The sequence below is a fragment of the Sceloporus occidentalis genome, unplaced genomic scaffold, assembly GCF_023333645.1.
Source record: "Sceloporus occidentalis isolate IW3139 unplaced genomic scaffold, rSceOcc1.0.p SCAF_36, whole genome shotgun sequence".
NCBI classification, from domain to species: Eukaryota; Metazoa; Chordata; class Lepidosauria; order Squamata; family Phrynosomatidae; genus Sceloporus; species Sceloporus occidentalis.
In genome coordinates, this window is record NW_028317016.1 from 10,296,363 (window position 1) to 10,429,447 (window position 133,085).

At 39.2% G+C, this 133,085-nt stretch overlaps 1 protein-coding gene across 1 annotated transcript; it reads right to left on the bottom strand.

Annotated features, from left to right (window-relative positions):
• Window positions 1-24,097: 24,097 nt before the first annotated feature.
• Window positions 24,098-111,776, bottom strand: LOC149297931 (SH3 domain and tetratricopeptide repeat-containing protein 2-like). The gene is made up of 17 exons (XM_089488122.1): window positions 111,683-111,776; window positions 59,245-59,370; window positions 55,142-55,237; window positions 52,113-52,240; window positions 46,759-46,864; window positions 45,965-46,108; window positions 44,025-44,235; window positions 38,454-38,530; window positions 37,292-37,487; window positions 33,476-33,609; window positions 30,635-32,338; window positions 30,305-30,485; window positions 29,806-29,956; window positions 29,479-29,601; window positions 28,904-29,054; window positions 25,744-25,940; window positions 24,098-24,280 (listed from the first exon to the last, which is right to left on the bottom strand). The coding sequence occupies exons 1-17, from the start codon at window positions 111,774-111,776 to the stop codon at window positions 24,098-24,100; spliced, it is 4,002 nt and encodes a 1,333-aa protein (XP_089344248.1).
• Window positions 111,777-133,085: the final 21,309 nt, after the last annotated feature.

Here is a 133,085-nt window from a genome sequence, read left to right on the forward strand (position 1 = left end):
TTTTGGCATTAATAGCACCTAGGCAGGGCACCCACCATTCACCTTGAAGCCCTTTGCTTCAGCTGTGCCATACAAGATATTACTATAAAGTCTACTGCTCACGTAGTGGAGCCTATGTGGTAGTTCATGTTGTTTTTAGAATGTAGGTAAATTCAAAATCTAAACTAGAAACTGATATGATGAAGCCAAGGAATATTGGAAAGTGTAAGCTAACTATGCTCGCTGTACATGGATTGGCTGGGTTAAATGGTCAAATGTGGATTTAGGGATGCCTAACAACAACCCTATGGTTTTATCTAGAAAGATCTGTGAATCCGAGCAGATAATTATGAGCCAGTGTTCAATATCAGGGTTTGGTGAGTGATGTTTGGTTCTGTCTCCCTCTTCCTTTTAGGTCCATTGTGGGCTACACCCAACCTTCTTTGAGTCTAGCCCTGACCCTTAACAATTTAATGAAACTTCCTGCCATTTCTAAGAAGCTCTTGAGTTGTAGTGCTGGCAAGTTCCCAGGTAATAGGATCATCACTCATAGACAGGTTGGGCCACAAAATCTGCTGCTTGGCTACAAAAAGTGGTGGTGTATGGGCTAGACTAATGGCCTTCAGGTTACTGAATAAAACCATATGACCCCAAGTTACCACCTTATTAGTCTGAGTTATTTCCAATACTCAAATGTAAAATAAATTGACATGATAGGTTCCTATGCGGTCTAATGTTTAGGTTAATTTAGTTCTCTTCTGATTCTAACTTGTGTAAACATATTTTTTTCCATAGAACTTCCATAGACAATTGTTTCATTATAGTTTGGACTAATTTACCACTTGCATTTCTGTTTCTGCTGATTTTTACATGCATTTAATAAAGTTAGCTGTTAAAGTGTTTACTTTATTGATTGCACGTACAGCGACAGACCTATTTTTACAGACCTGGGAATGATATGAGGCAAACTTTATTTATTTATTGTAAAGTCCTAGTAGAGCAATGGAGACTTTATAGTTTATACATAAACTATGTCAACTTTTCTTTACTACTGTAGCCCCCAGATCTTCCCTGCTGCAGTGTGGGATACAGAGGGAGAAGGAAGTCCAGCAGCAGTGAAGTCCAGCAGCAGTGAAGTCCAGCAGCAGTGAAGTCCAGCAGCAGTGAAGTCCAGCAGCAGCAGCAGCATCCCTCTGATCCAATTCCAGTGTAAGCTCTGGAGCAGTGTGAATCTGAGGGAGCAGGCAACAGACACAGCAAATGGGTGACAGACCCTGGAGCTTCCCTTGGGCCTATGCAGCTGAATACTTCTGAGGGGTAAGGAGTATCCTCTCCCCCTGTCATGCTGATAGGGCATTCTGTCTATCACAGACATTAATAAAGATTTACACAGCCTTTCTTGTGGATTGCAGTAATAGTTGCTTTAAACGTGTGGATTACCTTAAAGGGCCACAACCCATGTGTGCACCAACTGGTACCCATTAGCCATTAGGGTGAAGCCTTCAGGTTGTTTGGGAGAGTGTTTGTCCCGGGTAGACAGATCTTGGTGTGCCTAGTCAGCCACTGTATTATCTGCATTACTTTAGCAGCCATTTATTTCTTAATACATTCTCATACTGTTATTACTGGGTGCTGTAGTCATTTAATATGTTTCTGCCTGGGAAACCCATCCATGTCCTGCATTCCCAAGTCCTGTATAGCAGAGGCTCAGGATCCCCATGTACAGCAGGAAGATGTAACTGAGGATGAGGCCAAGTGAGTGTCAGCCCCCTGGGCCAAAAGTCATTTGCACTACACTGAAAGGTTTGTGTGAGCACGTGTGGCAACTGAACGATAACCGGTGCTGAAGGGTATAAGCTTGCTCTAGAAGGAATCCTCTGCAGTCCTTTTTCTCTGTAACTTTGATGACTCAGTTTGGAAAACCAAAGGAGACAGCACTGGGGACAGTATCACACATCATGCTTTCCAACTGGTATATGTCACCATCCACTTTCTTATACACACTTGATCTAAGACAATGAAGGTATCTCTACCAAGGCCATCTGCAGTCACAAGTTTCAATGCAATCAACGTGTTATGGGAAGTTTAATACCTTTTAAAATTCTTTACCGTTTTTGGATTGAAATGAATCTATACTTTTGTCATCTAGCTAAAGACAGATTTATAGTGACAAAGGACAGGATGCATCTGCAGAAATGGAATTATCATAAGTAACCGTCCGATTTCAATGACCATTTCCTCAATCAGGGGCTTGAACTCTCTCCATTACTTTGCTGGGAAAATATGTTCACTATAGGGGCTTCTGGCTCTCTATAAAAGTGCTATGAATTCAAGTTATCATTTAATGAATGCCAGTAAATGGATTCTACGGTGGTTCCACTTTTTTTGCTGTTTAAGCCTTAGCATTGTGAACTGAATTGTAATCAGATGTTTCCTGTGTTTTGATATGTCTTCTTAGAAAATGTCATTCCTTATTTCTAACTGTCTTCACTGTATTTTTAAACCACTATAATGTGGAGTGATTGAAAAACAAACGTATAGGCAAAAAAAAATGCATTTGTTGCTAGGTAGCTATTCAAACCTTTTGTCAGATAAAGTAGTACTAAATTGAATCACATGAATTAGTCAGTAACAATGGACTTTAAATTACTAAGCTACAAGTAATTTTAATATATAATTAAAATGACATGTTAATTATGTTTAATGATGATACACTCATGGAAGGGACAGATCCACTAAAACATTATTGCCTCTATTTGACATGAGATAACTATCAACATAAAAGAGCATTAAACTTTGTAAAGCAGTTAAAGCCTCCAAAATAACAAAGCTTAAATGGAAGGCCATGGTAATGCTTATGTTTGCTCTCACACATATTTTAAGACTATATGATTTCATGATTATAACCTACCCTTCTCTTTCCAGTATCATGTTTAGATTTAAAATTTAAAAATGTCAACGCATCATGTTCTTGTGATTTTAAGTGGTACTTCATTATTGATGAATAAATTAATGATAAATCTTATGCACAATTACAGTTCTATGTTGGCTCTGCATTATTAACTATAAGATACACATTAATATTGAGACTTAAAACATTAAAGGTAGTAATTAGCTACTAATTTTGCCACCAATTAAAGGTAGAAAAGAGAAAAGCCTATATTTTGCAAAAAAAAAGTCTATTTAGAATAATCATATATGTAGACTGGGTGATGTGAAGATCTTCCCTTCCTGTTCTATAGGGCTATAAGGCTATCGGGCTAGCTGTGCACAGGGATATGACCATGGCTGTAGCATCAGGAAAAGACATCTGAGTATGGGTGGTAATAAGACTTCCTGGGGCTAACCCAGGGCTCGACAAATCCCAGGCACCATAAGAATTTTGTCCTGGCGCCTAGGTGTTTGTCAGCCTGTTACATCCCCATAAAATGCCCCCACGTCGCCCCCGCGACCAGCAATTGCGTTTTCAGCTGCCACAGACAGCTTCAGGGAAGGGGGTTATGTGGGGACCTGACACAACATCCCCCTGCTGTCTGATTGCTCCATGAGCGCGACAGTGCAGCGTTAACCCCTCCAATGCCGCAATTCTAGGGGGTAATACCCGTTTTGTACTGGGCTCTGCTGTTGTGGTCTACCTGGAAGCCCAGGCAGACCAGCAACAGCAAAAGCGAGCCCCCACAAGCCCTTTGATCACTCCCACCAGACGCTGGTCTACCGTCTGTGTCCCAGCTGCCAGAGGGGAGAGGTAACTGAGCAACAGTGCAGCATTAACCCCTTCGATGCCACAATTGTGTATGGCACATTTGCGGCATTGCAGGGGTTAACTAAATATCAGTCAATGCTGTGCTCCAATGGAGCATCAGCATTGAAAGAGTTAAAAAAAATTATACAAAAAAAAAAGAAAGTCCAGGGTGCTTCCAGGTCAAATGCTGTGAGTTTAGTAAGTGGGCTGATGATGATCAGATCACTCCTGACCAACTGTTGAAAACAGTTTTTTAGCTGGCGCCTAGATTCACAACAAATTTGTCAAGCCCTGGGCTAACCCATAAAGGTCCCAGGTATTACAATAAGAAACAAAAAGGATAAAGAAGCAGGGCCATTTGATTGCAATAAAAACTATTGTGAAAGATTCCAAAATATAACAACAATCCATTTGTTCAGAAATATCTTAATAGTTTTTTCAAACCAGTTCCTTTGGTTGGGTTAGCCCAGTCTCATATCTATAGAAGATATGAAAACGAAAGAGGAGTTGAACTTACATTCTGGAAAGACCACAATCATTAATCATATTGGAAAACTGACATAAATGTCCCACTTGCCATAAAACAGCTGGGATCTCTAAGGAGCAGCACAGTCAACTTGTAATGCACTACGGATCAATGGCAGTCACTGGGGGCGGTTGCATGCAGGCATGTGTACACATATATCTCCATATTGAAGGATGCTGCTATGGAGAGATGAAATTGAGCTTTGTTTTGGATGTATGAAATTATTTTTAGTATTAAGTATGCAGTGATTAACAGTAAACAAGTAAATGGTAAAAAATGGGTCGGTCATATATTAAAAAACAAAGTAATTATAAAAATTGACAAGGACTGGTTATAAAAGAAAACACTTTAACAATGTGATCAATATTTTCTAACTTTAAAAGGCACATGACACTGACCACATACCGGTACTTCCCACGTGTCCCGATTTAAATGAGAAAGTCAAGATTTTCGAGCGCTGCCCCTCTGAGTTTTCTTCTGTCCTCTTTCAGACAGTGGGAATGATGAGCAAGTTAGTGATGTCAGATGATCTTACATGACCATCCCACAAAAGCATAGACCTAAATCCCAAGTGACCACCTTATAGTGTATTAGAGCAGAGCACTGCAATATGACATCATATCCTGGTGTTCTACTTGTTAATGGATATGTAAGATGGGTGGATACTAGTCCTGCCCTAGGCCCTGTAGCTTACCAGAAACCTCCCTCAACAAAGTGGCCCTGTACACCAGAAATGTTGAAGCGGGTCTCACAGAATCTTCAGATACCAGAAGGAATATTTAGCACTAACCAATTGAGCCACTCCTAACTGACAATAGGTGGCCAGTAAGGCTTTGGTGTAACTCTTTAAAACAGAACACAACTTGATGTGTTGCCTATTTGGTACAGGGATATAAGGGGGAAAAGGAGATACAAAGTAGCATGATCTTGTATATCATAGATTGCATTTGTGTGAAACACTTCCTGAAGAGGGCCTAAGAAAACATTACTGGGAAGGGGAGGGGGGCCTTTGTTCTAGTAATGGAAAATTTAAACAGAAGAATAGAGGAGTGAAGGCAGTATGACAGACTAACAATGTAAAATAATACACATACATTTGGAGTGTGAACTATAGTATTTTCTATTGTTTGAGTGTACATTTTACAAAGGTTCAGCAGTGATGATTATCTGTACTTACAATACCTGAATACACTGTTTTATTACAGTACTACAGTCCTTTATTGCATTTATGATAAATAATTACTCCTCAAGTAGTACATAAAAATAATATTGTGATACATAAAAAGTAGATATGTTTATGTTAACTACAAAACCAAGAAACATTTTGAAGGACACAATATCTCCTATTCCTATTAATATTGTCATAGCTCTAGTGATTAAGAATCCATATTTTCAGTGTCAGTGTTGCCTTTATCTTTTTTATTCTCTTATTGTTCATTTAACGGCTGAGAGAAGAAAAATTGTTCAAGCTTATAATTCATACTTCCTAAAAAATTAACATACTGGTACATAAATTGTGAAAGCTCACGAAATAACAGTAGGTAGTGATAATTGCATCTCTTTACAGCTGTCAAAATGGTTTATTACCAATACAAGCAAGAATAAACCTAGAACAAATTAAAATACAAAAGAGTTGTGGTACTTCTCCTTTAAAAAGAAAATGTTTTTTTGTTTCCTTCCCATAGAAGCAACCATTTACCTGTTTCTCAGACATTGTGGAGTTAAAACTTGGATATGCGCAATTCATTTTTAAAACTTGGAATTTTGACGGATCACTTTACTGGCTCCTTGTCTCATTTGAGAAACAGTAAATGTATCAATTTAACCCCATAAAACAATATATTCCCTGAAAGCACAATGCCTAAGGATCTCAAAGCTACCCCCTTACCTTTCAGTTTAGTATAAATAGAGGTTAGCTGATAGCATACGAGGCAACACTGGGATCATGTTGGTGGCTAGTTATAGGTACGGTTAGATGTTAGGTTACAGTACTGTATAGTGTTAGGGATTAGGTCCCTGTCAATTGAAGTTAGATGGATCAATGATTAGTGACCAAAAACGTCATTAATCAATAGTCACGTAGCACTTATTAGGTTAAATATATATTGGATTTTTTTATATGTAGTGATTGTAACAATGTAGAAAAGATAAGATTTTTATGATCTCTTTGGATCCCAATAAATAAAAGAAAACTGAGCTATTCACATTTATGGAGATAATAAACCTCATGTAATGTCCCTAACAATAATTACAGGAATAGTGTGATCGTGTTTGTATACTATTACAATAAGTGATCCTGTGAAGTCCGGAGGGGACACTTGGTATTACTTGCTCCAGAAGCTGAAATCCCTCCATTACTTTCCTCCTCTCTTTGCTGCTATCACACTCTTGGCTGTAAGCACTAAGCAATAAGACTTTTTTTGTCTTATCCACAACTGATGAGATCTTCACAGGCATCATACACAGAGTACATGGGGCATCAGTGCCATCACACAGGCCTTACTACAGAAAACAACATACAGTAAACAAGGCCTCGAGTAAAGCTTGGTGCATTATTTGGTACTTTTTTTTAGGTAAAAAAAAGGTATTATAAACAATGGACCCCATGCTACTCCTGTTCCTGCTCATCTACCGTGACTAATTATTTGTATAGCCTATATTTGTGTATTATTTGTAAAGCCTATATTAGTCTGCTTTAATTTGACAATACCTACAAAAAATATTAGGTGTACCTACTTCCAAGATTGTGATTAACATTGTATTAAACCAATGCAGTATAATGCGGAATATGTTACGTTGCCCACGTTTGAAGAAAGCTGAGGGGACTGCGTGGGCTGTGCTAAACAATTTGTGTTGTGAAGGTGTTAACTTCATAGAATCTGTCCTTTTGCATGATCTGCGTTTTCCTGTGTTGTTTTTTTTTAGAAAATTCATAATTGCTTTTCAGCCCAACTACAGATACATTAATTGCGAAGCATTGGAAAGCAATTTCAAGCTTAGCTCTTGATCGAGAACCTGTTATTTCAGCAATGTCTTGGTTATCTAAACCGTATGTTCTCCTTCCTTTGTCATTGAATAGAAGGTTTTGTGAGCGTTCCATCAATAGTTCCCAAGCAGAAGACAAAAGGTAGCAGGGGCAAGCGAGATAGGGAGAAAACAGATGGTGAGCAAGACTGCTTATGCCATTCCAGCGTTTCGGTCTGCACTCAATACACAATGCAGAGGTCAACAATGATAATTCATAGCGCTTTCGGGAAACTCGGGAGTAGAAAAGCCAATTCAAGAACAAAGCCTTCTCATCCTTAACCTTTATCAATACACTATTTATCATCATTTCTTTCACAAAAGAGATCCACTTCAGAACTCACACTATTATAAAATTAATATGTCAAATATTGTTAAGACGGTTTAAAAATGATGACGTGTCTCCGTAATTCCATCCATATCTCTCAGGTCTACTTTATTAGAAAAAAGAAATAGAGTAACCTGTGTGGTTCAAGCTGTGTACCCCATAGCGAAGAAAGTCCGATTTAATGAAATGAGTGTGGCTAAAAGTAAAAATGTGTAGGAAACTAGTAAATTAGGTACGTGTTACCTATTTGGCCATGTTTGAAAACTGGCACAAACGAGTCCAATGTTATAAAAACTATGCCAAGATGAAATATGTGTATTTAAGCTAAAATTTCAGGCAACTGCAAAGAAATCTACCAAAATGTATTCAGCTGTTTTACCAGATTATGGAAATACCACACATGTAGGTTTTTTTATGGTTTTTGTAAATTGCAGGACACAAATTGGAACACATCTAATACAGTTTTACACAGGGTTTTTTAGTCTTGGCCTATGTCAAATGGTTTAACAAAGGCCCATACTGGCCATCTGGCATACTGGGCAAATGTCTGGTAGGCCACCGGCCTGATACACACCAGATCTGATGCTTCCACTTGGGGCCACCAGCTACATATGCCCAGATACACGCTGAAAACTTAATGTGCGGTCACTTAAAGTGCCAGGGCCGCCTTGTTATCTCCAATCCTGGTTTAAAAGCATGAAACATTCCCACAAAAGTATATATTTGGAAAGCAAACAGTGTTATTTCACCCTCAATTGGTCACACATATCACCCGATGTTAGCTATAATATTAATGTTCTGGATTTTTTTATGGTAGAATTTTATGCACAGATGTTTCATGGTAGTAACACTGCAGGGCAAAAAAAGTTATTTTTCTGCATTCCATGGGTTTCTATATATCCTGTTCACTTTAGTACATTCCCAAGTCCTATATGCATGACAAATATACATTTAATAAAGCGATATGAGAAATACAAGTTTTCTGTAGTCAAAGTGGTGTAGGACATTATTACTGAAGCAAATCTAGATTGCAAAATTTCTGTTTGACTTTTAAAAGGATGGTTAGTGCAGGGAGGTGCGGATTCAGTATATGTAAATGTGCAAATTAAATAGAGGGAAGTGTAAATAGGGAAGTGAAGACTAGAATTAGATTGTTTAGATGTTAAATTGCTTAGTACATCTTACAATGGCAATAAGCGTGCAAAAGTGGTATTAAATATTTATGTATTCTTATTGAATGAACCTTTTCTTCTATAAATACACTGTACTCAGTTTAATATGTAACTGCTTGACGACCAGAGCAGTGAGCAAATATCAGTGGATCTAGCCACGTTTGCAAATAAACCATATTGTTAAAGCTTTCCATATAATATTTTTCACAAAACAAAAGCAGCTGAAGAAAATGATCCCAAAATATATTCCTTGCCTGGTCCTGATTTGGAAACCACCCCATATGTATAGGATTTCCGTCTATTTTTAAGATAACAAGGAAAATACAAGACCCACATGACCTTTCCAAAAGCTGTTCTTAAATTTGATATGCTACCACTCTAACTTCAAAAGCAGCCACGGAAACCAAAACCACCTCACGATGGTATACATTTAGGTAACCCAAGGCATTTCACTAATGTCATTTTGCCAAATTCCATGCAGCTATTTCACTACCAATCTCTTTGAGGCAAAAAAAATGTGTTTTCCATGCACAGCTTACAATGTTGATGTGGATTACTTGCAGAGGGTATGTGCAACTGCTAAATAAGGGTATAGATTTAGGGACTAAAACGGGCCAAAACATGAAAAACTGCTCTTGTGTTACCATTTTTGCCGCTTCTACAGTAACTCTGTGAACAACAAATGTGTAAGTGGACAGTTTCTGCTTTAGTGATATGCGGTAAAAATAAACTATAGTTGCTAGCTTGTGGAATCTGTAAAACATAATAAAACATTTCATCTTATCATGTTAAAGAGAATCTGTGCTGATGAAACTTTGAATATTAATTTTAAATATTAAAAATGACCATAATACAAACAAGTCATGGTATCCACAAACAGAAAACATGATGCTATTGCAGTGAAGCAATGAAATATAATCGATTGCAGTATGCAAATTACAGCTCAACTGCCATAGGCATCTTCCTGTTGCCGACTCGGCAGAGTAAGAGTCAGCAACCTAAGGACAATTGTGGGTAGCCCGGAGTAAAAATCTGCCTCACTGATTGATTTTTCCTTAACAGGAGAATTAAAACTATACTGTCCCCCCGGCTGCCTAACTAAAAACAAAGAAAGCTTGCCCGATGCACGTTTTCCCCTAACGAAGCTGTCATGCCGGTGAAACACACGTCGGGTGCGCTTTCTTTGTTTTAGTTGGCAACAGGCGCCTGTGGGGGTGGAGTTGAAATTTGTGTACAGCAACTGATTATATTTTGATGTATTTATTTTTTTTGTAGATCCCATGAGGGTAGACTATTGTTTTCATATATATTTTTGTATTAGAGCAGGGGTGTCCAAGTTTTTTATAAAAGTAGGTAACAGACCACAATTGGAGAAAAAAAATTAGCAATATGACTTGGCATGATAGGAGTGTGATTGCTAACAGCACTCACAGTCCCATCATGCCTAGGTTCCAGCACTTACACATCCATGCTATCACACACACACACACACACACACTCATTTATTCATATACTCATTCATTCACAGATGAATTCCCTCAATCGCACATATTCAAACACCCTCCCCACCCCCTTACCTGCACTGCAGCTCCTCGATGCCGCTCACAGACTTCAGCAGAGGGCGCGGCGTGAACTCTGCTAGGTTCCGCTTCCTCTATGTAGTACAGAAGACCCTCCCACAGGTAAGTAGCAGGGCTCGAAGTGCCGCCCGCGTAAGATCGGTTGCCCTGGCTGCCGATTTTACGCGGGCCGCATGTTGGACGCCCCTGTATTAGAGTAATATTTATATATATTTATTTTAATATTTCTGCTTAACTGGGATCACCCCTAGTGTGCTTTAGTGGACAATTGTTTTGTTTAATTTTAGTATCACTAATAACACCTGAAGGCCCTAATTTGCACTAACTCGTCTGGAAATGAGTATCAAATGGTATTTTTGTCATTAATACTAAAGTATCCAAAGCAATGTGCTCAAATCAAGATCAGCCGTCAACAGACCCATGCAGATGCCTAATGTATACTACTGTATTATGTACATATTATCCTTATACAGTTGCTTTGCACCAATCCAAGCTGAAAGAAAGAAGTAGATAAATATATTTTTTGTTGAGCCAACAACATAACATAACATTTTGTGTCTCAGAGATCTCTTCTCCACATTCCATCTCTATATAGTAAAATATAAAACCATCAGATATAATTACTCCTGTTGTATACACCCCATGCGGATATCTTTATTTAAAACTTTCTGGTCTATGACCTATACTTACCCCACAGGATATTTCTTGTTATGTTTTTTTTTTACATTACATAGTAAGTCAAGCTGGATGTTTTGGGTGGGACTGAACTATCATTTATCATTTATTGTTAATGCAGAATTATTTTGCCTGTCTGGAAGTGTGTTCCTGGTGTTAAGGTCATATGGGTTAATTACTGAAAAAGAATTAAGGAAATGTGAAGTAATCGTTCAGAAGAGAAAAAAATACCATCATGAAAATGTGACAGATGAGTCTTTTGTTACTAGCAAGGGCAGATTAGCAATGGGGCAAATGGGACATTTACTCCAGGGCCCCCGGTGGCAAAGACCTCCGCTTGATGCAGCGTACTTTCTCTGGTAGCCTGCACAGCACAGAAGGAATACAGCAATGGTGTGCAGTGTAGGCAGATGTCAGATGAGGTGAGATGGGGGCCTATTTGGTGCACAGGGACTTCCTCCTGCAACAGTAATTGTTTGTATGAGAAAGGATTGCAGTTAGCTTCCTATTCCCTGTCATGTTACAGGATCAGCCAGGAAGCTGTCACATGTTACATTAGTAAAAGTAAAAGCTGCGTGGCTCACTGCCTGTAAGGAAAAGGCAAAGGTCAAAGTTACTGTGTCAGGATCCCCCCTGCCAGCAGCCTGATCCCCCCCCTGCCAGCAGCCTTCAGCAATAGAGAAAGAGAGACTGTAGATAGTAGCTGGGATCTGTGTTTATGACTTTAAGTGGGGATATCACTACAACAATACATGTGGTTGTGTCGATTAAGCATATATGTGTGTTTTGTTGGATTAAAAATGTGATTTGCATGATTGTCCTGTTGTTGTTTGCAGTTATCTTCCTGTCCACTTAAATATGATTTCTGAAAATGATACTATCTGGAGCTTTCCAGTCCTAGACTGACTTGTGCTCTGACTACCTATGGGTGAATTAAAAAGTACCAGACTTGTAAGATGGAAATGTAGTAATCCTGCTGAGCAATCATTAGCTTGATAATGCACTGCATCTGTATATACACCGATCAGCCATAACATTATGACCACCTGCCTAATATTGTGTAAATCCCTCTTTTCCGCCAAAACAGCCCTGACCCGTTGAGGTAGGGACTCCACTAGACATATAAAGGTGTGCTGTGGTATCTGGCACCAAGACATTAGCAGCAGATCCTTTCGGTCCTGTAAGTTGCAAGGTGGGGCCTCCATGAATGCATCCTGGTGCCATGTTTTCTCTACGTAAGCAACACTCACCCGGGCCATCCATGTGATGTGATGCTCTGTGGTCCAGTTCTTATCCTCAGGTGCTCATTGTAGGCGCTTTCTGCAGTATGAGCACACTGACTGGTCTGCGACTATGAAGCCCCATACGCAACAAACTGCGAAGCAATTTAAGCTACAGTAGCTTGTCTGTTGAATTTGACCACATGGGCCAGCCTTCGCCCCCCCCCCATGCATCAGTGGGCCTTGGCAGCTCATGACTTTGTCGCCGGTTCACCACTTTTCCTTCCTTGGACCACTTTTGATATTGCTGTATTTACAAAGCATTTGGGACATTAAAGGTCAGTTCTTCAGATGCTTGATCTGAAGAATTGACCTCTGAGATACTTGACTTTACGCCTTTTTCTTATGTTGGCCCAATAAAAGGTATCAACTTCAACTGTATCGACTCCAAATTACTACACATGAAGGGTTAATCATTGATTGGCGCTCAGAGCATCTCATACCAGCCTTCTTAAATTTTAGAATCTATACAATCTTAAACCAGTGCTGTTACCATTAGGTGCCTTGCTAAAATATCTATTTAAAATATATTTAACATGCAGGGGCTTTTTATGGAATAAATTGAGCAAATGTGCTGGTATAACAATAACAGATTATGTTCCATTTCCTCTGATCTGCATCAATAATCTTGTCACCAATTAAAAGATGACCCTGTCGTAGCATTTAAGAGCTGAAATGGAAAGTTTAATTCTTCCTACAAAAATATTCAAGAACAGATGGTGTTATAACTAGCTTCTTATTATCCCAACACGATGCAGCTCACTCACTGAATTTATCACCATTACACATGGATAAATCCAGGCACTATTTGCAATGCTTATTACATTGGATCCCTCATGGGATCCCAGTCTCATGAAGACCAGAGTTCTCAAGAGAGTCTTTGTACGTCACTTGTAGCTTACCATTATCTTCTGACCTCTAGAGAAGAAAAGTGAGAGTGCTAATGAAATCAAGTCAATGTTTGCAAGAAAGCTGAAAACTAATTATTGATTTAACTGCATATTCATGTTTTTTTTCCATTTTAAGTTGTTTATTTTGAAGAGGATATTTAAAAGAAAGTTGTAAACACAGAAATCACTATTGGCATTTTAACAACTAAATGATCCCTTGGTGAACTATTTGTCCCTTACTCCAATGAATATTAAAGATGCTGTCTTCATCTGATCCACCATGAACTCCTCTTCTCCTGCTTTTACCTTTTATGTTCACCTGTTATGATTATCACCTATTGCATCTGATCCACCCTGAACCCCTCATCCCCTGCTTTAGCATGCCTGTCTCCATACCGTTCTGGTTTCAAAGAGTTAATGTTGGTGTCATCTTGTCTCACTTACTTGGCCATCACTTTCTTTCCTTCACCATCCCTACACTAATCTGGGGGACTTCAATATACCAATTTGATGACCCACTCTTACCTGCTGCTTCTAAACTGCTGTCACTCTCCTTCTCTCTTGGACTCTCACATTGGACCACCTCCCCCACGCATAGTGATGACCGGCAACTTGACCTAATGTTTTCCCTTTGTTCAATATCTAATTTTTCCAACTCTCCCTTCTCTCTGACCACAGCCCGTTAACATTCAACCTTACCATACCTCCCACACCTCTTCGACCTAAGAAAAACGCCACAAGCCTACTGAGACCCCCCATGACCTTAACACTGTACAGTTTACTAACACAACTTCTGCCACTTCTCTCAAGAATCTCTACCTCCTTCAGTCCTGATTTTGCCATATTGTATAATATGTATAATTATACATAATACATTAGCCTCAGTCCTAGATATGGCCACTGGTGTAAGTGTGCGCCACCCCCCACGCCATCCACCTTAGCCATGGTACTCCACACAGAGCTGTCTCCTCAAAAAGTGTTCATGTATAGCTTAGCCCCAGTGGTAAAGGTCTTGCTCACCTGAAGACTTTACACAATACAAACTAGCGCTTCGTACCTATACATCGGCCTTCCATCTGTCCAAAAAAACCCTTATTTTATTTAATTAATCTCCTCGCTTTACCATAATCCTAAATGTCTGTTCTCCACATTTAACACCCTTCTCTGGCCTCCAGTACCTCCCTCACATTCCAATTTCTCTGCCAAAGAACTTGTCACCTATTTTAGACACCATCAGGGATAACATCCTCCCCTATGGTGCTAATCATAAGGTACATCTTTCTCACCACAAGCAGGCCACCAAAATTATTTCATGGCTCTACACTATAGGGGTGCACTGTTGGCATTCATGCCACCTCGTGCACCCATCACCCAGCTCTGTATCGCTGTCAGTGCTCTGAATAGCATTCACCTTAAGGATACATGAGCGTCTTCCCCGACCTCTAGCCCTGAGTGAAAATATGTTTTCAGACTAAATGAATACCAAATAAATATATTAATATGGACCTCTCACATATGTAGCTTTTAGCTTTAAATGAATTTATTAAAGCAACCAATACCATGGCATTTTAAATCGGTGCAATTTGTTAATATTTGTTTCAAGGATGTGGGACAGAAGTTGAAATAAAATTCTGAAACTCATATGATCCATTGATATAGTCAATTTCTGTATATTGGTATTATATTATTTTCATGTATATTGGTTTATTCTGTAATCACCATAACTTTATTAAGTATACCAAGTTGGGAAAAAATTTTTATATGGTTTAAAGGTCCGAGTTAATGAAGACCACAGTTATTCATTAATTATAATAATAAATAAAGCTTTTGGGAATAATGAGCTGAAATTGAACTCACTTTATTTCCCTGTTTTGTTCTTTGTATAACTATCAATTAGTTTAAATGAGGCCACCTTGGCACATCCATGTTTACTTAATTAATGTATTGCATTTGTATGCAAATATGTGCAAAATAGTATGTTTGCATCACTGAAAATCTTCCTGGCTTCCTCTGTTATTTCATCACTGGTGAAAATGAAGCATTGTAAATGCAGGAAGAGTATTTGAAACTCATAAATAAAGATCAGATGAAGAAGAAAACTTAGGAAACACATTCAGGCAAATTAGGTTGGTGTTGTAAATGAGCTAGATTATATATCTTTATAATATATATAGAAGCTTTACCAGATGATGTGACTTAAATAGCTCAGTTTTGGCATCTTTGCCAAGGGTACAATTGTTCTCCCAAACCATGTGAAACCCTGTTAACCCCTTGATTACAATTGCCGGTCCGGGCACGTCACGGAAAATCAAGTCGTTAACGACAATTGACGTGCCAGGACCGGCACGTCTTTAAACGGGTGCAGAAAGCGATCTATTTTTGCTTTCTGCACCTAAACGGCGTTGCTGTAATGCCTCGACCTCGAGGCATTCAGCAACGCCATGATCGGCACAAAGGGGCCATCTCTGGCCCCTCCCCGGGGCGTCAACATCCGCCATACTTTGTATGGTGGCAGACGCCCGTTTTAAAAGCGTTTACACTTACTTTGGGATGGACTGTGACCGCTCCGGAGAGCGGTCACAGCTGCAGCTGCCGGTGATCTTCGCCATCAGCAAGATGGCGGCGGCCCGGGAAAAAAAACAATAAAGACGAAAAAGTTTGCTAGATCGTCTCCAGACCCTCTAGAGAACTCTGGCTCCACTTGCAGGTTGAATACAGGTACTGCATTCAACCATGCAAGTCAATGGAGCCCAGCTTTCTAATCACAGTGTGATTAGTAAAAAATAAAAAAATTAAAAAAAAATAATAATTAGAAAAAAAACAGTAAAATGTAAAAATAATTTCCCACTGATGTCACTATCAGGGGAACCTTCAAGTTGAAAAAAAATGTTACATTTTTGTTTTTTAAAAAAGGCAAAAAATAAATAAAATATATATAGAAAAAATATATTTTTGTGAGCAAGTCCTAAAATTAGCATATTAGCTTAAAACAATTCTCGCATGGAAAGAGTTAAAATACTGGCATATGGGGTGTTTACTTTTAAAAAATGTATGATTTGATGGGGTAAATTGAATTGGCCGGGTTCAACAATGTCCCAAATAACACGGGGGGGGGGGGGGGATGGCCACACATCTAATTTCCAATTAGAAAAATGCACACGTACCAAAAAAATCACAAACCCATGCATGTGGGGTATCGCTGCGCTCAGGAGATGTTGCTGAACACATATTGGGGTGTCGTGTGACAGCGGCATAAACCAGGAGCTGTAAATTCATACATAAAGTAGGTGTGTGGGGGGAAAATACACACAAAAAAATACTACTGCAAACTTAGAAAAAATTCTGGTGGTAAAATGTGTGCATGTAAAGAGTTAAAATACCAGCATTTAAAATACCCTGGGGTGTCTAGTTTTCAAAAATATATGGGTTTATTGGGCACACTGAAATGGCCCGGCTCAAAGATGTACCAAATAGGGCATGGGCAGTGGATCCCCAAATGCCAAAGTTCAACATTGAAAAATGCGCATGCCCCAAATGTGGCCCTTTTGCCCCCAAACAGCCAGGCAAAGTCATTCATGTGAGGTATCGCTGTACTCAGGAGATGTTACTGAACACATATTGGGGTGTTTTGTGATAGTGACATATACCAGAACCTGTTTATTTATACCTGAAGTAAAATGTGTGTGAAAAAACAAATGCAAAAAAATGACTACCACAAAGTTTGACAAAGACTGGTGGTAGATATGGTGCATAGAAAGCGTTAAAATACTAGCATTTGAAATACCCTGGGGTGTCTAGTTTTCAAAAATATATGGCTTTATTGGGCATACTGAAATGGCCCAGATCAAAGATGTACCAAATAGGGCATGGGTAGTGGATCCCCAAATGCCAAAGTTCAACATTGAAAAATGCGCATGCCCCAAATATGGCCATTTTGCCCCCAAACAGCCAGGCAAAATCATTCATGTGAGGTATCGCTGTACTCAGGAGATGTTGCTAAACACATATTGAGGTGTTTTGTGATAGTGACATGTACCAGAACCTGTTTATTCATACCTGAATTAAAATGTGTGTGAAAAAACAAATGCAAAAAAAATTACTACCATAAAGTTTGACAAAGGCTGATGGTAGAATTAGTGCTTGGAAAGGGTTAAAATCCTAACATTTGGAATACCCTGGGCTGTCTAGTTTTCAAAAATATATGACTTGATGGGGTAAATTACATTGGCTGGCTTCAAAGATACCCGAAATGGCACATGGGGGAAGAATTACCAGATTTGGAAAAAATGGCTTTGAAATAGCAAAACGCTACCTGTACTTATTGCCCCATAATGTGTAGAAAAAAGCAAAAAAAAACATTGGGTATTTCTAAACTCAGGACAAATAGTAGAATCTATTTAGCAGGTTTTTTCATTACCTTTTATAGATGAGTAAAAGATTTTTCAACTAAAAGTTAGAAACAGTCATTTTTTTCTAAATTTTTCACCATATTTTATATTTTTTTTAATAGTAAATAATATGATACAATCAAAACAATGTCATCTAAAGAAAGCCCTTCTTGTCCTGAAAAAAACGATATCTAATGTGTGTGGGTTCAGTAAACGGGAAAGAAGAAAATTACAGCTAAACACGAGCAGCGCAGAAATGTTGAAACGGCCATTGTCACGAAGGGTACAAAAAGTAAAATCAGCCTTTGTCACGAAGGGGTTAACCCCTGGAAACATTTCCATGTACATTAAAGGGAAATTACAAACCAAAACAAGACAGGCTTTTTATTAAACATTTGGCAAGGGAAGGGCTGACATGGGATTTAGATTGGCAATTGTACCTGGGCCTCTCTGATCTGGTGATTTTGGATTTATTTTTGTTTTTTGGGGATTTTGCCGTTCCAAATATAGAATACAAGGATCCTAGAATTGCAAGTTCCCACATGTGCTTTTCAATTATTTAGAATGTAAAGGGGTATGATAAAAAACACACCCACTAAATATTCTGAGCTACTAAAAAGCAGGGAAGATTTAGCCCCAAAGAATGACTGTCCTTCCAAAAAGGTAAAGCTGCTTGGAACTTGCTTCAGCCCTTAAATTAAAAATCAGTCCACACAGACGTATATACAATTTACAGAGTTATAACCCCTAACAATGTATGACACTTCATCATTTGAAGCCTGTTTAACAAAGACCTTGTTGTGGCGCAATTGTAAAAATCCATTAAATTAGTTACCTTGGAAGTCTGTATCTTCAATTTATGGTTATTATTGCTTTTTTGAAAATGGTTTGAACACTCATAGGAACAGTTATGTGACCAAGCAGCATGTGAAATATTTCTAATAACCAGTATAAATTGTGCATGGCTTTCTATGATTTGTCTGATTCCTGTGAACTCGGCAAGAATAAAGCATTTTGGCTACAGCATTGGAGATTAACTGTTAGATAATATTTTATGAGTTTTGCTGATTGTGTAAAAAGTGCTTTTATTATCAAATGCTGTAGATTGTGAGTTGACATTAGGCAATATTAGGAATTAGTGAATGACTCTGCAGGTTCACAAGATGATATGTACGGAAAGAGTTTTGTAGATAAGCACACTGGTACTAAAAAAGACTATTTTATTTTCATGGTCTCCTTCAATCCGTTCTTTCTAGTATACCAGTGATGTGAATGGTTCCCAATAAAACTTTCTACCGTTTTCTTAGAGCCAGAAGATCAAAGTAGCTAAAGCCGGTAACCTACAGACTGCAGAATGGAGCATTATCAGGACAAGCGGAAGTCAGTAAACAGGAGGTCACCATATCCAAGGGTAGGAATGAGACAGGGAAGAACAAAAAACTAGTAACCTGAGCTACATAAGAGGGCCAAGGAGCAGCATCTAAGATTCTGAGTTGCAGGTGGATTCATGGAGAAAGAGAGGTGCAGAAACATTTATCTTTTTCTGCAAATCCCTCTGCAATATTCTGGCCATAGAGCCACAGTGCACACCGCATGGACAGCCTCTCCCCCTTTCTTCTACCTATACCAGATACAGTATGTCAGGCTCAGTTTGTGCACATGCTCACTATGATCTGCACTGTATCATATTGATGTCTGGCTAACTGCATACTGAGGAGGCCTATGCTATCACACCTGCACATGCATAATGGGATTATAGAACACAACCTTACTGTCCCATAGTACCTAATGTCCCATTAAAATGCAAAACACTTGCTCAGGCCTTGACCAGCACAAAATGTGAATGAGCCACAGGTTTAGGGAAATTTGTTTTACCATTATTTTTTCCTTCTCTGCCATTTTTAATCATTAATTTACTCATTATTTATTTATCTATTTTCCTCAAAACAACCTCTTTATATATAGCTAGCTATGACTATGGGCCTTTTTTAAAGTCAGAGCACCGGATGCCACTGACACATTCAGTGTAATGCTGTTTGAGGCAGCAAAGATGTCCCTGACAACCTGTTTAGGCACAAAGATGACAGAAAAGCTGTTTTGGGGGCAAAATGGCACTGGCAAGCTGTTTGGGGGCAAATATGGCACTGGTAAGTTTCGAGGCAAATATTGCCAATGCATTAAATATACACCCACAATACATCAAATTCACATCTGCCTTGTGTCAGATGCCTTGCTTCTTTTCTTGCTTCCTTGCAAGATTCCACTGAGCTCCCGCCTCCTAGAGTAGGCCGAGTCAGTGTCAAGGGTCACACAGGGGCAGCCCTGATTTAATTATGTGGTCCAGCCTTGCTTTAATTTGGATAGGCCCGAGTGCCAATTGCTACACTCCCAGCTTGCCCCTGCACACCATGGCTCTTTTTATGTGGAACTTCCATTATTGTTATTATTTATTTATATAGCACCATCATTTTCCATAGAATGGTTAAACAGGACATAATATAGCAATTTGGATTTAAAGGAGGAAGGCAATGCCCAAACAAGCCTACGTTCTATAAGGAGGTAAAAATGCTGAGTTTAAGGCTGACTGTCATTTAAAACACATGCTGTTACAAGAGATCAGCAGGAGTGAGACTAAGAAACGTAAGGTAGAAATGAGTCTCAAGGGATTTTTTAAAGGAACCGGAGGCAATGGGAAAGTCCGATAACGACACTCCAAAGGAAAGGATTTTACAAGTCTTGCATGAGAGATAAAAATCAGAATAGAAGACAGGGGCGGATAATTAGATGAGCAGAGGGACCGGTCGGTGTAAATGTTGACATAAGCGAAGAGCTTTGTAGGGGAGAGTCAAGATTTTAAGTTGAGTAATACAGGAAGCGTAAAATACCAGAATGCTTTTCCAAAATATGAAAGTCCCATAGTCTCTACTGTAACGTCTTGACATACAAGTTCAAGCTCTCAGGCGCTCGGTCTTGTGACGGCTCAGAAGTGTTGAGAGCGGATTGTTCTGTGGAAGAGGGCTGCAGGAAGAACTCATATGTGCTGTATAGGCAATGCATTTTGTTGAGATTATTAGCTGAGTGTGCAGCATAATATGGAAAACTATTTGGCATAGTGAGTGTTGTGCGTAATTGGCAACTCTTAGAACAGGAAAAGGGAGAGGGAATGAATAGGCTCGCTACTTGAGATTTTCAGAAATACAGTAAATTCAGTAACACATTGCACCTCCAAAATACATCAGTCTGATTTTGTTCCACAGTAGAAATGAAGCAGGAAATTGGTTTGTCATGCCCCCGTCTGTCTTTCATGCATTTTCTCCTTATTACTGTCTATTACTGTATATTAGTCTAGTTCTTATTCTGCTCTTGCTGATACACATGGTAAACATACATTTTCTTGACCTACTACATCACTTTTATTTTTCAAAGTAACATCCTCAATATATTTGCAAAGTTTGAAGCTGTGTTGCTTGCACATAAAAACATCCTTATAGGAAAGTACTACTAGTAGTTTTTAAGCATATCGGTTTATTCTGTAAAATCATAAATATAACGCTTACTTGTATGTATTTGTAATTGCTATACTTGCCAGTAGTCCATAATTAAAAGGTTCCAACAACATAAGTGTTTTTAATTAGGTACAAGTACATTACATGAGTGTAAACAAGGTGGATCTTGGATGCCACGTTATGCTTCCTGAAGGATGAGAATAAAATAGCAAGTGTTGCCATACATGGGCTTTATATGTAGCATAAAATATTGCCTTATTAATTGTAATCTTTATAAAATTTAAATTATCCTCATTCTACCATCTTTCTACATGGAGATTTCTTTTAGACATTTATAGTTTGTTATTATTTATAGACAAATAACAATCTCTATCCAACATAAAAAATCTCAAAATTCTACTGCACACTATATTTTTTGGGCATGCAAATACATGATAAAACTTCTTCATTCCAACAGGGTGTACATTTAAAGAGACAGGATAAAGGAACCTAAAATTATTACTGAAAGTGTATATATCAGAAGTCCAGACTGCATACAGACAGCAAGGAAACTTGGCATACCATGGAAGCTGGCATTTCTGGTTGGCATCAGTAATGACAGAGCAGCTCACGTGACCGATCACCAATTATATATAGAAGTTGCCATTCACATCGCATCTATAAAAAGAGTGGCCAGATTTTCTTTTAACTGGAGGGCTACTTTAAAATCATTGTTCACTTGTGAGATGAATCTTTTGTAAGTATCTCTTTTAAAGTAACATCCTGTTTATACTATTTATGATGCAAATATTATTTATTTGTATAGACTACATGCTCAAAAAAAGTCCATGATTGTAGCATTAAACCTCAGAGGGCATTATTTGCTAAAGTAAACTGACAGGAGAGCTTAAGCTCTTTCACCTCATTGTACTGTATTTTATGAAAAGAAGGTCCAATCCAGTGAGCATCTGCTGTATGAAGAGTTTGGCTGGCCTTGTATAATATATAGATAAAGCAGCAATAGGTCTCATAAAATAATCTATAGATTGTACAGGGCAAGATCCCCCATATGGATTTGCCCCTTTCCCCACCCCAGCAATTTGCTTTTTAACAAAAGGCAGCTTCAGCGCTGGCTCGAAGAATGCACCAGGCAGGACCTAATGAGACCCGCATGCCCGTGTTTCTGAAAGCATTCCCATAGTACACAATCCTCCCATGCGTTTGCAAGAGGAGCACCATGTGAGTTTAAAGTGACCTCTCAGCTATCATATGGATTCAAATACAGTCCTAACAGTAAATTCCCATTTTTATAATGGAATTCAGTGTTTATCTGAATTCATTCAATTTGTTATTCTTTAGGAAAAGAATAAATCAATAGTTTCCTATTACTTAAATGGAAGTGATTCTTGGAAACATAAGGATCTAATTTGATCATGTGCCACACATAATTATATTAATATTGAAAAATAATGCAAGGGTTTTAGTGAGTATAATCTGTAGAGAATTGCAAAAATATTGTTATAATACATAACTTCAAAAGGTAATCTAAATATAAATTACAGACTTAGCCCCCTTCTGGAGTCATATAAAGGTATTAACACGTTTCAACAGATCATAATACTTTAATCAGAGTGCTGATCACGTAAACATATACAGTTAGCACACAGTTTTTTTTAATATAAAACATTTTTTACAAGTTCAAAGTTATCAAATGATGCATGACTTTATCAACAAATATATTTATTAACAAAATATACACATTTGTAAAGTGTGTTCATAGCAAACAAGCTCTGTGCAATTCTTTGTATGATATATTTAAAACAAGAGCGCATGCGCATGTCTAGTGCTTAGTTGCTGGCTTCCACCATAAACAAAGCTTTTTTTCTTGGAAATGGTGCCACCTGGAAAAGACTGACAAAGTGACATAATTTAATTTCAAATTAAACATTTTTTGCCATGCACAGACAATGTCCCAGGGGTCTGGGAAGATTCAAGTGCAGGGCAAAGCTTCAGTGTGGGGGTTTGATTTTATTTCTACAAGAACCAAGGGCAGCAACCTTTATTTAAAAAAAAAAATTCACAGTGCCATTTGACTTATATATATATATATATATATATATATATATATACATACATTCTCTTAAACTACATAGTATATGAAGGGGGAAATACAAATTGTGTGGTATTTGCATTAACAGGTAGATTGAGAGCAGGGCTCTCTTCTCCTTCTGTACCAGCATGTGTTAACATGTTATGTCATTTTAAATTGTTCCTTATTTTCACTATTGTAAACGCACTAGGTAACCTACAGGCGCTATATAATAAATAATAGTTAACGGTAACTTAACCTACCACCTTTCATCAAAATATGGTGACTACCAATTTCTTTTTTTTCACCACGGCAGCGTGATGAATCCACAAAAGGAAACTTTATTGTGCTGTGAAATGTTTGCGCTTGAACCAAAGCACAATATGCTTACCATAAATGAAAATGTTGGATTAAATGAATTATGGGTACCTGGTTAGGATGGATGATTGTAAGCGTATGGGGTCAGTTTCATTTTCTTGTGTAGATAAGCTTAGCACTTGGAACCCGACACAACAGCTTTTGGAAATGCTGCGATGGGGGACTCACAATACTGGTTTAAGTACATGAAAGTATTTACCATACACAACACAAAAATGTGTTGGTTATATGCTTCATTCTTCTCTTTTAGTATAAATTAGCATGTTTTGTAGCACAGTATATACTTTTTTTGTACTTAAATTCAATGTTGTGATTTTCATAAACTTTGTTCAAATGATTAACCTAACATAATTATGCAATTAAAAGTCTGAAATTATCCATAGAAATGTCACATGACCGCAATATTTGTTAAACAGGGATTCTGACAATCGATTCACATTCGGAGATTTTGGAGATCAGACTGTTGCCGTTTAATGCTTCATTTGTGATACAATTTCATCTTCTCCCTCGTTGTCCTCTACCTGAAATATGTTGACTATTCTGCCTTTTTTCTATGTCTTATTAAGTCTTGTTAGTGAGTTGTACTTTCTGTTTCATGAAGATTCCCGCCTGTTCCTTATCCTTTAAGTATTTCAAATACAATTCAGCCAGTTTCTCAGTGATCACCAACTGAAACTCTTCATTCCCAATTTCAATAGCAGCTGCCAGGGCCAATAGGAGGTATGTAGCTGCACCTTCAGCATCCTGTAGACAAATATGAACAATTATTACGGGATTCTGTCATCCAGCTTACAAACATGACTATCCATAGCCTATCAGTTTCAACAGGCAATTTTGCTGGCACCCAAGGAGTCCATTAAATACTTCTATATCTTGCCCTGTCCATTACCATGAGGATTTGTATTATGGTTCAACATTATTTACTACTACCTTCATTGAGTATTTTGAAATTCCAAGACTGGATCTATCTCTTAATGAATGCCATGATGGTGAATTTTCAATTTTAATACTGGGTCAGAGGCATAACAGTCATGCAACTACTTGCCCGCCTATTTAAAGCTGCTATGTGCAGCAAATATACCCAGCCAACGGCACGGAAAGTGTAGAGATCATCTGCACACTGTGTCTTAACTGATCCAGCGGACAGGAAGTAACATCACAGCCACTTCCTGCGTGTTGAACCAGTCTACACGCAGCACAGAGGAAGAGAGACACACCACTCCCACAGGTAAGTGATGAACTATACGCTAACAGGCTGTTTATGAAACCCTGATTCATTAAAAATAATGCATTAGAAAATGACACATTTCTTCTGTGTAAGGACTAAGCATGCATTATGCATAATGTGACAGGGTGTATGGCACGGCGATTGAAGCGAGGTATTTAGACAGTCTCTACCCTCTCACCTGTGGTTAATTAGTAGGCCTTAAAGCCCAGCTAAACTGCGGAGCTGAGAACAAAGAGGTTGGTTAATTTGTTAACGTTATTTTGTTAGATTATTTTCCTACTGATTAGTCAGATGGATTCATGTATAGCTAGCGCTCAGATCGAGCTAGGTTTTGGTTTGTAGTTTTGTTTTTGTTTAATTACCCACCCCTGTGTATCTGTGCGGCATTAAATATAAAAGCTGCAGACTTTTACACAAAATTTTGTCTCTTGCAAATTTACTATCCTAGAGGACCCTGCTGAGAGCCTTGGAAAGGTAGCCCGCTATGGTGATATATCCCAATAGTTAAATCAGGCAGCTTTAATACGTTTCACTTCACAGCCTTAAGAAAGCCTTATGCACGGCTAACTTAAGTCTTCTTGCAAGACAGAGTCTCCAAACTTGGCCCCTCAAAATGCAAATCTAAGCCCGTGAAATGAAAAGTTTCAGCTGAGTTTTACTTGATTTAATGAATAAACCATTGGTTGAGCCAATCTTGGCCTAAAAACCTCCATGATGATGGCACAATAGTATGAAAAAGAAGGAAAAACAATGAATGGGAGAAGCTTTTCACATTAATAATTTGTTTTCTAATATAATGTAATTTAATAATGAATTTTGTGTTATCTTTGTGTAATTTAAAATATGGGACAGGCTGTTCCTTTAATAACACAAATGAGTGTTTGTTGTAATGGTAGCTAAGTGCCATGTAACTCTGTTTCACAGTCAAAGTTAAAGTATACCGGACAGCCAAATGTTTTTTAGATGACTTGACTGTTACCTTTCTCCTAAGAAGTGCAATCTCTCCAAGACGCCAGTACACTTTCAAGTAATACCCAGCCTCAGCAGCATGCTGCATAGGTGTAGAACATAAAGACAGGGCCTTCAAGTAGCAGTACTCAGACACCTCGTAAATTTGCATGGAATGGTACACCCCTGCTAACCGATGGAAGGCAACCAGTTCATGTAGAGGCTCACCTGAAATACCAGCAAGAGAATGAAAGCTTAACTAGGGGTTATAACAAACAAAGATGTAAATAAATGCCACAATCTGCACAGAAATAGAATCTTATGTAGGAAAGTATAGTTTAAAAGTAAGTAAGACACTCTGACAATGGCATTTGTTAACATTAGAACAGGCTACCACACAGAAGGTTTTTGCCTCTAAAGCAGTCTGCTGTAATTCAATAAACCCCAATCTCTGGATAGTTTATTTATTTGGCACATGAGAACAAGGTAAAATATCCACTGGCATGTACTCCTGAGACATAATTAAGTTCTCATCCTTAGAGCTACTTACATGAATTGTAATGAAACTTGAAGGTACACATCTCTCTGGATGAAAAATGCAACGCTGATTTGCAAATTTTTTTGTCTGTGGCATATAAATAATATTTATACCATATGTCCAGAACCCTGGAGGATCAATATGCTTGAACGAGAAATGAAATCTCTGTAATCAAATTACTTATATGTAAACCAAAAATCTTTGCTGGTCCCATCGTATTTTATTTACGTTATGTAATCATTACCCTATCGACCCTTTGTGGAGGAATGGCGCCAATTGGTGCCTTGTCTCCCTCTATCTCCTGTGGGGTGGTTAAGTTAGGTAAAACAAATCAAATTAAAATTAAATATAGAAGCACTTCCTACTGAGGTCAATTCAATGTACCCTTTGGGTGCAAGGAAAGTAGAAAATCACTGTGCATCACCAGGTCATCCAGAGGATGCAGCCTGTAAAAAAGTTATCTGCGATGTTTGGACCTCATCTTCAGCTCATTCTCTGCTGTAAAAACCTCAAACCTTATTAGGTCCTTGGTCTGGTCTTATACTCAGGATAGCTGTCATGGACTGGGTCCAAACAGATGACTGAAAGGACCCAGCGTGCCCGAAGATTGTATGCAGGAGTCACAGTGCAGTAGTGGAGTTGGACAGGGCCTGGTTACAGGGTGACCACACTCACCCAGGTGTTGAGCACCTAGGGTTGTGCAGCCAAACACCAGCACCCAGATATAGCAGCGGATGAAGTCCAGAATGAAGTGAAGTGAAGTGATATCCTGCAGGCACCCTGGAGCAGGCATGAAGCATATCACTAGAATCACGTGCAGGATGCTGCAGGCTGGGAGTATGGAAGCTAAGCAAAGGGTATAGCAGAAACATAACAAGCAAGGGACAGGGAGACCAGGCACGAAACATAACCAGACAAGACATACATGTAACGGCACTACAGTGAACCAGACAAGGAATAAACATTACTAGACAAGATATACATGATACAGGGCACAACAAAGGACAGGGAACAAGGCAAGGAACACAGGGGAAGGAGTGAGGAGCCGGAATCCTCGGACGCTTCTCCTTTAAGCAAGGATAGGCCATATTAACTAGGACAAAGGGAGAGGAGAGAGGAACCAGAATCCTCAGATGATACAAGGAAGAAGGGCAAAGGTACATAAGAGAGACACGAAAATGAATACAGAAACTTGTTTGATAACAATTGGAGATTCCGTCACATATGGCCATAGTATGCTTAGCCCACCACTACGCCAAAGTACTCCAATGACGGTGGGTCCTAACGCTAATCCCTGCTGACAGTGGTACGAAACAAACCAAACATGTAATCAAAACACATAGCACTGAGACATACCTTAGACTGAGACAAACAGAACACACAGGTGGGGCACACCTTATAAAGGAAACAGAGCTGAAGCAAAGAGCTGAAGCAGAAGCAAGGAATGGAAGATCAGAACAAAGCAAAAGGAAATCCAGGAATGGATCGAAGCAAAACAGGGAAACCGAAACAAGACAGATATGCAGCTCCGCAGCCTGGGCAGAACGTGACAATAGTCATATACCTACTCCATGCATGTTTAAATTCCCTTACTGTAGGCTGTTCCACTTACCTACCACCATCTCCTAAAACTCTTCTTCTAAGAAAGCATCAACAAAACTATTTAAGAAACCTTGGAGAATGTGGGTATCAATCCCGCAGTGTCTCTCACATGCTAAGTGAGTCTGCTACCATTTGAGCTAATCTCCTATTAATACTTTAAGTGAATTTTGAGCTGTATATCACAAATGTTCTCAGGTGTCACAAAGCTTGTGGTTATTTTCATGCTGTGGCTTGCGGATCCTCATTTACTCTCAACTGGGGGTAGTGTTTTTTGTGCATTGGGGTCAAATGCAATGCAGAGCTGGCAGCTTAAGTAAACTTAGAGTGAGCTGTTAATGAGCCGGAGCCTGTATAAAGCATGCGTTTGGGGGACTTTGGCATCAGTGGAGTCAAAACCACTAGAAACACCTTTGATGGCACCTAAGAGTTTGCCACTTATATAGTTGAGCTCTTATTTAAAACATATTGGCTTTCAAGTGAGCTTTCATGTTTCCTTTAGATCTGCCACACTTGACACAATGATTTGTTAGTATGAACGTATAGTAGTTATGGATAACGTTAACGTCTTTGACATGATTTCAAAAACGTCCTAATTAACTTTGCTTTTTGGGGAGGCATTTTTATTATATTTATCCTGGTATACTCTGCACCAAATAGAGGTTGCAATTTATTTTCACTGTCTACCCTTTTTTCCACATAAGTAATAAATTATATCCTCTACTGTCATTCAATTTGCTCAATCTTGCCCACAATTAAAATGTAAGATTGCACACACTATTTTCCAGTGTTACTGTGCGGGGGGGTACAACATCAGTCAACTTAACATGTATTTGACTGACCACTAGGCTATTTAGTAAATAGACCTGTAGGAATTAAAAAAGTAATCTAAAACTCTCTACTCATTTTACTGGGAGCCACCACAATGATAATTGAACCAGAACAGTTAATTCTATAGACATTAAAAACAAAGTGTTCTAAGCCAAATAAAAATCATACATGAGGAACGTGTTGAATAAATAATATGTAAGGATGCATAATTTAAAATACTCACCCACAAGTGGGCTGAGCCGGACAGCCATGGCAGCATATTCCAGCGAAGCCTTAGAATTTCCATAACTTACAAGAAGCTGAGTGAGTTTGTGGAAGAGACGAAGCTGTGCTTGAATGTCCTCAAGCTTCTTGGCTAATGGGAGGGCACCCTCCTGAAACAAAGATGGAAACCAAAATGAAACGTATAGCAAGAAGCATGCATTTCATAAAAAAGAAACAATAATGCAATCACAAAAAATGGCTTTTTGTGAAGGCTATTAATATCTTAAAACTAGCACTACTTGGACCCTGGCTCTAAATAAGGCAGAAAGGATGAGCATACTACGCTGTAAAAAATAGTCTACTGCTCTACTTTGGCAACTGTAGCAAAGGCAAACTCTTTCTGTGGACAATGAGCAGGTAAGTGGTATAAAGCGGGGTCTCTGCAGATAACTTCATGGGTGCTCTCAAAGAAAATGTGTATAATACCATCTGGCAACAGATTTTATCATACAAAAATACAAATTCAAATTTTAATCCATGATCATTCCACTAATGAATGATAAAGTACTGTACAGATGCCTGTGATTGCATTACCTTATAAAAAGGTAATGCGCTCTCTCTCATCTGAATTCCATGGAAAAATATATCCCCGGCAGCTTCGTACAGATGCATTGTATTGGCCAAATCATCTGACTTCTGGGATGCCTGGATGCCGGCCTGTTATTAATAAATAACTTGAAAATAATACATGAACTGAAAAATAGGTGTTGACAGATAAATTAATTTCACATTGGTCCATTTTGTATATGAAGAAATATGAATTTATATAGACATATATAGCCTTATTTGTAGGTTTACACAGATGGTTGTCATAGGCTATATAAATTAGAACTTTATTGCTGTTTCTTCTGTGGTACTGACATGTAAATAAATCTCCACCAGCTCCTCTTCTTTCAGAAGATAGTACAGTCTCCCAGCCTGAAGCCAACTCTCAGCTGCTCTATCATGCAGGCCAAGATCAATAGCGATCCTCAAACTTTGCTTGGTGTAATCCAAAGCTTTCCGTAGAGACCTGAAATTAATAGAATTTTAAATAGCCATACATTCATGGTAGACTTGAGAATAATTTGCAGCATGGACAAGAAAGTCAACTTTAGCAGTGCACTGTGCCTCTGTGATAATCTGCGGTGATCTGTTTATGAAGTACAAATAAAATACTACAGTCAATTAAGGAGAAGAAAAATGTATCACTGATGATTCCTTCTTACAGAGTTGACCTTGAGATGTTGATGAAGGATTGTCTTCTCTCAAAATTATTACTATGCATAATGTAAAATACACTGACTATAGCACATGCCAAACTTGAATATTAGAGTTATTCATAGGAATTGCACCGACCAAAGGTTGTGACCATGGTTACCTTGCTGTGTTTAGAGATTGGTACAACTGACTTAAGGTTCCCAGTAGTTCCTCTTCCTTTTTTCTATCCTTCAGTAGCTGCACTAGGTGGACCAAATGTTCACAGTAGGCTATATGGGCCCCAGTAGCAGGGGACACATTGTTGTAGAAGTTGCACAACTCTTTTGTTATTTTCAGCTGACCTAGAAATAAATTCAGGCAGAATATATATATATATAAAATAGTGGTTGAAGGTAAGTCTAGTGCATGCGTAATTATAATGGTACAACCACATAACAGTAATAAAAAGTTATTTCAAGGCACACTTACAGAATTCAAGTAGTTCACTCACTTTTCAAATTGTTCACCTTCAAGGCATACACCAAAGCCAATTCATAGCACAGTTTGCCATATTCAAGCTTCTTCTGTTCAGTCAGAATTTGCCCCAGCCAATGCAGAACTTGAACGAGCTCCCGCTCTGCTTCATCACTTCCCTGCAAATCCATGTACAACTGGATGGACTTAAGAAAGTATCTCTCTCCCATGTTAACAGCTTTGCAGAACACAGAAAGTCTCCCAAAGTTGGCAAGGGCTATGGCTTGGTTCCTTCTGTTGCCCATTTCAGTAGCCATTTTAAGTGCTTGGGAGTATCCTCTTGATGATTCAACAACCTTGTTGTCCATCTTTTGTGCATTTGCTAGGAGGTTATGGACAACACCGCACTGGGTAGTACTATCTGTTTCCTGCATAGATTCTAACAGAGGTTCTAGAATGTGACATGCCTGTCCAAATTCTCTATTTAGTGTATACATCCATCCCAAAAAGAGAGAAGCCTCAAAAGCTTCATCTTCACTGCTCCATCTACCAAGTTCAACAGCCCTTTTGGAATAAGTAATGGCACGATGCAGTAGACTGTGCTGGAGGTATAATTTGGAAAGAATAAGGCATAAGGTTCTCTGGGCTTTCACATCTCCACTCTCATAAGAACAAGAAAGGGCATGTTTAAGGTAAGGAGCAGATTGTGCAGAAATGTTACTACTGCTTAGGGGACAGCCTGTAATCCTGGATATGTTTTGCATAACAACCCCCACTCTCCACATTGGGGAAGGCATAATTTTCACGCCATTTGACTTACACAATCGAGCTGAAGCCAAAGCAACATGAGGAAGATATTTTTTATCATACAAGTAACTTAATATGGGAATTACACCCATAGAAGAACAAACTGTCTGGGAGCAGGCGGCGATAAAAAGAAACTGTAGGCGCTCCACAAAAGGCAAGGCCTCATCATATCGGCCTAACTGATGAAGGAGTCTAAATATTAGAAAGCAAACCCGGGATTCAAATGAGGTATTGTTAACAATGATGGCTTTCTTCATGAGATATTTTAGCACCTCAAGTTCATGTTCAGAGCTAAAATTATGTTGATGCAAACATATCAGTATACTAGCAGCCTTCTCTAGCAATAGCTCCTGCTTGGATCTCAGATTTTGCTTCAAGTAAATCGCAGAGAGGTTATCATACAAGGCAGCCAAAAGATGCAGGTCAAGAAATCCATGACTTATGGCACTTAGTGCTTCTTCAAAATAAACCCTTGCTTGGGAAAGTTTCATTCTTTTGGCACAAATCCGTCCAAGAAGAAAGCAGCAACGAACATGAGCCCAAGACATGTGCAATTTCTTAGCCCAATTTCTAGAAGTTTCCAGGTAGAATACAAGATCCTCCTCTTCTGAGAATCCGTAAAATGTGTATTTGAGGAAAGACATAGAGAGATCATACAAGGGCTGGTAGTCAGGTTGGTAACCCTGCTTATTTAGGAATGTCAAGACTGGGTCAAAGACTTCAGAATCTTCCATCTCCCCAGCATTTAAGTCAACAAAGAACTTTGGATCATCAATTTCTTCTGGACTCAACACTATAAAGCTCTCAACTCCACATTTCCACTCAGACTCAGGGCTTGATTTCTCAGAGGCACTGCATTTAGATGAACTGCTTATGCCTTCACACTCATCTAGGCTGTCAGACATGTTGCTTTCACCAAAGTCTTTCCTTATATCTGAAGCATAACAAAGAACAAAACAGAAGGTAAACTGGGGCTATTTGTAATTTAGTGCTAAAAAATCACTAGCCACGGTAAGGTACTTGGTATTTAAGATATTTCTGCTACTTTACCATATACATACCCAAATACATAATTCTATAATCTGTTTTAGGAATTCAGGTTCTTGTTCTAGCAAACTTCTTATCCAAGGGTTAAGTTAGTTTAAACAAATCATAACTTTGTTAGAGCCGTTTTCACCCATTAAAACACCTGCTCTGTCTAAACAAGGCCTTTGAACAAAATATTATGCTACTTTATAAGCAGGACAGTGCTGCAGGACAAGGGAATGTTAGCTGATTAACTTGGCATTATGGCTTGGTGCACACAGGTGAAATGTAATGAAAAGATATACTGTATAATGCCCAGTGGATTATGTATTTGTGGAATAAGAAAATCTCTTGATTATTACTAGATAAACAAGAAATGCATCAAATTGAGCCTAAACCCACCAGAAGATGCTTTGTGATACGTGTCCAATGGATCCAAGCCATCTGCAAAACAGCAGAGAAAATGTCACATTTTTATGCACACGTAACGTGGTTGGGCATATCCTGCCAGAGGCCACAGAGGAACGGTGTTAGATGGAATGTTTCCATCTGAGAAACCCATGAAGTATTGACAGCTTATGTGACTCTGTATATTTTTCTGTGCTTGCCCAATAAAATGTATCAACCCCCCTAAGGAATGACACATAGGTGGTATGCAAAAAATATATTCAGGAATAAAGCAATCAGTACCTCGTGAGGAAGGATTGCATCAATGTACCAAATGATTACCTACAACAGAAGCCACCACATCTGCAGATAAACTTATAATAATGAGAAACAAACACATTTTGGTCAATGGTGCACCACATTTCACTGTACTTAATGTTCAGAGAATATTAGAATTTTTCCAGTGTGGACTTCCTACTTAAGGCAAAACTTTTTCAGTTTTAGATAGTTACATACAATATCAACCTGTTTATGACTGTAGTTTCCATGGTATCTCCTCATCACCAAGGTAATGATGAAGGAAGTGACCTTCAGACTTGCTAAAGAACTACATTATTTTTATAAGAAAGTAGCATAGGTTTGGGCTCCTAGTACTCACCTAGTCGGTATACTGAACTGATATCACTCTGAGCAAGTTCACTCAAGAGCTGCACACAACTCTGCTGACTGTCTTCATCCAGAAAGTTGAGTGAAGATCTTTCTTCCTCACTTAAGAAAAGCAAGTCCTTACCTCTATACAGAAAAAAGATAAAATATAATATTTCTGTAGAGTTTTTATACTTTTATGGCATAGCTACGGGAAGTTATGTAATATCAGAGATTGCAAGTATGTTTTGTTTGGTGTAAGGAACTCTGGGTCTCCAGTGTCCAAGAGAGCTCCCTGAACAAGGGATATATGAAAGTACTTACACATCTCCTAAATGGGGTATTCTGTAGAACCCCGATGTGCATTTGAAACAGCAAGCAAATTTAAAGGGGATGTCATGGCTGAAGTGTCCCTTTAAGTTTGATGAAATGCCAGGCAGCAAAACAATCGTATACTTTCAGGGTCCATCCTATCTTATTTTCTTGACCTGCAGTGAATAAATATGTATAAGCAGGTCAAACGGTCCCTTCTAGTGGAGTTTCTAAGCTTATACTTTGACTTACATCTGTTCCAACCATCAGAATTGAACATTGAGTTTGATAGAATAACATTTTCAACCTCAAAGTAAATCCATCATTATCCTAGAAATGTACTCAGTAGAGCATGTTTAAATAGTAATTGGGTATCGTCATACCCGTCATGAAGCTTGTTATGCTAAAGAAGGACTGGGTATTCACTCACCCTGCCTTTTATCATTTGCTGCTGTTGAAAAAAGAACCATTAGGGTGAAAATGTTAAACTCACATATAAGGAAATACTGATTCTACCTGAAATGGGGCACATGAACCAAAGACCCCTAGGGAACGGACCACACAGGGCTCAGTAAGTGACTTGTTGGACGAGTTGTGTAGTAACATCTATAAAAATACATCATATTTCCTTTACTAATGCTAATTAAGGATACTACCATGAGAGACTGTTGGGCACAGCACACAGGTAAAACAACTGGAATCCAGAAGGAATTCCATCCCTTTTAAAGAAAATAATACATATTATTTTTATTGTTTGGCTTCTCCAGGAAAAGAGGTGTCTTTCTAAAAGCAGAAGGTGCCAGATCTCTCAATCTCATTATTTGTGCCAGAATATCCCTAAAAAAACAAAATTGATAATCTGGTATCCTGATGAAAATTAGCCCTGTTTTGTCCCACCTTTATAAACTATGTAACCAAAGTACAATGTCTTATCCCACATACACGTTTATAAAACGAACTATTTATTTTAATGCCTAGCTATTTTTATTACTGTTATTTTAGCATGTTTAGTAACTTCTCTCATCTGTGAGGCCAAACTTTCTTTTTTTAATAACTATTTTCACTTTATCTAGACCACATATGAGTGTATATATTTTTAGTATGCCAACAATCAGAACACAATAGTATTGGCATATGTAATCATTTAGGCCACTGGATAATGTACTTAGTGTAATCCTTTAAATGGATGGACTAATTTAGTATCCCAGAATGTGTTTGGACCAGCCAGGACTTTTTATGAGCTGTTTAGCGATTTCAAGTTATGTGTAAAAGCTTTGGCATTCCAGAGAGTGAAATTCAGGATGGACATAATGCAAGAATAAACCTACAAACACATTATTTTATGTTGCATTTATACTAGGGCTGCAACAACTAATCGATAAAATCAATAATGAAAATCGCTGTCAACTATTTTCATTATCAATTAGTTGAATTGATTTGTTCGAATATAAGATGAGGTTTTTTGCAGAGCAAATGAAAAATACCCCTCATTTTATAATCCAACCTCAAATAGAGACTATAAGACTAAAATCCAGATCCTCCGCAGCATTGCAGGGGACATGGATCCTCCTCTCTGGCAGCCGGTGGACGACAATCTCCGCTGCTGCCTGACACTTCCGCCATGCCTTCTATGACGCAGTGCTGGCATGACGTGACCTTCCGGTGCTCCGTCATAGAAGCCCTGGCGCAAGTGGCTGGCAGCAGCAAAGGTTGTCTACGTGCATCGAGGAAGGAGAGGCCAGAAGTATGCTGGTAAATTTTAGCTTAAAGCTGGCAAGGATAATACCTTTTATTAGCAATTTGTACTGCAAGAGTGCAAGCTTCCAAGACTACGAGTGGCGGGTCTCTTCAGCAAACAAGCTTCTGCATGCAATAAATGTCAGCTTATATCCTTCTGATAATACCATTATCTGCAGGGTAATATCAAGAAGGGTAGCTCATATAGATATGATTATATGATTTCATTGGTCCTGCTCAAGCTTTAGGTGAAGTATAACACAACTGAGCAACAAAGTAATCAGGTACCACTTAGCTGGACCAGCAAAATAGCCCAGCAATACTCATTTTGGCACACGCAATTCATGTACTGTGCTGCGGCATATGCTGGAGCTATAAAAAGCAATAATAATTTTGTCCATCTCGCCCTTTCCAAAACAGATTTACAGAAAGGAAAGCACAGAAAATCCATAAAAAGAGCAATAAAAGGGCACTCTAGATGTTCTGGTGGCTGTATGTAAACTGCCAGTAAAACACAACTAAATATTTGCATTTGACAATTCTCCCCACTGCCTTATGTTCGTATGAACCTTCTTGGGCAAAATGACTTAGATCACCTATATAAAAATCTCTTCTGAAAACATACAGTATGTTGTGCAGTTAACTTTGGGATTTTTTTCCCTTTTTCATGTTCTTACACTTAGCCTTTCTTTTTTTTGTTTTGCAGTGGTCATACTGGGACAACAGTGACATCTGTTGGCCACATCTAGGATTACAGACTAGTTCTATAACATTATAGAAAACTACCAGCTGTCACCCATCTAAAGTGTCATTAGTGTTCTTCTGCAGCATATTGATCTATCCAACCTCTTTTTGATTTGTATTTGTTGACTCTATTACTAAAGGGCAATAGTTTAATCCTTTTATTACCCTTACCAATGTTACATTTCCTGACTATAACCCTGCATGTCACTAGTTTTAAACGTTGCCAACTTTTGTTTTAATAAAAATCTTAACTTACAGTGGACAATATTTTATGTAGAACACGGAATCTACTTTGGTACAACCTTAAAAGGATTTTCCCTCTGTTATCAAAAGTTGATTCACTGGACCAAGAGAGTCAGGAACAGTGAATGCTCGAAAATGCACTTGAATTGACTTTTTATAGCCAGATTCCATCTTTGCAGCTAGCTACAGGGCTGATCCTCAAAACACTGTATTAGTTATTATGGACTGTGATGTCCAGCACACTGCCAACATCAGCAAAGATATCAGGAAGGATCAGTATAGGATGTAGGTATGACTCACGTCATCTGTCATGTTCTACATTACAAATAGCTAAAAACATTTTTTTCTGACTTTTAATGTCCTTGTAAATGCTAACCATATCCCCTCTCAGAGTAAGCCAATACAATTTGTCCTCATAACTAAAACTTCATAATGCCATAGTCTGTTCCTAAAACCTACCCTGTTATTCAAGTAGTATTTATTGCCACAAATAGCAACTATTATTCAATTACCCCCTGATCTTTTTTCATAAAAAATTGGCCCAAAGGAAAAAATGAATCTGGTGTAAATTTACTTTTGTTTCCCTAATGCACAACTTAACATTTCATACGTTGAACCGCTTTTGACATTCAATAATCTAGCTTTGTATTTTGTGCATGTCTCCGAGCTGCCAAGCCTATATACATACTTCTTTATGCTTCTGTTTATTGGTGTATCTTCCTTACTGATGGGTCCAAATGAAATGCAAGACAGTGTGCAATGCAATACATTCAGTAAAGAGTTAAGAACTTACAAAGCTTTCAAGCAGCTTGGGTCCACATGCTTTGTTTGGACAAACCCTGTGGCTCCATTAGAAGGGCTCCTGCCCACGAACCACTTCAGTCCAGGTACATAGAATCCAACAACCTCAATGCTGTCCCCTCTAGCGTAGCTGAGCTCATCGCATCCTGTCGCTGTGTGGTTCTCTCTGGCTGTGCACAGACCTTCCCCTGGTTGACAGTAAATATACAATACCAACTTTTTTAGTTATACAATAAAGATAATGTATTAGTGAAATTGGGCACAATATTAATGTATAATGGAAAGCCTTTTGCAGAAAAAACTGACTCCATATTCTGCCTTAACAGCCTGCTTCTACTTTAATGCACTGCCTGTGTATGTGCTGTATTACATAAAGTAAATGGGAATTATATATATATACACACACATACCAGGACATGGAGAATCTTTGGGATATAATAATGTTCTATTTAAAATGTGAAAAAAATTGACATGACTTATTTTAACCCCTTAATGACAAAGCCCGTACAAAATGCTCAAAATGCATTGTTTTCAATGGGTTTAGGAACCGCCCATTGTCCTTAAGGGGTTAAGAAGTACAGAACTTTATACATCATAAAGCCTGTAACGATTAAATAGTGCCATTAGAAGTAATTGCATAGCTTGAACGGTGTCTATCATTATAGCTAGCATTTGGGCCATTTTTTGTGTTATGCGAAAAATATATGCTCTACCTTTCAAACATTTGGGGCCACTTAGAAATGTCCTTGTTTTTGAAAGAAAATCAAATGTTATCTATTAAAATAACATGAAATGGGTTAGAAATACAGTGCAGACGTCATGCTGTAAATGACTAGTGTAGCTGGAAACAACTGATTTCATAGGAATATCACCAGGAACTCTCCTGTGTTCCAATGGCATGTTGGGTTCGCTAATTGATCATGTTGCAATTATGTTAGAGCTAGAAATGTCCTTGTTTTCCATAAAGACGGCTAAGTGACCCCAAACTTTTGAGCCACAGTGTATATATTCTTTTTAATATTGCCCTTTGTCTGCCTTTATCAATGCTGATAACGGGTGCTAAGTTTCATTAACTGATCAGGTTACAAAGTTAGACATAACAAAGGGGAATTTCTGTCTTGCAAGAAGGAAATAAGTGACCATGAGAAACATACCAATTGTCTGGGATGTGATGTTTCTGCAGCTCTGCTCAATAATATAACAGGATGTTGGGTATGTTTTAAGAAACCATCTAAAAGAAAACAGAAAAGCCAGCTGATTATATACCATAGATTATCATCACTAATCATTTCACTTGTTTTGACTGCTGAAATATTACACTCATATTGCAGGTTATGTGCATTCAAATGAATAAAAATAATAATAAAATAACAAAAAGAGCTCAAATGTGACTGAAACATTTGATTTACTGACCAAAGGGTTTTTGAGAGCTGAATGACTAAATTATACTCTTATGAGTGATTACAAGTTAAGCTTTTTTATATACTCTAGAACGCACAAACTATACAAAAAATAATCAGTTCAAATTTGTAATTTATTAATTATGTAGATGTGGCAGCTCTTAAAATATACAATCAACAAATGTGCCCAAATGCAGCAATCTGGGGTTCTCTGCACAGGGCATCTTGCTTTGCTCGACGTGCCACACTTGACTGAGCACTTACTGAAATATCTACACTGCAGAGAGCAATCAGTTTTAATTTTGATTATGATTTTTTGAAGTGTGTGTTGATTTTTCAGTGTTTTAGTCTTTTTAAAAAAAAATCTATGGACCTGTGGGATCTGCCTGGAAACATGAGAGAAGACTTGGTTATCTAATGGTGGCAATGCTGGCTCTTGCCCGTCAGTGTAAGCAGTCAATCTACTTTCAGCGATAAATGAAGAGTTTAGCGCCTAAGTTGTTTCGTTTTTTTATGGATGTCAGCATTCATTTTGTATGGACTGTATACAGTGAAGGAAAAAATTATTTTAACCCCTGCTGATTTTGTACGTTTGCCCACTGACAAAGATATCAGTCTATAATTTTAATGGTAGGTTTCTTTGAACAGTGAGAGACAGAATAACAACGAAAAAAATCCAGAATAACGCAATTCAAATAAGTTATAAATTGATTTGCATTTTACTAAATAAGTATTTGACCCCTTTGCAAAACATGACTTTGTACTTGCTAGCAAAACCCTTGTTGGCAATCACAGAGGTCAGATGTTTCTTGTAGTTGGCTACCAGGTTTGCACACATCTCAGGAGGGATTTTGTCCCACTCCTCTCTGCAGATCCTCTCCCAGTCATTAAGGTTTCGATGCTGACGTTTGGCAACTCGAACCTTCCGCTCCCTCCACAGATTTTCTATGGGATTAAGGCCTGCAGACTGGCTTGGTCACTCCGGGACCTTAATGTGCTTCGTTTTGAGCCACTCCTTTGTTGCCTTGGCCATGTGTTTTGGGTCATTGTCATGCTGGAATACCCATCCACGACCCATGTCCAGTGCCCTGGCTGAGGGAAGGAGGTTCTCACCCAAGATTTGATGGTACATAGACCCATCCATCGTCCCTTTAATAATGCAGTGAAGTTGTCCTGTCCCCTTAGCAGAAAAGGCATAATGTTTCCACCTCCATGTTTGACAGTGGGGATGGTGTTCTTGGGGTCATAGGCAGCATTCCTCCTCCTCCTCCAAACACGCAAGTTGAGTTGATGCCAAATAGCTCGATTTTGGTCTCATTTGACCACAACACCTTCACCCAGTTCTCCTCTGAATAATTCAGATGTTCATTGGCAAACTTCAGACGGGCCTGTACATGGGCTTTCTTGATTAACAAAACTTGGGCGGGCATGTACATGAGAAAATAAAAAATTATAACAATAATAGTGCAATATTGCAAAAAATAGCTTTCACTCACAAACAAATGTGATTAAGCAGGCCCATCAAAGGATAATGTTAAGGTGTCTTTTAATAGCTTCTTAAAATCTGTAAAATGGTGTAATACCGTAGTAGAAAGTAAAAATAAAGGTAAAATTGCACTTACAACAGAGTGTGGCACAACCCAAAATGTTATGCACGATCGATAAGTCCAAATGGTCACGATAAAAAGTCCAGACTTTCGGTCTCCATTTCTGCTTTCTTGAGCAGGGGGACCTTACAGGCGCTGCAGGATTTCAGTCCTTCATGGCGTAGTGTGTTAACAATTTTTTTCTTTGTGACTATGGTCCCAGCTGCCTTGAGATCATTGACAAGATCCTCCTGTGTAGTACTGGGCTGATTCCTCACCGTTCTCATTAAAACTCCACGAGGTGAGATCTTGCATGGAGCCCCAGACCGAAGGAGATTGACAGTTATTTTGTGTTTCTTCTAGACTTGGACACCAGGGGGCTCTTCGTGTTCGTCTTCATGGGAAAAAAAATCTTCGTATTCCGCGAATATTCGCCCGTTCCTGTCTTCTCTTCGGGCGAATATTCGTGGACATTCTTCGTGTTCGGTTTTTCTTCGTTTTCCCCGGTTAAGGGGTTAATACGGGGTTAACGCAGCTCTGGCGCCAGGAGTTTAAATGTACGTATGAGCAACTCAATAGGGTCGCTCGTACAGACTATTAAACTCCTGGTGCCGTAACTTACCCTGCAGATCCCACTGGCCTCCCTGTTCTATCAGTTAAATGTCCGTACGAGCGACCAATAAAGGCGCTTGTACGGACATTTAACTAATTGAACAGGGAGGGAGACCAGTGGCATCTGCAGGGTAAGTTGCAGCATGGGGGTTTTAAAAGTCAGTACGAGCGACCAACAGAGTCGCTCGTGCAGACTTTTAAAACCTCAATGCTGCAACTTACCCGGCACATCCCACTGGTCTCCCTCCCTGTTCAATTAGTTAAACGTCCGTACGAGCGACGAATAAAGTCGCTCGTACGGAGATTTAACTAATTGAACAGGGAGGGAGACCAGCGGGATGTGCCGGGTAAGTTGCAGCTTTGGGGTTAACGTTTTAACTTTTATTAGGGGTTACCTTTTTTTTTTAAAGGGTTAAGGGGCTGTGCGAGTGAGCCTATTGGTCGCTTGCACGGCCCTTTAACCTACGGATTTCCGCTCCCGTTATCTAACACAGCATTGAAGGGGTTAACGGGAGCTGAAATCCATAGGTTCGCTGTCAGGGGTTACAACTTACATGAGGAAGACACCTTCCTCTGGCATCAACCAATTGGTTGATGCCAGAGGAGGTCCCTGTAGGCGACCAATAGGCTCATTCGCACTGCCCTGTAACCCGTGACGGCGAACCTGCGGATTTCCACTTCCGTGAACTGCCGCGATGCCAAGGTAAGTTAGCGGGGGGGAGGGGAATGGTAGACGAAGACGATCACGAAGATCTTCGTGGTGTGTGTCTTCGTCTTTGCCTACGTTTTTCCGCCGCTGTCTTCTCTTCGGCGTGTCTTCGGAACGAACACGAAAACGCACTCTTCGTGTTCGTTTTCATGTTTGCCTGAAGACGAATGCACAAGTCCAGTTTCTTCCATTTGCAAATAATCGCACCAACACCTTCTCACCAAGCTGCTTGGCGATGGCCTTGTAGCCCATTCCAGCCTTCTGTAGGTCTACAATCTTGTCCCTGACATCCTTGGACAGCTCTTTGGTCTTGGCCATGGTGGAGAGTTTGGAATCTGATTGATTGCTTCTGTGTACAGGTGTCTTTTATACAGGTAACAAACTGAGATTAGGAGCACTCCCTTTATTCTGTTTCTCCCTGATCAAATAAACCTACCGTTTAAATTGTAGACTTATCATGCCTTTGTCAGTGGGCAAATGCACAAAATCAGCAGGGGATCAAATAATTGTTTCCTTTACTGTACATATTTGAGCATTAATTTAGGGCTGCCACTAACGATTATTTTAATAATCGATTAGTTGGCCGATTATTTTTTCGATTAATCGATTAATCGGATAAAAAAAATGTAATTTTTTTTCAATTTAAAATAATGTAATAAAAAACGTACAATTTACACTTTCATCTCTTTATTGCAATGGCCTCTCGCTATTCACCTTCTTATTTTACTGACATAATAATTAAAGCTACAAGAACCCAAACACAGTGTTTCTCAAACTAGGTTTTAATACAAAGTTATTAGTAAATATTAATTCATATTATAACTATTTTTCATATTTAATAAAAACTATGAGAAAAAAGCCTTGTTTAAAAAAAATGTATTTACCAAACTGCCCCCGGTTATGCACATCTGACCCCCAGCTTGCCACTCTGCCCCCATATATGCCTTATACCTCTTATATGCCAGTGATATGCAACTGAGCCCCCTGATATACCTTTTACCCCCAGATATGTTTTATGCCCCCCTGATATGCCTAATATCGATATGCCTTATACCCCCTACATGCCACTGAGCCCCCTGATATACCTTTTACCCCAGATATGTTTTATGCCCCCCTGATATGCCTAATATCGATATGCCTTATACCCCCTATATGCCCTGAAATTCATAATACCCCCCATACACCACTATAACGCACCCATACACCACTCTGGCTCCTCCCCCTCCCATCTACCACTCTGGCTCCTCCCCTCCCATACACCACTCTGGCTCCTCCCCCTCCCATACACCACTCTGGCTCCTCCCCCTCCCATACATCACTTTGGCTCCTCCCCCTCCCATACATCACTTTGCCTCCTCCCCCTCCCATATACCACTTTGCCCCCTCCCATACTCCACTCTGGCTCCTCCCCCTCCCATACACCACTTTGCCTCCTCCCCCTCTCATACATCACTTTGGCTCCTCCCCCTCCCATACATCACTTTGCCTCCTCCCCCTTCCCATACTCCACTCTGCCTCCTGTCAGCCACGGAGGTTCACAAGACACCAGGGAGCCGGGTAGAGAGGCAGAGTGCCATATGGGAGGGGGAGGAGCCAGAGTGGTGTATGGGAGGGTGGCTCCCATACACCCCTCTGACTCCTCCCCCCTCCCATACACCGCTCTGCCTCTCTACCCGGCTCCGTTACTGACAGGAACTTTCACTGCAGCTTCATAGAAGCCTCAGCGTAAGTGAAGGTGAGTAACGGAGGCTGTCTGTGCGATGCAGACCCCCACCGGCAGCCTCCGTTACTGCCCTTCACTTACGCTGAGGCTTCTATGAAGTCAGTAACGGAGCCAGGTAGAGAGGCAGAGTGATGTATGGGAGGGGGGAGGGGGAGGGGGAGGAGGCAGAGGGGTGTATGGGAGGGGGAGAGAGACGGAAGTGAGAGACCGGCCGACAGTGAGGGGAATCCAGGTCCCCTGCAGCGTTGCGGGGGATCTGGATTCTAGTGTTATAATCCGATCTCTGTTTGAGGTCGGATTATAATTTTTATAATCGATAAAAATCGATTCGATTAATCGATAATGAAAATCGTTGACAACGATTTTCATTATCGATTATTATCGATTTTATCGATTAATTGTTTCAAACCTACATTAATTATTTAGCTTTGTGCATTTCAGGGTGCAGCAAAATTCATTGAAGTTCATGCAAAATATGTCTGGAATTCTTCTTTACGAAAACAGGAGTTAAATGTTGCAGGGCCATTTACTTTGAGAGCCTGGGTGCAATGCACTGCTGATCCCTGTTTAAGGACAGTCATATTTGGAGTTGAAGATGTGGGCAATTTTTATGACTTCATTTTTCTGTAAAAACACGTATAAACGCCAAAAATATGGTTTCTTAAAAATTTACTCATATAGATGTCACAACTTACTGGTAGAAGGGATGAGGCAATGGCTCTACGGAGATAATGCGCATCAAACCACGGTCTCCTGTGCTTAAGGACTGACCCTCCCATGAAGACTCATCGCCAATATCCCTTAGATGCACCACATCATTGAGAGAGACAGACAGAAATTCTGACTCCTCACCATCATCCACTCTTGGTCCGCCATCCTGTACTACAGCTCTAGCATAGAAGTTTCCTGCAATAAGAAAAGGCATTGCTAAATTATAAAATGTTAAGTATTTGATATATTTGACATTCTTTACTGAGGGTGTTTTGTTCCCAAAGATCCGGAGTTTAGTATGTATTTTTGCAATATGTTTTCAACCACAATTCCCTTTTCCATTTTCAAAGAACCCGGTTAGTATACTGGGTTGTAACTGTAGCCATGAACAAATAAACAATAAATAACCCACAAAGCATTTGGGCACTTGACATGACCATCAATTGCCATAATATTCATTTTCTGTGTTTTGTTTTTCAAACTTTTTACGTTGGTTAGCACTTATTGCACAGGTTACATTTAAGTGCACAGAAACCCATCAAACCCTATTCATCTGATTCTCCAGATTACAGAAATACTCCATATGGATAGGTTATTGTATGGGTTTTGGAAGCTACAGGGCACAATGCATGACACGCATCTTACTTCGGGACAGTACACAGGGCAGGGTAGACACACATAAACTATATATAGGTGATCAAACTGTAGATCAGCTGGCAACTTGCTGGTACACTTTTTTGCTTTTAATGGTATGATAGCAGGCAGCGATCATGTTTTATTTTTTACTAATTTTTCAGTATTCAGTATTTCTGAGGCTGCTGATGAGTCTCTGACCAATCAGCAGCACTTACTCCACATTACTGGAGCCTCACATGTGGTGTAAAAATGGGGCTTATAAACATACAGTATAAGAATTGTAAGCTTGCGAGCAGGGCTCTCTCCACCTAATGTATCGGTTTGTCTTAGTCTGTCAATTCTCGTCTTGTCATACCCCTTGAATATATGTATTGTATTAAGCGCTGCGTAAATTGCTGGCACTATATAAATAAAATAAATATAATAATAAGAAGTAGAATCTGTATTCTCGTGATTGCGCAAGACTTCTGGTGCAAGGTGTCAATGATGGTTCCCGGACACTGCCTTGGATGTACACATTGGGAAACATTGGGTAGCAGGCACACCACTACAGAAGACATTGCATTCCATGGCATCACAATAGGTTTTTTAGGCACACGTTTTCATGGTGGCAGTGAACGTCATGAAGGTTTTAAGGAGTCTAATAAATAGTGTATGTATATACTGTATGTACTAGTTGCTAAAAACCTGTAACTCAAAATGCAAATACCGAAGCACTCACAGGACTTCCTACAAACCAGTCAAAATGTTTTGGTCACATATCAAAACAACAGATTTTTATCAAGATGCTTTTGAAATATGACTGAAATGTTGATATATTGTAACTGTAAATTTAAGTATTGCGGAAGGTCCCATAAGCGCTTCAGTTTTTGCATTTTTAGTTGCTTAGCCCACCATTTCTAATTGCTTAGCCCACCACTATGTTAAAGTACCCCGATCTTGCCAAATCCTAACATGACTGTATTGCTTACCATGGATCTGAATTCGCGTTAGTACATTACCCTGAACCCACTGAAACTCTCCTGTGACTTAATGCCCTGTGTGGACACCATTAATAAGGCACTTGTGTGGTGGGAGGAGTGAGTTTAAAATAATTGTCCGGTGCCGCCTCTTAATGGCAAGTAAAACATAAATAATTAATTAGGTTTTTAAATTCTTCCAAGTAATAGTACAATAGAAAAATATTCTATAGTATTGCCCATAACACCACCCTTACATATTTTTATTAAGAACGCTTATCATTAACTAATGTCTGTTTCCAGTGTTTATATGTTAAAAATGCATTTACCTTCTTGCAACAATAGTCCTAGATAAAGAGTTGCCAGCTCATCTTGGTTAACGGAGACTTGAATTTCTGTATCTTCCACCAGAGCTGAGTTCAGCCAGTATCTCTCATCAAACAGCAGGTGTTCCAAGCTGCACGCCACAAAGCCTAGAGAGACCATAAAGATGAGACCCTCTAACACTAACAAAAATAATAATAATACACAGACTAAAGGAAACAATGACATTTTAAAAGTATAATCGCAACAAATCTTACACTTACAAAAGCCCCTTTCTAAAGAGGAGGCCTACATGTCTGCAGTTTAATTTACTGTTTGAAGTACAGTTTCGGATTTAAATGAATACATTTCAAGAAATGATGCTTGTAAAATGAAAGAAGGCAAGTATGCGGAGTGTGTAGATGAAGGTGGACGGGAGGGAGATGAAACGATGCAGAGAATGGGAAAAAGTTAAGGTTTAGTAACAGGCATGGGAAAGACCAACTTTTCTGGTTTGGGCATTTTCTCAGGCAGCCCCACAAAAATATATGCAAGGGGCTATAATCGGCAGCCTTTTGAGATCCGGTCAACCTATCAATTTATTTTTGTAGAAAGATACCTTGATATCATCGAACATAAAATTAAAAATTTTACTTTTGTTTGTCATTCCACGTCTTCTGCAATAAAATATGCCCATTGTATTATAAATCCATATTCTTTCTGTGTCTATTGTGAATTGGAATAAATCTGACCACTACCTAATAAGGCATCGAACCATTTAAATTTACAAAGACAAATACAAACTCGTTGTTATCCTTACCTAGTGAGAGATAAGTTGTGAACTTCCAGATCTCTTCTATAGTCTTAAAGGTTATCATAAAGACATCTTTCTGGGCCTGGACAGATACTAGCCTGGCGGACAGCTCCTAGAATGAAGCATATATGGTGTCAGTATGTTTTGCATGCACTTACTGTTTCAATAAAGAAATAGAAAGCTTTTTATTGGCATTGATAGATGCCGTTTCAAAGGCTGATTGGTTGGTGTGTTAGCCAAACATAGTTCTTTGTGAAAAGTAAAAAAAAACACGTAGAGCAGTGGTTCTCAACCTTCCTAATGCCGCGACCCTTTAATACAGTTCCTCATGTTGTGGTGACCCCCAACCATAAAATTATGTAATTATATATTGTGAAATATGTGTTTTCCGATGGTCTTAGGCGACCACCAGGTGTGTACCTCAAGTGCACGGATAATCTGGTCACATGTTGTTAGGGGGCAAAAAACCTAATGTACCCATTATCATATAATAAAGGAATGCCTTTGAGTATTAAGCCGTAATGAATATGTTAAGCACATGTAACAGTTCATTGGTGGATTACTTAAATTCACAGCCACTGTAACACCACACATTTACCCATAATACATAAAGACGTACATACACCCACTCTAACACCTTATACTTACATTTACACACACGTTTCTCCAACACTTACACATACACATACACACACCCCAACGACTTACACATATATATATACACAAGTCAACGGGCATTTGGGGAACCTTCCTTTTATTTAATGGAGCAACAAACTAAACAAAGTAGTTAAAACTTCAAAGTATGGAGTAAAATAGGAACTAAATAAATAACTTCATATTAGCATTATATTAAAACATGGCAATAATTTTTATTAGCCATGAGAGAGAGGCTCTGCCAAAATTATCTTGAAACGATTTCAGATTTACATTTGCATAAGTATCCAGTGCACACATACTTTTGTAACAGGAAAAACATTTGGACAACATAAGATTTCAGCGCACGTCAACTACTAAAATTAGAGGGAACATTGTATTGGACATATTTCAATATTCGGAGAACAGCAGTATCTGTGCAAAAATGGAAGAATGCCAAAGGATTGTTAATACCTATTAAAATCTGTCTACACTATGCTAAAATTCTGGTCAAAAGTCACAAGATGTTTTTAAAGTTTGTTAGTTAATGATGTACTGTGTATTCTAACATCCTATTAAATTTTTTAAATCTGCAAATGTTGCATTTTTAATGTTACATATTACCACTTCAAGTATCTACAGTATCTGTTAAAACTATCTGAAAAAAACATGCACAGGGGTAATGTTTGATATTACATGTCTGTAACAACATTGAAAATGTTGATGTCAGACTTTTTCTAAAGAGGCATTAAGGACTTGATAATAAATGTGTATGAACGGTTAAAATGACTGGCCTAATTGTCTCTTTTTCTACACTTTAGCATAAGCAGGGGATGAGATATACAGAGAGGGCATTTGCTAAGGAACATGAAATAAGGTTTCACACTTGATTTTTTAGAATAAAAATATTGCTGTCTTAACTATACAAAGAACCAAACTAATATTGACATCAGATTTCGCAACTTTTTACCCTTACAGACAGTAAGGAAGACCTTCTCAAAAATTGTCTGACAGGTGCCTGTACTTTTCAGAAGTTAAAAAATGGACGTCATTCCCCCTAAAATTATTTTTAAAAAATAGTAGATGCTGCCTGTAAACCACAATACAGGTCAAGAGATTATACTAGATTACTCAAGTGACAATTGTCCCACCACTTCTTTAGCAGAAGTCCTATAATTCTCAGTCAGTAGCATTAAAGCAGACACAGGCAGGTAAAAACATTAAGTCTAATTCAAAAACTCTTCAAAATATAAACAAATCCTTTCTGAATTACTTAACATGAGCTAAATTGGTGTGATAGGTAAAAGAGTTTTACACAAACAACCATGTGCAAACAATTCAATGAAATAGACTTTTACCTTCTAATCGTGCCATGTGACTTAGTTTGGAATTTTTATCTCCATCTATCCGTACAACCTTGTTAATCATTTTTATTTTATGGTGTTGCAAAATACCAATTATTAGACACTGTAAAATACCTTATTTTATCTATACGGATGTACCAGAGCTTGATCGGCACATTACTTTGGAAGGGGGCAAAAGTCTTTTACATCCTTTCCCTCTCCCCTTTCAACTAGAAACTGTTTTGACTTTTGTTAATCTCCTAGTTTTAACGGTGCTACAGTCTTTAAGTGCCTCATGTTTACAAGAAAGTCCCTGGCATCCAGTTTTGATTTCAGATGCAGTGTTTCTTCGTTTCTCTCTGATACACTACAGTGTATACACTAGACTTGGGTGCCGGCCAACTCTTCGTCTTCGTCTTTGTGGGGGGAAAAAATCTTCGTATTCCACGAATATTCACCCGTTCCTGTGTTCGGTTGGAGCGATTATTCGTATACATCCTTTGTGTTCATTTTTTTCTTTGTTTTTGTAGAAGGGGTTAATACAGGGTTAACGCGGTATGCACTACGCAGCAGCTTTGGCACCAGGATTTTAAAGGTTGATGCCAGAGGAGGCCCTGCAGGCGACCAATAGAGTCGCTTGCATTGCCCTTTAACTCCTGACGGGGAACTTGGCCTGTCTCCCCGCTCCAAGAGTTAAGGGTATTTAGCTCCTGACGGCGAACCTACGGATTTCCGCTCCCGTTATCTGTGCAGCATCGCAGGGGTTAATGGTTCCCCGTCAGGAGTTAAAGGGCCATAAGAACGACTTTATTGGTTGCAGGCAGGGGCCTCCTCTAGCATCAACCAATCGGTTGATCCCAGAGGAGGCAGCTGCAGGCAACCAATAGAGGCGCTCGCGTGGCCCTTTAACTCCTGACGGAGAAGCAATGAATTTCCTGTTAACCCCTGCGATGCTGTGTAGATAAGGTAGGCTAGATGGCGAAGGGACCAGGGAGATTAGTAAACGAAGACGAACATGAAGATTCTTCGTGTTGTGTGTCTTTTTGTCTATGTTTTGCCGCCGCCATGTTCGTATGTTCGGTATTCGGGCTGAACAACGAAAACGCACCCTTCGTGTTCGCTTTCATGTTCGCCGGAATACAAATGCACACGTCTAGTATACAGGTCTACCACTTCATCCAGGAGGCTATTCCACATATCTACCACTCTCTCCGTAAAGTAAGACCTTTTTACATAACATCTAAAATTACGGCTTAAGCCAGAACTGTTATTTTTCTTAATTGCTAAATGTTAAAGCTACACTCGCTACATTAACTAAACATACATAATATTTTTCATAGATATGACAGGATCATTAAGTTATCCCAGTTAAGTAGCTGACTGTGAGTGATTGGTTCAGGCAGCTTTTGTAATACCGATCAGGGAGAAATAGGGCTTCCTGACAAAATGTTCATTGATTGTTCTGCCACAGGCTGCCGCTGATTATCTCAGGAGAACTTTTAAACTAAATATCTCAAACACAATCAGGGCCGGCCCGACAATGGAGCCGAGTGGGGCAGCCGCTCCAGGCGGCACTTTTGAAGGGGCGGCACTTTGCCCCAAACCCATTTTTTTTTTCTTTCTTTGTAAAGCGAAAGAGAGAGAGAGGGGCGGCGAGTGGTTTTCGCTTACCAAGCTGTTAGTACCCGCTCGGCGCCCCTCTCTCTCTCCTCTGCGGCGAGTCTTCCTGTTCGGTCTCGGTGCCGGCTTGTAATGCTGAGTGCCGGAAGATTTCCGGCGCTCAGCATTACAAGCCGGCACTGAGACTGAACAGGGAGATTCGCCGCAGGACTGCTGAAAGGTAAGTACAAGGGGGAGAGGAAGGGTAGATAATATGGGGGGGGGGATAGATAATGGGGGGGCGGCAGGGACGGAGGGAGAGGAAGGGTAAAAAAGGGGGGGGGCGGCATTTTAAAATTCGCCCCAGGTGGCATTTTGCCTTGGGCCGGCCCTGAACACAATTGTACAAAAGGTACAACCTACAGACAATTTAAAAAAAAAAAAATTATGCTAAAAGCGGCCACTGTGAAAGTTACCCTCATATATTTTACTGTATTAACGTTAACCACTTCAGAAGTAATATGGTAGGTGAAAGATTTTTGGCTCCAAAGGAGAAGTACTTTTTTGGCGGAGTGACAAGTACATAGAAACTTTGAAATTATATAGTTTAACTTCAAATCTTTATTTCTTTCTGGCACATACATTTTATTACCAAAAGTATATGGACACCTGACCATCACACCTGTATGAGCTTGTTTCTGTCCCACACCAAAACCACAGGCATTAATATGCAATCCCTCCTCTATGCAGCTATAACAGCCTCCACTCCTCTGCGAAAGCATTCCATAGGATTATGAAGTGTATCTGTAGGAATCTGTGCCCATTCAGCCAAAATAGCATTTGTGAGGTCAGGCACTGATGTTGGACAAAAAGGCCTGGCTCGCAATCTGTATTCTAATTCATCTCTACAGCGTTCAATGAGGTTGAGGTCAGGCCTCTGTGCAGGCCACTAAAGTTCCTCCACACCTGCATTCCAATAGATAGCGTTCTGCTGGCATCCGCAATAGATTCAGTCATCAAATATCCAGATAGTGAGATGTGATTCATTGCTCCAGAGAACATATTTTCTCTGCTCCGGAGGCGGTGTGACTTACACCACTCCAGCCAACACTTGGCATTGCACAGTGATCCTCTACTTGTGTGCAGCCGCTTGGCCATGGAAACCCATGATGATGTTGATGATATTGCTTTTAGAAGCAGTTTGGAAAACAGTTGATATTTACTCCCTAGGCATTTCGACAGTCGGCGGCCCTGCTCTTAGTGCGCGTGGTTAACCGGTTCATGTATGAGCTGTTGTAATCTTAGATGCTTTCATTTCAAAATTACAGTATAGCAGGGCAGACCACGTTTAGAGTCACTTCCGTATGACCCATTCTACTGCCAATGTTTGTCCATGGAGATGGCTGCCTATATGCTTGATTTTCTACACCTGTTAGCAATACCAGTTAGCCATGCCTGGCTGAAACCTAAACTCCATAATTAGGAGGGCTGTCCACATACTTTCAGTTATATAGTGTATGTTAGAGCAAACATACATAATTTGTTAAATATTTAAAATTGTTCTATGTTTGTCATGATAAATGTAAACGTTTTCTGAATATGTGCCTTCATGTATCAATACAAGAATAGCTGTAGAAATAATCCAGATTCATATTATTTATAAGAGGAATCAACTAAAAGATGAATCAGATGAATTAACCTAACAAAGATCAGCACAAGTAACTCAAAATAGAATAATATTATAACCCCCCGCAGACCCACTAGGCAAACAGGAAGAGATCCTACCTTAAATAGCATGTGCATTTCCTTGTTGTCATTTTCCAGGGCCCACAGAGTTTTTCTTGCCACCTCCTGCAGCTGGACGTTAGGGCCCTGGGTGGAGCGTCGCAGGATGGAGAAGGACAGGGAGATTTCTGTAAATAACAGGAAGGGCAGGCGCAGAGGAAACAAGCAGTGTTTACTGGTAACAGGACTAACTTGAACAGACATAATACCCAAAGTACTATAGGGGTTTATTCACTAAGAAGGGATTGCCTGCAGTTTTGAACCTACTAAGTTCACTATACATTATAAAAGGCAAACGATTGTAAGTTTCTATTGCAAAAGGACTGGTTCTGCAAAAAGGTGATTTTTAAGAACTTTATAGATTTAACTATTAAGTATACATGGTATGCCAGTTACATCATGCAGGAGAAGCTCATTGAGGTTGGTCTTGCAAACAGCATTCTATCATCATGCAGATGAAGTGTCTAACTGTCCTCCAAACGTTTGCTTTAGTGGGTACACCCAATTACTAAACCAAGCTCCAAACAGAACATGTGATTTAGGCAATCAACATATCTACATTGTGCATATACATTTCAGTCAGAACTGCTAAACTGGATTGAATGAATTTACTCCCTCCCCCCCGCCCACAGAGCTTGCAATCTATTTCTAAAAGACCTTCCATAAACCACAAATATGTTGTACTATTTAATTTCACCACCACGCTTTGGAGCACAATAATAAGAATAAAAGTATTTTTAGTAATAGTAGTAATATTACCATCCATACTAGTAGTGCACGTATTTTGTATAAAGTATATAATAAGAAATATGGCCAAATTCTGAATACCTGCGGCATTTTTATTTTCTTTTGCATTACAAGAAAGGACATCTGTATTACAGTTTAACTGTGTTTATCTTATTTGTGACAAATGATGTTAGAAATTAAAACCTATTTTTGTAATAAGCATTATAAAAGTTAAAATGATCTTTCTTCGGGTCTCAGAAGAGGGTGAAGCAAATCACAATTTAACAGGTTAATATAGAATAATGTGCCTCACAATCATGAAACAGATGTATAATTTACATAATTGCGGCTTTTTTTTTTTGCATATCTAAGCCACGAGGTTATCAGCCACTGTTAACCATAATTTTGCAAAGGTTGTAATATCGCATTATCTCTGGAGGACACATTAAGTTCCTAGTAACTGTAGTCCATTATTTCTAGTACTGAAACCCTGATCTGTGTCTTCTCTAATACAAGAATACTTGTTAGATACTGGCCCTGTACACTCACATTTTTCTTGAACAGGTGTATAAAAAGCTCAGATGCATTAACACCATTAATCTATATTTTAGTAATATAATTTATTAACCTATACCTAAATTAAATCTGCAGGTCCTTGACCTGCCTCCATTTACCTCACTTAGTACATTCTCACTTAGTACGGAGCCTTGCACTGCCTTCAGGGCATTAATATGCCCCATTTCCTATTTAGAGTATTTTCTCAAAGTCTTACCAATTGCCTTATAAAATGGTAAAGGTATATGGCTCTTCACTGGGGGTGTTGAACTCCAGGCCTCAAGGCCTGCAAACGCACGATGAGGCTGGTAAACTCTTGCTTTGAACATAAGCAATGTTAAACCATTTTTGATTATACTGGCAGTGCTCAAGCAGGAAGTAGGGCTACAGCTATACATGTTTATACTCATAATTACTGCATTTTCATATTACCAGTTTAAGGAGTTCAACTATATACCAAATACACAAAAGTTGTGACCCTACAAATTGCTTCCTGGTGTGTCTGTAGTGTTGCCACCTTTCTGAAGGTTTGAAGACGGTAATAAAGGGGTTAATTCTCTGAAGCGACTCCTGTCTGGCAATAGAGAGGTTAATTCTGTGAAACTGCTCGTATTTGGTAATAGAGGGATTCATTCTCGGAAATTGCTCATGTCTGGTAATAGAGGGGTTAATTGTCTGAAACAGACAAATGGGCCATATTGCCCCGCGTTCAAGTGTGGCCAAAATCACAGCATCTGCGGCAGAATCGAGGAAAGAACATATTGCCGCAATATTTCCCCGAGTTCAAGTGAGGATCGAGGGAGGACATCACGGCAATGGTACCCGCTGGGCTATGTCTGCAAAGATGCAGGTGAAGATAGAAGATAGCAGATTGAAGAAATCAGAGAGAAGAGAAGATAGAAGACAGAAGATAAAGAAGATGTAGAAGTAGTTGGCAGAGAAAGTAGGGAAACATTTAGAGCGCGTGAGAGAGAAAGTGAACAAGAGTGTGAGTGAATGTGGACCCACACATTTCAGATGGAAATTCAAAGCTTTTTTGTTTTCGTCTGATTCGTGGGGGGTCTGCCTTTGTTTTTGAGGCTTTGTACAAATTGCTAAATTTACCAAAATTCGATACATTTGCAATTCATATGAATCTGAAAGCAGATTTGAACTTGACATGTTGCTAAGGCTTCTTAATAATTTATATAATATAAAATGTATTTTATGTGTGTGTCACAATGTGTGCATATGTGTATGTGAGATATATGTATGATTCACACCTGTGTGTGTGATCTTAAAACCGTGTCCCTGAATGGCAGAAATAAAATAACTTGTGAGGGAGCCAACCTCCAAATGTTTTGGAATATTGTAGGAAATTTGGAGTGAATAGAGTTTAAGAGCATGGAGCTCATATCTAATACACATCTAAAAAAACAAACTGGCTCCTACTTTTCTTCGACTGGCTACTAGAGCCAAAGTAAATTTGTCATTAAGGTTATATTATATCCAGGATTTCAAATGTCATTCTAAGAAGATGAAATAATGCATATTTTTTATGTTTGTTTCGGGGGGAAAAAATATTTAGAATGCCAAAATTGAGGGAAATATTTAATGGATAATAATTTGAATTTTGAAATTATAAGGATAATTCTCTAAAACTTGATGAATCTATATTAAAATGACTGGGTATTCTGAAAGATTTCAGTGCTCAATACGAGTCAGTAAAACCTCTCAATGTTTCATTGTGGTTGTACTCCATGCATTACCAGCGGTAAATCCTTCTCCCACTGCCAGGGAGACAGAGTCCTTCCCCAGTGGGGTCTCCTCAGCCACAGAGACAAGCTCTGAATCCTCCGGGTCATCTACGGAGAAAGAAAGCATGGACACTTCTCATGCAACTGCAGATAAAATATGTAGTGTGTCTACCAGGGTACATAGCAGCCATAACTAAAAATAGTAAATTTTCAGGAAAAAATGAAATGAAAAACAAAACTATAATGAACTGACTCCATTATTATATACTTTATCTTATCTGTTTCTCTCGCAGCTTCAGCAAGTTGCCCACTACGCTTTAAGTTAGTTTCTCTTAAAACTGATTTTAACTAATAATGGTGGGGGAAGAACACTATTCTTTATGAAAATGTACAGACATTCCTTCGCAAAGTTCTTCTTGAGTTAGCTCAATTAGAAGAAACACAGCCACTGGCCTGTAACAATCTTAGGTGGTATGTGTAAATCTGTAAATTCGTTAATTCATTCCAAAAGCAAAGTTTTACCAAGTCATTAGTGCAACACCCTATTTTTTAAACACAGGGTGATGGTATAGCTCCCCATCTCTATATCAGTGGTGTACATATTAGATGAGACTGCAATCAGATGGTGACAGGTGGGGGTCTGCAAACCAAAAAAAAAAGCAAGAGTATTTCCAAAATGGTTATCAGGTCATGGATTTATTAAGAGTTAAAATCTGGGAAGATTTATTAATCCATCAATACAGCAACTATCAACAATCTGATCAAATGGCAATATAAAGAGGCTGTCGAGTACCTTTTGTGGTTCTTTCGGGTTCAAAATAATAGGTGTCATATGATCAGTCGGTACTCTCTTAACTTCGTGGATTAATAAAGTCTTGGGATTTTAACCTCTAAGGAATCACAACTTTCTGTAGCCTTCTTTTGGTTTATTCTGGTGGTTCTGGGTTGGGTAAATTTATGTAGAATTTAAATTCTCAACAGATTAATTTCTTTAGGTGCCAGGGCTATATCAAAAGGTGACATAAATGAGAGGTCCAATTGCCAGATTATTGGGTGACATGATGACCTGTCTGTCCTTTAAATGGAGCCACAGTGCTGTGATTAGTATATAACTATATGCAACATCTCCACACAGCCACCCAAAAAGTCAACAGATAAGGCGTAACCACTTCATTCAACTATTCGCATTTCTAACTATTGTTATCCCTTGGCTCACCAAGTATACTGAGAGTTGTCAAGAAACTACCAAGTGATTATTGTAAGTAGCTAACAAGTAGTTTAAGTTAATTATAGGATTGCTAAACATTAAAACATTAAACAGCAAACATTTATTAATTTCTGAAATCATTTTGCTACAGAAAATATTTAATTAAAACCTCCGAGCTGGTCATAGAATTAAAGATTTTTAAATAAATAAAAAAAAAAATGTCATTGATTACAAAGAGCATTGAGTCACCAGAAGCATATGTACAAATTCATAAAATAAGATATTCAGCATACCCTGTCTAACCTGTTAATAGTACTAGGCTGAAATTGGAAATAGTCAGCACGAACACACAGCTGCCTCAAAATACCCTTCAAGTTAAAAAATAATATAGTACTAGTAAAAATATATCTACAAAACATAGTATATAGAAAATTAAGAAAACGTAGTCCTCAGAAAACTAGCAGTAAGCTTGCCGCAAATGGGAGTTCTATTAAGTAGAAGAGTTAAGAATTACAGGCAAAGTAGGTTTTGTGGTATTTATTAAGGTTCTTGAACAGTGGGACCCGCGGAACTTTCTGCTGAATTAGATAAAATAGTTCTAGATGGCTCTGAAACATAGAAAGTGACGGCAGATAAGAACCATCCAGTCTGCCCAACCTCTCAATACTTTCCTTGGTATCTGGCCTTTTTCTGTATCTAGCTTAGCCGTATGCCTATCCCATGCTTAAACTCCTTCACTGTATTAACATCTACCACTTCTGTTGGAAGGCTATTCCATGCACCCACTACCCTTTCTGTAAAGTAATATTTCCTGATGTTACCTTTAAACCTTTGCCCCTCTAGCTTATGACTATGTGTTCTTGTTGTGGTAGTATTTCTCCTTTTAAATAAACTCTCTTCCTTTATCATGATTGCCTTTAAGTATTTACATGTTTCTATCATATCCTCCCTGTCACATCTTTCTTCCAGGCTATATAGGTTAAAATCCTTTAACCTGTCCTATCCTGTAATCCATGAACCATTTTAGTAGCCCTTCTCTGAACTTTCTCCAACATTTCTATATCCTTCTGGAGATACGGTCTCCAGTACTTGACTCTTTTGACTGTATTCAGAGAACATTCTGTATAAATCCAGAGAAAATAATGATCTTAGACTGTTTTCAGAAGCATCTTAAGGATAGATCTGCCATCATCACAATCATGGTCTAACCGCTAGACCGATTTTCCACTTGCCATTGCATCATCTCTTCTCAAAGTGTGAGAAATACACCCTGCTTTCAATATTCACGTATCCCAGAATAAACAGCACAACAGAAGTGGACATACCGTATTGGCTCGGATATAGGCCGCCCCCGTATATAGGCCGCACCCTAAAAGTTTAGTGCTTTTTTAAAGAAAAAGTTTTTTTCTTTAAAAAAGCACCAAAAAAACATGCTGCCACTCTGTCTCCCCCCCCCGAGATATGCTGCTACCCCCCCCGAGATATGCTGCCACTGTCCTCCCCCCCGAGATATGCTGCCACTGTCCTCCTCCCCCCCCGAGATATGCTGCCACTGTCCTCCCCCCCCCGAGATATGCTGCCACTGTCCTCCTCCTCCCCTCCCGAGATATGCTGCCACTCTCACCCTCAGCGGATGTGCCGGCACCGGAAGTTGTATACGCGTATTGCGTAGATGTCCCCCGCCGGCCCCGCAAGACACCCGGGAGTCTGCTCTGGTAAGTCTTGGGGGCAGAGGTAAAACGCATCGTGCGGACGGTCACCGGCTGCGGCGATGCGGGTAATATTCGAACCAATACGGTAATTAAAAGTTAGCAAGATATTATGCAAGTCATGTAAAATATGTTGGATTACAAGTTCCCACATGGTCAAGTGTTTTATGGTTTGTCTTTTTCTATCGAAATTGTCCTCCATACAAACTTCTTACTTTATCAGTACCTTGGAAACTGCACTCTTTATGGCCGTGGGTCAGAGTAGATGAAAGCTCTTTAGATCCCATTGAGAAAAGACCTCTGAGGTCCTAAAAGCATATGTAAAGTTACATCTTTTTTCTATCTTGGCGCAATAAAAGGTATCGACTAGATGGCTTTGTTTACTATAGATTGCAAGTTCTGTGTCAGAATTTTTTTTTTTTTACAATCTTGGATCTGTGGAATTGAAGAAAAAATCTGCTGAGAACCTACAATCTCAGATTCAGCTCACCCAAAGCATGACCAAGCATGACCAGACGTTTTTCATGGTCCTAGCTGAGGCAGAAGTTCCAAGGTGGTGATCTACTCATCACCACTCTGGATTCCATTGCAGACAATGTTAGGAGTTGAACACAGCAGAAGCCCACATGCAATACATCGCACAAAATCCTATACTATTGGGATGACAATGCAGATACATGCAGACAGCCTTGTACAGCTCACACGGTAATTCCTCTTACAATCCTGTTACCATTTCCCTGACCCCCACCTCTAAACACAGGACAGCATTGGTTAAAAAAAAGAAACGCATAATTCATGCACACATTTTGCCCACGTGGATAACAGGGTAGAGTGCAGTTATAGTGGAAATCGACTGCTTTGTAGGTACAGAGATGATTTTTTCCACTGATCACGATTATCACATATTATTGGGAGCATTGATATCTCTATTAAACAGCTCTTTATAATGAAGACCTGCATTCATGCCCAACTCAGATTTCTATTCCCGAAGTAAAAATAAGCCATCGATTCGCATTCAGCCTCCTCAAGCTTTGTGTTCATTCTAGCATTTCAATGCACATCATGCGATAAAAAAAAAAAGACTGCACCTGCTAACACATTACACCACTTAGATTAACATGTTCGTGCATTATTTATCAATGGCCTATTTAAACCACTAGATACCCAAAGCATGCTTCTAGTCGCTGTTATCTACTTGCCTGATGCCATTGTCGACACTTCCAGACATCTTTCTTTGCGGTTTGTATTGTAGCCTTGCCAGTGAGACCAGCTGGCCAGTAATCCCAGGTCTGCCCTTTCTGCTGCTCCTTTACCTATAGAAGACACTAAAACAAAGAAAAATGTAAAAAAAAAAAAAAAATCAATTCACTGCTTTAAGTAATGCATGTGAGCAAACACATTAAGGCTAAAAATATTCTGTAGTCAAAAGCCATTACATTGGAATGACTCCGATGCTAGCAATGTATAAAAAATGGGAAAAAAATATATTCGTAATCATTGCGAACGTTTCCTTTGTCAGCTTTTATCTGTGCGGAAGGTCAGAATTCTCATCTGTTTAAGACTGTTATTTCAAGTATATAAGGGGGTGTTGTCAGTAACCATGGAGATCTTTGTCTAGAAAAAAAAAAAAGGTGAGTCTTATTTGCTGGGAGAACGTGTCTAGAAAATGTATCTCGGCTCAACGAAACAGCACACAATCCCCTAAAAGAAACGTTTAGACCAGATCCGTACATATAAGAAAGAAGCGTAAAATTCCTGAGCACACGGGCTGTAGGTGAGGACGTCTGGATGCAGAATAAACCAAATTCGAAACCTCTTGATCTATCGCTGCGGAAAGTCAGCGACTGTCTATATTTATGCATAGAGAACAATTGCTCAGGAAATGGTTTTCTATGAATAAAAACGCTCTAGAGACCAGTGTCACTACATGGATTGTCTCTTGAGTTCCTGTTACTTTGTTACTTTGGGTGATGAATACAACATGGAATTTCTGAAAATCTTAAACTCACTTCCCCAAATGTGTATACAAAAGGGATACTCGTGTGTGAAACAACACTTTCGGAGTGACTTTAACCCATTCATTGACAGTGTCACGCTGCGACAAAATTTTCCTGATTTCTGCCCACAAAAGTGGTCGGAAATGTTTCTGTTTCCTGCGTAACATAATAAGTATTAAAAAAAAACAGTAAAAACAATGAAATACTATATTTATGATGAGGAGAAGATACAATTATTTTTTTTAAATTCTGGTTTTAAAAAGTCAATGCTGAAACAAGCCTTTGCAAGTCAGAAATACAGGCCGGGTGAATACAATCTATGGGTATTTTCCCTTTAAAGGGTGGAGTCTGCTTAAATATTAAGGTATAGAATAGGGGTATTTACATCTACAAGAAGCGCTCACCAGTTTCAGATTTGCCTTAACCCATTAACCCGCTGCCTGCAAAAGTGATGGTCTGTACATAGAAATTGCTGCTACAACATAATTTTAAGACAACCATTGCTTGAGGGCCACAGGTGGACAGCCCTGATTTAACCAAACCAGGCAACTAATTAGGGAGTGCCACTGGGGGGATAAATTAGGAATTTAATTTAACTAGAGTTAAAACCGTAAATTTCAACCAAAATTTGGCTTGCCAGAACCAGATTAGCCGAGCCAAGAATAAAAAAAAAAAAAAAGTCTAAATCTTCTTTTTGCCACAGCCATACTTCTTAAAAGTGACGGGCATTATTTGGCTTCTCTCTGGTTCATTATTCATATCATGAAAGTTTGGAATGCAGCACTCAGTAATGAGATGGTGCACGAGCCAGGATACCACCAAGTCCTTCAATAAATCCAAAATAAAGAAGCAGAGGCTAGGCACTCAAATGATAAAGTGAGTTTATTTCACGCAGGCAACGTTTCAACACACAGGTCTTTCTCAAGGCTGGAGAAAGACCTGTGTGTCGAAACGTTGCTTGCGTGACATAAACTCACCTTATCATTATTCATATCAGTCATAATCTGAGCGGAACCAGATTTGTCTCTAGCCAGAATGGCTTACCCAGATATATAAATGGCTAGTACATTTGCTCTAGAATGAGTTGGGGCTCCTTTGTTGTATTTATTTTTTTATATATGTATATATATATATAAAGAAAAAATAACTTTGACTGGGGTCAATGAGAACATAGTATGAAATGTAAAAGGCCGTAAGCTTGAAAGAGCAGGGCCCTCTGCCTCTATACCGTTTAACGTGCTTATGTCACTGTCAATTTTGTGTATTGCAAGTTTTAAAGTTATTAGTAATTCTGTATTCTCTCCTTTTGTAAGAGCTGTACAGAATCTGCTGGTGTTTGATTTAAAAATTAACGTAAATTAATTTAAATCAATATTTAATTTAAAATCATTTCTGATAACCTTTAATTCATTTTAAGATTAAGCTACAAACACGACCAAATGGTTGTATATACCGGTATTATAGTTCCCTCATATCTCCTTACCCGGTCGTGCTTATGGAAAACGTATCCTGCAGGATGCATTTTCTTAATTTCCTCAATTAAAAGGGAAGTCTAGCCAATCCACAGAGAGTACATGCACTGGGAAGACGTCCATAATTTGATTCAATTTTATTAACTAAAATTGTACTAGGAGTTCACATGGAAATGCATACCACCCAGTCAAATTTGACAAAGCTTCACTGATACCCAATGTCCCTATTCTTTCCATGATCTGGGTGACCTCCCAAGGCAAGCATCATATGTGAATAGTTTATTACATCACGAGTCAAAGTCTGTCCAATACTAGTTCTACTATGGCAGAATTTCTCGAGTTTGGTCCAAAACTCCCACCACATCAGAACAGGTCTGTAGGATCCCTTCTCATAAACATAAGTAGCTCTGTCAGAAACACTGGGACACTGAAAAGAGTGACTAACATTTCCAAAGTGGACTTATCACCATAGTAACCAATGGACAAGTGCTGCTGATTGGACAGTCAGCTGTTAGTGGTGATATGGATGGGTTTTTTAAACATTACACCAGAATCATTTCTTTATGAATGTAATAATGGACTAGTAAGTGAACTATTGCAGTAAACAATGCATAGGATAATCCTCTCTATTAGAGAATAATAAACTATGGGCAGTAGGACACATTCCCTAATGAGGATGAGAATTATAATCCCGAAAAAAACCAACATTCTAAGCAATCGCCAGTAACAGAATAAAAATAAAATATTAAAGTAACATCCAGTTTACAACCATAGATTTGTATGACAATCAAAACCAAAATTGTTGTACCCAGCTAACTTTTTAACGTCACTTAAACAAATATTTACGGTGCATATACAGGTCATTAGTGGAAAGTTGCAAGTCAACATTTATTACATTTAAGTGGCCTATCATTGCAAGTAAATGTCTAATATCCTGTTGGGCTGAAGAATAAATAATGTAGGTCAGCACTTTAGAAGACTTTAGCTCTCTCTCCAATGTATAGCACTTAAATCCCTTAACAGCTCAGAAAACAATTGCAAGGCTCGGAAGTGATTAACTCTACGTAGAGTTGTACATATTGATTTAGGAAGTTTGTGGAAACCACAAAGCACAAATTATAGAGTAAAAAAAAACTAGTAGTAGCTAGAAAACAGACGTATGTTAAGGAACAATTTCAAAACATTTCCATTGTCTTTTTTTTTTTACTGGGCTTTCTCAACTAACCTGGGCATCTGCAGTGTTTCCTGACCCAGGGGATCCCAATACAGCAACCCATTTGGCGTGAGGGGCTGTCAAGCCAGGGCAGATTAAGTTCCCTATGTGCAGGGCTGTGCCATGCCTCTGGTATGACAGAGTCCCCAGTCCCTTAGCACAATGCATCTTTTGACAGCACGACACATCTGTGGGCTGGAGGAAGGGAATGGCAGAAGGGATGTGGAAAGGGGAGGCGTCACATTCATTATAGGGTCCTTAGAAGCATAGTGCAAATCTCATTTTTTTGCCCCCACTGTCTGATCATGGATTCCTAGCATTCCCCTCGCTATATTCACAATGATGAGCCATTCTTTTTACTCCCACCTAAAAAAAAATACAGCTTCCCAAATTGTATCCTCATCATAACAACAGAAGGGATTCACTTGTAACCTATATCACTTCCACTATATTTGACAATATCTGAAGACTTAAAATACAACCCATAAGTACAAAACCATGTCTCGTGGACAGAATGGCTATATTGTTCTTGTCAAACAGATAACACATGTTCTGCACATAGCATGCAAATTAATTCAGCTGTTTGATTTGTGCTTCTTCTATATGTAACTGATATTCATTCTATAGTTCCCGTGTAGATACTGCAAATAGCCTTTGATGTAGCAAGTACATCTTGTGCAAATTTATTTGGTTTTTTTGATACATGAAAAACATCTTAGAATCTCTCCTTTGAGATCTCTTTTAAAGAAATAAGGCAAGAGGGGCTTACATGACTTAACTGTTTAGCTGCCAATGAGGCTATAACTAGTTTAACAATTAGTTAAACTTTAAAGCTTTGCTCGCGGATGCAGGGATGCTGGTTACAGAGTAAATAATCATATTCGGTTTTCCTGTTTTGTGTTTAGGTAAGATCACAATGTATTTCCTTTTTTTGTCCCCCACCTTCAGATTTCCTCTTTTTGCCTATTGCAGCCTTAGCAAGTTCAAAGACGAGCACTGGTTCAAGGGAAACTCTGGTACCAAATTTTCACGATCTTCTTGAATAAATGCTGGGAGGTCATCTTTCAAAACGTATTGTAATTATATTCTGGTGCCGTGAGAACTGACCTGGCCTTAAACCTATGAACAGAAGTACTTAACAGCCTAATAAAAAGGATAAGACAAGGCTCAACAAGGAGCCAGAGGAGTTGGTTTGATATTCTTAAGGAGCCAAAAAGAGAGAGATCCACAGAGATAACACGGAACAAAAAGTTAGCCATGGCTCCTGAGGTTTGTCAAGCCCTGGAGTAAGGAACTTCTGATATAAAAAAATATACACTTATTCACTGTTTTAGGATTTTTGTAACATTACAAAAAAAACTATTTCGCTTGTGCTCTATAATGTATCACGCCAGTGCCATCATACTTGCTGTAGGCTGGTCCATGCACATTGATTCATATTTTTGGCACACACACAACATAAATGTCATTTGGCAAGCTCTTAACATACTAAAATAGGTATGCACAGATGTAAGAGTTTCTCATGACGCACTGAATAGTTTCTGTATTTGCTGTGTGTTTGCAGTTATTTGGATTCGCATTAGAGACCCTTTTATTATTGATTGCAGTTCTGCCTCTTACAATGTTAATAAAGCACCAGTGGACACAATCAGAACTTTGAGGACCACTGGAACACTTCAATGAGTAAACAAAGAAATTAGGCAAATAGATGTGGATCATCTAGCCTTTTCAGACTTTCTCAAGCCTACCAGCCACCTGCTGCATTTTGCGACAGTAGAGGTTAATGTGAATTGTAATTCTCCCAACAGCTTAGCTATACATAGACATAATGTCCCTTTGTATATCCCTACTAGCTACCCAACTGGGTTCAAACCTAGGGTCAGGATCCAGCGGAATGTATTGAGAGTGCTGTACTGACTTCATCTGGCTTTAGCCTATCATTTAGTAAACAATTACACACATTCCTCACCTAACAGTAAAACCTAAAAGTTCTGTTGCCCATTATAATGGAGCTCTAGGTTGTATAAAGTGTATTTGTCAACATCAATAACATCATGCTTTTTGTCATTTAGGCTTCCCTAAAAAAAAATACGAATTAGGTAAAATTGGCATTATTAAGGAGATACGCAGCTGTCTGAAGGATAGAGCTTCATTCAGCAAAGCAGGTGGGACAGCAACCTGAAATAATACTTTATTCAGCATAAACATTCCATTAAAATGCTGTGTTTTTATTATTTTACTACAGGTAATTAAAACATTTTGCAAGACTCTTTGTGGAAGTCCCGTTGTACCTCCTTTTTGGAGAGGAACTAGCATGAAAAATGAAAAATTTTGTTCAAATATAAATCTGGCAGTTCCAAAAATAGCTGCAGACAGAATTTGTATGAGATCATAGACCTAGCTGTTCTGTGATAATGTGAAAAAAGGAAAAGGTACTAAATTGGTTCTCTTTCCCCAGTGTCTGTCTTTTATAGCTGATTTCACATCAGAAACAAACTGCCCACAGCACGTATGGGATATCTCCTAACCAGTTCAACAACAAAAAACCTTACGACGCCGAGTTGAAAGGAATGAAAATTTGAAAAGGGGGGGGGGGGCTTAGAGTTGTGAATTCTTTACTGTAAGCTCTAAAACAATATGTAGCAAAGGCAGGAATTGGATTGGCAGTCCTCATTGAATGCTGAGGTGTGCTTGCTGAGAAGTGACATGAAATACCTGTCCTGTCACTACCGGGATGCCCACATGACTGCCATCAAATGTTATGCTTACATAGAGGCCTCATCCCGCTAAATTCACGTCTGAGAACACATATAACACATGATTGTTTTTCCCCTTACCGTAATAGGGCCATGGAATGTGCTGGTGCTCTATAAGTAAAGTACAATAATTATAATGATACTATTCTAATTCCTGCTCTTGTGCAGGCTGTAATTAATGCATTACTTTAACATCTAGCACTTTAAGAGTGACTTAATTTTCCATAGAAAGCTAAGGAAATACTGTATTTGTTTTCTGTGTAGTGTTACTGTTACGGTATAAATGGTTTGTAGCAACATATTTAAAATATAAACAAATAGTGAAAGAGAGTCAAAAACAAATGACATCATACAAAGCATGACAAAAGTGTGACATTGTATTCTGTCACTAAGTCATGTAGTAGCTCTACCAGCTACTGGACGCATTTTAGGCTTAGCTGGTCTATGCCTATATATATGGCCATAAAAAGCTACAATGGGAAATAAAATTACCTTAAACTAACAAATGCAACTATGCCACTTATTTATTTAATTTTCCCTCTGAATTATCAAAAGATGAAATAGATATAGTGCACTGATTGTTTCTTTTATACCATGCTATTCTGCTACTAGGCCTTCTGCTACCTACATGAGGACTTATCGTCTGATAGCTTTTGTAATGTAAAACCGAGAAAATGATCCAGAACATTAAGGACAAAAGTTACAGACAATACATACATAGATGAGAAGGCAGGAAAAGTTGTGGCACAATCTAAGCTGCACTCAGATCTAAGCTGCACTCAGATCTAAGCCTAAATTTATTATATTAACTGAGGCAAGCAAACCTTATCAGACACAGGTGTGCAGCTAGAAGATCATCATGCAGACTGTCCACTCTTATGGCTGGTTCCCTGCCAAATGCCAAACATCTAGCTCAAGCTTGGCACTACCATACACATTAATAAACACATCCAGAAGAAGCTATCGCTACTACGCAAGGGGCTTGTCAGGTGCCTGAGCCATAAAGCTAGCAGGAACCCACAAGTTCACTCAGGTGCATGCAGGAGTAGGACATCAGAGACTTGGTTTGATTACTAGGACAACATAAACCTAGTCCTGGTTCTGCACATGACTCTAGAATAATAGAGTTGTAAAGTACTTTTATACTGACTGTGGAGTAGATATGCACTTACCCGCTATATACTGACCCCAGTTCAACTGCATGGATATTCCTCTATTAGGCTAGGTTTCCACTTGGGTTTTTGTCCTGCGTTTTTTTTCTTGATGAAAAACGCCAAGAAAACTGCCACTGCATTTTCCTGCGTTTTGGCGTTTCTGGAGTTTTTTCTGGCGTTTTAGCCTTTCTGTGGAAATTGCTTTTTTTGACCTTAGGCAGTTTTTCCAGCCTTTACAAGTTAGAAGTTTCACCCAGCTAAAAGGGATTCGGATAAATGGCAAGTATCTGCCCCCTGATGTCATTTACTTGGTAGAGTTCTACTTAAACGCCCCGGCGGACCCTTTTGTCACTTTTCTGTGGTTTGTAAGGCGTGCTTTATTCCGAATGTCTGCTCCTCTAGGAAGATTGGCCCCAAATGATGGTGCAAATTGTTTGCTGTTGCTTTTGGCACGCAGGACCCAGTTGATGTGTCGCGTATGTTTGTTTGTAATGGCATGTTTGTTCCAAATGGTGTAGAATTCAATATGAACTTTGTTTTGTGTCAAACTGTTTGTTTCCAGCCTATTTCTCGTAGGACACACAGATACTGGGTCCATCCTCTGCATTGTAACTGTGGAAAAAACGCCATAAAAAACGCCAAGGCAATAAACCCACATGGCTTTTTCATGGCTTTTTTTCTCTCCCATAGACTTCTATTGGAGAAAAACGCCAAGATTTCCTTGCAAAAAACGCCAGAGTGTCAACATGCTGCGATTTTGAAAAACTGCCACAGAGCCCAAAAAAGCAGAAAAACGCCAAAGAGGACTGAAAAAACGCCAAACAAAAAAACGCCAAGTGGATATGGCATTCTGCGATTTCCTATTGAAGAACAGCTAACATCTGGCTGCTGCGTTTTTGCACTAAAAAAACGCCAGTTGGCGCTATTGGCGTTTTTATGGGCGTTTTTAGCTAAAAAAAAACAAGTGGAAACCTAGCCTTACAAGTGAAACATGTACCCAGCTCTGCGGTAGAAATAGCCCTCAATACAATATACACATAACTTTTCTCTATTTAAAGCAGACCTGTCATCTCTAGATGGTACTTATACTTTCAAAGGCATGTGTGATATGTCACTGGGATACCTACTGCTTCTGGAGTGCATAGCTATGAGCATAGACAGCAAAGGGGGTGCATTTACATTCTACTCTCTACTCTCTCCTGCAGAAAACTATTTTGTAGTGCAATATTATGAGTGTAACTTTGTCCACCAGAACAAAGTTAATTTTTATGGCAGGTTAAGTTACTTAAAATTGACCTCTCCCCTGAAAGGCTTTCCACATTCTTTCTACTATACTTCCAAAGCTTCAAACAGATCATATAAATTGTTTACTTCCAGGCAATTAGTTATACCCTTCACTTTAGTAGTTTAATAGATTAATAACCTACTGCAGGAAGAAGAGGTTTTTCTAACAGAGATGGAAAGGTCACTTGATAAAACCATAAACTGTTATCTAAATTATATTTACGTTTTATGTCAACTGCTTGCATTTTGCGGGACAAGGTGTACGAAAAATCAGATCATAATACGATGCTGCAGAATACGATGCTGCCATATACATAAGTGCATAATAATTTGACAGTACGCCCCCTGTAGGTGGAGGTCTGAAAATGAATTGGATTTTAAAATACAATCTAAAAGGTAACTTAGAAGAATCTATTGAGCTTTCTAACGATAGGGTACACTTTTCAACACAATACTAAAACTTGGTTATTATAAAAGCCACGGATTTCTTTTTATAATTACTCCTGTATAGTTGTAATTTTGCAAACAGGGAAAAGAAAAAATGTTGATGCGCTAAGCTAGTCTCGGGCTTTGTGTGCCCACCATGTAGGAGGTAGTAGGTTCTCACCCTATTGAGAGTGTGCCTTGACGTGGCGGGTGAGCTTAATTATGCTTTGACCAATTCATATAACCAAAACCTCTCATTTATATTATATTTGTTGCCAACTTTATTAGAGTGAGAAGCGCAGTTTTTGTTTTTTGTATAGTTGTAATTTTGGCCAAGTAACTTAACACATTTTGCACCAGCAACAGTGAAAATGCCATGAATACCTTGCTCAATAAAATCTGTAGTAAACTTGATTACAATTCTTGTAACCACTCCCTGCATTCCTCTGTGGGGCAGGATCACTGGCCATCTGAATCATTGCACACAAAACATACATGCTGCCTGTGATTTCTGAGAGTTCTATAAAAAAAAAAAAAACACCAGTGGAGTGGGTGCATCAGTTTACTGAAGTCACATAGTGTGGAAAGAGCTTGTCTCTAATCCATCAATAAGTTAGGTAACTGCACCTTCCAAATCACTTCTAACCAAATACAAGATTCACTTCTATCCAAATACAAGATGTGGTGTCTTCTTACCAGGCTGCTCTGTTGCCTTTTCTGTATTTGTGACAGCTTGAGAGGCACGTCTTATCACTCGAGTGGGTGTGTGTGACTGGCACTGTGTGTACAGGACTAGGAGTATGCAAGACTTAGCCACCCCTTCCCACACTGGGGGAAGGAATGCTCCTTATCACACTTGTATTGAGGAGTTATTTACTTGCTGAAGTCTGATTCACACTGTGCTGATCCACGCTGCTCCATTGAACCGTCCCACTGCAAAGCTGAAGGAGAAGTGCGTGGGGATGACATGATAATAAAAATATTTTTTTACAAAAATATAACAGAACTGCACACCAAATAGAAACAAAGTTAGTAAAATATAATAGGGTGCAAGTGCACTTCTAGCACTGAACAAATTCACAAGCATATGCATACAAACAGAGTGCAACCAAAAACAAACTATGCTTAGGCAAATAAAATTGTAAAAATATGCCAAAAAATGAGAAAAGCAAAAATGTGCTAAAACAGGATAAGCTGACCGCCTGTGTGGTATCCCCCCAATGTTTCGGTATATTGTCTTTGTCAACGGTAGAATAAAACAAAATTGGCCATGTGCTAAATCCAGTGTAATCAAAGAGCACTGCTCCTTCAAAACAACACACTTATAAATAATACCTCCCAAGTGTCTCTCTAACAGACCAAAACCCCTCTGCCTCTCTTCCATCCTCTCTCTCTTTATGCTTGGTACTTGGTACTGTTTGGTGGAAGTGAGTCTATCATAGTACCCAAGGTGCAATGTGTTTATAAACAACAGAAAACATGTTTATACGGTCAGTTGGACAAATTTCTTTATTCTTCTTAAAGCAAGTAAAATAAGATACATTTGTGGGCATATCAGAAAATCCTGCTCGGAATTGACAAAAGGACTCTAAGAATTCTCTAGATGACAACACAATGTTGCTTTTCTCACATTCAAGCACCTGCTATTTTATATGTAGCTTTGAGCATAGCACAGGATTGGAATTAAATGAGATTGAGCATTTTCCCTGCATACCTTTGAAGGAAGTAGGTGGGGAAGCGGCAGGAGTGTGTGGGACCAGGCCATAATAAAACACCAACAGTGTTATAGCTATTGGTCCATTTCTCACTCCACCCTGACATTGCCCTGAATGGCTTGGCTTTGCCTTATACAGTGGCGATGGCCTCTTCAGAATGTCCTGAAGCTCCTGTGATCTGATCCTGGGTGACCTGCTACAAGGCCACACAGAGCCTGTGGCTCAACTGCTATATGATAAATATTGTGTGTCTGTGTTCTAGAGTGCTAAAAATATTCTGTTTATGTGAGAGTAACATGCCTTGCATGTCTTGGCTACTGGGCGCTGTGCACATTGATAGGTTCCCCACTAATAATATAAATATGCCACATACAAAAACAAAAGGAAAAAAAAGAAAAATGGGGTTCCCCTTTAAACATTCCCTGTTATTGCAGGGTCTATATGCATGTTGAAAAAAATACCAACCTGTCAATTTAAATGATTATGATAATAAAATAATTTGAACTATTTCACGAAACATACTTAAGGATTTGAAGGATATTTATATATGTGCTACACTCTATATTGGGAAGTATGCACAAATAGCATTTATAGATGAGTAGTCTAAAGGTCTGATGTGACCACAATGTATTCTTCTGTGATTGATGCAATAAAAGCACAGGGCTGACAATTTGGGGTGTAGCTCTCGATCATTGAGTAACCAAGTAATCCAAATAACATCGTTAGTTCTGATAATATATCTGGAGTCTATGAGAGTATTTGTTTATTAGACAAAAAATGTAATTCTATAAGATTCTAAAAAATGTATTTCACCATCCAGTAAGTTACTCTCTTGTTACCTTAAATCCTGTATCCTAATCCTTAAAGCTTTTTCCATTGCCCCGCATACCACAACAGACTGAAATGCTTAAGTTTCAAAAGATCAATGTAATAATATTGTTAAGATACCCAGGGGACAATTAGCTCTATATTGGTGGACTGCCTAATGACATTTACTGTCATGAAAAAAATCAAGTCCACAAATCCATCTTACAATGCTTGGGTTGTGCATTTAGTTCTCAGATAACAAGTGTGCTAATGTATTCTGGACTCTAATTCCAAACTTAGTTATTCTGTGATTTATCCCAAGAGCCTATGTTCGTGATGGGAATGGGTCCCATGTATAATACATTTTCTGTATGTGTATGGTGCATTATGTACACTTAAACAAAAAAGAGTCATGTTAATGTCGGTTCATTGAAGATTTACAGAGAAAATTATTCAGATATGTACTCTAAAAATGTATACAGTTAAGTGTAGTATACAGAAGGCATCATCTAGTATAGATTAGCTGTGCACAACTTTTGGTTTTAAGGGCCGCAAACGGGCCAGGAATTATGTGTGTCCTTGCTTGAAAAAAAGAGCTTTTATATATATTTTATTTTATTTTTTTAAATTTTTATTATTATTATTATTATTTTTTTTTCTTATTTTTTTTTTTCAACCATGATACCTATACTCAAGCTCGGACGTCCACAAATTGTGGTTTATTGTGCCCTCAAGGGTTGGAGTTGAACATCACTGATATAGACAGAGTGCAGATATAATAATAATACCTAATAATATTAGATAATATTAGAAAAATATTGCATCATAATGATCAATTTAGTATCTAAAGCATACCTGGTCATTTTCATTGATTTTCAATAGTTTCAGTAGTCAAGGTCAAAGTCAATTACTGATAAATAGAAACATTACCAAAAAAATAGCAAAAATATCCAAAGTTCTTCTATGTTCTTCTTGCACTTTTCCAAAAATACACACCATCTTTTTTTTTTTGAATCAGGTTGATTGTTAACAAAATGCCCCATACATTAAAATAGCAATAATTTCAATAATTCAATATTTATTGTAGCTAATCCTGTATTAAGACGGTAAATAAACCAAGTACATGAATCAGTATTCATAACACAGCTTCTTGGTGAACAAATTGAGTTGATTAGAAAAGTCTCAATAATATTATGCCACGGCACGAACCCCACAATCCAGTTACCCATATCTTTTTGAAAAAACTTGTTATTTGTTGTTAAAATGGAACTTATTTATTAACATTAGTTATGGCCTGTACATTTTCATTAATTGTTTTGGAAGCATTTGGTTTGAACATAAGGGATTATTTTATTTCAGGATAGCTCAATTTACATGCAAAAGTGGTTAAACTAACTAAAATTTTCTTCCTGTTCTCATGACCGCCTGCTTAGAAAGGTTGACAGAATCAGAGCTGTAACTTGCCGGAGTTAAAAAAACAAAATAAAACCCAACATGATTCCTGAGAACAAGTTAAGATCATTGTTCTTATAGTATACCTGTTAGTTGTTTTAGTAATGCATAGAAATTGCTGTATGGGCTTTCTTGCACAAACTGGAATAGGACAATTTGCATGCATTGATATAGGCATGGCAGTGACACCCGATGTTCACCTAAATAAGTTAACGTGTAGAGTAGTAAAATGCATGACAGATCAGCTGTATAATTAGATGTCAGGAGCTATAGACCTTAAATATTTTGGAGGGTCCCTAATGCCCTTACCCCTCCATCATGGAGTGTCCATGGCTGCTTTTTTTGTTCCACCATAAAAACAGCTTTTGGGCCCGATATTTTGGGAAGCCCCGTAATACACATATCCTCACAATTAGCATGTGATGTCTTTGGCTGTTCTCCTTGTATCACCAGTAAAGTGCATTGCATTACATTAACAGAGCACCAGCATATTCAGTAACACTATAGCAATATAACAATATATACCAATATAAATAAGAATAGTAGAAGAAAATGCAGAGTTCACAATTTAACAATAACAGTAAAACTGACAATATGCAAAATAAGCCACAGCACATTTAAGACATACTGGTACAGAAAGAGAAGAAGGCCCAGCAATAAAAGATAGAATTTTACATTCTATTATGAGTTTGAGGGGGAGTGAGACAGATGGCAAGGGACTACTTGGGCAAGGATGGTTTGAGTGTAGCGAGAGTCATATGTAGAAGTCATTGGTATGGAATAATAGGCGGCTTCTTTCAGAGTGTGGGCTCTTAATAAGTGGCATTTTAGTAAGTGTTTAAAATTAGAATAAGAAGGGGAGAGTCTTCGAGGGTAGGAAATTCCAGCCGACTACAAACCTCCCCTAATTGCAGGGTAACACTTGACTGATGGGTAACTTATTATATATGTGTTTACTTTATGTGAAAAGTTTTATGTAGCTCTTTATGTGAAAGTTTTAATTACTTGAACACAAATCCAATTGTGTCCATTGTGTGTTGTGTTCAGTACATGTAACACACAGTGATATACAAATGTTTTACTACCTTTTAATGAAGAATGCTGTCATGCCTACTAGTATATGCTCTTTCGAAATACATTATATTTATAGTATATATATATAAATACGTACGTGTGTGTGTATATATATGTTCAATAAGTATTAGATTAAATGAATGTAAAAGTATATTGTGTTTAATAGCTTTGCGCATAAATTTGCGAGAAATTGTCTAAAGGGTTTGCAACCTACTCTTGCCTGCAAATGCCAGAAACAATCTTAGAGGGAAGCTTATCTCGTTATCCTTCCCTAAGCATCAATTCCATCCCATCTATGTAAGTATGCTAGCACCTCTCTCGCGCAATATCGCATACATCTGAGTGGTCTTACCTGTTTCTGAAGAGCGTCCTTGTAGATTTTTCCAAAAGCAGCCATTATGATTCTCTCTTGATTTCAGAATTCTGTCCTTTTGTGAATGATAGATACTTGACCAAAATAACTTGCCACTTGGATGTTTGTCATTCCTTGATACCTTGTATACCAAGCTCTTGGATCTAGATCTCAGACCTTCCATGTGTACCAAAGTTTAATTTAGAAAAAAAAACCTAATCTTCTGTCATGTAAGCTACTACACTTCCTTATTCTATCACTCACTGGGTGGAAATCACCAAGCACCGCAGCTTATTTTCCATATTTCGAAGGTCATCAATTATTCAATTTAGATCAATAATACCACTCCTGGGCAGGTGCTCCGAGAGACAGCAGTCAAGGCTGGCCACATTCCATCCTAACACAGGTCCTAATGGACACTGATAAGACAGCAGAAATTGAAAATGTCCCTTAACAAGTCCCTTCCCTGAAAAGCAAAAGAAGCAGAGAAAGGAAAAAAAAAGCTCAATGGAAAAATAAACAGATTTACAACATGTTTGGCTCCCAGGGACAAGTTGTGTTTTTTTCACAGAACCCTTCACCACTGAGTAATTTTAATCAACCACTCAGAATCTAGAAAATGAAACAAGTGTGTTTTGTATACAAGCAGAAAATGTTAAGCTTCTGTTCAGTAGCATGGGGGAGGGGGTGTTGAAAGGTCCAAAGAATGCAGACGTGTGCCCAGTCCAGGCAGCGGAACAGGTATTGGTATGAAGTGCTGCAATAGGTGTCTGGGTTCAGATTTAGCTCACTTGGCCAGTCTGACTGGTTCAGAAAGCCAATGCATGAGATATTGCCAATGTGCAGGGTAGGAAAAGTAAAGAGCAGATTCCAGAAAACGCTATTAGTAATCACGCTGATATTCCATGCACAAGTGAAGGAACTGTTCCCATGGGTATGATCCAAACTTAACACTTTGAGTGCCAGGGAGATGAGTAATGCATTAGAACACTGCTGGCTAAAAAGGGATGAGGGGGTGGAGGAGGCGGCGAGGATTCTGCTTGTGTCAGGCTGCAGCTTCTCCGAGTTTTGCAGTGTAACAAATGGCAATATAAATGTAAGCTGACGCACTCATCGTGCACAGAATGAAAATTCCGTTTGGGCCAAAATGAAACAGTGGTCCTTCAGCTCTTGACACGCAACACAATCGTGAAGCTGAGCATTATGGGAATGGTAGTCCAACAGTTGTTTAAATGCCTTGTCAATCCCCAGGGCTCTGTTTATGATATATATATATATATACCGATCAGCCATAAAAATATGACCTCTGACAGGTGAAGTGGATAACACTGATAATTTTGTTATCATGGCACCTGTCAGTGGGTGGGATTTATTAGACAGCAAGTGAACATTTAATCTTCAAATTTAATGTGTAATCTGATTGATTTCAACAAGGGCCAATTTTTGATGGCTAGACGACTGGTTCAGAGCATCTCCAAAACTGCAGCTCTTGTGGGGTGTTCCTGGTCTGCAGTGGTCAGTACCTATCAAAAGTGGTCCAAGGAAGGAAAAGCGGTGAACCGGCAACAGGGTCATGGGTGGCCAAGGCTCATTGATGCATGTAGGGGGTGAAGGCTGGCCCGTGTGGTCAAATCCAACAGATGAGCTAATGTAGTTCAAATTGCTGAAAAGGTTAATGCTGGTTCTGATAGAAAGGTGTCAGAACACACAGTGCATCGCAGTTTGTTGCATATGGGGCCACGTAGCTGCAGACCAGTCAGGATGCCCATGCTGACCCCTGTCGACTGTCAAAAGTGCCTACAATGTTCACATGAGCATAAGAACTGGACCACCAGTGGCCTGGTCTGATGAATCACAATTAATTTTACATCATGAGGATGGCTGGGTGCGTCGCTTACCTGGAGAACACATTGCACCAGAGTGCATCCATGGAGGCCCCACCTCAACTTACAGGATCTGCTGCTAATGTCTTGGTGCCAGATACCGCAGCACACCTTCAATGGTCTAGTGGAGTTGATGCCTTGGCGGGTCAGGATGTTTTGGCCGCAAAAGGCAGACCTACACAGTATTAGGCAGGTGGTCATAATGCTACTGCTGCTGAAAATTTCCATTTCCAACTCCTGAATTTCTCCCTCACTTAGCTTGCCCTCTTGGAGTTGCATCTCATGAATCCTATGAACAAGCATGTCCCTCCAAAATAATGTTTAAGGGGCAACTTTGACCTTAATCCTTGGGTCACGGAGGGTGGCTAGAATGTACCCTGGGTTGTCCTTGATGGCTTGCATTCAGCCTTCCAGCTCCTCTATCAGCCGTCTTATCAGCATTTCAACCTCCACATGTAATCTGTCGAAAAATCTAATTTTGTTCCATAAGTCATGCATTTTTTACATAAAGCAGGTGGGTAGGGAAATTACTTGGCCCAAAATGGTAGTACTGTGGTTTACATTCTCAGTCACATCCCTGAATGGTTTCAGGACTGCCACCACCTGCCACCCATAAATACGCATTGCCCTCTGCCCATGAGCTGGACACACCTGCTCAGAGGACATGGAGAGAGTGGTGGGGTAGACCCGTTTTCTGCCCCTCCCTTAATCTTATGGCACTTTTCAATCAGTTTCAGCAGGTGGTGTGACAGCGGAGGTGGTATTGAGGTGCGAGGGTCTCCAGCAGCTGCCTAAAGGGCTTTCCTTCAATCATGAAGGAAGAAACTCCAACAGCGATAAGATAACCAAGCAGTCATTTATTTACTATTGCTTTGACATGCCTCTTGAATGCAAAACCCCATAGTGTTCTAGAATAGGCTGGTGCAGTGGATGTTCCTGCCCCATCTGTCTCTGGGAACCTGTCGCACTCTTAGAGAAGGCTGAGGCCTCATCATGCCCTTTGCCAACGCTGCCAGTTCCCCCTGAAGCAAAGCTGCACTGAGGTATGTACGGAGGTGTTGGGAACCAACACCTTACCCCAGCTCACTTCTTTATGACACATCTTACACTTTGCCCATCTCCTACTCTCAAAATGATCCCATACTTTACTACGGTGTTGCCCGTCAGGCAAGTTAGTAGTGGTACTAGTTGTTTTTAGTTAGGTTTTTTCCATGACAGTATTAGCAATGGTTGTAATGGTGGAGATGGTAGTGATGCAGGTACATGTAGGGAAACCAGAGGCATTGCTACGTCGCTGCTGCAGAGTTGAAGAAACAACTAACAGAGAAGTTACTAGAAGATGTGTCACTTGCCTTGAAATCCCAGTCATCATCATCATTACCATTATCAAGACCATATCATTTTCCACTGGTACACTGGTACATTGTTTGTACTACTGGTAAAAATGCAAAAAAAATAATTTATGACCCTATTAAGGAATAGTACTTTACACAGTCCAATGCTTAATTTCGTCACCAATATTTATAAATGATTTATTTTAGTTTTGTGTTGTCCACAAACTAGAGGTTTTGTCGACAATAATTATTCCATTTACAAAGACAGCCCTAAAATAAATACATGAATCATTACATAAAATGAAAAAGTTACTGCAGTCCCTGTACATCAATAATGTATAAATACTATAAAATAAATACAATTGAAACTACAGCTTCTCCAATCCACCCCACTATTGCACTATGGTAGATGAACATCAATCTCATCCTCATTGCTGTAACTGTCTCACACTCCAACTCTCATCAGTCTTTGACAGCTACTGACAAGTTAAAATAGCATCAACCCAATAAGATATATATCATGCGTATCCCTTTCTCTTTTAAATGCTGATTAGCCAGAATGAAAAAAGTAAAGGAAAAAAACCCTCAGATTGTTGAACCCTTAAATCTCAGCTATAACCATCATTGAGACTAATCCCCTTAATTTTGTGGCTACTTCTACCTATCAGTCATTAATATGTACTCTCCTACTCACAGTCGCTTCTCACTTTACCTCATCAAACAACTCCAAAATGGGTTGTAATGGCACCAAGACGTGGCAAATGAATTAATGAATGTTAACGGGATTTGGTGACCCTCCTTGTTATCAGAGATTTGTATGAATGCACATAATTTGCAAATTTCGTTCAAACTAAAGTTTGTACAAATCCAAAGTCTACTCAAAACCTTTCTCTCACATATGTTTTGTTAGATTAATCCAAAAACACAGGAAATAGTCCTCCCCTCAATTTTAATTACAAGGTAAAGAAGTTAATGATATAACAACAAGTCAAGAGCTAAATTAAAATCCACCCAATTTCTTTTGTGCTAATCCAAACCAGATCTTGCAATCTCAGTACCACAACTTGTTTTAAAAGAATAAGGGACATTTGGTTCCTCCTGTAAACTCCATTTATCTGAGAAAAGGGACAACATGGTTTTAAACTGGAATCTAGTAACATGCATCCCATCACTATGAATAAAGACTGGGGCTTTCAAGTTACGCCTTAACATAAGAAAATTACATACTTTAACAAACGGCCACGTCCCAGCCAAAAAAAACAAACATTTTCCAATTGCAAACAATAACCTTTCTCTGAAAACATAAATACATCATCCTATTGTAGAACCAGCTTTTACTGAACAAGATAACCTCCCCAACATTCACACTCCAAAAAATACAGATTAACAAAGCAACCTAAAAAAATAGTATTTTCTCTGCAGCTACACAGAGAGATCAGAAGAGCCCAGAAAACAGCTGAAGAAAGTGAATGAGCAGGTGGGGGGCAGATACAAAGCAGGGGAGGGCAAGGACACAGAAAAGGCAAGGAGGGCAGAGAAGGCTGTGGAGAACAGTTTTAAAGAGAGAGGAATTCTGCATGCATCTGTAAAACGGAGAACACAAACATTAAATGGGACAGCACAACTATTGTATTAATGAAATTAGCTAGCTTCTCCACTGACCTCTTTTATGTCCCTGTCTACTTTTCCGCAGGTCCGCTACTTGTCTTGCTCCTTCTTGTTATTCTTTCTACGTCCCCTTCTCTCTAGTATCAGCTCCATTAACCAGGCTTCCTGGAGCCCTTCAGCAAAAGGGCAGAGCCTCGCTCACTCCCAACTCGACAAATGAGGAAGAGGCTGTACATGGCTCCTCCTTTGGTGGCAATACTCCCAACAGAATAATGCAGATCTGTGAAGCAGTGTTAAGTTATTTTCATCTGAAGACTGAATATTGATTGCAGTGCAGGATCTGGAGCTAGGTAGACCACTTATGTCTTTCTTTTCAAGTCTGCATAGCAGACCTCTATTTGTTTGGTATCTATGGCTACCTCTTTTCTAGTAACAGTGCACGTGGTAATTACAAGGTCTTTTTAAAGTACTCATTAGCTCAGTGCCTGGGGGTTTAAGTTAACAAAGTATATTTAACTGTAGTGATTACTTACACGAGAGAAGCAGGGAAAAAATGCATAGTTGTCAGCTGCCCTTATTTTGGTTAAAGGTGAACTCCCACCATACTTTTATATTCTTTAGTTACTGTCCTATATATGTAAGAAATATGCTGTTCATTATATCTGTATCACCTGCACACAAACCTCTTCTATTTGAGAAGCTAGTTCTTGTGACTCGGAACCTTCTTAAAGATCTTAGTACAGCACAGATTGTGTCACACGTGATGCAGCGTACATTAACCCCTTAAGGACAATGGGCGGTCCCTAAACCCATTGAAAACAATGCATTTTGAGCCTGTACATGTACGGGCTTTGTCATTAAGGGGTTAAATTACTTAAAATGTTGCAAATGGAATAAACTGCCCTTACGCAAAATGTGTCTTTATTTGCAATAATGCGCTGGCTCCACGTTAGGCGCTACTGACATCAGCTTGACTAGACTGACCAACAATATAAATATGCCACATACGGGAAAACAATAATGGCCTGTTTAAAGACTGACCTGGCTCATTTCTCAGGGTAAAGTTTTAGTCGCTGTGCATGTGGCGGCACAAGGTTATAAGCGGTTTAAAGAAGAGCCTTGGGTTGTCTCAAAACCTTGAACTCTGTGTTTACACTGTTAGCCAATAAAGGGGCCAACCTTGATTCTGCATGTTGACTAAAATTATGCCATGTAATGTGGTAGCGAACTCACATAATCACCCCCACATTGGGGATTGGCTGGGACAGAAAATAATGTTTCGCTTTCTTTCTTATTTAATTGAAAAAATCGTGGGTTTATAAAGAAAGTGTTTACCAGGAAAGTAATGCTAAAATAACTATTGAAATTCAAAATTATGCTTTATAGACCATGGTTATTGTAAACATGTATGATGTCAAATCAGTAGAACAAATGCAGGCAATATTTAAGCACCCTTTGCACAGATCTGTGCCTTTGATTGCAAGAGGGAGAATATGTCATGTTTCTTTGTGAACCACTCTGGGATCCTTCCATCTGTATGCCTTAACATCAGCATCCTGAGCCAGAAGCTTGGCTGAGATTTTTATCTTAATCTGAGGGCTCACCCCTTGGTCTCCTTCGGCCGTTGTTCTCCTACCTTTCCTACTGCAGTAAATTATACTTGGGGCTAGCTACTACCTCAGAGGAGAGAGAGAGTCCTTGGTATCATGTCCTCCATAGGTCCCAGGTATGATTTTCTATATAAATAAAGCTTTACATGAATCCACAAAGTAAAAATGAAAAGTGAAAAGTTGCACCTCGTGAGCAGACCAACAATATTGTATACTTAACTTTCGTATGGATGTTCAGTATAAGTCATGAGCACATATAAAACAAAAGAGAAAAGAAAAAATTTCATGGGACAATAAAAGTATCAAATGTTAGTGTGTATATAAAAAGATCTAGCCACTAGACACTTTTCAGAGCACACCACTGCTCTCTCAATCTGTAGACCCTTTGAGTACCTGTTCATTTTCTTCTCATAGTAATTCTGCTAAAAACAGAAAATAAACCAACAATTAAACAATAGTATTTTAATTCAATATAAAAACATTATAATTCTTATATAGGAAACCATTTTCACGATCCACCACACCTATTGCGCCCAATCAATCTACACTAAATGGACAAAAGTATTGGGACACCTTTCTCCAAAATTTCTTGGTATGCTGAAGGGGACATACTATAACATTTTGAACAACGCTATGCTTCTAACTTTGTGGGAACAGTTCGGGGAAGACCCTTTTCTATTCATGCATGACTGTGACCCAGTGCGCAAAGTGCGTCAATAAAGACATGGTTGGATGAGTTTGGTGTGAAGGAACTTGACTGGCCCGCAGTGTCCTGACCTCAACCCTAGTGAACTCCTTTGGGACGACCTGGAACGGAGATTGCGAGCCAGGCCTCCTTGTCCAACATCACTGCCTGCCCTCACAAATGCTCTATTGGATAAATGGGTAAAAATGCCCACACTCCAAAATCTTGTGGAAAAGCCTCCCAGAAGAGTAGAAGCTGTGGACTAACTACATATTAATGTCTATGGGCAGCCTATCGGTCGCTCATGAAGATTTCAGCAACCGCTCGGCGCCCCTCACTCTCCTCCACGAGGCGACTAGCTCAGTCGTGGTGCCGGCATTTCATGCTGAGCGCCGGAATATGACGTCATAGTGAGTGGGGATAGATAATGAGTACATAGTGAGAGGGGATAGATAATGAGAAGTAGGGGAGGGGTAGATAGTGAGAAGGGGGAGATGGGGTACATATTGAGAAGTGGGTAAGGGTTACATAGTGAGAAAGGGGGGAAAGGCAGTGAGAAGAGGGAGAGGGGGTACATAGTGAGAAGGGGCAGATAGTGAGAAATGGGGAGAGGGAGTACATAATGAGAGGGGATAGATAAGAAGGGGAGGGGTAGATGGGGAGAGGGGGTAGATAGTGAGAAATAGGGAGAGGGAGTACATAGTGAGAGGGGATAGATAGTGAGAAAGGGGGAATAGATAATGAGAAAGGGGATCGTAAGAATATTGAAATAAAGAGTGAGAATGAATGAATTAGTGTGTGGATGAATTGTGTGAATGCGTACAAGAATTAATGAATTAATGGGTGGATGAATTGCTTGAATAATTTGTGAGACTGCATTAATGAATATGTGTAAATGATTTGTGTGACTAAGTGAGTAACTGTGTAAGTGTTTGTGTCTATCATGGATGTTTTAGTGATTTGGGGAAATGCAAAGATGGCACACGAAGGGTGGGCCGGTTGCCGACAAACATGTCTTACACTGGGCTGTTTGGGGGCAAAGTTGGCTCAGGCTGGGCTGTATGATGTGTGTAATCTGGGTGCTGATCAGGTTCTATGTGGGCAATGTGGACGCCAGGGCTGGCTTTGGGGTGTGCAACCTGTGATCTATGCCTGTAATTTAGGGGGTTATCTATACTTTTAATGCTGAGTTTATATGTGAATTCCAATTGATTTATACCTCCAAAGCTGGGTGTGTGTTATTCTGTTGATCTGTATCTGGTACGCTCTGTTTCCATACATTATTATTGTATACCTACAAATAGAGGGTTTGTATGTCTGATTCTGTTTATTGGATCCATACCTTCAATGCTGTGTTAACATGTGTTTTTCAGTTGCTCTATACCTGCAAAGCTTGCGCGACGGGCATCGGGAGGCTGGAGTTAATGCCTTGGATTCCGGTAAGGATAAAGGGTACGTACATCCTCAAGGAGGTTAGTGCTCTGTATTGTTTCCTGATATTTTGACCCTTTGCTTGCCTGATGTCTCTTACGATTTTGTACTGCTGCCCATTCTGATTCAGTTACCGATTTTGCTTGTCTGACTACCCTCTCTGGACCTGGACCCGGCTTGTATGACTACCCGATATTGTGTACCGACCCGGCTATCCTGACTATTCGTTTGGCGTTTTACCCCTGCCCTGCTGAGTTCCTTTTCTGGATTCTTCTACGCTTGTACTGTACCTTGTTGATCCAACTCCGTTCCTATATTACCTACCTCTACCTGGCCTCCTTGATGTTGGGATGCTGTTTTTGTTACAGCAGATTAGCTGTTTTTGCCTTGTATTTAATGTATATTATTGTTTCCAGTTATATATTACTGTACTTGTTTGCACTTGCACATAAACTATCTTTAATGAAAGGTAGTTGTTTGTTACAAGATTTTTTTTCCTTTCTTTTTTTTGGGATGGGGAGGGCACCAGAGCAGTAGTCCGCACAGGGCGCCAGAACACCTAAGACCGGCTCTGAATCCAACAGTGCAGTCTGCAAAGAATCACCTCCATTAATTCACAACAAGTTTCACCTATATATATGAATACTTCCGAGGTCCATAGTTCTTGTTTTTATTTATTTCTTCTTGGTTCCTGCATGTGATATCATGAGACTCGTCATGTCCATTTAGGTCTACTTTCTATCAGGATACACCCCTTGTGTCTCCATTGTTGCATATGATGCAACAGTTATCTTCAAGTGCAAATGAGGTAAAATCTCATAATTTATGCAAATAAAAACATGATTTACATTTTGTTTACATCTCTTATTACAGACAGAGGAGTATTACAACTATTGTTTTATAAAATATAAATACAATTGATTTATTTTAAATCATTTACCAAATTGTATGATTTAAACTCTGCATTAAATCCCCTAGGGGTTAAAGATTTCATTTGATAAATCTATTGTATATCTAATTTACCAAGCTCCTTTTGCATATCGCCTCCTCTCCAATATTTTTTTCACTTTAGTTATAGCTATAAAGTATGTCAGTCCCAGGGGAGGGCTGGCAGCCTAAGGCCTGGGGGGCAAGTCTAGTCAAGTGGCCCGTTGTGCCACCGAATCAGCACACCATCCATGCCCATCTTTTCCTGATTTTCTAATGCATATTGATGTAATGTGATGGGACTGGGAGTAAAAAAAATTGTTTAATACATTAAAAAACAGCTAATCTTTGTAACAAAAAAGATAAGCATCAAGATAACATTACAGTCCAGAGTGAGCCAACTTTGTCCCCAAACAGCCCAGCGTGAGCCAATTTTGTCCCCAAACAGCCCGCCCTGACACCAGTACAGGCTCTGCCACACCGACACCCAAACACACACACACCAGGACAGGCTCTGCCACACAAATACTAGGACAGGCTCTGCCACACCGACACCCAAACACACACACAACAGGACAGGCTCTGCCACACCGACACCCAGACACACACACACACACACACACACACACACACACACCAGAACAGGCCCTGACACACAGACAGTCAAACACACAGATGCCAGGACAGGCTCTGCCACATCAATACCCAAACACACACACAACAGGACAGGCTCTGCCACACCGACACCCAGACACACACACACACACACACACACCAGAACAGGCCCTGACACACAGACAGCCAAACACACAGACACCAGGACAGGCTCTGCCACACCGATATCCAAACACACACACACCAGGACAGGCTCTGCCACACTGACACCCACGTCCAAAATGCTTTCCACACAGGTTTGCTGTCTGTTTGTTTTTCCCCCTTGTGTATTGATGCCCCAGCCAGCCCCCCCCTTTGGTTTTAATGTATTCCCCCCCCACACCCTTGTGTATTGCCCCATGTGGATATGTGCACCCAGCCAGCCCCACTTTGTACATTATGCCCTTTGTGTATTGCCCCATGTGTATTGATTTATGTGATGTCCCCAGCCAGCCCCCCTCCCTTGTGTATTGATGCCCCCCTTTGCATTGTTAATGACCCATGTATATTGAACCCAGCCACCCACCCCCACCTTTGTGTATTGATTTATGTGGTATATTGAACCCAACCACCCTGTTGTGTACTTATACCCCCTAGCCACCCCCATTTTGTATTTAATTGTTGACCCATGCAGACCCCCCTTTGAATATGGTTCCCCTTCTGCCTATTACCCCAACATTTTTTTTATTCTTTTTAATACTTAAGTTTTTGCTGTCATCCTTCACTGCTGCTGTCCTCCAGCATGCTCCTCTAGCTGTCACGAGGAGCTGTTCCGTGTGACTCCGCCCCCTTGAGCGGCCCATCACATTGACAATGTGACGTGTCTCTCAAGGGGGCGGAGTCACATCGAACAGGACACTGTGCGGCATTGTGCAGGCACGCTGGCCGCTTAATGATTTTAAAGCAGCCAGCGTGTCTTACTGCCGCTTTAAGACTCGGTGCTGCGGGCATTAAAGACGGCCCTGGCGTGGCCGAAGCGGCCACTTAAATGGGCGGCCGCGCGGCCGTTTAATGTAGATTCAGGGCGGCAATTGCCCCCCGGCCCAGCCCGCCCCTGGTCAGTCCCCTGAAGATTATTCTTGGTTTATCGGATAAGTCATCTTTTAAAATGTCATCATATTTTAGTAATGCCAGTGCTTGTAAATTATTTTTTCTCAATATTTTATTGTTATAATGGAATGTTTAAAGACAGCCAATTAGTTTAAAGCAACACAGGGAAAGGTGGCCTCTTCGGACATTTTGCAATGTTACATCACTGAACTTGGCACAAGTAGGGTTTTTTGGTAGTTGTGTGTCATAGCGTGTTTTTTTTGTTTTGTTTTTTTTTTGCTGCTAGAAAACAGTACAAGGTGACACCTGTTCTTTCAAGCCAACTTAATTTTTGGCATGTCAGCAAAAAAACTATGTTTATTAAGATTTTCACATGAAATGTTAAGTATGTAAAGGATACGTTACTAAGCAACTTAGTAGGATACTCAATTGCAGCGCTACCATGTGGTGAAAGTTACATGTTGCATATTCAGCATACATATTTAGCAGACCTACCATCGTAAAAGAAAAATACATAAAGAGGTAGCGCATAAGATGCTTTATGATGTGTGATGTATTTCTCCTGCTACGTCTATAACATATGCACATTGTATCTCACATTTAGAATTGGTTATATTCTCGTTATCAGGTACACGTGCATTTTGGGAGCCCCCTCACAGCCATTACCTCTGCTAACTGTCCCTTCTTCCCTGGGCTATTCTGGTAGTGGAATGGGGGGCATACATGAACTAATGCGACAGTCCTGCTTGACACGTCATGGAACAATGCCTTCTCTTCATTACACGCAATAAGTACTGCAAAGGCGCCAGAGCTGTAAAAATCAGATTCTGCCAGATAAACCTTGATGATCCTACATGATAATTAATATCATTACAACTAAAGTGCAGAAGGAAATTGAGACTGTATTTTCTAGCTACATCACTAGATGGCACCATTTGTTCATAAGAAAGATACAATCAGTCCAAGTCCCACACATCCCTACCAATGAAGAATGTGTACTAAATTATGTGCTTTAGTATGATTTTTTTTGTACCTGTAACAAAAAGCACTTTGTTTGCTAAAATGCTGCAGCTCCCCGTGCCATTGATGTATTGCACCAGTTTTGGCTGCTTGAAGTAGCCCATCATTAAAAGAACGAACTCCCACTGAACTCAATGGAAGTGTTTTCTCCAACTACACACTGGACATATACAATCCAAGGAGCTGGATGGGGTGGGGGGTGTTAGGGAAAATAGGTACTGGTACATGTATAAAGAGAAATAACCTGTATGCATTTCGTGCAAAAATATATAATATATGATATAAAGATCTCAGAAATGTCTGTTTGTTGTTTAAATGTTTTTATAAAATAAACAAAGTGGTAGATCTAATGTATTTATGTTGCTAACATGCTAGAGGGCCTAATCTTTTTTTTTTTTTTTTTTTTTTCAGCACCTTGAATTTTAAGCAAATGATGCCCTTGCAATGAGACTTAGAACATAGGTCTGGTGGTGTATTCAGGTTGAGAGTTGCCCTAATCCTGAACCAGGGTAGCACTCACTTTTACCTGCTTCTTTGGAAAAACCGCAGTCACTTTAAGGCCAGACGCTAAAAAATGAAGTTCGTAGCACACTGAAGGGCTGATTCTCCTGCATGAGCGGCACCATTTGGCGTGCGCCAGGTCTGAACCATTGCTCCACACACACCAGATCTGCTGCTCCACCAGTAGATCAGGTGCTGCAGTATGCGGCCACCAGCTGGATGTGGCCTGTCATATCCAGCTGTCGGCTGCGTTTCATTAGGCGGCCAGCGACCTTTAAGTGCTGGCTTAGCTTGTTCAATGGCCAGTCTGGTGGTGTCCACAAGAGTGAAGGTAAGAATTTAACTAAGAAGTTTCTTAACATTTTACATATGTGTTAATACAAACAACACAGTCAGTAGTGGTTTTAATTTACCATGCCAAGTAGGATGAAAATATGAAACAGCTAGCTTCTCAACAACAACAACAAAAATAATTTCTCCATTATGATCATTGTTCCAAGTAGCCGGAGATTAAGGCTGTATTAACCTTGCTATTTGGTAACTGATCTGCGGTGAGATGTGCTTTTTATAATGTAAAGTCAGTGTACTAATAGTGCTATCTTTAATTTTCATTTTGCCACAGGTAAGTATAGAAATTGTTGGTGGTTGAAAGAAAAGTGCAAATGTGTAGGTTTAACATGCCGGCTGGGATGATTCAAAATTGTCCAAGGAGGTATTTTTACTGTCATTTGCTTTTATAATGTGAAATGCTAGCAGGGGTCTAACTTGTTTTTCTTTGCCAAAACAGAAGGAAAACGTTTTATAGACACATCTTTTGTGAAGCAGCAAATTTAATGTTTCCAATGAGTACTGCACTTAAGATAATATTGCTTTTCACTGTGATTTGTGATTTTCCAGAAGAGGCGAGCATCTGTTTCTCACCCCCGGCTTTGCTTGTTCTGCTATACTTCTCCTCCTAATCTTTTTTTCTTTGCTCCTTAATTTCCTCTTGCTTTTGTTGTGCATGCATTTTTATTTGTATGTTTTCTGCCTTGCTAAATTGAATTCATGCAAGGTTATTATTGTAAGTATGTCACATACATGTCTCATTTTATTATTAGAAGTTTAGTTGGCCCTGATGACCTTTGGCTTTGAGACTGAATTATAGATAACTTATCTTATTATGTACCTTGGAGGAAAAGGCTTTTCAGGCATGGTATAGACTGGATTTGGGTGGTGCATAGTCACAGTTGATTCTGCCAGTCTATCAGTGAAACACTTTAGAAATATCCCAAAATCACTCATAAGCCCCTTTTTCCGGTCAGCCTTACTGATATGGTAAAAGTAATCTATATAGAATGTTGTTACCATTTATGATGGAGAAGGTAAGTTATGGTTAAAGCATGGATGGATTAAGGAATTCACTCGTGCAGCCAACTTCTCAACAAAAGGCAGATATGGAACTTTTCAGAGCTGCAAGAGAAATTTATGTTACTAAATTTAGAAATATTAAATTACTTAAGGGTTAAACACACAATTGAGCCCTTGATGGAAAAACTGCTTGATGGCCGAGACACAGTAGCGCCTTTCGTATAGTTATGCATGTACAAGTCTCTAAAATTAAAGGCCCTGTGCGCTACTCCAGTCTTCTTACAGCGGCTAAACCGAACGAATTAACCTTTATGACACAATGGGAAAATTATATGAATAGAAAGTTTACAGAGGGCCAGTGGGAACAAGCCGTGGCTAACTTCTTCGGTACATTTAGATGTTTCAAACATTGGGAAACAAATGAAAAAGTGCTGTACAAATGGTACGACTGAAAATAATGTTTCCGGCAATAACAGATAGCTGCATGGGAGGCTGCAGTCAAATGAGAATAATGTATCATGTCTGGTGGAGTTGACATGGTCTGAAATTTTGAACTGTTTTAAAAGGGGAGAGGAACCCAGTTGAAGTTGGACCCAGAGATAGCTCTTCTGGACATGTTTCCAAGCCACTACAACCCTCATGTAAAACGACATATCAGTTAGCAGTAGCTAGAAGCTAGAAAACAACCAAAATACTTGACATTTCAGAACTGGCTGAAGCCTCTCATGTCTTACATCTCATATGTTTGGAGTTTAATTTGCGTAGTCAAACCAATTAGGTAATCATATTTATCTACTGTGGCTTTTCTAGGATGAAGATTTTTAAAAACAGTGATATATTTTAGATTGTTCATTCTTGACAATTTGGCAAAGTCTTTTTGTTCCTACTGAAATTGTCAAGGTCCATTCTACAATCTAGAACACTGGTCCGTAGAGTGCTTCCTATGGCCACACCTATGGTTTATGTGGCCACCGCCATGTTCCGAAAGCTATGGGCTTGAGTATACATATTTTTCCTCAGCATGCAGGCCAGTATGTATGTCTATCACACATACATACATAAATCCATGCAAACGCTTCTTATATACATACTACACATATTCTGCATAGTCTTGGAGTAAGACTGTCTGGGTTGATGGCTCCACTTGAGAAAAAACTGATCTAGAAACATTTAGTCTTGTCTAAAAATGTGGTGGACAGTGCCAGAAATATATAGTTTCTGGGTTTGTGTAATACTGAATCCATATACTTTCTGCTTGCGGTACTGGAGTCCTGTCATAAATCTCCCAGATGCTGAACTACATATTTCCACAGTCTGCTTCTGAACTAATTTTATCTTGACAGCAATGTCTCTCTAATACAGTTCAGTACTACAATGTATCACTTTGATTTGATAACAAGAAATGGTCCTTGATTCTTAAAGACAAACTGTACCTTCAAACAAGAGAAGATATGTTTAAGTATAGCATACTATTTTATGGACACCATGTTGAAATGTGTAGTGCGTGACCCTTCCAGGATATGGGAAATAGATATGGTCCAAGAGAAGATGAAGTCTTTAGTCAAAGGTGATACCTTTTTCTAGGCCAGGGGCGTCCAACATGCGGCCCGCGAGACCTCGAGGTGCGGCCCGCGTAAGATCGGCAGCCAGGGCAACCTGCTACAGCAAGACCCCTGCTACTTACCGGTGGGAGGGTCTTTTGTACTGCAAAGAGGAAGCAGAACCCAGCAGAGTCCACGTGACATCACGACTCTGCTCCAGTCCTGCTTCCTCTGTGCAGTACCAGAGAACGCAGAGGGAGGCCGCGCCCCCTGCTGAAGTCTGTGAGCGGCATCGATGAGCTGCGGTGAAAGTAAGGGGGTGGGGAGGGTGTTTGAATGAGTATGCGTGATTGAGGGAATGAATCTGTGAATGAATGAGTATAGGAATGAATGAGTGTGTGTGTGATATCATGGATGTGTAAGTGCTGGAACCTAAGCATTATGGGACTGTGATTGCTGTTAGCAATCACACTCCTATCATGCCAAGTCAGCCAGTACATGCTGACACCTGGCTAGCTGCCCCCCTTGTGTATTGATGCTGCCAACAGTATGGGGTCTGCACATCACTTACAGCCACCCTGTTCCAGCATGTACTGGCTGACTTGGCATGATAGGGGTGTTATTGCTAACAGCAATCACAGTCCCATCATGCCTAGGTTCCAGCATTTACTGGTTGGGTGTGTAAGTGCTGGAACCTAGGCATGATGGGACTGTGATTGCTGTTAGCAATCACACTCCTATCATGCCAAGTCAGCCAGTACATGCTGAAACCTAGCTAGCTGCCCCCCTTGTGTATTGATGCTGCCAGAAGTATGGGCTGACTTGGCATGATAGGAGTATAATTGCTAACAGCAATCACAGCAAGCACAGTCCCATCATGCCTAGGTACCAGCATTTACTGGTTGCCTGCCTGGGTATGATAGGAGTGTGATTGCTTTTAGCAATCACACTCCTATCATGCCAAGTCATATTGCTAATTTTTTTTTGTCCAATTGTGGTGTGTTACCTACTTTTATTAAAAATGTTAGTTTTTAGTATTATTTTTAAAGGTGGGGGGTCATTTTCGGTTTTGGCTAAGTGAATGTTTTGGTCCAGAAGTTTCATTTTGGTGCATCCCTAGAATAAATAGAACTACTTCATTTTTAATTATCCTGAATTTGTAGTCACAACACTTTCTAGGCCCAGAAATCAGTGAGAGGAAAAGTAAAGGTTTTGTGTCATTTACTTTATTTTAATCTGCATATTTTATTAAAGGCCATATTTTCTCACAGTGAAAAATGAGTGCGGCCCTCGCACGTATACAATTCTGATGAAGTGGCCTGCTGCAGAAAAAACTTGGACACCCCTGTTCTAGGCCAACATAGACAAAGACAAAGAGTTGAAAGCTTTGACAGCAGATACGAACAGTTTGGCCCATCTATTCTGCTCATTTCTCCTGAAGTAAATACTCAGTCCTAGATCTAGTCTTAGAGTCAGGGTAGCTTTATGTCTATACCATGCAGGTTTAAATTCCCTCACTGTATTATCTTCTACCCCTTCATCTGGCAGGCTGTTAATTTCATTTCCCACCGTCAAAACTTCATCAGTAAAGTAAAAACTTCACTGTTTGTAAGGATGTATTACAAATGGTACTGTAATTTAAGATGGCAAAAAAATGACCAATAATCTAGGATGACATAAAAGATGACCCCTGATTATAAAATGACCCCCAAACCTTTTTACTGAAATTTAAAAAATCCTTAATGTCCTAAATCCAAACAAACTTGTTTCAAATTCTAAGATCATTAATTCAAAATGACAGTGTGTTTACCTGTAAAGGCTCACTGACACACTAATCCCCATGTGTGTGTTATTTTTTTTAAATGAGAAACTGGTTTAAGACCAAATATTCTGAAATAAGACTAGCCCTATTTTTTTAGCAAATAAGGTAATCATCAGTTGGTTTACTGACCACAGCTCAGATCTTATTAAGGCTTTTTTCAATTGGATATATACAAAACACAATGAAGTCTCGAGGGAATTCATACATCAATTAAATTACTATACCTGAAATACAAATTTAAATACAAGATTCCCATAGATCACAGCATTTTTTTATTATTAATTTTTTTTTTATTGTAGGGGCTAGAAAAGTGATGAAACCAAAGCCTGTCCCCATAATGTATATCACCGGCAATAGTCTAGACATATAAATGGTAATAAATTACTTTTACAAAAGTGTGTCCTCCTATCCCTTTATAAATTGGACACATATATTTTGGTAAAGGCAATTCTGCTCCCTTTCAAAGTATCTTGTGGACCACTCCAAAGTTCCTGGAAACCACTTGGGGTCTGTGGGCCACAGTTTGTGAAGAAGTAAACAATATTACCATTGTCTATAGTTATGATGGGGCTATGTAACACAATAAATAATAATAATAATTAGGGATATGCAAGAAGGAGTAAATTGGATGAATTTAGATCTTTTTTACCTAACTACATAATTGTGAGATAGATTAGGCTGTATCCAATTATGGAGGAAGCAGGGAATATGACACAGTGAAATCATGAATAGCACCTTCCTTTCCAAGTTAAATCAATCAAGAAATCTTACAGCTGTCATTCTTTGATTTTGTTTCGTGTGGTTGAAACCCTTGATCGATTCCAGCTCTTAGTGATGCGCGTTTGCTGTGTATTCACCAGCAGGTGACAGCAGACCATGTCCTTTTGGATGATTACCAGCCCGATCTTTAAGAACCCATCATCCAGAGGTCTCTTTCTTCCACGCAGAGATATTTCTCTGTCCTAGGGGTAGTTGGGAAGGTGTTTGGGAAGGTCCGGCACGGATAGGATCATCCGGCTGCTCGCAGCCCATTGAAAGCTGAGAAGGGAGCAGTCGGCTGTGCTGCTGAGCCTTGTGTTCGGACCCCGCCCCTTCTGTCTGTAGTCCACACCCCCAAGTGCTGTAAAACGAGCAGAGATCCCACAGACCTTCAGCTTCTGCCACCTTTCCAGCTAGTGGTGACAGCGTTACGGACCCTACAGGCTGCTTCACCTCTAGGCTTGGAAGTGAAGGGGTGAATCCCTGGCTTGTCTTTGCTGTAGCTCACCCCTATAAGGGATATCAGTAAATAGGGTGTTTACCTTTTTCACCTTCTGCTGGCATCTCTATTATTCTTTCTCCAGCTGGCATTGCCCTATGCCCATTCCTGTCGTTCAGTGCATTCCTGCCCCTGTTACCCCCTCTGCTGCCCATCCCCTAGCATTATCGGTTACCTGAGTGTGTTGGGAAGAGGCTGCCTCACTGTACCTGGGGGATGGCTTGTATGGGAGCCTCAGGGAGCTGCTGCTTGTAAAGCGGAGGAGACAAACACACGGCTCAGCTTCATAGGCATCTCCAGCAGAGATCGGGGGCAGCCGACCTTCCCTCACTCTATCGGATGAGAAGGCTGCAAGAAAACCAGCACCATGAGCACCAGCTGTAAGTACATGTTCCCTGCCTTCATCCCTAGTCTGGACACACACCAGTCCTCTATCCCAAGGATTATTGGGTGGCTGGTGAGATACATGAGGATTAGAAGAGTACACAAGGTGTCTCTGTACAAAATCTATATGTGTGTTTATATATATATATATATATCTTTTATTTATTTATTTATTTATTATTTTACATAATTTATATTTTTATATTTATATATATTATTTTTTTTACATTATAATCAATGTATTTTGCTGTTTTATCACACTGATACACTTTTTAGTTTGATTTTTTTTTTTAGTTTAATGTGGCCAAAATTTTATGGTCACGTGTGAGCTCTCACGCCCATAGACTTCCACACATATACATTAACCAAGAGAAATAATGTCTTTTGTGTGTGTTGTGTTGATCACAGCAATTCATTTTGAGTTTTGTTATCAGAGTTAATATTTCCGCATATATATATATATATATATATATATATATATATATATATAGTATTTTTTTGTTTGAATATGTTATTATTATATTATATATATATTATTATATACTGGCCATGTGATCTGTGAAAGCTGAGCTTAATGTAATGTACATATAGAAAATTTGCCACTGGGTTCACCTATTTATTGGCTAATAGCCACGCTTCCTTGGGCATTGTCTCTGATATCCTGAGCATTTACGTCATAGTAATACGTACCGATGAAATTAGTTATCACGCTTAACGGAGGAAGCACCTAGTCTAGACCTTAAGCCAGAATTTTATAATAGGGACTTTTTTCAAGAACAGCTAAATCTCCATCATTGTGAATTGGTGTTTTAACCCATTAACTGGCATTATAATATATATCTGGTGAAAGGTTTGGTAATGACTTCAGTGATTGCAGTGGGTCAGTCCAGGTAAAAGTGACTGCGGTGAACCCCTGGGCCTAATCTTTGTCACAAATGTATAGGACCACCTTACATTTGTGTTTTGTACAGATACATTTTTATGTAGCTTGTATTGTTAATGCTGACGCCAACAGTATTTATAATTGATACAGGATTTTCTGTAACAGGCAATGTACAGTATATAGTGTTTATAGTGGCCAATTAGAAATTTAAACTTCTTAGTAATAGTATATATATGCTGCCCTGTAATTACGTTTGATTTACGTATTAAATTAAACTAATATTTTTTGTTCATGGTCACAGAAAATCAGTAGTTTTATGTATCAAGCAACACCATTGTCAACAAATTATTTCTGAAAAAGCCGCATATAGTATGATATGATATAGAACACAGGTCTTTGCTCCCAGGAGCTTACGTTGTGCACTAAACTTCACATTAGCCTGGAATGCTAAGAACGCTTTGGCTCGGAGATGTGCTGTCATGAGGCTGTTGCCAGCAAATGTTTGCGTTTTCCTGCACACTATTGTTAGTCCTGTCATACAGGTTGTCCTATGTTATAACCCTGTGGCAATGTAGGTTTTATTTATGTTTTTGTTGTTGAGTAATTGTAAAGGAATGCCCATAGTAGGTCAGTGTTACTATAGGTTTTGCAAAATTTTCTATACAATGGAAAAGGCTAGTGTATTATTGTATGTGTATTAATGTAACATTTTTGCCATGAGAAATATCTCTAGCTGTGAACATTTCTTATATAAAGCAATAAGGGCTGTGAGGTTGGAGGCTGTGGTGTGGTTATGGCCTTCAAGGGTCAAGAGGCCCCGGTCTAGGGTGACCACAAGCCTCTGAGCAGACAGATTCTAGTAACGACTGGTAACAAGCATTTTAAGGCTCCAGAGCATGCGCTGATACCCTAAGTGTGAGACACAATAACTCAGCATTGGAATTATTCTGAACGTGGTTTGCTGAGCAGTACCACTCTCGTGACGTTTAGCCCACTAACAGTGCACTACTCTTAAATGTGTTGTCATCTGAGGAGATACCAACCCAAAGCTGCATTTGTCTCTGACTCATGTGAAATAAATGTGTCCTTGAATGACGGAAATGAAATTTGACCACCCTACCCAGTTAATTTGAGTACTTTGTGTTTTTTTTTATATTAAATCATCTTTTGGCTACAGCACTGGTGTAGATGGTTCATAGGTCATGGCAATAAGGGCTATAACTGCTGCTACATTTTCACCCTGGATAGGAGCCACTGTGCCATATGTATGGTCAATTATTGTTACTACTATGCATTCCATACCAATTATATCTTGTTGCACAATGTTTTTCATTAAAACATAATTATACACAGAGTGTTTAATTGTGTCTTTCTCTGCACTAAATTCCACTGCGGTGACAGTAATGCATGAATTAGAAGAATGGCTTCCATATTGTCCCAGATTCTGGAGTGTAGTTTGGCATTTATTATGATGTTTCATTGTCTTATCATTATCTGCATGACAGAACTCATTTTGCTGTCATCAAGCAGTTTGTAATCTGATTTCTTTCCCCATTCTTTAAGCTTTAAAATGATAAAACATTGGAAATAACAGTAGCATACTCTGAGTGCAAGCAAATATTGAATATGTACTTTAGTACGAAAACAATGAATGATTAGTTCATGATGACAGATGAAGTAACTATAATATGTACCATATATCCTGTACTGCAAAATTTTGTTTAAATGTATGAGAACAGATAATTTTGATTTAGTAGTTGGGCATTGCTTTTATTCTTTACGTTGTTCTGATAAATCATCCATATGTCTGTATGGAAACATAGTTTAACATGTTGTCATCATTAGCACATCTGGCTGAGTAAAAAGCTGATAAGGCAATGTATGTACATACATCATTATCACCACCATACTAACAGAGGAGCAAATGTGTCACGTTAACTTAATTGACTTTCTTTCTACGTAGGCAACTGTTGCAAGGTTTTGCATTTACTATATTTATGCTGCAGAGAGTAATTGTTTTATTGTGATCAACATTTTGGAGCCAGGTATGGAGGGGTATATCCCTACTGGCCAAAACATGGTTTAACAAAAATGATGTGAGCCAACCATACCTGTCATCACCCGGATGATGGAATTTGTTCAGCTCTTTTCTTACAATAATGCTAAGGAATATGTTTTAACCCTATGATGGTAGACATATAACAATGTCTGATCCATGGAGGAATGGAGGTATCTACCAGAGCTTCATGGGTATATCAGCTCATCCTTAGCCCATGTATTGAACTAGCTTCTCCCAAACCATGGCCATTCTGAGCATTCTCAGACCTTGTTTCCATTGACACTGCGTGAACAAGTGCTGTTATAATCGTAGCACCAAATCATAGAATGGAGAGCGTTTTAATACTGCTTTATCATTAAAGATCATTTGTCATGATCTAAAACAAAATATTTAGAATCATTATTACCAACATTCTAGTGAAGGGTTTTCTCAGAGAAAAGAAGCTCTTACGGTATGGTAGACTTTGGTGGTAGACCATTTCAGACACTCCTAAAGCATAAGCCGTGAAAGTGGTTTTAGCCACTTTAGTATTGAAGGGATTACCAGCGCTATACTGTGTACACCTTCCTGTTAAATTGTTAACTTCACAGATGGCATAAACGTGCATTGTTTTGAACTTTTTGACAGCTTGTTTTGACAGCTCTGCAGTCCTGTGTTTTGTCTTTTTTTATGCATGTGATTGAACTGCACAGACATGTAGGTGAATCTCCAAAACAAGATCAGGAATCTTGTCGTTCTAGAGGAAATATGTCTATGGCCACGTATAAAGTAGTATAGCATGTCCTTGTGCACTAAGTTTAATGGTGTCTCTGTGACCCTAGATCAATATTTCCATGTGTCTGTTTGCATATATCTTTCAGCATTGAAGTTCCTCTCGATATAGTTGCAGAAAGTGCATGTTTGTGTAGGCGCAGTATACTCATATGTTGCGTCTGAAAACAGTTGTGCTTTTGTACATTGGATATCATTGTAATTCAGCAGCACAGTGTTTGAACGGGAGAGGCATGTGCTGGGTGACAAGAACTGCAGCAGTAGAAAGACGTGCGTGTTCTTGGGAAGCAGGGAGTGGAAAGAGAATTCATAGAACTGAGTATTCATGCAGCTCTGACAGATAGCAAGACGGAATGAGGGAGCAGATGGCTTGTCCTTGCCACTCTCTGCTCAGCAGCGATAATTTGGTACATGTCCATTCGCTCACAGTCTTTTGCAGCCACTGACCTCTGCTTGTTGTCATCGAATCCCCCACCTCTATGAATCTATCGGCTGACGCTTTGACTATACTGGCAGCTCCAGGCTTAACGCCACATAGAAAAGATCTGCATAAGCTAATTCCAAAGCCACTGAGCCCAGTGTCGCGGCTATGTGTAGTGCTCCATCCAGCTTGGTTAGCTGCCCAGACTTACCCCTGAAGGATTCAGATGAACTATAAATAGTCACCCATGAGATGTATGTCAAGCTTTCAACCACATGATGTAATGGCTCTGTCTGTCCAAGATATCTCACACTACAGTGCCCTTAAATGTCCTGCAGATGTACTCCATGCCTCGTACAAACCTAAGCTCATGTTCGAAATCAAACATTCTCTGTAAAGCATGGACTGCATGGGGCCAGAATCATGGTCTCTTTGGTATGTGTGTCACCCTTCTACTCAGATTTCCTGAAACATATCTCTAAAGATTTGCAAAAACATTTGCCACGCAAAACTTCCAATGCAATGCACAGATTATTAACAGAAATGTGAAAAGTTATTTTCCTTGTAGATGTTTTACTGAATGCATATACTGTAGAGTATATCCCCATCTTCCTGTGCTTCTGAGTATGACAGATGGATATTGGCATATATAGTTTTATTTATATATACACACACATGTATGTCTGGGTTTGTCCTTCAGTCTCTGGGAGGAGGCCTGCTTTCCCCAGTCTACATGTCAGTTTCTCTGGACAGTTCTGTGGTCACCCCCAATATCTGCCCACTTCCCCATACTCTAAGCCCAGTTCCCATTCACTAAAGTCTGTCTGGGGTTAGCCCTACCCCTACAAGAAGCCACTCTCCCAACAGAGCTGAGCTCTGGGTGGCTTAGACTGCGAAGTTCCCAGGTATAATTTATCATTGTACTGTCACTATTTTTACAATTTCACTTTTGTATAGTCACAACAGACCAAAATATAATAGAGACCAATGGGTTTATGTAGGATGCCAACCTCAGTGTGGTGCTAGATTGATGGTGAAATTGATTATAGTTGATTATGGTTTGTGGCACAGTAGTGGGGATGGAGAGGGGGATATTTCCAAGGATGAATATAGACACCTGGGCCTATACATATAATGCTATATGCTATATATATACTACCTTCTACCTATTCTGGCTTGCCGAGGCTATGTAAGAGCTTCTATATTCATACATATCCCATAGTTATCTAAATCTGAGCTCCAAATCCACTTAACAAAAGCTTACAGCTGCCTGATGCCAATCTGCAGACATATGGCGATGCTGATGTTTTGTATACCAATAATCTCGGTAGCGTTCATGTTGTTTTATGGCAGCGAATGACAGTACCTCTACAATTGTTATTAAGCTCTTTGCCTTCTGGTAAGGGGTTTCCAATTCACTTGACTCCTCTAGCAAAACAAAAAATATTTCATAGCAAATGCACCAAAAACCCTAAATTGGTGGGATTTTTATAAAACAAGAAAATGCACGCAGTTCCCCCGTGAAATCTTGTACTGGCTCTATAATCTTGGGTATAAAAGTAATACGTGTCTATGTGTTTCAGGAAGGGATACAGATTAAACCCTACTGTATGTTTTAAACTTTGCAACTCTACATTAACAAAGTTCCTTTAAGTCCGCTGAAATGTTACCCATAACAAAATACATTAAGTAAATCCAACTTGCCCTAAGTGGAGCTTCTCATCTGCTGTTGCCAAATTAGTCAGAACATCTAAGCAAGTTTGCTTTATAGGAAACAGCAGCTGTAATTATAGGCGGTAACGGGCTATTTAATTTGACCTTCATTTCAGCTGATGGTAAATCTGTATTCATTAAAGAAAACAATGTGACATTAACAGAGGTTAACATCATATTTCAGGAATAGCAGTAATGGATTTTACTGAAATCAAGATGCAAATTGCATGCAAATGAACTGCAATGCTTAGCATTGAAGGCAGGGTATGTTAAATATAACACGCTCTCCAAGAACTGTAAAACCCATCTCCCTTTAAACGGTTAAGTCTAAAGGCCAAGAAAGGTCTTTTAAGAGAGAACTTGGATGGAAATAATTTCAACAACTGCAATTACCAACCGCCAAGTGGAGCTAAGAGGGTCAGGACGGTCTCGTAAATTGTCAGTGTGTTTGAAAAACAGAAGGTTTCCCCCCCATCATCTAGATGGAAACATGTTGACAGCTGAGTTATAGCTTAATCCTCACCGATCACTTTGTAGCTGCAAAAGTGCCCATCAAAAAAAGTAAGAAGTGGAAATGAAAAGGGAGTTGAAGGAATGGGGGATGCAAAAAAGTGAGATAGCAAAGACTTATAATTATCTTTTACTTATGTAGAGCTTTGCAAAGGTTATATATAAAAATGACATTTAACTGTACAGAGATAGGGCACTTCTTGTAAAAGTTTACAATCTCAAGGATAAGCTAAATTGTAAGGTGGTAAAGAGATGATTTGGATAGAAAGGGACAATGTTAAAACACTGTATTCATTATGTTCACATTTTACTTCTCTTGTGAGTTCTATTGCAATATTTTTTACATTGAAACAAATTATGTGGATGATGTCTGAAAAGTTATGACATTTTTCAGGTATGCTATAGATCTTTTTTTAAGATGTTTTAATTATTTGAGAAACCAAAAGGGAACTTAGTTTTGTTTTTCACCTAAACCTTTTTGTTTCACTTCGGGAATACGAGCACAATACTCCGTGGCTCCATTAATTGTTCTAGAAATCCAAGGAATAGTGTCTGATCTTACATTGGTCAAAAACCTTAAATTATTATTAAACATAGAAAAGTGTTATGAGATATAATTTAATAGCATATAATAAAAAAAGCCTTAAAAAAAAAAAAGCTTTTGTCTTTAAACAATGTGGCCAAAATGAATACCTCCCAAACGTCTCAGTTTTCTTAGGACCAATCCAGTCTTTGGGCATTGTTCTGCTTTTCTGGGCAGTGACGATCATAGTCATTGAACGAGTCCCTGATGCTCCAACAGCAAGAAATGTATTCATATATTTAAATAAATACAATAAATTTTTAAGTCAATGGTCATTTGCAAATATCTGAGACTCTACCGAGTGAAGATTCACTGTAGTTAAGTTTAAGCTCTGTCTGTTCTTGGTTAAGCTCAGTCTCCAACCATTTTCTTCCCTTGGGAATTTCTTGGAGGTCTCCTCATGTGTCTCATGACATGGTCTTATGGTTAAAAACATGCAAGAAAGCCTGCAGCCTGAGTGTATCTAAATTAAATGCCTAGCCATGGTTTGATGCTTGTGATATGGTGGGTTACACCATTTGCTTTTTACATGGATATTTTAAAGGTACTTCTCTCATTCAGGTGTACTCTCTCTATAGCTCTTGCTTTTGGTCGGTGAATGTTTTGCACTTTTTTTTTCTTTCGAGGCCAACCAGGTTATTCTCATAGTGATGGATTTTATATAGTACTCATAGAGTACTTAAATATAGTAAATAGAGTTCTTAAATATGCTCACTAAACCATTAAAACATTTTGTAACCTGGGATGGAAAACTGGGTTCAATGGAATGCCCTTGTTCCATTAACATTATACATACAGAATGTAACCCTGAGTGTCTGGTCTTACAACAACTTTGAGGAATTCCATATACACAGGATTATAAATTCACCAAACACTAGCAGTGTTAGGATTACACATTCTATTCTAAACAACTACAAAACCCCTGAATCTATTTAATTGTCCAAATCCCTCTAATGGAGTTTATTACCAGGTTTCATGAGGACTATTAAGATTTCAGAAATTCATCAATTATGTTTGCAAGCACATCATATACATGATCTTTAATAATCAGTTTATCTTCGTGGCAATTACAACCATATAAGCCTTGACAGCATATCTACGGTGATAGAAAAAGTTTTATCACCATCTGAAAAACTGGGAGAACACATTCAATTTTCATAGACTTTTATGTAGAATAAATGTTAAGCCTAGATACCTAGGTATACCTACATATTTAGCTCTCTTTGATGGAGTTTAATGTTATAGGATCCCTCCTAACAGTAACAAATGACCAGACTAGATTGGTCAACTGGTTATCTTCCATCAAATACCATTGTATTCTGGACTGGATCATGCCCATATTTATATCCCAGGCATTTCTAGGCATAAATTCTGAAGGCTTTACCAACTGACTAAAAGTGTGTTTCAAAGACATATGGGCATTCCTGAGAACTCTCCGGATAACAGCCCAAAATCTCCCCACATATGACCATTTTCCCCGCCTATTGATTATATCAGACCAACATCATTGGCCTAACCAAAGAGAGAGCTTTGAGAAGCCGGAGCCTAAAAATTCCCAGGTATGCATATGGGCAAGGTGGAAAAGGGCAATAATTTGCCAGACCTTTGTCACAAATTAATAACTGATCCTCAGGTTTGAGGTGCCTTATGGGTCATCCATGTACATGTTAATAATTGAGCCTCAGGCAAGTGTTTGAGGAGCCTTATGGGCCCTCCGTGTTCATGATCATCTACCATTACCTAGATGATTGAGCCCTCCTTTGGCCTTAGCCGGCGATGGAAGAAAGGGGCTGAATATCCCCATATGGGGAGCCCAGCCCCCAAAAAAGGAAAATCTGATCTGGTTTCAACAGTGGTCCTACCACACTTGCAGCCTGAGATATTTCAGGCTTCTAGGAAAAAGATACCAAAAGATACATACATATTACTTATTTACGATGTAGTGAGAAATGTCAGAAAAGGAAGAAATTCAAGGTTTTAATATTAAAAAGTATGGGTTACATTCTTTGTAATTTGATCTTTAAATAAGTCATTCTTTGTGAATTGTAAAAAAGAAAAATATGCAGAAAATGTAATGGAACTGATGCAAAGTATAATGGCTACTTATTATTATTGTGAAGTTTTGATTTGCCTTCCGAATAAATAGTGATTTTTTTTCTAATGGTACAGCTGAAAAAGCTTTAGCCAGATAATTACGAGCACCATTTGCATGTAATCATTATCCTTCTTCTCTATGCTGGGGAAGTTTAATGGGAACTGAAATTGTCTTCAACTTACATTGGAAAAATATTCAGTATGTAGCTGCATTAAAAACTCCAGTGAGCTTCAGCTGTAGGAAGAGCTTGGCTGGCCCTGTGTAATCTATTGTTAAATCAGTTAATTTTTCCCCCCAAAGTCTCTTCACCCATTGAATGATGCATTATACTGGGCCAGTTTAGCTTGTCTTTTAAAGAAACTTGCCAGTGTTGGCCCTTCATAATGAACAGTGAAGTAAGGCAGTAAAAAAACTCTCCCTTCAGTGACTAAACTCTAAACATATACGGTAGTTCCAACATAGGCAATTGCCATCTGGGCCTATTCAGATATTTCAAACAAGGCTGGTCCGAATTCAGCTGGTCTGTTCACAGAGGTGGGGGATTACAGGAGTCACATAAAACAACATTACCTAACAACCCGCTACCGTGTTTCCCCGAAAGTAAGACAGCGTCTTACTTTCTTTTTATCCCTAAAAGCCCCACTATGTCTTACTTTCGGGGTATGTCTTATATTGGGAAAAATTTTTCGAATTTAATGCTTTCCTACCTTTCCTTTCTTCTTTCAGCTTCTTTTCCTCCTCTTCGCCAGTTCTTGTCTCCTTCCGGGTCAGAGGGCACGGACAGCGGTGGGCGCGGCTTCAGTGTTGTGCGCCGGGATCTGACAAGAAACCCCGGCGCACAACAGCTGTTGCCGCGCAGATCACAAGGGAGCGGTATCGGAGGTCATTAACAGACCTCCGGCTCCCTTGAGTGATTTTAAGCCGGGTTGAACCCGGCTTAAAATCACTCAAGGGAGCCGGAGGTCTGTTAAAGACCTCCGATACCGCTCCCTTGCGAGCCTGCTCCTCCAGCGGCGGACATTACTGTCCGTCTCTGGAGGGGTGCCGGGTGCCGCAGGTTGGCACCCCCTGGAGTGTGGCGCCCTGTGCGGTCGCACACCCCAAAGGTCGGCCCTGCTCTAAGGGGCCGGCCTTAGGGGTCTGCGGCCGCACAGGGTTTAAATAAAAACATCGGGGTTTTTTTTCAACTTTATTTAACATCCTCCATGTTAAATAAAGTTAAAAAAACTTTATTTAACATCCTCCATGTTAAATAAAGTTTTTTTTAACTTTATTTAACATGGAGGATGTTAAATAAAGTTAAAAAAAAAACCCCGATGTTTTAATTTAAATCCTGTGCGGCCGCAGACACGTAAGGCCGGCCTTGGTGGGGACTTCCCGGCCCCTTAGAGTGGCGGACCCGGTCGCAGGTGCGGCGGGCCTAAGGGGCAGGCGCCCCTTATGCCCTGCGTTAATTAGGCAAATCCCCCGTGTTTCCCCGAAAGTAAGACATATGTCTTACTTTCGGGGTACGGCTTATATTAGCTGACCCCTCTGAAACTCCCGATACGTCTTACTATCGGGGGTGTCTTACTATCGGGGAAACACGGTAGTAGCTCCCCAGCTCACACTGTACCGGCTGCTGTGAAGTCAGGCCCTAAGCAAGGCGAGTGAGTAGGTGCATGGGCTTTAAACTGTGGTGTTAGAATGAGTGTCGGTGTTAGTCCGTGTGTGTTTGTGTTAGGTACGGTGGTTGGGGGGCTACTTGGTTTTGCTTATCCCCTCTCCAGGCCAGAAGATGCCAGCCTTTCCCTACAAACAGGTGAAGACGGATACCCCAAATTAATCAAACTTTTGGATAAGGAAAATTTCACTTTAAAACTGAGCCAGTTGCTATTCTAAAAATGTCTTATAAATGAAATTACCATTCTAAAGCAATCTACACGTTGGTTTAGATTTTACAGATGTAATAAATATCTTTCAGTGATGGAGGGTTTGAAAATATTATCTTAGTTTTTACTGTTTTCTGAAAAGTAATTATGGTGTGATCATTAATCAGATATATTCATACCTAGCTTGGAGTAGATATGATTAAATCCCTTCATCCAGGCAACATGTTACAGATTATTTTTACCTAAATTAAGACAGTTTCATTAAAATGATTGAATGCTCCTTAAACCACTAAAAAATAATATATTGATCATATAAATCATTGGTTTTTTACTTCTAGGTTATTAGGCATAATTTAAGCCAGATGGTTATAGAAATTTAAAAAAGGCTGTAGTTTAATTTGTTAAATTTAAACATTTATTAACTGGTGACAAACAAGTGTGTGAAGTACAACTCCCATGAGTCTCAGCATGCCCTTTTATAGCACAGCTGTAACTTTGACATGCTTAAAAGTATAGAATGTACAAAATACTTAGTTTGCTCCTTTGATTATACAAAATGTTTCAAATTAGAACAAATAATAAATAATTACTACAAATGTGCATACAAAACACATCCATGTCATCAAGGATCATCACATGTTTTGCACCCGAATGTTTTCTGGGGGGGGGGTTTGTGAATAATTAGAGGGTCATGCATCATTCTGGTTCAATTTTAGAAGTGGTTTAGCAATGTATAGAATGCTTCTGCTGATTGGCCCATTTCATTGGTTGCTATGGTGAGAAGACCACTTGAGCAACAAATGGAAGCATCTTGCTGATTGGACCATTTTATTGGTTGTTAGGTAATTAAGTCCATTTTTCAACCTGTACACACTAATCGCATTTTATACATAATGGCAATGACTTTAGATGAAGGTTCCATATAAGCATTTTATTTTTATTTTTTTTACACTAGTTTATCATTCACACTCACTTTTTCATGTAACTTTTGAATTTTTGTTTTATTTTCATTGCTACAACCGTACTAAGAATGCAGGATTTTGTATCCTGTAAAGCCTTTTTTTGGTTTACATTTAAGAACATCTTTTTCATTGGGCCTGTAGTTTAGCAGCAAAATGTTAGGATCATTAAAGAAGCTGCGTTGATTGGCTGAGACACAGAAAAGATCCCAGTGATTATACGGTTAAGTGTTTTGCACGGGGTTGTGCAGCTTGTTTCTTGTCAGCATAATCAGGTTAAAAATGTTTGCATGATAACGTTTATTGTGAATATCATGGCTAAAAGTGATTAAAACTAAAGCAGTATAGAATGATGAGATTATATATCATTGGAAGAATGAAGTTTTCTCCAGGATAATTACATTTTGTAATATATAGAAAATGACATTTTTAAAATAAATGACAAAAAGTGAACTCACTGGCAGAGCATGTGAGCGTGATTATCTCATGTTACTGGAATCAAAAAGTATTTTTCAGACGTCATTCTTTGTAATGTTGAATAGAAGGGTACAATTACATTACCAATGACTGCAGTACTGCTGATCAATAGTAAATGCTACAATATCATCTGTAGTCTGAAAATTCTGTATTCCTGAAAACCAAATACCGTAATATAAAAAAAAACTTGGGCCACATACCTTCCACCTTAGTCTCTGTGGTTTGTTCATTTAAGGAGATTAATTAAATGTCAATTTTTACAATTATGAAGAGTAAACTCCTATGCTACAGTGGCCAGGGTCAAGCATTTGCTGGAACCATTCTGCCATATTGCTGAGTTGTATATCCTAACTCTGGCATATAGGAGCACTTGTGGGTTTTTGCTTCTGTTAAAGAAACAAGTATGACTGGCATATACAAACTTTGGCCTATTTTCCCCAAAAATTTAATTCACTAGCATACCAGGAGTATTAAACGCAAAGGAAACCATGTGTAAGGGCTCTAACAGAGAAGACACTTTGTCTCAGTTTATCTGTCACTGATCACAACGTGTCCAAGGGAAACCTGGGTAATAATTACAATAAGCACATCTCACTGTCTGACATCACTGCTCATCAGTGGCGTCTCCAGCTTTCATATTTATGGGGGGCACATGGGGGGCCAGGGACCAAAGTAGGGGGGCAAATAAAAAAACGGTACATATACACTATGTATGTATATATATATATATATATACACACACGTTAGACGTGCATTTTTAACTACATAATATGCACTTATCTCTTTGAAGTAAAGACCGTGATTGAAATATGATTTCAAAATAACAGCTAAACTGGCAGTTATTTCTCATTCTTTAATATTAGCCCCTGCTGACAATATATATAAATATTAGAACCTGCTGCCGATATATAGAAATATTACACCCTGCTTCTGATATATATTAATATTAACCCCTGCTGTGGATATATATTGATATTAGCCCCTGCTGCGGATATATACTTATATTATACCCTGCTGCCCATATACATAAAAATTATACCCTGCTGCCGATATATATTAATATTTGACCCTGCTACCAGTATATATTAATATTAGCCCCTACTGACAATATATATTATTAGTCCCTGCAGCCAATATATATAAAATTAGCCCCTGCAGCCAATATATATTAATATTAGCCCCTGCTGCCGATATATATATATATATATATATATATATATATAAATACTAGACCCTGCTGCCAATATGAATATAAATACTAGACCCTGCTGCCAATAAATATTAATATTAGCCCCTGCTGCCAATATATGTTAATATTAGCTCCTGCTGCCAATATATATTAGCCCCTGCTGTCGATATATATTAATATTAGCCCCTGCTGCTGATATATATTAATATTGGACCCTGCTGCCGATATATATAGTATTAGTCCCTGCTTCCTATATATATTAATATTAGCCCCTGCAGCCAATATATATTAATATTAGACCCTGTTGCCAGTATATAAATAAATATTAGCCCCTGCTGCCAAAACATATATAAATATTTGACCCTGCTGCAAATATATATATAAATATTAGACCCTACTGCCAATATATTTTATAGTGAAAAAATTGGACCCTACCCAAGCATTTCCTTGGGCCCCGCTCAACGCTTCCTTGCATGCAATCACTCCTTCTGCTACCGTACTAAAAAAAAAAATATTTCCCACACTGACTGCAGATCAGGGGAAGACCGCGAGAGTCAGTCCTGCACCGTGACATTGAGAGGTCCTCTCCCCTGTAATCATACCCAGAGTCTCTTTGTCCCCTCATTCACTAAACCATAGCGCTCTTTTACTTACACCCTGTAGTTCAGGTATAGATCAAACAACACATGGAAACAGCACATGCAACTGAATGAGATTAAAAAAAAACTTGTATTTGCAGGTATACATAAATAATGTATGGAAACATAGCATTGCAGGTATAAACCAACAGAACACACAAACCCAGCATTGCAGGTATATATCAACTGGAAATCACATGTACACTCAGCACTGAAGGTTTAGATCAAATAATCAACACATGGAAACAGCACTCCAGGTATTGATCAACTGAATAAGACATACAAATCCTATATTTGCAGGTAAAAATTAATAATGTATGGAAATATAGCCGATACAGATGAACAGAATGACACAAAACACAGCTTTGCAGATATAAATCAATTGGAAATTACATATAAACTCTGCATTAAAGGTATAGATAAAACCCCCTAAATTACAGGCATAGATCACTGGTCACACACCCCAAAGCCAACCCTGGTGTCCACACTGCCCACATAGAACCTGACCAGCACCTAAGTTACACATTGTGTCAACTTTGTCCCCAAACAGCTGAACGTACGCCATTTTTGTCCCATAAAGACCTCTCCCTCCCAATCTATCCTATCTACCCCCTCTCCCTCCCAATCTATCCTATCTACCCCCCTCTCCCTCCCAATCTATCCTATCTACCCCCCTCTCCCTCCCAATCTATCCTATCTACCCCCCTCTCCCTCCCAATCTATCCTATCTACCCCCCTCTCCCTCCCAATCTATCCTATCTACCCCCTCTCCCTCCCTATCTACCACATCTGCCTCCCTATCTACCACATCTGCCTCCCAATCTATCCTATGTACTCCCTCTCCCTCCCAATCTATCCTATGTACCCCCCTCTCCCTCCCAATCTATCCTATGTACCCCCCTCTCCCTCCCAATCTATCCTATGTACCCCCCTCTCCCTCCCAATCTATCCTATGTACCCCCCTCTCCCTCCCAATCTATCCTATGTACCCCCCTCTCCCTCCCAATCTATCCTATCTACCCCCTCTCCCTCCCAATCAATCCTAACTATCCCCTCTCCCTCCCAATGTATCCCATCTACCCCCATCTCCCTCCCAATCTACCCCATCTACACCCCTCTCCCTCCCAATCTATCCTATCTACCCCCTCTCCCTCCCTCCCAATCTATCCCTTCTCACTTCCTATCTACCTCTTCTGACTCTCTAACCCCCTCCTAACTTTCTAACCCCCCGCTTTGAAGTTCACTTACCTTGGGCTTGTCCAGCGGTGAGATCACGAGGTCTCTGTATCCCTGGTTCTGCCGGCTTCACTGCTGGGCGTCGGATATGACGACATATACCGGCGCTCGGCTTGAAATGCCGGCACTCTCTCCTCCGGGTCTATTAAAAAAAAAAAAAAGACGGTGTTTCAATTGGGGGGGCACACCGGGGGGCACAGCATGATGTAGGGGGGGCCATGGCCCCCCCTGCCGACGCCACTGCTGCTCATATTTCAAATATCATTATTTCTAGCTCCATGCCTTAGAAATGAAGCCTAGCAGGCGGACTGTGGAACCACTTCACACACCAATGTCCTCTGTCGACAATCCCTACTGTACTATCTTCCTCTCCACACCTACTGATCCAAACCAGCGAATACATTCACACACGGTGGCCGCAGCCTGCCAAGACATCACATGGGACTGACCCACTCCAATCACTTCTACTGGTTTCCCGTGTTTGTTTTTAATTTCTGTTAACCAGCTTGCTGACAATTTTCCACCATGTTCAAAGGATTGAGATTCCTGATGGAGCTTGTAGGGTATAACTGAGCAAGTAGCGAATTTGCTGAGATGTACATGCCAGTTGGGCCAAGTTGTGCTTGTATTTTAATTAATGAGGCAACTAAACAGAAATTGATTAAAATGGGCACAGAGATGGACATTAACTTAGGACCTATGGGCCCTCCATAGATCTCGTGCTTGACTGTTGGCTATTGACAATACGATGCACTGGAAATTGTTTGGAGTCAAAAGGGCTGGAAAACAGCTTTCCATAGATGATTGTCTTATCCCCTTTATTACGTGATAGTCACAAGCGTGTGGCTTTGATCAAAATACTTCTGGACTATGTAAAACCCAAAAGTGCATATAAGCCTGAAGAAATTACTCCGCTTACCGTAGATGCAGAGTAAAGTAATATGTGTAATACAGTGTGGTTTATTTTAGAAAGTCCATAATAGATAAGAAACATACTTAGTAAAGCATTGTGTACATGATGCACTATGGAACAAAGGCTTTGGTGGTACAGACAGACACAGTATTATATTTTTGCACAGGACCATTTGGGCAGGTGGGATTTCCTCCCCCTCTCAGACACACGCATGAGCATGTTTCATTCCACAGCTGCTACCTGTCACATGCTTGTGCTCAGGGAAATGCAGACTAAAGGTTTTGTTTGCCAACAGGAAAAGCGCTTGTGACATCAAACTGCTAGTGATTGTATTAATAATTAACAGTTTAGTCCATCCGAAAAGCAAATTGTTGTCAGATTATGATACCCGATGAATTTTTCTGAAATTTCAGAAAGCTTGATTTGTAAAATAAAAATTAGGTTTTGATAAGACTAGACCATATTCAGTAATTGCAACCTAAAATAAATTGGGCTTGATTATTACAAAAAAGGTGCAGTGTCTTTTTGAAATTAATCTTGGTCTGAGCAGTGGGAATAGTCTGGCCGTTTTTCAAATTTTTGCACCTATATTGCCTGCTATATTGCAGAAAAGTCTGAGATAAAAAATACATCTACAACAGGAATACTCATAGGAGGTGGGAAGTGCCATTTAGCACATTTCACATTTTTTTTGCAAAAAATTATTCATCCTTATTAATCAGCCATTTGTTCATCAGAAGCAAGGACTGCTTTATTCCCTGTAGAAAATTCATAGATACAGTCATACATATAGATACTTATACTAGACTCGGGCGCCAACGGAAAGCTAGTGTTCATTTTCGGGGAATTTTCTTCGTAAGCGACGACATTTGTACGTCTACATCTTCTTATACAAAATTCATTCAACATTTTCGTTTTCGGAACTCCCATTCGTCCATCCGGGTTGCCATGGAAACAAAAAATAACCGCAAAGAAGAAGTTGAATTAAAATGGGGCCGCGGTGACAAACCAATGAAGGAAGATTTCGTCCAGTGTTGCGTTTGTTATTTGGACGAATGGAGGAAAAATTAGCTTCCCATTATTTCAAACGGACAAAAGAGGGACACTTTTTAAGCGGTATAGTTTGCTTTATTGTGATTATGTGGCTCTTTGATCTATGAATGATTACTTATGTAACTAAGTAACACCAGAACACAAAATCATAAATGCACATAGAAGCAAGTATATTTTAGCAGCACAACATTTGCTGATTGCGTTCTGCGTTTCTAATGAGCTCAAATAAAAACTTTTAGCTGAAGAAGTCACTGTTTTCTGTTGATTTCAATGTATATATATATATTTTTTCCCCAGTCGCAACCTAGAATCCACTATTGCTATGCTATCTGTGGTTAAGTGTGGCAGTTGAACTTCAAAGCATGTATTTTTAGTCATCGTTAACACTAATCAAGATTTAGACAGGTCATTGAATCGAGCCTTAGATTTTACACAGGTCATTGAATTGAGAACAATGTATTTTATTTGCACAATTTGATTTACAAACTCATTAATATCTGTATTCACAATATTACATCCCTTAAGGCTTTTAGCCTGGTAAACAATCTGAGATTCTTGATTATCTCATAACACAGTAACAAATGCTTTACTAAATCAAGAGCCCATCAGAAAAAAATGGTTGCCTATAGCCCAACTGGCATTAGACAGCACTGTTTATATTTGAAAAAAGGCTTATTTTCCTTTTAATAATTACTCTGTGCTAGTTTCATGCATTACATTTTCAGACAGTTGGAGAAAGGACAGCTTGGGGAATTGTCTAGCTGCTTTGTTTTGTCTTAAAATAAAGACACGGGAAACAAACTATCCTCTGTACTTAGTGTAGTGTCGCTTTATTGGGGGGGGGGCATAGAGAACCGGTAACATATACTTACTATCACCATAGATACATCTTCATAGGTTTGTCCTTTATTGAATAATTTTATTAAATTGGATGCTTACAGCCAATTACAGGAAAAGTAATTGTGTGCTTATTTCAATTCAAACTTATTTTTAATGAGATTGTTTGATTTTTCTATGCGTTTTACGAAAAACACATATAAATTAGCTGGATTTAGCTCTTTCGCGTTGGGCACCCATTTGCAATAAAGGAGTTAATGCAGTTCTCACATGGTCGGGGTAAGAAAAGGGGTACGTATGTTACTGAGGTGTGCTGAGGCTTTTTCTGATGCTACATAAGAAATTATAATCTGGCCTTTTCCATGTGAGATCAAGATTTGCTCTCCAATGTCAGAAACAATGCCAATGCTCACGACTGAGCCTAGGGTCACTGATGCAAGAATGTTTTTGCTCCCCGAGGTTGGTGTGGCTATATTGATGACTTCTCCCCTTAACAAACATAAGCCTTCTAAACACAACCATTTTCAATGGCAACTACCCCACCGCTTTTCACCCTTTGACTTCACCAAGTAACTTCCCACAGTGCCATCTTTGACCTCAAACAGCTTGTCAGTGCCATCTTTGCCCTGAACAATTTACTAGTGCCATCTTTGCACCCAGGCTACTTACAACTTCCATCTTTTTCCCCAAACACCTTGTTAGTGCCAGTCTTATTGCCTAAATAGTTCATCTGTGCCATATTTGTCTCCAAACAGCTTGTCATTGTCGCCAGTGAGTCCCAAACAGGTTTTCAGTGCCATTTCTGTCCCCAAACAGTTTGTCTGTGGCAGAACAACTTGTCAATGTAATCTTTGCCTACTCTGTGCCAGTGTAACCTTTGCCTACAAGCAGCATTTCAGTGCCATCTTTGAAGCCAAACATCTTGTCGGTGCCATCTTTGTGCCCAGGCAACTTGTCAGCATCATATTTGTGCCCAAACAGCTTGTTAGTGAAACAAATCATCATTGACATCTTTGCCCCCAAACCGTTACACTGAATGTGTCAGTGATATCCGACTTTAACGAAGCCGCCAAGTGAGAGAGGCAAAGCTGTAAACTAATAAAACAAATTTTGCCAAACCCAGTGATTGCTATCCTGCATACCAGACTCCTGATCCTCCTAAACCTCATGGTGGTACAGCATGATTCCTATTATTATACAGTGATTCAAACAATGATGGTGATACAGCATGACTGCTATCATTATATAGTGATCCAGTCACTGAGGGTGGTACAGTAGATCTCATCATTATATAGCAAGCCAGACACAAACTGTGATGCAGCATAAATCCCATCACTATATACTTAGATAGACATTGACGGTGGTACAGCAAAACTCCCAATATCACATCAATATATTAATACCACTTTTTAATTAAATGCTTGGCCATTGGTGCAAGCTGTCCTAGTTTTCACACCTAGTTATAGTTAAAACATATATCCAATAATTTGACATTATGTAGAGTAAATTTAAATATATAAATGGTCCAGCTACACCATGAATGGAGAAGAAACTATAAACGGTTTGCCCATTAGAATGCACAATTAAGAATACGGACATTGATTCATCACAGATCAACAAATTCGATTTTTATGGTATAAACAAAGTTAGAATAAAAACAAAACAAAACAGAAAACTACCAAAGTGTGATCCATGGAAAAATGTACACTGGTATTCATTGACCCACATAGTACACTGCAGGATAACCACTTCATTACCTTCATTATGGCAGAGGCGCTGGGTGAAACAGACGTGCAGCTCCACCTTCTCCACTACACTAATTAGTATACTTGCAGGTTGCCAGGCAAGGTCACGACATGTGCACCCCTGCGCTGATGTCAATTTTGTTGTCGTGGACAGTGGATTAAAAAAAAACGAAAAAAAACAGGGGCTCAAGCTACGCATAGCAAGATTATGGAGTATCATATCAGCCTCTACTCATTAAAGGATGACGCAAGGATTTTTGCCTTAATTTTGCTGCTCCCATGTATCCCGCCTTTATGGCCGGAGTCATGTGAGCACATCTGACACATGACCTGCCCCCGTGCAGGTCATGTGACTTGAAAGTCTCCAGTCCTTCTCCTTTAAAAATGGAGGAGGTGATCATTCGTAAAAAGGTTTTCAGCAGCTGCTCGGTGCCCCTCTTTCTCTTCCACTCCCTGCTTCTTGGGCGCTGTGCACCCCATCCACCCTCATCAACATGGCTCTGTCAATGCTTTTCCACCTAGAAGAGCTCCTTTCATGAGTGAACTATATTGAAAAACTGATATCCTACTCTCAATGTGAATTAGATACATATTGATATATGATTTATTACTTTGGAGCAATGACCTTTAGGGTTATAAGATTAAAATCCCAGCATAAAGGACTTTACATGGGCTTTTTACATACTTTTATAGTCTGTGTAACAGAGAAGAAAAATAAAATAATTTTTGGGGGGGTTTTATGTACATTATTGTGATGTTTAGGCTGCAGAACCCAACAAACATTCTGAGATCCTAGAAAAGAGAAACATCAAGGGAGGAAAAGGGGGGGGAGAGATTTGGAGCAGAAACAGGGACATTTGGAAGATATGCAATTATTTTAGATTGTGGTTTTGCCTAACTTTATTTTATGAATATTACATATGCATCATTAAAATACTTTTGGGTATCGTTGACTGTGAAATGAGTCATTCATGCCCTTCTTCATACACCCTCTGGTGACAGCCTATACCCTTCCCACTCTGTTAGTGCCACTTGTAATGACAGAGCAGTTGGAGGGAGGAATGTGTTGCCCCCACACTTTGCCCTTTTATTGCCAAACATGTTGTTATCTTTTTTGATTTGGAAAGAAAGGAGGGACGCTTGCCACTTATAAATAGCTCCTAGGATTTAATTGCTCAAATGGCCTGGGTGGGCTTGACGTAAACTGTAATTTTCCGCAGTGAGTTTTAAAAAAACAGAATATGTTCACCAACAGTTAGAAATGTTTTTAAAAAGCAACTCTGATCACCTTATACAGCTGATTTGACCAAAAAAATATCTAGTCATCTATTGTTGAGATTCCATTACACAACTTACTGTGATCTTGTAAATCTTGTATGCATGTATGAACCCCCATTAATCCAGGGGGTCAACAGACTGTCCAGTAGGTACATGATTGTATTAAAGGGTCAGTCATAACTTTCATAAAACATAATGACAGGGTAAGGATATGATCCGACTCTGTGGATTCTCTACAGCTCACCACCTTTATCTAAAGGGTGTTAAATTTGGAAGGAACATAATTCCGTAGTTTATGTGTATAAAGATATCTATAAATATCACAGCGTATGCTATCTTTGCTTTTCTGCTTAATATATACGAAAGCTGACTAAATATGTGTTAAAATATGAAATAGTTTTTGCAGAAAAAGTAAAAAACCGAGAGCTGTTCTCGGTCTAATGGCTAATAACACTGTTTTAAAAAACATTTTATACAGATGTTTGCTTTACCAGTCTATACTGACATGAGGAAATACAATGACATTCAAGGGACACTCCACACGTCATATTAATTTTAATGCATATGATAGCTGAGTTTCCGTTCTGCTCAATCCCCCTGTGACGGGATGCCCTGTACCCTGACTGGGTACTCTCCCCAAAAGTTGCTTCTTCCTGCCAGTACACCAGTGATTAACCCCTTCAGTGGCGTAAACGTACCCGGGAATAGTCCGTGCGGTAGCCGGGCCAGAGTTCCATAGCCACAGCTGGTTAAACCCCGGTCCTAAAGATTGGTAATAAAACCAGGGTTCTCAAATGAGCTACCTCTCCGTAATGACCACCGAGTGTTGTCCACCACGGGCATAGAGTAACCCCAAAACCGCAACGTGGTGGGACAAAAGGTGTCCTTGGTGACGTACTCCTAATTGTCAGCGGGCATCTCCGCGGTTCCTAGCCACCCCATGGTTCCATGGATTTGCCGCTCAGTTGCATGGAGCGTTTCCAGCCATGTGGAGCCCCCATAGCTGGCTAGTTCATGGGAGTCTAGTTAGGGCAGACCAGATGCATGTGTAAGCACTTTAATATGCATTCTTCATTGGTGAGGACATTAGACTGCCCCAAAAAACATCCTGCATACTTTCTAAATATTCACTATTTTATGTTTTGGTGTTTTATGTTCCTTAATGTACCAAGCTTATAATATATTGGTCAAATTATTATGATTTATTTTCTCAAGCTCCAACATACAGCTTTCCACGGTCCCTTGTGGGAAAAAAATACAGTTTTCAAATAATTAGCAATTATGCAAGTCTAGGGGAGCCGACAAGAGTTTATATGCAAGGGGCTCTAAATTATTAAGTGGTCGGTTCAATACAGGCTTTGAAATTATGTATATATGCCCACTAAGGAGCAGAACACATTTGCGTTTTGTTAAAAACACGTTGTATTATATTGTTGTGATATTATGATACATTGTAATCCCATGTATCCCCTGATTTCACAATGTTCCTGTAATGGGGCCTCATAAATCAGTGGGGACCACTAAGTAGCTACATAGTCTGGTTGTATCTTTTATCAGCGTCAGATATGCAAATGTTATAGATCGGTTGGGCACTTTTCCTTTTGAAGACAATGCAGCTGAACAAGTTGCAAGGACACAGGGTATATTTTATGCATTTCAAGTGATTTAGTTTGTATATCCTGCACTGTGAGTAATATATTGAAGTTGGCATAAATCAGCCTTGCGTTGCTGGTCTTCTAATCTGATTTATTCTGTAGGTTGAAAAATAACTTTGACCAAGGTCACTTGCTTGCCCATGTAACCAGATAGTCCAGCATAGCCACAAAGGCAAGAAAAATCACAAAAGTATCTGGAAGACGGGTTTTGTGAAAACATCAGTGGTAAACAGAGACTGCAAAAAAAAGAAAAACAGTTCTCTGGTGTCTCTCAGCCATGACACTGAAATTGTTAACACATTAGCAGGTCCTATGTAAATTCTCCAGATCTCAGGGCAGTAATCCCATGGGATGAAATTTGAGAGAGGTGGTACATGAGACTACAGAACAGGTGAAGAGAAAGGACCACAGTTTGCCCTGACAAAGCTTAGAGATGGACTGTTTTTTTCCATTCTGTTAATTCTTTTGAAAATGTGCACCTGTCTAAAGGGGTTTTATTAAAAGGTTGTGACCCTGACACATACCTCCCATTACATTAAGTTTATTTATAGTGTGCCATCTTATTACATAGCACTATTACAATAGGACAGGGAAATTAACATTAAGGTTGGTACAGAAGGAGAAGAAGGCACTGCACTTGCAAGCTTAAAATCTATTAGGAGTTTAAAGGGGGTGAGATGGGACGTCAAGGACTGCTTGGGTGAGGACAATTGGATCGTAGAAAGGGTGCTGTGGAAAAGCCAGTGACATAGACACGCCTTGGCTGGCCATCTAGGACAACAGGCAAATGACTGGTAGGACCCCATACTTACTAGTACAGATTGGGTCCTGCAGTGTGCCGCTCTGGCGTATAAAAATATAATGTAACGTGGCAGGGGTACCCGGATAAATTGTATGCTTTTCTGATTAGGTAGGAGTTTATTGAACATAGTATTTAATGCTAGAATAAGTAGGAGATCGTCTGGAAGTACAAGGTAGGGAATAATTTCAGTACTGGAGAAACCCTGGATACACAAGTGGGAAGAAGTGATAATAGTTGAAGTTGTCGGAAAAGCCTAGAAGGCCATTAGGACAGCAGAAATATTGAGGGTGCAGTGTTGGTCATGGCTCCGTAAGTCATGATCAGGAGTTTAAAGTTAAGGCCAATGGAAAGACTGGCAAAGTGGGGCAGAAAATGAAGAGCGATGGGATAAGGAAATTAGTTGAGCATAGGTGCTAAGGAGGGATTGGATAGTTGAAAGTCAGGAGAAGGGAGGACAATAAGTAGGGAGCTGCCACGGGATATTACAAGGGAATTAATTAGTATACTGGCAGCCACTTTCGTGAAGAAAGGACCAAATCCCTCTCTCTTGTTTCCATTCCTCAGAATGTTTAGTAGGTATATCACAGTGTTCTACAACCCTAAAAGTTACAAAAATATTTATAAAATTACATAAAATGTGCTTGGAAATTAAATCATATAAATTAAATATTTTTCGTTCACAGTTCACAGAAAGATATTAACTTGCCAATATGTGGGAGGACCACAGAGAACCATATTCATGCGATGGATCTTATGTTATTTTTGTGTGTTACCTGTAAAGTATTCTGAAATGCGATACATGCAATAAAGAGCACACCTGCTGTAAAATACATTGCCACCAAAAATATATTTGTATATTTGCCATATAACTTGCTATTTTGTGCTCATAGATAATAAGCATCCCTGCTATATAAGTAGTGTCTTTAGATTGGGGTGGCAGTGAAAGTGTACCTGACCTATTGCTAACCCCTTGGTATTAATTACCGGTAATCAATATATTCTGTACAATTTTACAGCCTGGTGACAAATGGCCACTTTTTAGAAGAAAAACAAAAGCCGTGTATATACTTTTATTAAGCTAGTTGTTTGCGTTAAGGAGCATAAAGGAGCTGTGTCTCCAGCCGAATATTTCCAGGAACATTTAATAGTCATGTGACACAGAAGCAGGTACTGTTAGCCTGTTGCCATAGAAACTGAAATGGCATCTTAAAACCTCTTGTCTTGTTATTACACGATTCATCCTAATTAAATTGACCAAATTGCTGATACTTAGTTGCTCAACTAATAAGTGGAACGGCACCTCTAACGCCACGTGCTAATGCTCTGTAGGACTCAGTGGCAGTACAAGAATGCAAGTGCTATTTACATATGTTTGGGCGGCTGCTTGGTGTGCAGATATGATCGCTATGTTATAATTTAGGGTGTAGGCTACTCAGCATCTCTGCAATGGTCTGCTTAAGATTTCTTTCCTATCCTTTGCCCAGCATCTCCCTGATCCTATTTCTCTAGAGCCCATAATGCCCAGATTCCAAGTGCTTTTCCTTACTCCCTACCATTGAACATATTCCACAGCATGTAAAGCATTTCTCTATAAGCCAATTCTTTTGTGTGTTTTCTTCCCAGTAGCAGACGTCAACTTATTGTTCTCCGCTCATCCAATAAAATGATTATCTAAGTCTGTGACGTATAATTGGATTTTAGCTGGTTGTGTGCCTTGGTCTATTTATTTATTTTCTTAACCCATATTTGCTGACAAGAGTACAACAGATCAGTGTAAATACCAAACCGCTACGCAGGCTGACAAGCTGCTTCCCGACGCAGCCAGAAATATACCGTGCACATTACTGACTCATCTATGTAGCTTAATACAACGTATAAAATATGTCCCTTCTGAAAACACCATGAACCATCCAGAAGGTCTCCATACAGCTGTGTTCTATAATCAGTTTTAGGATTTTTTTTTGTAATCAATACACATTTAGTACAAAAAAGATTTTGAATACATTAACTGCATTTACATTTTCTAGATGAGGATATGGGACTGGGCATCTTTTGAGAGACACTTTTGTTTTAGAGAATGTGGTTAGAGACATGGCCAGTGTCTATGTGACTTTTTTAACCTATTGATAGCTTTTTAATTGTAAGGGATTTAGGAGATTAATAACGCATATTATTGACATGGTTTTATTTATAAACACATATATGCCTTTTCTACTGACCAAACATTCCCAGAAAATGGAGACATCAAGAGCTGAAAGGAGAGCTAGAGGAGTCCAAAAGAGGAACTGTGCTTCCTAAATATGGATACTTAGAAGGTATCCCGTCTAGGATTTGTTAGCCTTTGGTTGTACATCCTAATCAACAAACACTGATCCAAAGCAGAGATGATATCTTATGAACCAAGTTCTAATACATACTCTTTTGTACAGTAGACAGGAAAAACTATTTCCCTTAGCACTTGGATAACTGAATGATGAATACAAGATCTAGAGAACTGAAGGAATCATATCGGAGCAGTTGGCAGAGCAAATAGGACCTTATGGTGTTCACTGAAGTAGTACTGTCCCTAGAGACCGAGCAGTGAATTGAAGAGACAATGTTAGGCATCCGTTTCCTTTATTTCACTCTGGCATTTTAGTCTTAAACCACTTAAAGTCAGTCTGGCATTCAAACGTATAAAACCTGCGTTGTTGTTTTTAATCATGAGACTCATAAATACTGGAGATTTCCCTGTTTTTGTATTGACGTGATAGACTGTCCAGGTAAGAAATGTAATGTTTAAGAAATACAGAGTAATAAAACATGAGGTTCTACCTGGATGGGTGTGAATCCCCAGCTAACAAAAAATATATACGGTATATATAAAAAAAACAAAAAAGGAATTACCCATTTGTTAAAGTGGATAAATCATTAAAGCCTGTATTACTTAAGTGATTAATGCCCAGATCCTCAGATGCAATCACTTGGAGAGTTAATCGGGGAAATTAGTTCACTTTTAGCACATTCAGTGTAAAACACATGTGCAGAATCTAGGATTCTAGAATAAATATAGTATTATCGCCCTAATATATAATTTGCACATATTTGTGTATAGATGCTATAAATAATAACAATATATAAGTCCATGAGGAAGAATATTTGAGTGAATGATCCAACATGTTTCAGTTGAAATACCCCTGGATGGACATACTGGGATTTCAAAGAGTGGTCCAGGGGATTTAGTGCAGCTAGTATATTATATTTAATTATAGATAATATCTATCTTTTCAACCATGCGGCATGTTAATAGTCATTCTTGGGCTTGGAAACATTACCACGTAGTCACCCTAACCTATATCCTTCTGGCGATGCAGTCTCCATTACTCTACATAACAGCACAAGGTGGTGTCTCGGCAGAGATCTGTAAAGTGACAGAGCCACCGGCTTCTTTCTGCTGCTCGTTCTTCTTACTCTACTACCTTACATGCTTCTTGCATTTCCTCCAGCTTTTTACATTGACTGCACACTGGTAAACCACTGGGAAAAAATGCTCCCAAGTCCTTTTCCACTCTTTTTGATGCCAGAATGGTACCATTAATACTGTTCTCTGCCTTTGGATTTTTATATTCTAAGTGCATTTTCTTACGTTTGCCACACAAAGCTACAGCTGAGTCCTCAGTGACAGTTAAAGAGACTATAATTAAAAATCCACATACAAATTCATTCTTTGGGACAGAAAGAATAAATGTGCCATAAAACATTCTTCTTTTGCATGTACATTAGTTAATGCATTACTATGTATGTGTATTTCATACAGAGTCCTATTGTCTCTAATTCGTATTGATTGGTTTCATAGACAGCGCCTTCCATTAAGAATAGTTTTTTTCATTATTAATAATAATTATATTGTACACCAAATACTACACTATTGTTATTATCACTCCCTTCTTTGTGTCTCAGTTCTGTAGCTGTAATGATAGTTATAAAAAAATAACTAAGTTATAATATACAAACAGCTGCTTTTACTTGATTTAATTATTTATACTAGCAAACATTACCCAGGAACCTTAGGCAAATAATATATACCGTGTTAAAATTAAATAGCAACATCAGCAATGACACCTGAGGGGTCCCTACAGTTTCATGATGCTCCCCCTGCAAATGCATAGGCCGAGGCATTCTCCAAAATCACCCCACCACTCAGTTCCAGTGTTGGCTCGGTGAACACAATAGGAGGGGCGTCCATTGTTTTTAATGGGAGTCCATTCTTCTTTATTAAGACATTCCATAGGTTTGGAGAAGGGGAAAACCAGTGGTCTAGTGTGATGGCTTTGCATAGTGCTTGTAAAGCCAAACCAGCTCTATATTGGTATTTGAAGCTGAGGTTCATTTGACATTATTATATTTTTGGGCTCCTTTCATCTTAAGTAGGAAAGGAAATCAAGAAGAATGTATCATTACATTAAATTGTATCTTTACACACTGGAAAAAGTATAATGTTGGGCTTTACAGTGTTTTATTTCTTCTCTAAGTATTCACTGATGTGCAAGTTGCCTGTAATTAACCTAGTTAGATTAGAGTAAATTAAAATCTTGATTCTATCCTTTTTTATGTCTTTTTTCCATTCTTTATACACTAACTGGATTTTCAATCATAATGTGTAATTGTAAATGATCTCTTTGTGTGTTTTAATAAGCACTTGTATTTACGGTTGCTCTTAAAGCATGTGTCTGCAGCAATGACACAGAGACATCCAACTGGTTAGCAGCTCAACGGTCTGGTAAACCACCCTATGTCAGCCGTTTGCAGGAAATGCTACCAGCAGCCATCCGAGCCCTGTTGCGGGTTCAGGAATGGCTAAATGCTGGAGTCCAGCTCCACAGGAACCATTGCAGCAAATGGAAACTACAACAATTTTTACAGGGGCGTACCTAGAGTATTTGGCACCCAGGGCAGATCCTCTATGTGGTATCCCCCTCACACCAAAAAAAAAAATAATGTTGGCAAGAATATTTATTCCACAAATGTTTAACAGTATGACAACTGGGAAAAAAAAACTAGAAAAAAGAAAAAAAATGTTTCAATAAATAACACTGCCTGTGCCACTGCTGCCCCTTTAACAACCTTCCTGTGGCACCCCTGCCCCTGAAACAGTCTACCTGTGCCACCTCTGCCCCTGAAGCAGCCTGCCTGTGCCACCTCTGCCCCTGGAGCTGCCTGCCTGTGCCAACTCTGCCCCTATAATAAGCCTGCCTGTCCCATTTCAGGCCCTAAACACTCAGTAACTTGCTCTATTTATTTATTCATTCATTGACTCATTCACTCTCCTGCACTCCCTTACCTCTCTTTCAGATATCACTGGTCTGGGAACTGGGCATCCCTGGGGGTCGTGCAGATGTCAATGTAGCTCGAAGGCTGCCTAACGCGGGCCCGCAATTTACTGTGCACTGTGTGAGGAAACTCTTTTCCCGGTGCAGGAGGGAAGCAGGAACCTGGACAGGAAAATAGTTTCCTTGGACAGTGTGCGAGCTCCACAACAGTAAACTGCAGGCCTGCGTTAGGCAGCCATCAGGCTAACAGGCACCCCCTATTGAGTGGCACCCAGGGCAGAACCGCCCCCGAGCCCCCTTTTTGGTACAGCAACATTCACTCTGCTCTGTGCAGCAAAACAGCTCCATAGCATGGAGTAACATATACCCAGTGGTCAAGGAATATGCATTTTGATCCCTCAATAGGTGTAACAGCTGGTAGCTACATATCCATACCTGGGAACTCTCCGGGTCAAGACCCGAATCCTCCGGGGTCACGGGAGTGGGGTCTTGGCACACCCCACTCCCCGCCCATTTTCCCTTTAAATGGGGGTGTTTCCCGCTGCCGTCAACAGGAACGCGCCTTGACATCAGCGGGAACTCCCCCTACGTTGCGGGAACTCCCATTGACATCAGTGGGAACTACCACCGACTTAAGTGGGAACTGCCCGCTGACGTCAGTGGGCAGTCCTGGCCAGGTCCCGCAAGGGAAGGCTCTGGGGAGCCGGAGCCCTGAAGTTCATAGGTATGTACATATCACTTTAAAAACACTTTAATACTAACTTGGCAAATTGCCTGCACAAAAATGCAAAAAAGATACATTTACTTAGCTTAGCTTGTAATGTTAGGTTAATGTTTCTAGATAGCATTTACGAGAAAATTAAATATCAGTAATTTATGCCTTCCTCCATCAGGAAATGTATTTCTAGGTAAACTCTTAATGGGTGGTACAGTCTGTGACATACTTTCAGACTGCTCCAAGAAGCTCAAGGCACTTCTGCCTATGTATGCAAATGGGAATACATTTAGTATTAGCGGAAATGTTATTAATGGATCTGCTTTTGGTTGCTGTTACATGATGTGACCCTGTGTGTTCCAAGGCCTCTTGTTCGATATTACATTGCATACACACACAAGCCCTTCAATTGATGCTACCTGGCAAGCAGAATTTTTTTAATTCAAAATGTTTTATGAAATATTACCCCTGTAGGCCTCCACTCCATGCCTCTGTATGTGTTTAATGAGGCCAAGACTCCATAGCCATTCCTGCCTTGTTATGTCTTTCCAACTGATGCTTGGAGAGTTATCTTATAAACCTTGATCGTAGCTTAGCGGCAGTCATACCTTGAACATGCTGTGTAAGATTAACCCATCAAATACTATTTGGATATGTCATGAGCCGGTCTACATCTATAAGAAAGCCATAGCTTGATCTATATGTGAATACGGCTTAATTCATTTGAAACAGTCTGGTGTTAAGTTTTCAAAAACATGTTAACAATTCATGTCGTTACATATATTTAATGGATTACATAGTTTTTATAGTCTTATCGTGAATTTTATTTTTTCTCTGTATCTCTCACATACAAGATTGTACTCGACAGTTAAATTGCCATAAATTGTTACCAAGTTTCTAAAGGTTGTTCCAAAAGCGCTAATAGTCTAGAATGATTCCTTGGATCAAACCCAATGAGCTGTTATATTTATGACATAACAGCTTTTTTTCCACAATTGCTAGAAAATGATGCCAGCAATTTACAGATTATAACAGGGCATCATCTAGTAGTACATACGCAGAGTTCTGTTGGGGTCACGTGCATTGACCTCTGGAAAATGCTCTTGTGCAGTTTTTAGTATTACATGCTTGGGCACAGTATACAGCATCACAGAGTAGTGAAACTCTGGTTAACCTAATACAGCAATGTCTTCAGAAGTTGACACCTCGTCTGTTTTAACAATGGCCATTATTGGATTTTGTTTCTGTTTTTCCACCTAGTGCACAATCAATGACATAGTTATATTATACAAATAAATACAAACATTTGTGCTATACTCTGTGTATTACTTATACACTCAATTATATCCAGGACAAGGAACTTTTCAAGTATTCATAAAAGATGTGGGTTGTTTGAGTAATCTGAAGATATCCTACTACATGCTCGAGACCTAGAGTCCAGCATCCTTGGAGAACATCTTTAATGACCATACCATGGTGAATCTAGTGCTTTTAGGCAGAAGGTATTTGGTTCTAGATGTGTGTTGGTGTGTGGTCTTTAACCCCTTCCTGGTGTTCAGTAGATATCTATATTAGTAGCTGTGCAGAGGACGTTAACCTTGTGTTAACATGTGAAGTTGGTAGTACCCAATGTACTGCTGTTACATTCAGTTAATGCATCTCTGATTCCAGCTGTTTGTGTCAGGGCTGTACGTTTATCTGTGCAATTTGGAGCCAGCTTTGCCCTTGGGGTTATAGTTAATTCATTCGCCACCCTGCAGACACCACGGGGGCATTAGTGCAGTGCCGCCAGCCAGCCTGTTGCCATGGAGACCTGAAATTATGCAGTTCTCCTATGAAGCGAGACCAAGGAACAGCTTTCTTGTGCCTAGCAAAACCTGCGAGCTGGCGTCTGTTCTCCTAATGCCACTTGCATGTTATCAACAGTATCGGATTATGTGTCTGTGGTGTGTCTTTTGGCTCTTTTTAGGTATTCAGCTTCAATAAAATTATTGGGCAAGGTTATAATTTATCTATAGAGTGTTTACCTTTGTCCAGTTTTCAAACAATACAAAAACATTGTTTTATGGTTTGTTGAAGTTACAAAATGTATCTTATATTAGAGTATTTTTAAATGTCCTTATAATTTGTTTTATTAATTTGTTCTAAGTATATTTTACATTTTTAGTTTGGAATTCACCTTCCACCACCCTTAGCAAGAACCTAGGACTTGTCATGGACACTAAAGTCCAGGTCAAATACTTTACTACCCCTTTTCCTAGTACAGCTGAGTGCCTTTAATCATGTAAAATGTTTTGTTTAATTGTCATGTGACAAAAAAAGGAAACATTGAAAAAAAGATTAAACCTTCAAATAATAACAATACACATGGTAACTAGAAAATTGCTGTAAGTGCGTGTTAATATTTCATGCAAGGATACACATCACAGTTGCTTCAAGGGGGGACACCACATAAATGTAAAGGGACCTCTTAGCTATCATTAAAGTACATACAATGGCTGGAGTGTTCCTTTAAGGTCATTTATGCTTGCTATTAATTTAGTAGAATTTAAACAATATATTTTGGTAGTTTTTTTTATTTATTTTTGATCCTAAAACAACAATCTTCAATATGCAAAATTAGCTAAGGATGATTTCAGCCAGAAAACTGGGAGCGCCAACATTCCTTGTATTCATTTGTGATCCTTTGAGTTTCCATGTTGCATTACACACCTAAACTGTTTGTATGTATCCATGCAGAACAAAAAGTATAATCGCACGCTTCACATTAGTATAGATCTGCATGACTATTTATCTAGGATTAATAATGTGGTAAATGGGGCACAGCATTTAATGCTTTATGGTTTTTTGTCCTGTATCTTCAAATAATGTAAGCAGACCTTTACCATAAATACAAAGTATCAAAAGGAAAGCAGCGCTAGCAAAGCTATGGTAAGATAGTATAGGATGAACTTGACAATGATAAAAATGCCCCACAAAGTGAAAAATAGTCCATGTGAAGACAGTCCAGGATGTATTCTCAGTTCAGTTGTTTTTCCCAGTTGCTGTCCATGATCAAAAAGTCCACAAAAATCAAAAAATCCGGAGCGCATAAAGCAAGAAAAACTATATGGTGTAGTATACCTTTTAATAGTCAAATATTTGTATAATGATAAGAGGTACTCACATATTCATAGGAACTGAGTTTCAGATACAGTCCAATGGAAGAATTTTATAACAACATCCACACAATTACTTAATCTGATGCCATACCAGACAGTGGACACACTAAAGCACAATGTGTATTTGCCAGTACCCATCTTTTATACTGCCAATGCAATCACATCAAACTCTTTCTGGGACTTTTCTACCGATTCATAGAGTTTATTGAAATGTAAATATGTGAGGAATATATGAGTACCTTTTTTATCATTATACAAATAATTTACTATTAAAAGTTATACTACACAATATAGTTTTATGTGCTCCAGATCTTTGGATAATTGAAGGCATTTACCAGTTAGGTCATTTTCTTCCTGTCTCTTGTATACCATATTCCTTGTCATACCCCTAAACACAGGTGACCTGATTTTGAATACCTGAAATGTTGATAAATATACTGTTAAAGCTGCAAAACACCAACCACATATCCGAAAAGGGGGATCATTGGGAAAGAGCAACATAGGGATTAAGGCCTGAAAAGAGACTCTCTGTTCTAAACCATGGGAAGTAATGCTGATGGTGAGATTCATCCACTTGAGCAATTCTGTACACAAGGTCAAAAAGTCACACTGTACTACTGGCTTTTCCCAGCCTTCTTATTTCTAGGCTTTTGGCATGTGAACATTACAGGAAATAAACACCCTCCAAGCCGTTGAGTGTTCTCGCTAAGTCAGCCTCTGCACTCCAAGGTATTCTTGCTTCTCTCATAACAAGACAATTAAGAACTTCCTTCTGTGTTAATATTTCCACAATCTCAGCCAGAAGCCAACACTTTCTTTTCCCCTTACTGTTTAACCTCTTCCGAACAGCAATCTCGAATGTGTAGTAAAAGCTGCTTGTATCCAGTGGGGCTGTGATATCAAGTTGACTCTGAGACCTGCTGTGGTGATTCTGCTTGTCAGGATCAATGCTCTCTTTTTCAGAAAGACAATATGCCACAGGCTTTTAAACCATCTCTATTCAAATGAAGCATGTTCCACTGTGTTATAATTTTATAGAACCCAGGGGTTGTGTATAAAAACAATTCTAGCGAAAACTGGTAAAACTGGAGTAATCATTGCAGCCTTTTGGTTTCAATGGTTATTGCCTCACTTTTGCACCAAAATTGATCTTAACCCCCATAGAATTTAGCGGGTGAGCCAAGCATCTCTGAAGCCTGTATGTATAGATAGAAAGGTTTTAGCAAAAGCAATGCATCACTTCCACATTCATTCACTTTTTTATCTTCTTATACTACCTTTAAGTCCTTGTTGGTCTGTTGTTGTTTTTTTCCTGTCTTTAAACAGACTGCTTCTCCTCCTCTAGCTGCCTTCTCGGGAACCAAGTACCAGAGTACGATGATGGCAAGCAGTGCTAGGGGGAAAGAAGTGGTTACATACTTCCCAGGTGTCCCAGTTTTCACCAGACAGTCCTGATTTTCAGGCACTGCCCTGCATAGCAGCGCCACTGCCCTCTGAAGCTGAGTGCTACAAGGTGGCTCATTGGGTATGATGGGCTGGTGGGCCTGGTGTGTGACCATGCCCCATCCAGCCTGTAGCCACATCCCAAACATACGAGTTAGACACCTGGAATTTTGGGAGGTTGGCTGCTCTGTGGTGATGAAAGAACAGACCTTGCACATGTCAGTCTGCTTCTGTGTATTCTCAGACATTCTTCAGTACTTCAGTTTATCAGCCAGCCATAACTACTGAAAAGCACATGCATACAGCCACCTCGATTTCAAGAAAAAGCGCCAATAAATCGCCACCATTGGCATTTTAAATGGAGTAAAATAAACAATCCGGACACATTTTTTGGTCCATATGTTTTCAGACAATTAATTTTGTTTCCTGCCCGTATGTTTAAGGCAAAATTCGCAGGGCTTTTTCCATCTGGAAAGAAATTCATTGTCACCTCACTCTTTCTCTCACACTCTCATTCACTCTGATGCTTTCTCAATTTCCCGCTGCCTCATCTGCCGACCACTTCCATGTCCTTGTCTCATTTTGCACGACTCTGTTTCTTTTCTTGTTCTTCTGTCTTCTTTCCTCTGTCTTCTTTCTTTGCACGCTACTCTCCCGTATCAGCTCTGTTATCCAGGCCTCCCGCATCGTTTTCGTAAAACGGAACGCCCTTTTGCAGAAGTACTCCAGGAAGCCAGAATAATGCAGATGGATTCACTGAGAATACGGGGTGCAAACAGTGAATGAGAGTGTGAAAGCAACAAAATGCAAATAAAAATTCAGAGCTCTCTGAATGTGTACGAACCCGAATGCACATGTTTATTACAAAAATCTTTTAAATCACTCCGTTAACGTCTGCGGTACTGCAACGATGACATGGGGTGTGAATAGAGTTTGCAATATGGCAATGAACACTTTGACTAACATTACAAAAGCAGGGACTATACAGCATTAAAATTTTAAAATGTATAGTTCTCCTCTATCAATGAAGGATAATCTGTGTGATGAAGCATGGATGCATCTTAAAACCAAAGGCTTGTTAATCTTACCAGGGTAATGTTTTCATCTGTAAATCAGTCGCATGTTTCACAGAATTACTGTATTTTAGCTAACAGCTCACTTTGGTTCTTAGCCCACTTTCTGTCACTCCACTTTTGTGCCTTTATATCCGATTAATTACTTTCATCTTGTTTACTTCCCCTAGAATTGCAGGAGGTGACACAGGGATGCAGTGACAGGTATGGGCTGTGACAGGCGCAGACAGGTGGCAGCTATAACTGTGTCTCTGATCTCATTATTCTGGCTCATGAGTACTATTCGCATACACAGCTTGGCAGGGAATGGCTTTTGCAGCTGCAGGCCAGCACATACACGGGAGTACTCTTCTGTGACAATGCCATGAGATCATTGCCATTACACCTTACCGCCAGTACAGGACGTGTGCTATCCTATAATATTAGCAGATATTAACTGAACAAGTATATAACACAGCATTTTAACTACAATAATATAATAATAGTAGTATAAAACAATATAGATAGTAGATGAGACCTAATCACAGCTGAGCCAGGCAGTAGAAAAAACTCACAAGTTAAAACATGGTGTCCTGTAGAGAAATTACTGTGTCAGATTTAACCAATATTTATTGTTTTGCATTAATTTTGAATGTGGTAGCAGTTTATGATATGGCCCCCATTCTGCTTAAATATTCCATAGGTTCTATTAAGACCCAATCTTAAGGTTTAAATTACCTGTAATGTGTAAAGGTTTTGACTGGAGATGATAGTACTTTATGTTTGTGTACCTGTCATGGGTCAGTAGTAAATAAAACCATTATTTAGATAACAGGCTCATTTGTTGTCTTCTTTTTCAAAATAGACGAGTTCATATTTTCATTTATCTGGTAATATGGTTGTAAGAATAAAAAAAATGAAATTGCTCCCTCTAGTATGTGATCCATATTATTTCTAAATGGCATTCGTTTTAGTGGATACTATTGTGAATTCTGCACTCAGAACATCATGTGCTCTTCAAATTTAAAGTGTAAGCGGAAACACTTCTTTTGATTCAGTACACAAATAGCCCACTTTATGCATGCTGAGTATGACGTATCCAATCATAATAACTTAGTTTAGAGTTTTAGAGTAGCATACTGCTGCTTGATATTCTTTAGTAAAGGATAATATTTTTCATCTAAGTTTCAGAGTGTCTAATCTCAAACTATAGATTTAGAACTATGTTTCCCATTCGTCACTCCTATGTGGGGCTTCCACTATTTATATATGTTCAATATGTCTATTTTTCACAGTGAAAAAAATGTGGTTCCCAAAGAGAGGCACATGGGAGGTTTGGTTTGATACAGTAATTTGGGCTTCACAGGTATTGTAAATGTGCGGATCCAGTGAACCATATAGCATGCTGATCAGCCACAAGAAGCTGGCAGCAGAGCAGCACTCCCCGAATTTTGCCATACATCCATGACATCAGGAAACAATTAAGACTTTATCATTAATATAGACATTAGGGTAAAAGGAAATAATGGAGGAAACCTGGTACCCATAAGCTGCATATTCATATAATCAATACGGAGAAAAAAACAACAGTGAAGGCTGCCCTAAACAAATCTCCTTGGATGGCCAAGCTGCTCGCTGCATTACCCAGCCCAATTTATGACGCATGGAAAGGCAATGTTTCTTTATTACAATGCAATCATATCCCTTCGTAGGCTTATTTTAAAATGAATGTAAAAGCATTAATTTAACATAAAAGCCAAAGATTTAATAAGTCACGAGAAAGCATTATATAGCCCCTAAAGGGACTAGAAATAAGCACTTTTAATTAAATTTTACCATTAAGAGCAAATCTAAAAACAATGGTATTATAAAAATTCCTCTTTTTTTTATTTGTTCAGTTTGAAATTGGATCATTAGCTAATTCTCTGCTGGGCTGTTGCCTGAAATCCTTTTTAATAATGACGTGGTTTATGTAGACAAGGGGAGAGCAGTATTCTTGAAGCATCTATGAGCTTTTATGAGGCTTCCAATGACGACACTCTGCAGGCCTGGGAAGTATATATGTTTGCATTGTACTAAGCACAGCATAAGAATAGTATTGATGACCTTTCTTTCCTCTTGCTACGAGAAATGCACAGTAACTTTTTTTTTTTTACTCCAGAAGGCACGCTCTGGAATATCCCGCAAACTATAATTACAGATTTTATAACAGGAAGAAATTAAATTCTATGAATTCACAGTATGTTGTAGTAATAGGAAGAGGAATAAACATATTTCAGATTGAATGATTGTATTTGTTCATTAGCATTTTTTTTAAGAATAGCATCATTCCTTAAAGGGAAACATCCACCATTTGTATTAGTAGTATTTGGTTGATTTAAGTTTTGAAAAATATTGTCAAGTTCTTGTTATTGCATAATATGATGTTTGCGGCAGGGGTCGCCAAGATGTCCTTCCCTTCATCCTGCCAGTTCCCTCCAGAGGTGGACGGAACTGCTTGACTAAACACACATGTAATCATTCCATACTATTGGAAAGCAGCGTTTGTGGTGTTTTTTCTGTACTTTCTTACCAACTCAGGAACAACTTAGCCTAAATATTCAGGGATACTTGACTGGCAGCATATGTAAGATATTTATAATTTGACAGATAATTCTATTTTCAGGATTGTGTTTTATTTGCAACTCCCCATGCAAGCAAGAGGCCATACAGAGCAGCAGGACATTAGGCTGGAGACCTTTACGGTCTGTATTCCCTTTCAGTAAGTGTGTTTGGACCACACCTGATTTTACCAATTGGCCATTTGGATGAACTTGCCTCCCAGATGATGCCCACCCTATTCTGCTTCTTAATCAGTTTGAAAAATCTTCGCCCTCAATTTGTCCTACAGACCCACAGTGTGGTTTAATTTCATAAACAAAAACGGTATGAGGTGAAAATAACCTGCTGCAATTTGGAGGGAGATTAATCTTATTGTTGCTGTTACAGATAAAAAATATAGACCACAAGAGTAGTCTAGATCCTCCCAGACGTATGTTTTTTTTCTGTAATGGTTTGTCTTTTAGGTACCGTGTTCTAATGGTAAAGACATTAGGGCAATACTGTGACCTTGTAAGGCCATTGCATCTTCTGGGTCCCCACTCCTGAAGAGAAATGCAACCTCTTCTTAATCTCTCTCCCCAGCCAAAAAAGCCAGCAGGATGAGTAAATCTTTAAAAGTCCTGCAAAATCATGAATAAACAATTCAATTGAAAATAATGACAAAAATAATAGGTACCCATACACACATAAACTGCAATAATGTGGGGGGGGGTGGAATGCTATGATAGCTACAGAATGTGACTGGGCTGAAGAGAGAAAAATAAGATGCATTAGGAAGTCTCCTTAGTGCTTCTGGTGCACTTATTAACTCTGTAATATTACATGCACAGTATAAGAACATCCAGTAACAAGGAAACCGATCAGATCACTCTGGGTCTCCAAGAAGCACCTTAGACTTCTTGTCTCATCCACACCAGAAGATCACGTTTTTTATGATAGACACTCACTTGATCTTATCCAAAAAGGGGGGGAGGAGGTGTTTGTTTTTTTTACTAAAGCCCAAGGTGCTGGTACTTCGGATGAGCCACAGTGGATTTTGGATCCTAAGATCATCTCAAAGTGATATGATGCCCCTTCTTTCCCACCTGTAATAGCTGTAATGTAATAGAAACATTTGAAAAAAAGCATACATAAAATCTATATACAAAAAAACATGGTCACTGCATGAGGACAGTGACAAAAACTAGATTACCGGTAGGATGTCCCAGCCTATAGGCTAACATTCATAAATGTCTGTAAGTGCCTCTTGTGTATTTACCAGTATTATGTGTCAAATGTATACCTCACCAGATGCAGACAGTAAATTGTGTACAGGTTAAGACCTTCCTGTGGACTCAAAAATACCTTGCGGCCAAAGTATCAATTATTCCTCTATTTTTTATATATTTTTTGAAGCCCAGTGGTCAACGCTTCTCTGTGAAGACAAAGTGCCAAAAAGATGTCCATTTATAGGCACCAGATCCCACAATCTTCATATTTTGGCGTTTCACTCTCTGAAGGGATATTCAACCCATTGCTTTCTTTCTCAGCCTGAAGGCCAGCAGGAGTGCTGGGTCTTCGTGGTTCTTTCCCACTGAGAAGGACCACTTGAATCATGTAAGGGAGGGGGTAACCAGAATTTTTTTGAATTGTTCTCTGCATTGCATACTAATATATACAGATGATTGGGGCGCAGGTACATATGGGGAAGAAAAACAAATATATAGTGTAAATCTTATAAACACTGAAAAGTGTATGGAAATATGAATGCACTCACAAACACACAGAATGCTTCAGGCCTCTCAAATGTTGTAAAAGGTAGAATCTTTAATTGATCTTCATATAAGATCTAAAAAATAAAACTGGACATAGTGCAGTATCTTAATAAAAGCAAAAGTACTTCTTTCGATTGCACTCACAGTTTATCCATGCACAGAGTGCATTTAAAAGCAGATGAAGTCCACCAAAGGGAGGGGGAGGGGAAAGTCCCGTATGATGTTTTCTTCGTGAATAAAATGATAAATAAATTATATAAATGATAATAAATCCGCTGTAGTCCTTCTGACGCGTTTCGCCGTGTGGCTTCCTCAAGAGAAGGATTATTGTTTGGTTTTCGATATCTTCGTCTTTTTATCTGTAAGTTCCGTCGCTTTTTCTGACGTGTCTTCTGACGTTTTCAGTGTGGAGCCACTCAAGCGTATTCGGCTATTTTCGGCTTTTTCGGTCAATGTGAAGACATTCAGGTATTGTCGGCTTTTTCGTCAGTTGTACATGACAAGAAGCGACCTTCCAAACGGGACGTATGTTTCAGAATTGCCGTGAACGACTGTAC

Bases quoted from the DNA above. Each gene is read 5' to 3' on its own strand.
- LOC149297931 (XM_089488122.1), bottom strand. From the start codon at position 111,776: ATGACAAGCTGTTTGGAGACAAATATGGCACAGATGAACTATTTAGGC. The intron at 44,236-45,964 runs GTAAATGCATTT...TTCTTATTGCAG, and splicing joins AGGACTATTGTTGCAAGAAG to GAAACTTCTATGCTAGAGCT. The intron at 38,531-44,024 runs GTAAGTTGTGAC...GTTTTCTTTTAG, and splicing joins TTGCCTCATCCCTTCTACCA to ATGGTTTCTTAAAACATACC.